Consider the following 144,179-nt stretch of genomic DNA (forward strand, 5'->3'; position numbering starts at 1 on the left):
TATGATCTGGGGCGGAGATGAAGAGAGTCTGAAAAAATTCAGTGAATGGCTTAATACTAGCCAACCTGATTTAAAATTCACCTACAACTATGATAGACATCAGGTAGATTACCTGGATGTCACAATAAAATGTAGGGAGGATGAACTGTATACAACTTTGTTTAGAAAGCCGACTGAGCGCAACACGCTTCTCCAATACCAGAGTTCTCACCCCCGAGCCTTGAGAGATGGTCTGCCTTACGGCCAATTCTTGAGGATCAGGAGAAATTGTAAATTTAAAGGTGATTTTTTTGCAGAGGCGGAAGTACTCTGTAGCAAACTCATCTCCAGAGGCTACCCCAGAAAGTTAGTCCGTAGAGCAATGAAGAGGGCTTGGTATACCCACAGGGAACATCTCCTTGAATCTCGAGAAAAGAAAAATCTGTCTCGAATAACCTGTGTTACCACTTTCTCTACTGTCAGTAACAAACTAACCAAAATGATCAAAAAACGTTGGCATGTTCTCGATCCTCTAGAGCTGAACACAGGATCCCCACTATTTTCATTTAAAAGAGGGCGTAACCTGAAGGACCACTTGGTTAGGGCAGCCCTGACTGAGAATAAAAACAGCACCATTGAGGCTTGCTTTAATTTACCGCCTGTCCTGGGACACTATAAGTGTAACAATTGTATTGCATGTGCATTTACTGTTAATACGAAGGTTTTTACATATGATGAGTGTGAATACACGTTGAAATCCTTCAGTAACTGCAACTCAAAAAATGTAATTTACTGTATTGAGTGTCCTTGCAAACTGCGATATATTGGACAGACTACACAGCAAGTGAAAACCCGGATCTCACAACATAGAAGCCGAATACGCTGTAAAGTCACCAGTGCGCCACTCGTGGAACACTACCTGGAATTTGGCCATTCGGAGGAGGATTTGAAATGGCAAGTGATTGACAAATTGACCATGCCCAAAAGAGGTGGCAACCAGCAGGCCATCCTAAATCGCCTCGAGTGCAAATGGATTTTTTTATGTAAGACTATTGAAAGAGGCCTCAACACGCTGGATGAGTGGAATGTGTGCATTTGATTTCTGCACGATATTGCCTGCACATAATGTTGTAAATATATGACTTACAGTTACTTGCTTTTGTAAATATATGACCAACAGTTAATATTCATATTAACAAATGTTTTTTGTTTATATGTGTATATATGTTTGCTCCCGTGTGAATTATCTATTTATTATAATTTCTTTCACGGGTTCGGCTGGACTAGATATAGGTGTTGGTGCCCCAATAGGTGTGAAGAAACATAACACCTGTCAGTGTCCCTACCTCCTGCACGCCTTGACCGCTATAGGCGGTGTTGTAGTAAACAATGCACCATTGATTCCTCTGGGCTTACTAACCGGGACACTGCAATTGGACCATTACAGTTCCTTTATATTTAATTAATTTCTGACTAATTCTTGGAGCGACAGGACAGGCTCTTTAATTCATTACAAATCGCCACTTTCTTCGGTAGTTCTACTCACGGACAGTGTTGAACTACTCAATTTCTTAGCCTTTGCGCATGCACGGCTTAATATAAGCTACGCGCATGCGCACCACAGAACCAGGAAGTAATGGACCCCGGCGCCGCGGACTTCGGACGCGAGTCGCCCTGAGAGCGAGATTGAGACCCCCAGTTGCTGCCCCCTTCTAGGGATACTGAGGTAAGGGTGGTCGCATTAGTGCTCCCGGTGGGCTGTAAGTGCGCGATAGATGCTTCAAATAGATCGCCCTTCTGCAACTCTGTGTTATTTCTTGCATTCCCCTCAGCTACCGGAGGACTATGGCTCCGCGCATCGAACTCTTTTAAAATAAGGTAACGTTCTGCTTCTTGCTAATACCGCCCCTTAAGGACCCACCGTTATTTGATACTAATTACATCTATTGACATCTTGATCCCTAGCTATCACCGAAGCAACAGCCGTCTCCCTTGCCAAATGTCTCCCCTTTGAGGATTCCTTCGAATAAACTGAAAAAGAGGCAGCATCTGCTTTGCTTGCACTTAGTAGGTTAAGAAACGTCTCTCTACTTCTCCCACTTCTAAAATTACTTTGGTTGTTGTCTGCATTGATTTGTAATTGTTTTTATATTTGCAGAACTCCTGCAGTCACATTAAATTAACTGTGAGGAGGATGTAATGAAAATAGCTCCTTAGTGAGTTTTCAATTTTTTGCCTTTGTTTTGCCCTAGCATTTATTAGTTTGCAATGCTACATCATCTTGATTAAGCGGCACCGCCCTGACTAACCCCTAGCTTTCCATTTATTCTGATTAATTCCCACGACACGAGCGCATAACACACTGGTGTTCATTAACCCATGGCCTCAACCCACATTACTGTGCATGGTGGCCACGTCATTGGGAGCACAAAATAACCATTTAGTGATTAAAATGACATATAGGGACTCTTCTTAATTTTAATTTTATTCATTTACTTTACTGTAGTTTCAGGAAGCTCCGTTTTGTCCTGATGATGATCTTGATTCATATAGATCGAAACGTCGTCGACCCACACAAGAAAATTTCCATGTTTTAATTGTATATATTTATGTGGATTTACCTTGTTGTTTTGTGATGTCTGATTTCACTTTGTTCACTTATGTCACGTTCTGCACACTGTCACTTATGTGAGCACCTGAAACCTCTTCTTTTTCTTTTTTATTAAGTACTTTAAATAAATGCATACTGTACAAACTCCCTATGTCTCTTGCTCCCTAGCGTGAAATAATTGAAACGCTTTTCCCTAGTTTAATGTGATCCTATTGGACAGTTTTCGAACCATTGTTTACCTATATATAGACACTCCTAGCAAGTCATGTGCACATAAAGAGATGCAATACGTTGAATCCAGCCACGTTGTTGCCGATTTCAGTAGAGACAGATGTTTCTGAACAGCATGATTGCTTTCTCAGGACAGAGGAGGAAACAAAAGGGAGAATAGATCTTAGGGACACTCCTCTTGTGAAGTGTGACGGTACCTTATGGGTGGATGGTTCATGCTTCAAGCTTCCGAATGGTGATACGACTGCGGCATATGCCGTTACGACTTTGCATACGATTGTTGAAACTGCACGTATCCCACATAATTCAGCCCAAGCAGCAGAGTTGATTGCACTTACGAGAGCTTGTGTGTTATCGAAAGGAAAGAAAGTGACCATATATACCGACAGCCAGTATGCGTTTGGTGTGGCTCATAGTTTCGGACGTTTGTGGAAGGAACAGGGGTTCCTCACGTCTCATGGAACAAAGATTCAGAATGGTCAGTTGGTGAATGAGCTTCTGGAGTCACTTACCTTGCCGTTGCAGGTTGCGATTGTGAAATGCAGTGCACACAAGAAGGTTACCGATGACGTTGGTCGTGGTAATGCATTTGCAGACGAAGTTGCGAAAGACGTGGCAAGGGATGTGATGAGTTGAATGTATGTTTCAGGCCCTGCAAGATGGATTGGTGACATTGGAATGTGTGAGGATACGATAGTGTGATGTATTCCTATAGGTCCTGTATCGATCCCCCTATTCCTGACCCTATTCTGGTTAACATACTAACAAGTTAACTAGCAGCCATCCCATGAGGCAGAAAACCCCCATGATGCAGGAACCGTTATCTGATAAAGCCACACTACGGCACAGGAACGTGTTATCTGATTAGGTCATAACGCTTGCCATCTAATTAGACAAGCGATATTTCTCCAGCCCCTGATAAGGCATACGGAGTTCTCAAAACAAATCAAACCTATGACAACCTGGGAAAAACCCTGCGGCCATTGTTTTGATTTCACCGAGAACTTCAGCAAAAGAATGTGCTAACGACCTGGTCGTATGACATCCTTATTGACGTATCTATGTCCATCCTTACGTCAATCTCGGCACCTTAAAGGTATAAATATTACCGATATTGCCCTATGCAAACACACGCGGTGGTGACGAGATCGGAGCAGCCAGACTTGCCAAAGCCCAGAGCAGAGCAGACCCCGCTGGCGCAGCCCCGCCTTCCTGACGCGCTGAGAACGAGACGCTGCTTTTCTCCTGCCGAGAAAATCCAGCTCCGGCGCTTCCGGGTAGCCCTCGCAGGCAGCCTGGAATATCGAGACCAGAGACGAGAGATACCATCCCTCATCCATCCTAGATTCCAGGTACAGAACTGAATAACCCCTCACAGAGAATTCTTTAGTCAGTCACTTGGCAAAACAAACTTAACTTAAACTGTAACTTTCTATTCCCGCCCACACATTAGACTTAGGTCAGGTACACGGGGTAGGCGTAGTTAGAAACACCAGTTGAGTACGAGTAGTCAAATGTATATGTGTATGTAATATATCTTATTCATTTTAAACCTTCATATGGCTTAGAAACCATATCAATGTTTTTACAGTATTATTTTATACTTCTGCTTTTAATGTATGCACTTTACTTAACCATAAGTATTGCAATAATATCGATCCATTTCTCTTGTATGAGAAAAGAGACTGATCAATAAATAACATCTTTTATTGAACACGCTCGTCTCTTCCTTTTCTCTACAATCTGATGAGACTAAGAATGCACGTACTGACTGAGTAAAATAAATTGCCTTTTGTTCACACGACTCTCGAGATACACTCTTGATTAGGGGAGAGCAAAGTTGCAATGTTCTATGGTTGTCAGAAACTAAATCCCTTCTTGTCTATCCAGGGAGGTTCAACTCCTCCTTGCCTATTCGAGAAAGTTTCTAGTGAACTCTGAGCTAGCTGGCAAACCCAAAACTTTAAGTCTAATATCGACAGTAGTAGACCTAGTTAACGTCTGGTCTAGGCCTATACTATTGAAGGTATTATTCCAATGCGCAGAGCCTATTGGGATAATAGGAACTACACTACAATAGAAAGTGTGAAGTCTATTCAAGCTGAAGCTACAGAGAAAGAGTTGAGTGTGTGGAGAGAGAGTACGGGTAAATTGGATGCGAATGGTTGTTGGGTTGAATTGTCAGAGCATCAGCGATGGTTGTTACCCGATGCGTACGTGCTTGCAGTGGTTACGATGGCGCATGGAATGGCTCATATCAGTGTGAAAGGGATTTGTAAGTTTTTGGCTCCAGTATGGCAAAATGCTGGAATCCCTAAGTGTGCAGAGAATGTGGTCAAGAACTGTATGGTTTGTCTGAGGTACAACCCTGGTAAGGGAACTCCAACTCCAGCTGGTCATTTTGTTCCTCCGACGTATCCGTTCGAGGTTTTGCAGCTAGATTTTATCCACATGGAGAGATGCAACAACCTGAAATACGTACTCATGGTTGTTTGTGCCTTCTCAAGATGGGTAGAAGCATATCCCCTGAAAGATAATACTGCCCTGTCCACAGCTAAAGCCCTTGTCAAAGAGTTCTTCCCTAGGTATGGTTTGCCGAGAATGGTCTGGAGTGATAATGGGAATGAATTTGTGGGTCAAGTGATGAAGAGAGTGTGTGATGGGTTAGGAATCCGCCAGAAATTCCACGCTTCAATTCACCCCCAATCAGCTGGACTAGTAGAGGGCTATAATGGCAATCTTAAACTGAAACTTGCCAAGATACAGGCGAGCTCTGGTCTTAAATGGCCTGACGCCCTGCCATTAGAACTTTTGTCAACAAGGATGACTGTACATTCCCGAGTAGGACTTAGTCCTTATGAGATTGTGTTTGGTCGCCGGCCAACATATGGGGAGTGCCGAGGCCGACGAAATTCAGCGAGATCGAACATCCTGTATTGCTTGATTACTTGTATGATTTGACGGCTAAATTGCGTGTCTTACACCAACAGGTTCACGATACACTGCCTCAGGCTTCTGAAGATCCAGGTCATGCCATCGATCCTGGCTCATGGGTCCTAATCAAGAACTTTCAGCGGACAAAGAACGATCAGCCCCGCTGGATTGGTCCCTACTTTGTGCTGTTATCAACGCGATCTGCAGTACGAGTGCAAGGGAAGAAGAACTGGATCCACGGCGTACACTGTAAGAGGGTCCCTTTGCTTCTGCCGTACGACCGGTGGGTCCAGGAGGGTATTCCTAATTCGGAAACTGAGACTGTGCCTCGTTTTCTGCCTTTTAGCGATGAACGTTTAATGGGGACAAGTTCTGGGCGAGAAAGCGACGATCTTCTACAAGAAGCTGTGCCACCGTCAGTTCGATTGGACACTACGAACCTGAACTTTTGTTCCGAGACCAGACATTGCCCGGGAAAGGCCGTTATAATTTATGACCAAGAATCATGGGACAAATAAAATAAACTCTTTTCTTTGCTATTTTTGAAGGTTCAACTCTCCCATCTGAGAAACTGTTTTGACTGATTTTTGTTTTTCGAACCGCCATCCGGTTTCAGCTGTAGGGTCGCGGTGTCAAGTCTTTGGAGTGCAAGCCGAGGACATAAGGTCGACGGTTCTGGTTGGTCCGAGGGCGTTCCCTGGACTGACAGACGCATTCCTTAGCACGGAACACCCTACCTCCGCGAGCAGCACGGTTAGAGGATGGAGTTTTTCGAGATGGAGAAACCTGTTAAAGAAATGAATTTCAGAAGCAGAATGTGTAAAATTATGAGCAGAAAATGTTTTTTAATATTGTGTCTTTTTATGTTGCTTAGCATAATGATGTTTTTAATGGGATATATTATATTCTCCTTTCAAGTTACGTTTGCACCCACTACACAACCCATACCATCTTCTACCATTTCTTCGCATTCCTTTCACCCTCTGCCTGAACATGAGTCCATTAGGAGATTGGAATTTGTTAATAACTCCTTTGTTCAGCTTCTGCACCAACACCAGCTAGTAGTGAACATGACTAACTGTTGGGTGTGTGGTCTTATGCCTCATACTACTGATAAAGGTATTCCTTACCTGGTCCTGCCATTCAGATACAATGGTTCTGTGTGGGCATACAGAACGATGTTTATCTATGCTCGAGAAGTTCACCCCCTACGTTCCGCAAAGGACAATCCGAAGAATAGTGCTCTAGTTAAGGGAATAGTCGATATGATTAGAGGGTTTAACTCCTATGAGACGATCCCGAGAGGAGAGACACTAGCATATATTGGATGGAACGTGACTGGATATGGAGTTAGTCTGAGTGAGAACCAGCAAGCGAAAAGATCCTCTCCGATCTGGATCGTACCCCATCAGGGTCATTTTGTCTGCAAGGTAATGGCAAGAATCCGAGAGCTCAGTTAGGGAAGAGTATCTGCACGGAGACGTATGTTTTTGCGTCCCAGACTTCCCCATCGCTTCTAGCAGCTAAGGGTACCTATTTTGTCTGTTACGATAGGGCGTACACATGGTTGCCCCCTGATTTCTCGGGTACATGTTTTGTCTCATTCCTGTTGCCTCCCACCTACACAGCTGCGGCAGATTACCACAAGACAAGAATTGTTAGAGTTGTCTTCAGTAAGCAAGATACTGCAGGACAAGAATTAGGAGATTTTATGAAGGGTTTTCTGCCGTTTTGGGGACCTATGGCTAACAGCAGGAACCTACGGCAATTAACGAGAGTGGTTGAGTCCACCGTAGTCGAAACTGCCGGTGCCCTTAGTAACTTGACTGCTGAGCTCCAGTCGGATCGCCTTATGACTCTCCAGAACAGGGTTGCGTTAGATGTCATACTTGCAGACCGAGGTGGGGTATGTAAAGTGATCCAATCAAGTTGCTGCGTTTTTATTCCAGACAATGCTCCGACAGTGTACCAGGCCATCTCGAAACTGCATAAGAACTCCGAATCTATACACGTGGATAAAGGAGATTGGTCGTTGATGGGATGGTTTTGGGAACTGTTATCCGCCTGGGGATGAAAGATTCTGATGGTCATTGGGATGATCTTAGCCATCCTTTTCCTGTTCTGTCTTTGTGTACAGTGTGCTCCTGCTATATGTGGCCTTTGTGCTACATCGTGTGCAAGGAGACCTGTATCGAGAGAAGTGCTAAGTAATAGGATGATGCTACAGCAACATCTTGATGATCTGATGAGTATAGACCTAGATTCAGACTGACATGGGTTTAGGTTATTGCCTATGTAAGTGCAAAAGGAGGGTCTGAGGTTCCGTGAATTCTGAACCGTTTCATAAATATCATTGTATCATGACAATTTTGTTATCAGCGGACCGAAAATGGCGAGTGTAAGATGTACAAGTGTTTCCATCATGTTCGAGTGACGAGATCACCATGAAATCAAGGATTTCGTTCTGAACCCTTGGGTTCCATTTTGTGCACGGCAGCCATTTTGTGGTTGCCCTCACATAGGCCGATAACTAAGGCCGAACGAGTCCTTGGGACACGTACACCTTCAGCTGACTTCTGTGTGACCTGGGCAAGCTGACTCTGTTGCCCGAGGCCAAACTTGTTGAACCAGTTACTTGTTCGGCAGCTGGTCAAGATTGAGGATCAAGGCACAGGACATCATAAACCCTTTATTGCACACAACTATGTCTTATCTTACTTACACCTGTCTCTGCTCCTTTCTTTATGGCCTGTTTACGATGAGGAGGTGCCCATTTTTATTAGGGGTCCGCTCGATTTATCTGATGAAGAGTGTTGGGCCTCGTCGAGTAATTGATGGTGGGCTGGACAATGAAATGTGGGTTTGCCATGCAATCCTTTTTGTCGTGTACACATGGGATTGGTCAACTGTAAATAAGGAATGTTTGCCTGAAGCACAATATTTGGTATAAAAGGAATGACTTGCTTTGTAAAATTGAGCAGTCTCCTACGAACATACGTCACTGTGCTTCGTGGACTTCTGTTACTGGTTGCAGCCAATAAATTTGATCTTTGACGTCACCATGAAGATTCCGCGTTTCTGTAGTTCTGAGACAGGTGAATCCGGAGACTTCGGGTGTGTCCCCTGGCACCGCTGGGTTCTAAATAACCCGGTTCTTCAGTCAATGTAATTAAGGGCGTGGCTTAAACACGTAAGCTAAAAATCTGTGTTTAGCACAGTGAGCCACCCGACTTGTATTTTGCTGCTTCTGTCATTGCAGCCAGATATATGATACAACAAGTCACATCATACCTGCAACAAGGCAGGACTATTGGCTTTGTCAATGGTTGTTAGTTGCATAAGATAAATAAATAAGCAGCAACTATGGCTTGTATATAATATTGAAAAAACTTCCACTTCAAGCCCTGGTGACATTTTAAAAAGAGAAGGGAAATCCAAAGAGAAAATGACTCTCTGTAAAGGATTTCCCTTCCTCTACAACGCTTACCACGCGCACTTCGATGTGCCTGCTGTCACGTCCAGGGAAAAAAACAATCATTTGCAATGCAATAGGTCTCGCAGTTGTGAGAGTTTGAGCTATTGGTATTGTAAATGGCAATGTCTTTTATTGACGTGTTGGTTTTTAAAACATAAATAAAAGGCATTGTTGTTTACAATGCCAATAGCTTAAACTCTCGCAAATAAGAGACCTATTGCATTGCAAATGCTTGCTAAATATTGGTTTAACAATGTCAACTAGAAAAAAACACAAAGGGCATACTCAGTTAAAATATACATCCCAGATGCCTGCAGAAGACCCAGAGTAAACACCAAAAGCACAGCACCAAGTAAGAACTGGGTCCAACTTGAATGGTTTCCATGGCATATTAATCACACATATAGAATACATAGCATCATTTGTACCACAGTTTGGCTACAATCTATTCCCATTTCAGTGACAAATATAATATGATTGTGACATCACCTCCTGTGACGTTATCGCACATCGTCTATGCTTATTAGCCCACTACTGGGTGTTTTAGCCCTGATTCCCTGCTTTCAGCATTCATAAGTTGGCAGCTTGGATCTGACGGTGGTTTTATGCAAATTGCTGGGGGGTGAGTCAGTATGAGGTCGATCCCAGCTCTTTCTCATTGGTATGGGGCACAAAAGCCATGTTACTCTGTGGCTCGTGCATGGTGTCTGGCCTCGTTGGACCTGCCATTAAATGGGTCAGTCTGTCTTCCTTGCATTGCAGCTGTCGCATGGCATACACAAGTGCACAAGAGGCAAACAGAAAAGGGTAGTAATGGGAAGGCGAGGAAAATGATTCTTTGACAAGGACATAGATCGAAGGACGCTTCGAGGAAAGGTGGAAGGAGAACAACAGCATATTAAGGCAGATAAAGAGAAACGGGAAAGTAAGAAATTAAAAGCAACTGCAGGAACTGGACAGAGCTAGAGAAGGGACAAGGAATCGAAGAAAACACACAGAAAGAAAACCTATTGAGAGCGAAAAGGAGCTACATAATCCAGAACAAACGGAACCTGGCTAGAGAAGTGTAGCAGGAAATACAGGAAGAGTAAAAGAATGGCAAGGAGAAACATTAGCAAAAAAAGAAGAAAACAGAAAGGAAAGAAAGAGAAACTGAACTGAAAAGAAAAGAAAGCAAGAAGAAGCGCGAGCAAAAACGTGTGGGCGAGGAGAGAGGTGTGTGCGCGCTTGGGAGAGCACTCTACTCCTTTTGGAAGCACATACTTGTGCTTGTGACGCGCCCCTGCGCGCTCCTGCAAGGTGTATGCCGCAACAAGCACAAGTATGTTCTTCGAAAAAGAGCTAAATGCGCACCTTGCCTATGCGCGCTGCTTAGGCGAGACCTAAAAACTGACTACCTGTGCCAGGGCACAAAACAGAGCCCGATAGAGACCCATTTCGAGGCCCTCTTAAAAAAACTGTCGGTGCTCAGACCCGGTGAGACCCGGCCCACTTAAAGCCCAGCGTATTTGGACAAAGGTGCAAGCCCTTGCCAACTAGAGACCCCCATTTCTAACAGGCCGGTTCCTTTTACATTACCATTCCGCAGCTAACACAGCACCAAAACCGCCCTCATCACCGCCACTGATGACATCAGGACCATACTGGACAATGGCAAAATTGCGGTCCTCATCCTCCTAGACCTCTCTGCCGCCTTCGACACCATCTGCCACCACACCCTGCACACACGCCTCCATGACGCAGGGATCCGAGACAAAGCCCTGGACTGGATCACCTCCTCCCTCACTGGCAGTGTGGTACTGAAAATTCTGGACTCGTGTAATAAACTTTGTCGTAGCATGACGATTTTTATATCAAAAGACCGAGAATGGCTAGTACACTATGTACAAACATTTTCGTCATATTCCAGTAACAATTTCACCTCGAAATCGTCATTTTCGTTCTGAAACCCTTGGCATCCATTTTGTGTTGCCCTTTACATAGGCTATAACACACAGCTAAATTCGATTCCAAAAGGCCACGTACACCTTGATTGACTTTTCCCTGACCTCAGCCTGTTGGAACCATTGCCCCAGGCCGGACCTGTTTGGTCAGTTCCTCTCCCAGTGGCCGAGCAAGATAGCATCATGCCATAAACCTTTTCATCGCACACACACCCTGCCCTATCTTACTTTCATCTGTTCCTGTTCCTGCCTCCACGAGCTATTTATGACATGGGCTGTGATCCTACTGTTTTGGGGTTAGCCGGCCTTGTCAGCTAAAGAATGTATTCATTATGTGGACATTGTTTATGGCCTGGACTTATCTTGAAAGTGGGTTTTGCATCTGTGTGCATGTTCTGGGAATGTACTTCAAATATGTGCCCAGGGCATAATAATTTGTATAAAGGGTCTGTGCTCAGACCATTCAGCAGGCTATCTCATTCAGTCGCTTTTAGGCGTGGCTGGGCGACGTAGCCTCACAGTTGTATGTAATAAAGATGTCTTTTCATATTTCAGATTCTCTGTTGATTTCTTTGCTGCTTTTGAATGGACTACTTATGGGTAAGACCCCTGAGAAGGATATTGGGGATTCCTAGTACGTCAAATGGCGCCCATACAGTGGGCCTCGTCAAGCAGTGATTATCTGGAGAAGTAACTTTGTCAGAGGACAGAAATCTACGGGAAGGCAAGACAGAAATCTACTACAAGAGGTACTGTGCACAGAGGTTCTGGGGGATTCTCTGTCTTTGCGGCCCAGTATATTTTTGATTTTTCTGACTTAAACTCTCCAAAAGGTGTCACTCACGACTGAGGAACCCATTTTGGCTTAAGTGTGTTTTTTGCAGTTAGAACTTGGCAGTTAGAATTTGGACAACTATTTGTTTGCTATAGCTTTGAAGGTTTGTATAGGTTTGGATATGCGAATTGCAATTTGTGTAGGCGGATAATGAAGAGACTTTTCTCCATCTGCTCCAGTTAAAGTATTTGTGGGTCGCGCCCATTCCTTAGTTCTTTGGTATTGCGCTTAAGTTTATTTGAACATTGCAATTTTCAATAACCGAGGGTCTTGTAAATTTACGAGTGTATCGATAGAGATAACCCCTTGAAGTTTGGAAGCTAGATTAGTGGGATATAGGATGCCTGATCTTAGCATATTTGGAGATTTGTGTTGGCCAACTTTGGTATACGTTTGGATTTGCCGGTTTCCCCTAAAGGGAATATCTAAATAGGTTTAGATATACAAACATATTTCTTCCTTGGTGATTTTGTATCCCCAGGGAATTAAAATATGACATAATGCAAAACAAGGATCCTTTGCTCTGGGCAATTTTACATGCAAAACGATTTTTGGTGTTCTGCCACCTAAAGCTAGTGTATTGAGAGTATTTTTGGTTTCCTGCACATACAGTGGTCTGTTGAGCTGTTTTTGCAGTCTGTTGGAACACTATTGCGACGTGTTTCTTGTAAATATGACTTAGCTAGTCATCCTGAGTGTCGATTTGTGGGTTCAATATGTGTTTCAATGTGTGTTTCAATGTTTATGTGGCTTTTTCTCATTAGTGTAACTTCGGTATGTGAATAGCGTTCGCGCAATTTATGAAACAAAATGCCTAAAAGCGCTGTATTGTGTGTCCTGAATGTTTTGAACACTTTCTGTTTCTGTTTGAAATGAGCTCATGTGTGTATTAAGAGTTTTGATGCTTTTCAGTTTGTTGAGTGAAATGTTGGTTAAGTAATATTAGGTCGAAAATTACATGAACATGAAGCAGTTTACCATGCGACATGCTAAAATCGCTATATGTTGCTATTTAATTTATACATTAAGCAAAACGCATATGTGCAAAATGTTAAAGGATTGAAATTAGATAAAGTTAAAATTCGCATTTACTAGGAATATGAAAGGCCTCAAAAATAAATTGTGTGTTTTATAGAAAAACAAATTTATAACATTTTTGTACCTACATGCATTAGTATATGCACGCATACAAAACTGCCGTTACACGCTTAAAAAGGATAAAATTAGGAAAAACATTCAATGGATATAAATAAGGACTCAAAAAGAAAAAACCAAAATTGTCTATTTTTGAAAAAAAAAAAATAAACAGCATTTTTCCTTAGTTGCACTGTATTAGATGTTTACAGGCAAGCCTTTCAGCTGCAGTACATTTGATAGGAATGTTCATTCAGCCAGCACTTTTCCAGTTAAAGATGGGTGGAACTTTGCATAACCGTCCATTTAAATGAAAGTGGCGCAGAAATGTGATGCAGGAAAATGTCATGTTTAAAGTTAAGCTTTTGTGCTTCGGCGCATAAATGAATTCATCTAAAATGATAGGCAAGGGATGCAACGCACCTTTATATGTGGAATTCTCATAAAAAGATAATTGGTTTCTTTGAAAGAAAAATTATTAATTATGGAAAAATTATCTGAAAAAAAAAGTGCTTTTTAATATCGTTTTTTTATATTTATAAAGCTTAGTACTCATGCTATGACCCCCTAGCATTAAAATTTGATTTAAGTTATGTGTTACTGAATAATTAGGTAATTTGCATGTTGGTTTTCGCTTGGCGCAGGCGTAAAACCCTTTTTCTAGGATTTACATGAGAGATGCCCAATGTTCAACCTCTGTCATGTGTAAAGGACATTCTGAGGATGATTAATATGTAAAGCGGTCAGTGGCAGTGACATCGGCCGAAGGCGCTGTTCGTTAGACGTCAATCTAAAGGTTTGCAGGGACACGCTGCCGGAAAAGACTTTAAATATTTGCTCCACATTCGAGTTTTCGAGTCAAAATAGGACTCTATATTTCCAGCGTCGAGTTGGTTTAAAGCCCCTTTTGAAACAAATAAAACCACCGAATAAGCATTCAGACTGCACTGGATTCATAGCGATACCGGTAGGCGATTCTGCCACTCATGGGAGTTTTTTTCGAAAACAAGGGAAGTTATTCAGTCCCACCACAACGGAGACATTTAATAAGTCACAGATAAATGTGAACCCCCTGTTTTTAATAGTGGGACCCACCTGAAAGCAGCTTGGGTGTTTGCTGTGTCTAGGAGCAGTGGAGGAGCTTCAGCGAGTCCCGCTGACCTGGGGACAAATCCTTGTGCGCTGCTACCGCTCGCCGCACCCGCTCCGCGGGTGCCGCTTCGCGGCTTCAAGAGGGCGGAGGCTGTTTCCTGTCGTTGGCGCTCTGCAGGGACTCAAAGACCCAGGAGTCCCTGCTCTCACAGGTGCGCTAGCGGACGCGCCCACCACCAGCCACGCCCCCCGCCTGGCCAAACGGAAAAGGCGCGTGTTTCCCTTGCTCATTGGGACCCACCTGAAAGCAGCTTGGGTGTTTGCTGTGTCTAGGAGCAGTGGAGGAGCTTCAGCGAGTCCCGCTGACCTGGGGACAAATCCTTGTGCGCTGCTACTGCTCGCCGCACCCGCTCCGCGGGTGCCGCTTCGCGGCTTCAAGAGGGCGGAGGCTGTTTCCTGTCGTTGGCGCTCTGCAGGGACTCAAAGACCCAGGAGTCCCTGCTCTCACAGGTGCGCTAGCGGACGCGCCCACCACCAGCCACGCCCCCCGCCTGGCCAAACGGAAAAGGCGCGTGTTTCCCTTGCTCATTGGGACCCACCTGAAAGCAGCTTGGGTGTTTGCTGTGTCTAGGAGCAGTGGAGGAGCTTCAGCGAGTCCCGCTGACCTGGGGACAAATCCTTGTGCGCTGCTACCGCTCGCCGCACCCGCTCCGCGGGTGCCGCTTCGCGGCTTCAAGAGGGCGGAGGCTGTTTCCTGTCGTTGGCGCTCTGCAGGGACTCAAAGACCCAGGAGTCCCTGCTCTCACAGGTGCGCTAGCGGACGCGCCCACCACCAGCCACGCCCCCCACCTGCAACACTTTTCTATTTTGACGCTCTGTCTGGCGCTCCGCGGGACGCGAGCGGGACGCCGAGCGAAGCCCGAGCAAAGGGCGGGCCGTCTGTGGCCGTCCGGGGCAGGAGGGGGCAGGGCAGGGCCACCCCACTTACATCCACCGTACCGGTTTCAACTTGTGGTGCCTCATTGTGGTGTCGCAACTCAACATGTCAACTCGCTCCGGTAAGGCCTTGAGGGGTGGCGGGGAAAGTGCCCCAGGGGGTACTATGTTCGGCTCCATGGACAAATTCCTGACTAGGGTGGCGGCTGTCATCGACAATGAACTTGCCATATCTGAACGGCGCCTTTCTTTTGACTTTCCTCCTTCTAAAAGTCCATCTCCAGCAATAGTGTTGTCCCCTGAAATTTCTATTTCCCCTGCACCCTTGCTTGGGGATCTACCTGGGGATTCTTTTATTGCACCATTAGAGGGTGGTATAGAAGGGGTAGAGAACTCATCGACCGGTAACCACGGTACTAGCTCTTGTGCCGTGCTTATAGATCCATGCACTGAGTTTTCCTTAGCAGGTTCACCTGGCATTCAGTTCCAACACTGCCCTGAGGTTCCTGCTCTCGTCCCACAAGCTCCGCCTAAAAATCTACCTCATCAGGAGCCTATCAAAAGGAAGGGGAAAAGGGCAATTTACACTCGAAAGGGCTGCCCATCCAAGATTACTAACCATCCCAGGTACCCGCCCCAGAGGGGTCCTTCCCCCCTGGGTGCTACAGGACCTGTATCTTTAGGGACACCTATCTGCGCTCCAGCTGCTATTGATACAGTACTACCTTCCCTGCTGGCCCCACCAACGCCTGACCAGGCCAACGTGGGTCCCTCCTTGGAGTCGATTGAGAAGCTGGTCAAGTCTCTTGTGTTGCCACTTATAGACCAGGTCAAGAGGTTGGGGGACAGGCTTGACTGCTTTGAACAGGTTACTAGGGACAATTTTTTTGCCCTAAAAACCCTGCTCAAGCACCAGAAGAAGCTCAGTGAGGATAGGACAGATAGGTTAGATAAGACCAATAGGATAGAGGTCCCAGTGAGACCCCCCTCGGGAGATCAGCTGACGCAGCCGCCCAAGCAACCAGCCCCTGGGAACACTATCTTGGCTGCTCCTAAGGTTGGTCCTAGGCAGATAAAGCCGAATGCATCCACTCATGTTGCTCAAGTGCATGCTACCCCTCCCCCAGTAGTAACAACCCCGGTGTCCACCCAAGGCCCAAGGCAACATCAGAAGGGAGGGACGGGCCCTACTTCGCAACCTGGGGCCGTTATATCTGCTACAACTGGCCGTGTTGCATCAACTCCTAAGGTTGCATCTATCCCCGTCCCACCTATAAACCGTTCCCCTTTAGGTCCTCCTCAGAATAGTAGACGAAAGTGCCCCCCAGTTAACCTCCCCCCTGAGTGTCACCCGTATGTTGTTATCCTTACCAAAGTCCCCCCTATTGGGAGTACCCAGCGGGAAAACCATCAGGCACTCAAGAATAAGGTCATCCACTGGCTGAAAGCCAACAGGCCCTTGCCTGTGGGAGTGGATGGTATTATTCTTGGTGTACGCAGGGTGGGATGGATTGGAAACGGGAAAAAATCGCTTGAAGGGGATTGTGTGGTGGTAAACTTCCAAGATGCTAGGGTCGCCCATCTAATATGCTCTCAAGGTCAACCCACGGTTGGAACGGGTATCGACATAGTCGACTTGACATTCTTTTACCCACGGTCTAGTATGACCACTCCCACCATCCACCTTGGACAACCCACCTATATTAGCAGTCCTGGGGGCCAATTCTCTGTGGAGAACACTGCCTATGGCCTTTCGACCCCGCGAGTTTTTCCCCAGCAGCTATGCCTAGCTCCAGTAATACCAAACTGGGGACCCTGGAGCTGTTGACTCAGTTATGTTCCCGGGGAGGTCGCTGTGGCTCCAAGCTTTGTTGCTGAGTCAACACCTTACCTCAAATCCAATGGCTCCTCCTCCTCATCGCAAATTCAGGCTACGGCCGAGCTTGTAGAGGAGAAGGGGGAGACTGGGGCATCCTATAACCTTTTGGCCAGTCCCCCTGGTGTGGGGCCTGTGGTCATACCACCCCCTGTCGAGGATTGTAGCATTGCGGCTGTAACGGACCCCCAGATTAGGGTTTTCAGCTGGAATGTGGCGGGCCTCGAGAGGAAGCTGGCGCTGCCGGACTGGAGCGAGCGTGTGGAGCAATACTCCATATGCCTGTTCCAGGAAACCTGGAGTCGGGTGCCCCTACACAAGGCGGGCTACTCCACCCACTTTTTGCCGGCAGTAGAAAGTGCAACTGGCAGGGGCCGCCCTTCCGGTGGCCTGTTAATCTGGGTAGCCACTGAACTCAACTGTAGGGTGGAGGAGAGGGACACTAATTGCCCTGATCTCCTAAATATTTTGCTCAGAAATTCCCAGGGCAGAGTTATTCTAAACATTTTTAACATCTACGCCCGTGGCACTAAGGGGGGAAGAGAATCCCCAGTAATAGCTTGTCTGGAAGCCCAACTCCGCTTATCTCCCCACAGGTCCTGTACCTTGCTGGCAGGTGACCTGAACTGCACTTTCGAGCCCCTGGACCTGGACATCCTAGCAGACCAAGAGGAACTTGATAATGGGTGGGGGATTCCGCCCCTCGAGCTTAGTCCTATTAAAAAGTGGACGGAAGTGGCCCTCCAGATCAACTCACTAGTTATGGAGTTTGGTCTTAGAGCTGCCAACGGCAGGACTAGGTCCGACAAAATAGGGGCGCACACCTACAATAGGCCAGGACACATGTCACGGATTGATTATTTTCTCCTTGACATACACCTGTGGAGCCTGGTGGAGGACATGGTAATTGTACCTTCTGTGGAGAGTGACCACAATCTCCTGTCCCTCACCCTGTCCCACAGGTGTTTCAATAGCACCGTGAGTAGATCTCCTTGTAACCCCGCCCCGGTCCTGTCAGTGGTTACAAACTGTGGTCGAAGGCTAAAGTGGGCGAAGCTAGCTCTTTCGGAGGAGAAAACTTCTGCGATTAGGCAGCTTCTGGTCTCAGCCCTAGCTAATCTTGATTGCCAAGAGGAAGGGCTGATGGAGGTGGCACCCAGGTTCTGTGTCATAATTCAGGCCATTGGTGACCTCTTTGTAGTTCCAGCTCACCCGAGCGGAAGGAAATCAAGCTTACGATCGGGTCAGGGCTGGTACAACCAGAAGTGTAGGGAGGCGAAGTCACTTCTCATCGAGGCAGTCAAGTCCAAATTACCGTCTAGGACTAGGGAGGCCAGGAAATACTATGCACTCTGCCAGAAAAATGCAAGGATGGAGTGGGAGGTTAATTTCTGGCAGGACCTCCTGGCTGCCAGTCGTGGGAAAGATGCTAAAGGTTTTTGGGACATGGTGGGCAAAAGGAATCGTCCTGACGATTCCCGGAGGACTTGTGCCATCAACGCCCAGACTTGGTTCTCCCATTTCCAAAATCTTTATTCTGCTGCCGAAGGCCCACTTAATGATTCCTTTAAACTCCCACCCTTTACTCTAGTTCGTGACCTGGAACTGTTTTCTCCCTTGGATGTTACAAAGCAGATCAAAACTTTGGTCCCTTTGAAAGCAGCTGGTCCGGATGGCCTACCGGGGGATATCCTCCGTGCTTACCCGGAAGAATGGGGGGTACTAATCTCTGCACTCCTCAACGCAATTATGGGGGGAGGCCCTGTGCCTGACTCCTGGAGAGGTGCGGAGGTGGTCCCCATTTTCAAAAAGGGCAGTCGGGACTTACCCGGGAACTATAGGCCTATAAGCCTAATAGACTCCAGCCAGAAATTGGCTGGGAAAACCATCTTGGGGAGAATCACTCAATGGGTGGACGACAATCACATTCTGTCCGACATGCAGGCTGGGTTCCGTTCGGGTACAGGAACTATTGAACAGGTCTTTAGGCTTTTGTTGTTACACTGGAAGGTGGTGGTACTGGGCAAAGGCAGTCTTTACTTGGCCTTTATTGACCTTAAGACTGCCTTTGACCTGGTACCAAGGGAGGAACTCTGGAGGGTGCTTCATGGTTTAGGGATGCCCCCGTACTTACTAAACCTCATTATTAACCTGCACACCAACACCTATGCCCAGGTTAGATGGGGGCTGAATGGGGAAAAGACCGATAAGATCAGGGTCGAGAGGGGAGTAAGACAGGGCTGTGTTTTGGCCCCTACCTTATTCTCCCTCTATATTAACGGGGTGGTAGATCATTTACTGGGCGAACCATCAGATGCTCCCATCTTGGGAGGAGTAAAAATTCCAACTCTGTTGTTCGCCGACGACACCCTCCTCATCTCTAAAACCCCCCAGGGTTTACAGACACTGCTGAACCGCTTCCAGGATTTCTGTACCACCAAGGGCCTCGTCATCAACATAGACAAGACCAAGTACCTAGTCATGCATCCACCTCGCAAACTTGGCCGCCCTCCAATTCTGAACTCTATACCCCTAGAAAGAGTGGCAGAATTTGATTATCTGGGAATCCGTCTGAATGATGTGATGAGCTGGACTGCCCACATTGATAAAATGACTGTGGCCCACAAAAGGGTGGGGGGCGCCCTTCTTAAGGAGTACAATAACTCCACAAAACATTGTGTTGCTCCTATACTTGAGATCTACAAAGCACGTGCGGTCCCAGCGTCACTCTATGGATCGGAACTGTGGGGCTTGGGCAAAGTTGACTCATTGAGCAAGGCCGAAAATAAATTTATCAAGGATCTCCTTGCCATTCCATCGAGCAGCCCGACCATCCCAGTGCTCATGGACACTGGCTGTAAAGCTATAAGGGACCAGGCTCGGCTTCGTCCCCTTCTGCTCTGGGCACGCTTGTGGAGGGTCCCGGAGCTACAATCTTATGCCAATGGCTTGGCAGAAGTGATGCACGCAGATGGTTGGAGTAGCATCAAATGGCTGAAGGACATAAAACATCTCTTAGGGGAACTAGGTTTGGACTCTTGCTGGCATAGTCACTCCGCTCCTCCAAAGAAGATTTTAAAAAAACTTTTCTGGGAGTGGGTCTGTGTGAAGCGCTCTAGAAGTCAGCAGCACTGCAAAACCACCGCAGCTTTCCTGCTGTTCAAAGACGCTGTCTTGTACGAGCCATACATGGATATTATATCAGTTGCTATGGATAGGTCCTTGTATATTAAATTTCGGCTAGGAACTTTGCCCTTGGCCGACCTCTGCTCGAGGTGGAATAAAGCCCAGCCCACATCACGCTTCTGTGCTCTTTGCCAGGACAAGCCAGAGACGGTGCCACATTTCCTTTTCGAATGCCCGGACTATGGTCGCCCCAGATCACGTTGGCTTGGTCCCATCTGCAGAGAACTGGGGACTCGTCAGCACTCCGTTGCCCTTCGGATTCTTTTAACTAATACAGCCCCTCCTATTGTTTGTGCTGTTGCTAAGTTTTTAAAATGGGCTTGGTTGATTAGACTTAGAAGACTGTCCACATCAATTTAATTCTTTTTTACCTAATTTATGCTGACCTAACGTGTTTTTAATTCTCATACTACTTGTACAGTCTTACCTATTTCGACATGCTGTTTTTATCTTTTTGTACTGCTTTTATGATATGTGCATATCGAAATAAAGCAATCAATCAATCAATCAGTAAAGCAATCATAGGATATTAACTTTTAAGTTCCCTAAATTCCAAAGTCGAAAAATGGGTAAATTAGACTATTTAAAGAGGCATTCTTGCCATTAGAGTAACTTTTACAGTGTCTCAGGCTTTAGTAAAAACATACATTTAGGTATCATACAAGTTTGCCAGTTATTCTTATTTGGGCTTGCTATGCTGCCTCAGTGAGCCAATGTGACTGGTGCACGGGTTTTGTTTAATATCAGGATTGAAGGTTCTAGCTTTGGCAGGGCCTATTTGGACATTCATGTTTAGGATTGCTAAAATGAGTATCATTGCATAGGGTGGTAACAAGCAGTTGTTTTAAGCTGGTATGTTGTGTTGTTGTGCTCAGCAAATTCTTCACAGTGAATGTTTTAATAATCTAAGCATAAATGAATTTTAGCCACTAAAAGAAGTCATTTATAAACATGTGTGAGGGTTAAAAAGAGTTGGACAGTTTTTGCCTTTGTCAGCTCGAGAGACGAATAGGAGGGTGGTCAAGGAATGCACGAAGTATGTCAGGCAGAGTTTGACCTGAAGGTCAGTGAGGTGGGGGTTAGGAGTAAGTGAAACCAGATGTTCTGCTGAGGGCCTTTCGGACCTCAGGGCATTCTGGTGCAGGAGACATAGAGTGTCTGTGAATGTGTTTTACTTTTGGAAAGTTGGAATTTAGTATGTTTATGGAAGTTGGTATTTTGTATGTTATGGCAAGTCAGCAGTATGTTGAAAAGAGATGGGTTTTTATTATGACTTCTTTGCAAGGAAATGTTCGTGTGTTGTTTTTTCATGATTTTGCATTTTCCCCTTTATGAATCGTTCCTGCTGGTCGACACTGTAAGTTTTATTTGACAGTTCAATCTCCAGTGCTGGTGATGATCTCCTGTCAAAAGGGTGGGAGTAAGTGAAAGATGTAATTTTTTTAGACTAAATGAAAGTATAATTTTGGTGCAATTTTGATTTTGATTCTAAACCTGACAAATTAAGCAGGTCTGCATTTCTGGGTTTTGGGCTGCATGAATACATGCGTCACTGCTTATGCTATTGTAATTTGTCCATGCCTTTTTGTGCTTGCTATACTGCATGTATATTTGATGGCTTGGTATATGTTGGTTGTGTTTTATGTTGCTACTTAAGAAATTATTACAAGTTTGCCTGTATTGTAAGGAGGCATGTATGACGATATGTGTCACTTTTACAATAATTGGGTAAAATTTGTGTTAATACTAAATTTCACAGACATGATGTTTGCATGCTGTGGACACGAATAGACAACACCTCACCAGTGTATGTCAAAATTTGGCCATAATAGTATTGAAGTAAAAAAAAATAGATATACAGGAGTCATGATATTGCCCTCTCCCTCATGGACCAGGTAATTCTAAATTTATGTATCCTTGATTGGACCTAAGGATAAAATTATAGATGTGTGGCTCTTGTTAAAGGTGACCTAAACTTTTCATTTTTTTCCCTGCAGAAGGAACTGGACCATTAACTGACATTACCGTATATGGTGTAAGGGCCAGTGGTAGAGTCCAAATTTCTGCACTATTTGTGACTTTTGTGTCCATGCCTTTGGTATTATGTCACAAACTTGACTATCACCCAAGTAATTTTTGTTCTTCCTATAGATTTTTCTTTTTGTTGCTTCTCCCCTGACCGATGTCGCATCATGCTTAGTTATTGGGGATTTTAGTTCTGTCCTAGTTCCATTTCCCTTTTTCATATTCCTTTCACCAGTCAGCCCATTCATTATTATGGGTGTATTGTTTATGTGCACACTTCTAGATTGAAGTGATGTATTAGGGACCCCCATGTTATGTAAAATGTTTTTTTCAGACTGATTGTCGGGGTAGTGACAAGCTGGTTAACTGACCCAATGTTATAGTAAGACACGTTTTCCATCTCAATAGGAGATATCTTAAGTGTACCTTTTGAACACGACAAATTTTCAATGTCTATTTTAGTTTTTCAGTTCTCTTTTATTCCTGCTGCTTTTAATTTTCGGTGGGATCAGACGTGTTCTAATCATGCAAATACCAGGACTTTCTAGTGTTTGTCCTTTGTCTGCACATTTGATCATTAGCCTTTGTATTGCATAGTGCACTTAATGCACATTTTTAAAGGGACTTTTCTTCATGTTCTTGATGATCTGTATTATGTCATTTCTCTATTTTTAGATGTTTTAGATAAGGAATTTAGGAACACCTAGGCTTAATAATTGAGGAAAATATGTATTTGCACCATTACACAATGCCACCATATGTAAAAACATCCATTTAGATAGAATTTTCGTGTAGCTATTTACCCTTAGATGATGAAGGATATGCTCTCACACAGAAACCCAATTGAAAAGCCTAGAGACGCCGTTTTGCCTACTGCCTTTAAAATGACAGTGTATTCTAGACCAACATCGTCCCATGGCGTGTGGCCACTCCCTTGCAGATTGCAGGCCACCTGCTTGCAGTCCCCTTGTTAAAACCCATGAACTGTTTTTGTGCTTGATTTGAAGGAAACTAACAGTTGTGTCACATTTCCTATATCACTAGGTTCTGCAGGATCTTCCAGAGTCAAAGGAAGAGTGATACCCTGCAGACCTGTGATCGAGACTAAGCCCACTCTCCATCAGTGACAGATGAAAAACAGACTTCTGGCTCTACAATTCCTGCAACCAGAAAGTAGTGCTCAGCAATCATCAGCGTGACAGCGATCATCAGCGTGCCCCCAATGGTACCTCCCAAGCAAGCCATTTGTTTCATCAGAAGGCGTTGTAAACAGAAAAGAAAAGAGGAGCTGTTTTCAAAGATGCGAAGGATCCCTGTTGTTGATGGCAGGGCTGTCATCCAGTTTGTTCAGTTTGTTCAACTGTCATGTGCTTGAACCTCTGACAGCGCGCGGTCCCCTGATCCCCTTGGCCTGAGTTTTTGGCCAAACACCTCTTTTCCTTTGCTCCAGCGGAAAGGCAGTGCACCTGAGGATAAAAAGGCACTACATTCCGGTGCCCATGAGAGAGCAGCTTGAGCGTCCTCTGACACTCAATGATGAGTGTTGGAGTCTGAAAGTGCTGCTGATCTTGCTGGGTTGTTTCTCAGTAGTACTTGGATCTGCATGAAATGCTTTGTGCGCTTGATCAATGAAGGGCGCATCATTTGTAGTGTCTGCCACGAAGAAGAGACACTGGTGCACTGCCTTGAGACATTGAGACTTTGTGATTGAGCTATGAGTGTTTGCCAGGAGGGCACTCCAACGGATACTGAGTCATGAAAAGCCTGAATGAAGAGGCCCAACGCGAAGAAGACACTGGAAGCGGATTTGATGGACAATAGAAGCCTGCCAGGAGAGGCTTTGACGGACTCTGGGTATTTTCTGTGAGCTTGTATAGAATTGGAGTTTGGAAACTAATTTTTGCTGCTTTGCTGGCATTGTTTTAAAGTACTATTCTGTTTAGTAAAAGCAGAATAACGTCCATTTTCTGTGAAAGAGTATTCCCTTTTCACCTCAGAGCATTAATAAGAGTCACCACTGTTTCACTTGAGCATATAATGAATTACAGAAATGCTTTGGAAGACCTAAAATGTACTAGATAATTTTAGGATTTACGTTTGCTTAGGGTTGTGGAAAATTATGATTCATTTGTAATAGCGGTCACTACTTTGTCTATATGTTCTCAATGACGTGTTTTCTAGTGTTTTTTAAACATGGCCTTGTCTTTTATGGGTGGGATTGTTTTTGCTGCCCAATTCACATCTGCACCCACCTCCCCAACCTATGTCTTTTCCTACTTCTACTTCTTTGCATCTTTCCAGATTTTACCCGAACACGGATAGTTAGGAGATCAGAGTTTACTGATTTTCCCCTTGTCCTCTTGTACAGTTTCTGCATCAACACCAGTTAGTAGTTGAACATCACTGATTGTTGGGCATGTGGTCTTGTACCACATACTACAGATAGGCCTTTGTGCTACTGCGTGTGTAGGGAGACCTGTCCCGAGAGAGTCGCTAGGTAATAGGATTATGCTTCAGTAACATCTTGAGGATTTTTATAAAATATAGATCTGGACTCAGACTAGCGTGAGTATAGGTTATTGCCTATGTAAGGGCAAAAGGTGCGTCTGTGGTACTGAAAATTCTGGACTCGTGTAATAAACTTTGTCGTAGCATGACGATTTTTATATCAAAAGACCGAGAATGGCTAGTACACTATGTACAAGCATTTTCGTCATATTCCAGTAACAATTTCACCTCGAAATCGTCATTTTCGTTCTGAAACCCTTGGCATCCATTTTGTGTTGCCCTTTACATAGGCTATAACACACAGCTAAATTCGATTCCAAAAGGCCACGTACACCTTGATTGACTTTTCCCTGACCTGAGCCTGTTGGAACCATTGCCCCAGGCCGGACCTGTTTGGTCAGTTCCTCTCCCAGTGGCCGAGCAAGATAGCATCATGCCATAAACCTTTTCATCGCGCACACACACCCTGCCCTATCTTACTTTCATCTGTTCCTGTTCCTGCCTCCACGAGCTATTTATGACATGGGCTGTGATCCTACTGTTTTGGGGTTAGCCGGCCTTGTCAGCTAAAGAATGTATTCATTATGTGGACATTGTTTATGGCCTGGACTTATCTTGAAAGTGGGTTTTGCATCTGTGTGCACGTTCTGGGAATGTACTTCAAATATGTGCCCAGGGCATAATAATTTGTATAAAGGGTCTGTGCTCAGACCATTCAGCAGGCTATCTCATTCAGTCGCTTTTAGGCGTGGCTGGGCGACGTAGCCTCACAGTTGTATGTAATAAAGATGTCTTTTCATATTTCAGATTCTCTGTTGATTTCTTTGCTGCTTTTGAATGGACTACTTATGGGTAAGACCCCTGAAAAGGATATTGGGGATTCCTAGTACGTCAACAGAACGCAGAGAGTCCTCCTCCCCCCCTTCAGGTCCAAAGCCACCACAATCACCTGCGGCGTACCCCAAGGATCATCCCTCAGCCCAACCCTTTTTAACATCTATATGGCACCGCTCGCCAACATCGTCCGAGCACACCACCTCAACATCGTCTCATTCGCCGATGGCACCCAACTGATCATCTCCCTCTCCAAGGACCCGGCCACTGACAAATCCAATCTCCATGAGGGAATGAAGGCCATCGCAGAGTGAATGAAGACTGGCTGGCTGAAACTGAACCCGGACAAGATGGAGGTCCTCACCCTGGGCTCCACTCCCTCCGCTTTGGACGACTCCTGGTGGCCCCCCACGCTGGGTGCTGCAGCGACACCCACCAACCATGCATGCAACCTGGGAGTCATTCTGGACTCAACGCTCTCTATGACCCAACAAGTCAACACGGTTTACCCCTCTGGCTTCAACACCATCTGCATGCTCCGCAAGATCTATAGATGGATCCCCACTGAAACCAGAAGAACGGTCACCCAAGCACTCATCAGCAGCAGGCTGGACTACAGCAACGCTCTCTATGCAGGAACCGCGGCCACACTCCAGAAGAGACTCCAACACATAAAAAACGCCTTCGCACGCCTCATCCTTGGACTCCCTTGCCACAGCCACATCACCACCCACCTGAGAGGTATGCACTGGCTCCTGGTCAACAAGAGGATCACCTTCAAGCTCCTCACCCATGCTCACAAAGCGCTCCACAACGAAGGACCAGCATACCTCAACTAAGGACTGTCCTTCTACACCACAAACCGCCAGCATCGCTCCGCCGACCTCGCACTAGCCACCGTTCCACGCATCCGCCCAATGACCACCGGCGGAAGATCATTCTCCCACCTCGCTGCCAAGACATGGAACACCCTCCCCACCCACCTGCGACAGGCCCAGGATCTGCTGACCTTCAGGAGGCATCTCAAGACCTGGCTGTTCGACCTGTAGCTGCTCCGTTCCTCCACTCAGCGCCTTGAGACCCTCACGGGTGAGTAGCGCTCTCTACAAATGTTTGATTGATTGATTGATTCTTTCTCAAGAACATTATTACACTACTACGCAGAATTCCCCCAAAGTGTCTTACTACCCCGACCGTCTGGGAGTTCTAGTTCCAGCAGTGGTCGAAGTGGGGGAAAAAAAGTGGGGGAACTGTGGGCGGTACTGATACTAATGAGGCAGAATCTTTGCAGAGACTTAACATGTGTAAATATGTCTAAATAATAAAGTATAAGAAAATATATCGCATTACACTGCAGCCTTTTTTTTGTTGGATAATTTAATCAACACTGCGGCATCATTTTGTCCCCCATTGCTGCATAATTCCAGTGTCTCCAGAGTGAGTTACTGGGTTTTTAAGAACCGGCTCAGAACCGGTAACCCAGCGGTGTCAGGGAATCAACACCCAGAGACCTCGGGTTCTTCCTGAGTCAGACCTACAGAAACTCAGAGTCTTCTAGGTGAAGTCAAAGATTAGTTTATTGGCTGCAACCAAGGTAACAGGGTCCTAGAAGTACAATACGGGTATATTCTCAGGAGACTGCACACTTTCACGAAGTCAGGCTTCTCTCTTTATACATGATTTTCAGCCTTGGGCAAAACATTCTTTGAATTCGTGGTATTTCATTTATAGTTACTGGTTACAAAAGAAAAGCAGAGTCATGATGACATGTACATATTTCACGTCGTGCTGCCCATAACAAATCATCCGGCAAGGCCCAACATTTCATCAGATATCGCTGGACCCCTAATAAAAACGGTCACCTCCCCATCATAAAGCAAGTGAAGAAAAGGAGTGGAGAAAAGATGTGAGCGAGATATGGCAGGTGTGCGCGCTGAAATGGTTTTATGGCTGGTTGAGCCTAGATGCTATCTTGCTCGGCCACTGGGAGGGAACTGACCTAACGAGTTCGACCTGGGGCAATGGTTCTAACTTGTACTGAGGTCAGAGAGAAGTCGATTAAGGAGTATGTGTCCTTGTGGAATCAAATTCAACTGGATTAAGGCCTATGTGAAGGGCAACATATAAATGGGAGTGGGGTTCAGAATGTAAATGACGATTTCGAGGTGAAATAGTCACTCGAATACGCCGAAAATACATGTACATGATGTACTCGTCATTCTCGGTCTTTTGATACCAAATTCGTCCTATTTCGATGAAGTTTTTATTCTCGAGTCTAGTACTATTATATGAATCCAGATTTTCAGAACCACAAACCCTCCTTTTGCCCTTACATAGGAAATTAATCTATCCTCATGTTAGTCTGAGTCCAGATCTATATTCCTAAAGTCATTGAGATGTTGCAGTAACATCATTCTAGTACTGAGTTCATCTCTTGACACAGGCTTCCTCACACATGATGTAGCACAGAGGCCACATATTGCAGGAGCACACTGTATGCATAGACAGAACAGGAAAAGAATGGCTAAGACCATCCCGATGACCATCAGAATTTTCCATCCCCAGGCAGATATCAGTTCCCAGAACCATCCCATTAATGACCAATCTCCTTTATCCACATGAATAGATTCGGAAATCTTATGCAGTTTGGAGATGGCCTGTTGGAGCATTATCTGGGATGAAAATGCAACAACTAGACTGGATCAATTTGCATACTCCACCTCGGTCCGCAAGTATTACATCCAAAGCGACCCGGTTCTGAAGGGTCATAAGTCGATCCGACTGGAGCTCAGCAGTCAGGTTACTAAGGGCACCAGCAGTTTCAGTCACGGTGGATTCAACTACCCTTGTCAATTGCCTTATGTTCCTGCTGTTAGCCATGGCTCCCCAGAACTGCAGAAAACCCATTGCAAAGTCACCAAATTCTTGACCTGCGGTGTCTTCTTTACTCAAAACACCTCTAACTACCCTTGTCCGATGGTAATCCGCCGCTGCTGTGTAGGTGGGAGGTAACAGGAATGAAACAAAACATGAGCCCGAGAAGTCAGGGGGCAACCATGTATAGGCTCTATCATGGCAGATGAAATAAGTACCCTTAGCGGCTAAAAACGCAGGGGAAGTCTGAGATCCAAAAGCATACGTTTCTGTACAGACACTCTTCCCTAGCTGAGCTCTGGGATTCTTGCCAATACCTTGCAGACACAGGTGACCTTGATGAGGTACGATCCAGATAGGGGACGATCTTTTGGCTTGCTGTTTCTCACTTAATGTAGTGCCATATCTGGTCACGTTCCAACCTACATATGCAAGTATCTCATCATCCGGGGTATCTTCGTAAGAGGTTACTTCCTTGATCATGTCAACTATACCTTTGACTAGGGCGCTAGTCTTGAGGTTGTCTTTTACAGAACGTAGGGGTTGGATTTCTCATGCATATATGAACATTGTCCTATATGCCCAGACTGAACCATTGTGACTAAATGGCAGGACCAAATAGGGGATACCTTTATCTGTGGAGTGGGGCATGAGACCACACACCCAACAGTTAGTTGTGTTCATTACAAGTTGGTGTTGGTGTAATAACTGAACGAAGGAGTTATTAATGAACTCTAATCTCCTATTTGATTTGTGGTCAGGCAGAGGGTGGAAAGAATGAGAGGAAACAGTAGGAGGAGGTATGGGTGATGTAGTGGGCGCAAATGTCACATGAAAAGAGAATAAAACAAAGCTTATCAAAAAGACCATTACGCTGGATAGCATAAAAATACACACTATTATAAAACTTTTCTTCGTCATCGTGTTAAAAAGTCTCTGCTTAAAGTTCATTTGTTTGGCAGGCCTCTCCACATCAGGAAACTCCATCCTCTCTAAGGTGCTGCCCGCGGTGGTAGGTTGCCTCTGCTAAAGGATGCGTCCGTCAGTCTAGGGCAACTCCCTTGGACCGACCAGAACTACCGACCTAACGTCGTCAGCTGCACCCAAAAGTCTTTAATCAACCGCGACCCTAGCAGCGGAACCCGGATGGCGGTTCGAAAAACAAAAATAAGCAAGTTACCTAGATGGGAGATCTGCACTTTCAAAAATAGGATTTGGGGAAAAGACACATTTTATTAGTCCATAGGGTTTTCTCTCGGATCACAAAAAGGAATCACTTTTAATTAGTCTGTTTTTTCTTGGTCGTAAATTGTAGCGTCTCTTCCCCGGTACTGTCTGGTCCAGAAATAGTAGTTCAGGTTCCACAGGGTTCAATTGTTCTGGTGGTGGCACAGTTTCTCGAAAAATGTTCTCGCTTTCACAGTCAGGGTTAGTTTCTTTTACACGTTCATCAGTTGTGCGCTCTGAGTCAGTGCCTACTTTCTGGACCCATTGGTCATGTGGCAGAGGGAAGGGTATCTTCTTACAATGGATCCCGTGGACCCAATTGGCCTTCCCCTCCACCCTAACAGCTGACCTTGTAGACAGGAGGACGAGGTGAGGCCCGGTCCATCTGGGCTGGTCGTTTCTTGTTCTTTGAAAGTTGCGGACGAGAACCCATGAACCGGGGTCAATGGAGTGACCCGGAGTCTCAGAGACCGGAGGCAAGGTGTTGTGGACCATCGCTTTCAGCAAGAGGAGTGTCAGATAAATCCACTCTCCCTTTTGTCTCTTCCTCTGTTGTGAGGAAACAATCGTGCTGTTCTAAAGCATCTGATTCCTCTGCAATTGGTAACAACGTGGCTAGATTCAAGGTACCGCACCTTTTTATATGCACATGGCTCGCTAGCAGCGTCAATTCATAGCTGGACAGTCGAGCACTAGTTAAGTGCTGTGTCTTGGTCCTATTTAACAATGTGTCTACTGCATGCGGGACCATCACGATTAGTGTATTATTCATTACTAGACCAGCAGACTGTCGAATGGAAACAGCTGCTGCTGCTGTGGCCCTTAAACAACTTGGCAATGCTCGTGCTACCGGATCCAAAGTTGACGAAAAATAGGCGCATGGCCGCTGTCTATCTCCGAATAACTGAGTCAGCACAGACAATGCACAGCCTTCCTTCTCGTGGACATACAATGTGAAAGGCTTACTGTAGTTGGGGGTACCTAACACAGGGGCCGAACATAATGCTGTGCGTAATTCGAGAAAACTTTTCTGACATTCTTCCGACCAAGGAATGGGATTGGGTGTAATTTTACACGTTAATGCCACCAAGGGTTTGGCTAATAACGAAAAATTTGGAATCCACTGTCTACAGTACGATGTAATGCCTAAGAAAGCACGTACTCCTCTCTGTGTTCTTGGCACACTCAATTTCGCTATTGCCTGAATTCTTTCTGGGGTCAGTTTCCTAATATCCCTGCTTTCCTCAGCAATCGGGATACTGAAGAAAGCATTCTTCAGGTCAATCACCGAAAACCAGGAGGCAGAGGCTGGACTCATAGTCAATAATGTGGTAATGTCGGGGACAACTGGGAATTGTGGCACAACAATTTTATTCACCTCTCTAAGGTCAATCATGAATCTGTACACAGGTGGCTGAGAAGGGTCAGTTCGTTTTAAAACAGGCAGAACAGGACTATTGCAGACATTGCCTCGTGTTTCCTCAATTACATCATTTTCAATCAATTCGTAAACGATCGCTAGCAAAGCTTTTTCACCCTCATTAGATATTCTGTATTGGGGAATTCGTGGCATTCTGACATTCGATTTCAGTGTTACAACATAGGGTGGAATCTCTAAAAGACCTACATCATTTGGGCCAGTGGCCCAAAGGGTATCTGGGAGAACCGACAATTCTGCGGGAAGTGCATTTCTCGACAAATACATGGGAGAAACCACTTTCTTACCTAAAGTAAGTTGTACTCCTGAAGGAGAACAGTACAAAGTTGCATACAATCTTTTAAGCAAATCTAATCCTAGCACATTTTCACCACAACCTGTTGTCAGAATGAGGGGTACTTCGAATTCACAAGAACCAACAGAAAGAGATAAAGGGTCAGAAATCGGATTTCTAACTGGGGCGCCAGAAAAACCTACAGAAACGTTCATGTCGCCAGACAAAGGTGCGCCAGGGAGTTTGGAGTGCATAATAGAACTCTTTGTAGCACCAGTATCCAACAGAAAAGGTTCTGACACACCGGATGTAATCACCTCAACGTAAGGTCCACTCTGATCTACTGGAACTGAAACAACTCCCTCTCTTTGTCTATGGCTGTCCTAGCAATCCTCATTTTCCCACTGCTCATTTTCTGTGTAATACTCATCAACGTAGTATTGAGCTGTCCTGTCAGATACGTTATTTTGCTGATCAAACCTGTTCATAGAGTTTTGTGGTGGAAGGGGACGTGTGTCCTGTGGGGCGTTTCCACGCCCTCTACCTCTAGGCGCTTGCTGACTGCCACGACCTCTTACACCCGAAATTCCATTTGCACGTTGTGGTAGGGCAGGACAGTTATACTTGTAATGACCCTCCTGTTTGCAATATAAACACTGGTTAGGACCTACACGGGGTTGAGTGTAATCGAATCTTTGCAAGTTTCTCTGATATTGTTTGAGGCTGCTGAAAAGTATTCTGGTAGTGATTCGTGCCATTATTATGTTGATTACCACCACCACGTGGCGGATAGGCTTGCTGTAGCAAAACCTTCGTTTTGAGTTCTCTAGTTTTCTTTTCTACTTTATCTTTCTCATCTTTGTCTCTATTCTCGTAGTACTGTGCAGTAGCTAATATCTGGGCTGAAGATGAGACTGCCCAAGAACTTTCTGAATCCTTTAATTTTCTACACAATTCTGGAAGCAGATTGTGCACGAATTTATCGACAAACAATCTCTGACCACCTTCTGTGGTCATATCTTGACCGCTGTGGTCAATGAATGTTTCTTCAAATCTGGTGAAGAAATCTGAAACAGTTTCTTCTTTCTTTTGCTTGCATGCAGATAACTTATCCCAATTTACGAGTATTGCAGGCATTATCGTTTTCATGTAATCTACTATTTTACCAGGGAGTTCTGCTATCAAAGGCTCAGGCTTGGCACCACCAACTTGTCGTGCATCTGCAGCAGTAATATTAGCCCACGTGTCACCTAATTCCTGGTCATGATCTACATGACGAATTTTACCCCATAAAGGCTGTGGAACAACATTCCCAAATAACATGTCGATATCGGCTAAATTCATTATACATGACCCAGCAGTTTGTGACAATTCTTTATAGTACCCTGCAGGATTTTTACGTGGATCTGGTAACGTTTGTTTGAGTGCTAAAACTTCAGCTCGCTTCCATGGGACATGTACCCATACACGTTGGAAATGTCGCAGAATATGTGGGTTAGCGTTTGTGTCACCTTCCCTCCATTGTGGGGGAACTTCTCTCATAGGGTTTTGTCGTGCCTTTTTCCTACTAGATGCACTAGATTCCGATGGTGACCCAGAACTGTTTCCCTTACTTCGATATGATAATAACATTTCAACTGCCTTTTCCACATCTGGACCTACAATCATACCCTCTCCAAACTTAAATCGTACACGACACATTTCTTGTGGGATGCATTCTTGATCATTGTCTTCCAAATCCTCGCCAAGAAAGACACACATCTGTTCGAATACATATCTCTGTGTCGCTGCTTCCCATTGATGGAAGACTTCCATGACAGACTGTACATCATATTTTGCAGTGTCCATGACCCATTTCCGAGCTAAACTATTCAGTGAATCTCTTTCTTGATAATCGGGCAATTGACTTCGCAATTGTCTTCTTCCTATGTTAGGGGTCGTAGCAGGCGACCCGAAAAGAGGTAAAAGAAGATTAGTAACAGTGCTGGCCATTTTCTGCCGAATGGAAGGTGAAACTGAAGGACAAACAGATGGAAAAACGGGGTGAGATAAGGCGGGGGTAGAGATGGCAGAAGAGGTATCAGGGAAAATAGATGTGGTACTAGGCAGAATCGTAGAGGGAGCATTAGGAGATGTAAAAAGTACAGTAGGCAAAATCGTAGAAAACACAGGTGAAACAGAAGTGGTCGGTGGGCCTGGAGGAGGCTGCACCGAAGAAGTAGGAGCCAGCTGAAGAACAGCTGGTGGGTGCTGTGGAAGAGCAGGAGGCGCAGCTTGTGCAACTAAAGGTTGCGGGGGTGCTGTGGCATTCTGCGCATAGGGGGGTGGTGAAGTTAATAATTGCGACATTAATGGGTCTTTTTCACGCTCTTTTGCTGCCTCTTGCTGAAGAGACGGCAAAACTGGATAACACTTATCTATTGCCAATTTACGTTGCCTGTGCAACTGCTCATTTATCTGCTCCTCCTCATTATCTTTAAACTGCACGGCAGCTTGCATTACCGAAAGTCCCCCTTCTCTCTTATTTTTCTTAGCTAATTTAATTTCTTTTTGTTTGGCTTCTTTGCGCCATAAGCGGAAAGAGTCAAACATCGCCGGCCGGGCTTTCTTTTTGAAGAGTTTAACTTCAAGGTTGTTTAAGATTTCAGAATCAAAGCTACCATATTGGGGCCATTTTAGAACACCATCTCTCCTGGTGTATTTAATCCATACTTCGTTGTAGGTGATGGGGCCTACCCCATGTTTTACATACAGTTCGTAAGTCGGAGTTCCAACTGGAGGAACCGGACATGAGTCCTCCAATCGGGAGTCCCTATTATTACCAAGACAAAACAAATTCCCAAGTCTAAGACTAGGCATCCTCGCTCTCTAGTCTAGTTCCAAACTTCAAAGGATTATCGATTACGATATTTCTCGTGAATACACGAGTCCTTCGGTTATGGTGCTTGCAAGTACCAATACAAAACCTTTTGTATCCCAAAGATACCACAAAGTAAGTCCAACTAAGGACTGGGAGACGCTCCACTTATACTTAACTGAAAATATCGATGGCGTCACCAGAAGACTCGTCTCAGTGTTTCGCTCTACCGAAAACTTCAAGGGTCCAACATCAGGGCGATAGCCAGGGCAGCAGTCCTTGTAGCCGTCGGGAAGCGGGGAACCTCGCAGCAAAAATCTTCGGACCACGTCGACATGCAGGGGTCGATGAGGTGGTGGGCCCTCCTCCGGAATTTCCACACGAAGCTCCTCACGATCTTCAGGCTGACTGGTACCACTGGAATCGCCCCAAACGCTGGGCGTCAACTGAGGTACTGGGTTTTTAAGTACCGGCACAAAACCGGTAACCCAGCGGTGTCAGGGAATCAACACCCAGAGACCTCGGGTTCTTCCTGAGTCAGACCTACAGAAACTCAGAGTCTTCTAGGTGAAGTCAAAGATTAGTTTATTGGCTGCAACCAAGGTAACAGGGTCCTAGAAGTACAATACGGGTATATTCTCAGGAGACTGCACACTTTCACGAAGTCAGGCTTCTCTCTTTATACATGATTTTCAGCCTTGGGCAAAACATTCTTTGAATTCGTGGTATTTCATTTATAGTTACTGGTTACAAAAGAAAAGCAGAGTCATGATGACATGTACATATTTCACGTCGTGCTGCCCATAACAAATCATCCGGCAAGGCCCAACATTTCATCAGATATCGCTGGACCCCTAATAAAAACGGTCACCTCCCCATCATAAAGCAAGTGAAGAAAAGGAGTGGAGAAAAGATGTGAGCGAGATATGGCAGGTGTGCGCGCTGAAATGGTTTTATGGCTGGTTGAGCCTAGATGCTATCTTGCTCGGCCACTGGGAGGGAACTGACCTAACGAGTTTGGCCTGGGGCAATGGTTCTAACATGTACTGAGGTCAGGGAGAAGTCGATTAAGGAGTATGTGTCCTTGTGGAATCAAATTCAACTGGATTAAGGCCTATGTAAAGGGCAACATATAAATGGGAGTGGGGTTCAGAATGTAAATGACGATTTCGAGGTGAAATAGTCACTCGAATACGCCGAAAATACATGTACATGATGTACTCGTCATTCTCGGTCTTTTGATACCAAATTCGTCCTATTTCGACGATGTTTTTATTCTCGAGTCTAGTACTATTATATGAATCCAGATTTTCAGAACCACAAGAGCCGGTAGCACATGTTAAAAGTGCTTGTGCATGAAGCAGTGTGCGTGCAAATCCTGCATTGCCGATCCTTGCTGAGTTGCAGCTACTACTGCTGAAACAAGGCCAATGGAGGTACCAATGGGTGAGGTGGACTGGCCTCGATGGCAAGGCCGACTTTAGTGCCTGTGGCACCCTGTGTAACAATGTTTGTTGGTGCCCTCAAGGATCACCTATGCCTCGGACTCCCTCACTACCACCCTTTAACAGTCCCCCTCAAGTCTCCATAACCACAATCTTTCTCAGATGCATTTAATTTGATTTACAGCGCCACTCATGCCAGTGTCCGGTGTCAGAGCACTTTAAATCACACACACTACACAGAGATAATAATTTATGTGTGTGTAAATCACTGTATAGGAAATGTTACATAAGATAAAGGACTACAAGGTGTAGAAGCCACATGACAACCATACAAGTAGGCAGTATAGTTTAATAGCTCACAGCTCTATGTTAGGATTTTAACTTATAAACTGCAAGTAACAAAAGGATCTCTCTTACAAAAGCAGTAACCTACTAACCTAGTTAACATTATGTGCACTTTGTGATCTGCATGGTACATGTTCTTTGCAGCAGGCACATTAAGCCTCTGTGCTACCTTTCCAGGAGACAAAACTTCGATCTCTCTTTAGGAAGAACATTAATCACCAAAATTATCATGACATTTTTATTGTTGCTTAAAATTGCTGGAAGGCCAGGAAGGCGGCAGCAAGTTTTTTTTAAAACCGTAATATAATTGCAAACACTACGCACCCACCCGAAATAGGTACCCAGAGCGGTATCACTGTTCGCACCGCCCTAGCCTCAAGGTTCATGTGACCTCAGTGACAGTCACAGTGACTGGATCACTGTTGCTCAAGGGTGTGCTGCTTCGTAGGCCTTCACACAATACTGGAGGTGAACTTCAATATGGATTGCGGTGGACAGGCCTTCAAGGTTAACCGACAATTGACACAACTAGGGTACACCTGCTTGTGCCAACACATCAGGCCTTCTAAGGTCTAGTTGGGCCTTCTGAGGTCTAGCATGGGAATATGCTCCCTCAGTAGAGTGTTCTGGTCATGAAGGCTGAACCCGGTTCCCCAGTTTCAAATTTGACAGTTGCTGCCATAGTGCCACATCCTCTCCCCCACTGAACACCATACTGACCCACTGAGAGAAACGCGCACTGCCTTCAGCTACAACCTCATTGTGCCCGCTATAAACCCTTGGATGTGGCTCAATTCAAATTATACACTTGATAAGAGTAATATGCTGCCTAAAAAAAAAAATAAGTTAAAGCAAACACTCACAGGGAATGCAAGATTAAGTAAAGCATGTGAAATGTAAGCAGAAACAACATTGTTACCATAACGATCTCTCACTCACTATTCAGAAATCAGCGAGTGGTTTTACCAGAAAAGTTAAGGACATGACTACAGGGCCCTGAAAGGAACCGTGTCAATGCCCATTGCTTATATCATTACAAAATGTAAGTAGTGTGGTCTAAAAATACCACATCCATAAACACAGAGCCATGGTACACATTTTGTTTTCCAATCCATCCATCAACCAGGTTATGCAATACATCCAGGAATGGTGTACATCTCCCCACCTGGGGACAACAATGCAGTTCAAAGAAAGACGAGAAAACAAAAGTAGCGCTTCACTGCAACGTCTGTAAAGTGAGGCTGATGTGTTTGGATGTGAATAAAACCAATCTGGTCACTTTGCAACTACTCTGTCTTGCTTTATTTAGTTATGTATTTATTTTTCATATTTAATACCTTTTATTTCTCTCCGTCCCGAGGCTGCACTTTGGAATAGAAAATGTCAGAAAAGGGCATTTCCCACAAGAGTGGGTTTTTTTTTGATCCATTTTACAGGGAAGCAACTAAATGAAAGAAGGAAAGAGAGGTTGTGAACCGTTTCTTCAAGTCATGGTTTTCAGTAAGTGAGGAGAAAGACAGAAAGAGAGGGAATAATAGTAGGGGGGGGCAGCTGCCAGCACAGAAAAAAGGGGACATTGTCCGTGTCTTCGCTGGGCAGTAAGAGACGGAATCCTTTTCTTTCTCTGCCCCTCACGAGCGTCCAAGAAAGCAAGCCGAGCCTTATCTGAATGCCTTTGCTATTTCTGCCGTTCTGGGACACAGTTTTGAGAAAAAAAAGCAGGGGAACACAATCGTTTTAATAAAAGAAGTAGGGGCACTTCGTACTCGTTTCCATCCTGCCCACTTCGACCACTGAGTTCAAGCATCAGAAAAGTGCGGCTGTAACCATAATGCCGTCAGTTCGGATCCCATTCTATGTATGCCAACGGAGTTCGTAACTCAGGCACGACCTTCACTTTTTGCCAAAATAAAAGTTTGCTTAAGGGACTATCCATACAACTTTTATCCCGTCCAACACATTTTGAAAGGAATTTCAAGTTGTCCAAGATTAATATCCGTGAAGTGATAGGTTACTTTCGTATTAAACACGATTTAGAAAACTGCAGAACCTCTTTCACGGACAGGACTTTGAGGCTAGGACTGTTCATGATTTATTTTAGCCGTTGGTTGGCCGCAGCGGCAGATTTGTGCGTGCGTGCGGCTCTGCACCTTTTAATCCACGCAGGGCAGTCGGTGGACAGCGTGCGAGGGCGGGGAGAGGAGTGACAGCGGACGCCCCGCCCAGCTGAAGAAGATTTTATAGTGCAGACGGAGGCCGGCTCTGCCGCTGCTGTGACCGTGCCTCCTGAGTGCGTGTAGCGGCTCTCCCAAGCTTACTTACCCAGAGAGGCAATGGCAGGAGGAGGGCCCCACGCGCAGCCACCGAGCCCTCCCGCCGGGGGCAGGGGCGCTCTGGGTGAGGCGGTGGGCGGCATGTGGTCGGCGCTGGTACTGGGGCTTCTCGCCGCTATCTTTGCCTGGTTTTGGTTCGGAGGCTCCGGGGAGAGTGAGGATAATGGGGCGGCGGCGAGCCAGCCCGGAGCAAGACCCGTCGCAACCGCGAGGAAAGAGGTAGACGGCGAGGAACAGGGCCCGGACGGCTGCAGCGCCCCATCTGAAGTGATAGAAGGGGGTGTGAAGGTTGAGAAGTCTGCAAGCAAAGCAGCCACGTGCCAGTCCCAAATCAACGCAGAAAGAACAACAGGTAACGTCAAGTCGACCGCTGCACCTTGAAAGAAGTACAGCGCTCGCCCCACTCCAAACCTCTCAAGGCACCTCCAGCAGTTCACGCTTTTAGTAGCCTGCATTGATAGTCCTTGTACTTGAATGCCAGCTCACCCGCACAGCATCATTTGTCAGTGATACTTGGCCTTTGAGTCCTGTCTGTGCATTGGATAAACGTCTGAAGTGTTCACACAGGCAAGTAAAATCGTAAAACGTGGCGAGTTGGGGGTTATCCATTTCCTTCTCCTTTTTTTTTCTTTTTGAGTGAACCGAGGTATCGACAATTATACTAAAGTACCGTGCTCCTCGTCTCTGCCGCCGGTTGTCAGCTTTTTTGGTTTAATGACTAACTTATTTTTCTGGAAGCATTCTTCAGCAGAAGAGCCCTGTCGGAGGAAGGCAGCGGCATGCTCGTCAGAAACGCATAACCTAGTTTTATTTTTAGCGTTATGGGCTTGCTGAGAATCTGTGAGGCTATGTCGTGCAGTGTGTGAACGTGGGGAGGGTTGCCGTGGGAGAGAATGGTTTAGTAGAAGCATGATATCCTTGTTCTGACAAGTAACTGACCAGTCCACCTATGTGACCCGCTAACCTATGACGTAAGATAGGAATGTTTATTTTGGCCGCCGCTTCGGAATGGTAGTCTCTGCAGGTTCATGCATGCTGTACTACTACCCACTGAGAGACGGCCACATCTTGCTAAACGCATTGATTTCTGCGAATGGAGAATCAGAACGGGCATTTGGTGGTTAATGTTAAACTTGCTGTTAGTTATCCTTTGGCTAGTATTTGTTCACTCTGCCTTCAGTGTTTTTAACTTGTAGTCAAACAGTTAGGATGAAACCACTACAGCCAGAGTGGCCAATGCTCATAACGTTGTTTGTACAAGTCAAGGAAGACAATTTGACATTACCTGCTGTGGAGATGGACAACTAACCAAAAAGTCGTTCTCTAGAGAGTGGCAAATAAGTGGCTGTTTAATGGAACTGCTGGTTGATACCACTCCCAGTGCTTGCATAGGATGACAACAAGCTGTATTTTGGTTACAGGAGCGGTCTTAGTGATGGTGCAGAGTTCCTGCCATGGCAGATTAATTGCTTGACTTTTCCCAGTTCATGGTGCTGGCTTTATCGAGACCTATCAGCAAGTGCCACTTCAGCACCTGCACGCTTTGTGTGTTATGTGGGGCGGCACTGTCCAGGGAACCTAGGCGAATTGACAGCTCCACTCCAAATCCTACTGTTATAGCCTCCTAGTGCTCACTTTAAAGGCCCTGTTTAGTTCCATTATTCTGAGTTGTCGTACCTGGCGGCAGGGGTTGAAAAGCAAAGGCAGAACTGCTGGACACCTTGTGGCCCACTCAGTACCCAGTGTCATTTCTCAAGTTGGCCTAGTCATGAACTGATATTAAGGGGTTTCCATTTCTCAGACTCTGCACAGATAACATTTTACAAGGCTGAATGTTAATGACCTTGATGATACTTACCTAAGAATTGAGAAAAGTGGAACCTCTGGTGATAGATAATATGCTACTCTTAGCTAGAGGTGGGTGAGCCAACAAATTAACAGGCAGTCAAAGGTCTGGCTTGCGTCATAGTCTCTCCACGAGCCGAGCTTGAACTCCATCATACAACAAACTTAACATTAAATATGATCTCGTGAAATTTAAAAAAAATTGTATTGGTGTGAACATGTGGAACCTTTGACATTAATACCCCACAATACACCACTGCACTGAAGCACTTAAGTGATAGTTTTTAAACATGAACTTGGAACCATTCCAGGCCTGCTCCCACCCTGACAGCAGTGCCATTAGTGAACCAAGAGGCACAACAGTAGTCATGTGAACCCTGCATGTGGTCTACAGCCGGTATTCTGAACTTGAGTATTTGGAGGCGCTTTCATATGCGAAGGTGCAGAAAAAGGAGGATTGGTAATATAAAATATTTGCCTACAATCTCACAAGTTGGTAAAGTGGGAAAGCCTCAATTGATCAAGGTTTTCCGGTTTCCCTTTGTGGAAATCAGCCGCAAAACAAGACTTCATTTGTCAATCCTGTTTAACATTTTAATGCTTTGTTTTTTCCTCTTTGTGAATAAAGAGTAGAGTGAGTGCGGGAGGCAGTTGCCTCATCAAAATTCGGCTTATGGGCTCAAGTTTCCAATGAGACCTCGAGATAGCCAGGCTTGAGCATTCAGTGGCTTACTCACCTCTGCTCTTAGCCACAGAAGATGAGGTGGAGAGAATCCTAATGGAGTTAAAATCTGATTTGTCAGAAGATTTTCCACATTCATATTTTTAAAAGACCTTACCTATGTTAGGATTTCGTCACTTGCCTTAATTTGTAAATTACTCTTCTTTCAGGCATGGTTCTTAATAGTTGGAAGTTGTCAATGGTAAAACCTGTCTTGAGAGTTTAATTTAGATACCTCAGTAGCAGGTAACTACTAGCGACCCATTTCACTCTACTATGTTGAGTGCCTCTGCATGGTCCCATTTTTTTGACATTTACACATCCTCTGGCTGAAAATGTCAGAGACTTTGGTTTAGAAATGATTTCCTTTGCTGGCTATACCTGGATTATTCTGTGGGACAACAAACCTCTGCATAAAATAAAGGCAGATGTGTATTATTGCTTGCTGTCCATCTGGGATTGGATTAATCTTCTCAGACTGAATGGTTCCGAACATAGGCAAATAATACCTACATTTACTCTTCACGGCCAGAGTCTCTTCATTCGCCATCTGTGATGTTGGAGAATCTAAATCTTGGATTCAAGATGAAGGCTCTCATCTATTCCTCACATTAATAGTACTATCTCTGCCTGGTTTTTGCAGTGAAGGTGGTTATTTTTCCCCCATTTTATTACAGGAAAAATAAGAGTTATCGGCTGATGTAGTAATATGCTCACGGCTGGATTATGCGAATGTCTGTACTGGTATTGCTTGAAATTGCAATTTTGTAGGGTCCAAAGAACAGGACGGGGCAGTTAGTGGTCTTAAGTCTGTGTGAATATGAAGAGATTAGAGTGAAAAAGATCTCTTCACTGGCTTTTGGATGCCCAAAGGATTAGATTCAAAGCTCTTTTTTAATGAACTAACTACTCCATTCAGAAACTTTTTCCTAGGCATAAGATAAATGGATCTTTCAGATCGGAATAGCTTTTCCTATTGACGCTTCACTGATTTGCACAGTTGAGAACGGGTGGCATAATTTTCCCCGTTTTAAGAGAGCGCAACGCCGTTTTGGTGATCCTGCGACGAAAGGAGAATCTGCCTTTGACTAGAAAACTGCTTTAAACTTTCATATAATGTTAATTTAGATGTTTCTTCGGTGGTTCGTCTTGTTGGTTCTTAAAAGGCTAAGAATTCTTTGGGCTTATGTATTGCTCTTTATAAATGTCTTTCATTTGTACTTGCATGTATGTAAGAAGGGTATGCTTGTTCTCTGTATTTAAGCAATGTAAGTCTGCGTGCAAATACACTACCTATGACTAATTATATAGCACACAGTTTAAATTGATTATTTTATGGCACTTAATAAAAGGTGTTATGTATCGCAAAGTTTGGTGGCAATTCTTTTATTATTACCCTCATTAGGAAGAAAGATTGAGTTAAGACTTGCAGCATTAAAAAAAAACGATAGTTACAGGCTATATACAACTGTTTGCAGTGGGGAACTAACCCACTGAGCTTTTGTTTCCTTAATTGAAACTTGTATCCAACAAATTGCACAAAAATATCTCCCAGCAAATACATTAACGCCTGAGTTATCAAACTAAGGTGTGAACCTTTGGCTTGCTGGTCACACACCTTGCTCTGTCAAGGACTGAAAACCGTGGTCTGCAGGATGCACATGCAGGTCTGGCACTAAATCGAATTGCTGGGGATGGTGCCCTGGACGGAAATAACATTTGGTGTTAGTTGTGAAATTAAGCCAGAATAGCACTGTTTTTGCTTTTCCCGTCAATTTAAAAAAAATTGAGTGCTTGTTAAAATGCACATGTAGTGGGTCAGCTAATAGGCAGACTCTACTCATGTCTCTCTCCTTACTTACTCCCCTCTCCCAGCTTAACTTGTGGGATCTTGGGGTAAATGTCCCATTTCCACCACTAGCTGTCCACGACCTCTTCTTCATGTTCTTGTTTTCTTCATGGCCCCTATCATGAGTGTATCCAATGTTCAGAATATCTTTTCACTGGACGCTACTACACCCCCACTGTAACTGCAACTCCAAGCCCTCCCCTGGCGGTGGGGACTACATTTGAAATGAAATAGAGAGGCATTGTCCTTTTGAAGGTTATTGGCGACTCTTCTCAAGTAACCTACCTTCAACTGAGTTGACAAGTAGATACTGCACTGCATCTTGATGTTTCTTTACCCGTTGTCCCAATTATTAAATCCATAGGAAAGCATGAGTTTTAGTTGTAAATTCGAAATATTTCACCTTCTATTAGGGAGTGACTTGGTTTAGTGTGTAAATTGCAGATAGTGGTACGGGAGACAGTGTTCCCACTAGACAGACAAGTGGAATCTGTCATCGTGATAGCTGCACATTTCAGATGTGAAATAGCCCATCATGCATTTCAGTGAAAAGAATTACTAAACAAAAGTGGAATTAAGAACCTAACCTCATTTGTAGAGAGAGATGCATATATCCCTGTGGGCAGAGCCAAAGCCAACTCGAGACATATATTAAAGAATTTGTAACACTGGTCATTTCAGACAGTTGTCCTTTTAAGCTAAACCCAACGATTGTGCTGGTATGTTGATTACGCAGGAATCTTCAGAACCCCCAGTTCCGGGGCAGGAAATCGTTTTGCAATAAACGTATTTAAAACCCTCATTGAAAGATTGCCAGCAGGAAGGATAGGCAGGTTGTGCAAGAAAAGTAAAGTAAACCAAGCAGACCAGTTTGTTCTAGTTTTGAATGTGATTTAGCTGTAGGTGAGCTGTAAATTCTCACTGCATGCTTCAAAAATCCGAATCCGTTTGAAATGCAGCGCATTGCTGCCGGTGAGGGCGATTGAGTGTCTTATAAGCAGTTTTGCTGGACCGCAGCTGTTGCCTTGTAACTGTAGCTCAAAGGTCAGTGTACGACAGCTCCAAAACGTATGCATTACACTGCAAGCCAACACAACTGTATCCTTAAAGGACAAAGTCAGAAATCGCCTCTGGGTGCTCCACTATGTTGGCAGATGAAAAGCAAAACTACTGACATCTTGCATTTGATGCACGCGTTTAAGATAGATTTTTCTTGTTTCTAGTTATTTAAAACCATTACAATACGTCATCAAACGCCTAAACAATTAAAACAATCCAAAGTCATAGTTGGTCAAATTATACTGGTCAGTCAGGTTAAAATATCCAAAAAAGACTCCTAATAAAACCGAACAAGGATGCAGCACTAGGGCCACCCAAGCCTAGTCGTAGCAGCTAAACAGTAGGCCTGCGATAGTCTCTGTAGGGGCAGAACGACAGCTGTATTTTAACTTAAGAACCACCCGGCACCTGCCTATTTATTTATTTTAGCTGTTCGTAGTGGATGAATTCAATAGCTTAAGGGCTTCCCTGAGGAATTTCATGCACTTGGCTGTAAGCTGACCATCTGAGACACTCAAGCATGTGATAACTGTTTTATTACATTGAGTGATACCCAAACGCCAAAATATCTGCTTTAACCAGTAGCACCTTAACATTTTTAGACCCAAAGACAGAAAATGAATGTGCATTGGTGATTCCTGCGCAAAAAACACCATCCTCATTGCTGATCAGAAAAACCTTTCAAGCATCCAAATTTATATACTTTTAGAGGAATTTGTCCACATCGCATCCGTACGAGATTTTTTTGAGGGCCTGTTTGATAAGGCTAGATTGGTGTCACATTTTTACCTGATCTTGGTAGAGCGTTCCACAGGGATCCACGTGGGCTTTCAGGCTAACTCTTGCAGTTCCTCCTCCCTTGATTTTATTTTTGGCTAACAATTTGGCCATCCGCTTCGGGGGCATATTTTGTTTGAATATGCTTTGTGCTCCCAAAAGTTCAGGTGCTCTCCTTGCGTAAGTTTCCCATCAAAGTTTATTTTCCTAAATGCCAAGCCATATTTGTTTTTTTAGAGAAACTTTGAGAGCTGCCTTAAGCTTGGCGGAGTATCCCAAAAATCGAGCTTTTAGCTTGATTGTTTGCTTAGTCCTAATTCCAGTCATATTTGAGACGATGGGGTGGCAACGGGGAGAGAAAAAAGATTTATTGCATACATTTAGCATCATATCCAGCCATGAGCCGATTTGTCCTTCAAATATCAGGGAACCATAGGTTAGGGTTGGGACGAACTTTGCCTCAGTCCTTTTACAAATGCTGTGCGATCTGGACAGTGCATCTTTTTTTGCCAGTTTTTTTTAAGCTCATTGTCATGGACCAGGGGATATCTTTTGAGTGGAAAGCTGTGTTGAGTGCATGTCACGCATGTTGAAAAGGATGCCCAGGTATTTTAGACTCTATACTTGCTCCAGTTCATGTTAAATATTTAGTTGATGGTTCGAAAAGTTTAACATGTTTCACAAACTGTGCAGTTCTCTTCTTTTAATTCATATTAAATTCCCAAATCTCACTGTACAAAGAGGAGAGGTAACTCAGCTGTATAAGTTTACAATGGTCTGACGAGACAAAGTTCAAAACAGGGGGATTGGAGTAGTAGACCCTCGATGGGAACAGAGGAAGGGTAGATTGACAATTAGGAAGCCATGCGTTTCACTTTCCTTCGTCTGAAGGCCGAAGCTAACCTAGAATATTGCCCAGCACACAAATAAAAAATGTTACTTGGAGGTACACAGAAACATAAGATGACAGACTTTGGTGACAAGTCATCAGCTAATGTCACGGCCTATTTGCAAATCAGAACAAAAATTAATAATTCATGTGTCGGAGAATTGCAATTAAGCTTGGCAACCATTTTGTGCTATGTAACCTTGACTTGTGGAGAATGGTTTAAAAGTGGCTGAGTTGGCGCCAGATGGATTCTTACTACTGGTTTGCAAGAGCTAATGGATCCAATTCTGTAATCACTTATTCCTATTGGATCTTACAGCTGGAGCATTCCAAATCAAGTGGGGGGGTACTGGGCCTCAGTCGTGTTGGTTGGGGCTTTTCATCACTGGCATCCTGTGGTCTGTTATACTATATCAATGCAGGTGTGTTCAAGTGCACACCCTATTGCACCTGACTCTTGGGTTAGTAAGGGTGAGCAGTTGAGGGCATCTCAAGGAGGTAGTGTAGGGGTAAAACAGTAGTAAAAACAACCTAATCGGTAGGCACAATAAGTGAGTATCCAGCCCACTGATTTTCTTTTTGAAAAGAGAAGTACTTTAGCAATCTCAAAATGCAATATGGTACTTGGAAAAAAAGTTAACAATACTGGGATGCACACTAGAGGGGCTCACTGCATAGAGAAAAAGTGTTATAATTACTCTGCTGCAAGCTAGAAACGGTGAACTGGCGCAGCTTTCCTGTATTCTGTGACCCGAAGGTCAGTCCGTAACCTTTTACTATATCAATTTTTGTTGGTTGCAGTTACCTGTAGAAGTCTCAGTCTGTTTAGTAAGTTTAAAGGCCAGTGTTGCTCCAGCATTGTTTCTGTGTGGAGCTCACAGGTGTGCAGCTTTTATACATTGGTTGAGCAGTCGACTCTTGTGGACACTGGAGTGCTTTTGAGTGTTTGTATGAAGTATTTCTAGAGTATTGTACAGGGTCAAAAAAGAGTGAGGCGAGCATTCAACCCGTACCTGAAAAGCTTTGGGAGTTCCATGATGGATACTTGGGTGTTCAAGATAGCGCGGGTTGGCAAGGGTAGCCAATAGAATTCCACCAGGATGGTGGTTATTTTTCGACTGCTGCCTTGCACTGAAAGTGCCCATGTCCTTGTGAGAAGCTGCAGGGAACTATCAGGAAGCTGTTGGAGTCTGTTGCCCTGGGAGTCGGTTGCTTTTGGTAGTGTTTGTCCAGCCATTTTTTGTCTGCTGTTCATGGTCCTGTGAAGTTGGTTGAGGGATTGGCTGTGATGACCTGGATGGTCGCTGTTAGACCTGGCATGTCTTGGTGTGATTACCCCTGACTTTTTGCCTCTACCACCTCTGGTGCTGTGATAGATTGTTTTGCCAACTTAGATGCTTTAGACACTTTGCCACTGCTAAACAGTGTCAACGTGCAAGTGTTCCCTGTACACAGTTTTATGGTGATTGGCATGTTTTCGTTGCTAGTTAAGTCCCTACTAAAGTGCACTGTGTGCCAAGGCTGGTAATGCAGATGCTACTAGTGGGCCTGCAACACTCATTGTGCCACCCACACAAGTTGCCTTAAATAGGGAACTCGGGCCTGCCATTGCAGTGCCTACGCGCGGTTTGTTAAATGGCCATGTTCTGACAAGTGCACTCACTTGCAAGACCGTACCCTTCCTTTTCTATGCACATAAGACGCCCCTATGGTAGGTCCAGGGTACCTCTTGGGCATGGGGCAGTGCATGTGATAAGTAGGATATGTACTAAGGTGTGTCGCATGTCCTGACAGTGAAATAATCTCCATTTCGTTTTTCACTGTGGAAAGGGCATCCTGCCCATAGGATAGAATGGAAAGGCTGTGTAATATGTTTTCCAGCCTATCTTCCTAAAATTATAAGATAGAAAGGTGAAGTTTAGTATGCCTGAACTCAGAATGTAGTTACACATCTTTCTATGAAGGTGGTTTTTGCATTGTGTTTATAAGCCACTCTTTTAGAAGTGGCTGGGGTTTTATACTCTAACATTTCTCTGTTTCTCTGCCTGGTTGTGGATTGACTGTCTGGATTTGAAACCAATAGGATCTGGGGAATGTCTTGACCCAGGGAGGAGGTGAGACAGCAACAGGCTGACCTGTATCTGGAGTGTAGGGGGAGGAGTAGCCCCTAGCGGTGAAGAGGCCTGGGTCGCTGCTATAAAACAATTGTCCTATCTCCTGCTGTGTGATTGAGAATACATACCCCCACTAATCAAAGGAAGGTGTCACTGGCAGGGAGGCACCCAGAACTGATTTGAACAGGGGTCAGCGCCCCCTGAGAACAAAGACTTCAAAGCCATTGAGAGGTATAACTATGAGAGCTAAAGCCCCTGAACTTTGGAGAATGGCTTGATCAAGATTGAACCAGACTGAAGCTACTTCGTGGTCAAGAGGAACCTTTGCCAAGGAAGAAACAACTGAATAGACTAAAGGAAAGGACTGACCCTTGCTCAGTGTTTTGGGGCTGGCCTACAGTTAGTTGTTTTAACCAAGAAAAGGCTAAAGGGACTTTGCTGTATGCTGTCCCCCTGCTTGAAAGGACTTTGCTGTGCTGTGTCCTGAAGTACCTTATCCCCAAGGGCCCGAGGTTTGCTGGCTCCCTGTTGCAGAAACTCAGGAACACAAACGTTTCCATGAGTCAGCGGTGCTGTGCGTTCATGCTTGTTGCAGCCTGAGACCTCTGTAAGCAGTGCCCTGTGATCGTGGGCACCTGGAGTCCAAGCGAGGATCAGCAACGCTGTGTGTGCTTTTTGCAGCCTGAACCTTTTGTGGGGATTGCCTTGTATCATGCACCCGGGGTTAAAGCGAGTCTCAATGAGGTTGAGTGCGTGTTCATCATGCAGCTTAGGACCTTTGCGTGGAGTACCTGGTGATCGTGCACCTGAAGCTAAAGGAAGACTCGCAACGCTGAGTGCTTGTGCCCTGTGGCAGCCTGAGATCTTCGTAGCAGTATCGGCCCGGCAGCCCCGTAGGAGCTGAGCCGCCAGCCCGAGTCCACCATTGCCAAGTCCGAAAGATTGCATCGAAGGCCCAAGTCGCTGGATGAGGAGAGTGAGTTTGTGCCCCCCACCGCCCCTCAGGTAACGTGTGTCGACTCCTGGGGCGAGGGGTTCAGAGGGAAACTCTCTTGGTCTCTCATTTCAGCAGCTCAAGCCTCTGCTTCGGCTCTTATCGCGGCCCGTATTGTCAAGGGAGTGACAGTACCGGGGCTGGATAGTGGAGCTGCACTTTTTGTGTTATACCATACCCGGATTGTCAGAGGCTACCTGCGAATCAGCATGAGTGGCAGAGGGACTGCCTAAGGCACTGTAATCGGTACCAGATTGTATTACAGATTACTCTATTTCTGCGTAACGGAGTACCTGATTGCCGTATTACGCATTGCATTATTCCTGCATAACGAACTACCTGATTAGTGTATTACGCATTACCTTATTTCTGCATAACGACTTACCTAGTGGTTGTATTACGCATCAAATGATTTCTATATTACATAGTACCTGATTGATGTGTTACGCATTGCATTATTTTTACATTGCCAAGTGCCTGAGTGTTGCGTACGCATTGCATTATTTTTTCATTGCAAAACTGCCAGATTCTAGCATTACTATCTGCATAATATGGTGTTAGGATTACAGTAGACTGTTTAGAAGTGCTCATTAATATCGCCAGAACTTACAAGTGGTTGCTGGCCTAACAACCGCCAGAAGAAATATTACAAATACGCATATGTTTGATTTATATTGTGTGGTCTTATCGTATAACTTTCTATATAAAGTGTATACTCGTTTTAATAAAACTCGTGTGGAGTCTATTTGTGGTGTCGTCATTGGGTTGCTGTGAGCGTGGTTGCAAATACAAACACATTTGCCTTGAAGATAAGCCTGGCTGCTTGTGCCAAGCTACAAAGGGGGTGAGCGGGGCTACCTCAGAAGGTGACCTTCCTTCCCCTGACGTGGAACCGCGGGTCCCTATTTGGCCTAAGGTACCTAACTCCGCCAACCAGGGATCCCAGGTCTAACAGTCGCTGACCCAGTCAAACAGGTGCATTCCATAGCTCGGCAGTGGGCAGTCCTGAAGCAGGACAGTCTCAAATGGACTGTAGGTGGGTTCAGTCCTAGGTAGGGCTTCTGCAATATCCTGTTGTAGCCATGTCCAGGTAGACCGTTCTGATGCAGCACTAACTGGGCCTTCAGTAATTCGGCAGTTTCAACCCTGCTTGGGCCTTAAGCAGTATGGATGTGGCAGCCCCATCCTGGCATTTATTTGCAGCCACAACTGAGCCTATGGCAATCACGCTGCCTGATTCCTGCCAGGAACCAAAATGTTTGGTGTAGGGCACAGGCACCTGGGAGCTCCTAGATCGCTCTCCGCTTCTTCCTTGGCATCCAAAAGGCAACTGAAATGAACTAGACCTTGCTGTTTTCTGGACAGTCTCTTCTCCTGCAAGACCGGCTTGGCTTCTTGCCTGCCCCTCCCCCCCTTCCTCAGCAGTCAAGCAGACTTCTAGGCACTTTGTGGCAAGAACATAGCTCTAGAAGCAGGAAATCCAGACTGCAGGATATGTCTCATCTTATGGAGATTGGCTGTCAGGCACCGGTCCTGCTCCCTATATCGAACAGGAGGAAGAATCCTTGCACGCCAGTCGCACGCCATTCGGACCTAACTCATGCATAATACGAAAGAGGGAAATGATTAAGGAAAGTTAGCAGTCCGAAGAATATATTGTTTCCCAACATCACGACTGGAGCAATATAAGTAAAGCTCGATCAGGTTTTCTGAAAAGAGGAAATACACAACTGTCAGAAACCCTCTAACTACGTTATTAAATGGCAATGTGAAACCGTAACAAACTATTTTTTTTAAAGATTATCAAACAAAGCGATTAAATAGATGTAATTCCAAACCATCAAAAGTCTCGAGAACAAATAAACAAAGACTCGAGACCTCTGTTTGAGATTTGCTACATTTAACGAGCAGGCCAACAGAGTGCAGAGCATCGAAGCTACAGTAATTTGAAATAAGGACTGAGGAGAACATGGCGGCAGACGGCTGAGCTGCCGCGGTGCTCCGTAATCGGGTTGCCGTTTACTCCACCTGAGCCTGGAAAACTGACAGATTTTGATGGATTCCCTTGCACATAACCTCTGCGGTACGTAAAATACAATTTAGGTTAATATCTCACTCGGCGGTAAGGAAATTGAGAGGCTTTGTGTGATGATTTGTTTGGCGTACCGTTCACTGAAAAGAAAAGTCTGCTTTCAATCTCCATGACTGGGCTGTTTGTCGGCGTATCCAAGGCTGAAGGAGCGAGCGGAGTCAACGGGTCTCGCACTCCGCCTATTCTCACAGCTTCTAGTCCCCTGATAACCCCGCCAACCTTGCGGAGGTGGTCTGCGGCAGCCCTGGAGCTGCGGCGCGGGAGAAAGGCTCGCAGTTTGTTGCGCGCTTCATGCGCTAAGGCTGGCGTTTCGGCGGCTTGACTCACGAGACCATATACACGGCTTGAAGTGGACGTCTTAGAGACCGAGGAGTCGGACGACGCTCTCAATGAGTCTGAGGAGCAAAATATCTCCGGGGGTTTAAAAATTCCGACGAAGGTTCGTCTTTTTGTTCACAGCATCACCAGCAGCGCTATCAACATCAGCAGTTACAGCCTAAAGGTAAGGGGAGAAAAAATTACAGAAGGGGCAAGCTGTCGGTCAAAACACAATCAGGGGAGCCTCTTTCCAGCGCCAGCACTAGTATAGGCATTAACCCTGCTGCATCGCCCTCCGTAGGTAAGAAACCCTCTTCATACCTTTCTACTGAAATTAAAGCAAAGGGCAATAGAGGGAAAGTCAGAGGGAAAGCACAAACTAAACGTAATCCAGCTGCCTCATGTGACTTAAGTACTAAAATCACTCCGTCGCTGCGCTCATACTTCAAAGCAATACCACAAGTATTGAACCTCACTGAGTCTCAGGGTACACCAGTACTTTCAGCATCAGATATGTCATCTACTGAGAATCTTGCATTAGCCCCAAACCCTCCCGACCAGACCCCTCTGGCGGATGGTCAAGCCTCTATTACTCCAATTACTGCAGTGGGTGTAGATGAGCCCCCTGACTCCCCTGTCGATACAGCCATGCCTCAGCCAGATTACATCTTACCCACCGACCCTCTGATCAATGCAGCTCAGGCTACTATAGACATCACTATTAACGCCTTGGGGGGCCGATGGGTTAAAAGTCACTGCCGGAGCGCATATGAGGGTAGAATATAGACCAAATGACCCTCTTCCCTCTATTTTGGAGGAAACTGCAGCCGCAGCAAATGCGGGCATGGAGGCAGCAGGGGGGCCAGACCCGCTAATCAGACGTTCTGATTTAGACTTAGATCAGCGACAGCTTTCAGACCTGGGCTCTGATATTGTTTTATCCCTGGAGGATGGAGGCATCACAGCAGCCTCTCTATTACTATTACTATTACTAATGTTTTCCACCTTATCTCGTGACATTAAAAGGGGGTTTGAAGAGTTTGCATCTATACAGAGAGATTCTGAACTATTGCGAGTCCTTGGACAACAAAATAGATGGATTAACCTCCAGAACTGGTGTCTTGGAAGAGACTGTTGGGGCGATGTCGTTACATCTGGATAAGGCAATGGAAGATATTGGCAAATTTAAAGAAAGAGGATCAGACCTTAATAGACAGAATGGAGGTGTTGGAGAACAATGCTAGAAGGGGTAACATCCGCATTCTTAACATTCCAGAAGGAACAGAAGGACCAGATATTAAGAAGTTCGTTGCTCTTCTACTAAAAGAATCTCTCTCCTTGGATCAATCTCTAGAGGTCTTGGCTACTGATATCCAGAGGGTCCACAGGGACCCCTTTAGACTAAATCCACAAAGGTCGAAACCTCGTAAGATTTTGGTCAATTTTCACACCTACGCTCTTAAGGAGCAGATTCTAAATTTGGCTTTAAAACAAAGGTCATTACCTGGTAAGGGCTTTACTTTTCTTATAAGGTCAGATTTATGTAGGGTCACGCTGGAAAAGCAATGGGAGTTTGGTAAGCTCTTAGATGCCTTTAAGAAACTAGGTGCAACAGCTCAGCTTATATTCACAGCCTCATTAAGGGTTATGTACAACAATAAGATGACGAATATCAGGTCTGTTCAAGCTGCCGATGAGCTCCTTTTGGACCTAGGAAACAAGGGTTCAGATAAATAAGACCCAGATCTCCTAGTGATATAGACTAATCGTCTGGTAGGAGTATCTGCTGTTTATATCTATTTGCAATAAGTAAAAGCTTGGTCTTAAAGTAAGGTGGAAAGGAAAAGAAAATATCCAAACTAAATACTAAACACTAAATACTAAATACTAAAACACTAAAAATGTACTACAAAAAAAAAATCTATATCATTAAGTATATAGATATAAAAATACATAAAGACAAGGAAGGGGAAAAAGGAAATAAAAAAAAAAGGGAAAAAAGGGGAAGACGAAAGGGGAAAAAACTAGGAGTGGGAAAGGGGGGAAATGAGTGGGATAGAAGGTGGAAACAAGACAAATTGCTGTTAAGTCTTGTACCCTATTCCTCTTTAGTATCTGTTTCTCACGCATTACTCACTTCAACATAGGGATTTCTTTTTTTTTTTTTTTTTTTTTTTAAACTTCACTGTTTTTTCTTTCCAGGGGGGATAGGGGTAGCGGCAACCTGAGGTAGGGGTGCCATCTACTGGACTTGATCTGGTTAGATACAGCACGGGTTCTCCATGGGAGGGGTGGAGGGGGCACAGGGTTGAGGGGGGGTTAAAAATCTTTAGAAAATTCCTCATTTGCCAATATTATGATGTACTATACTTAGGCAGTTATATACCTTTCTGTGATGTGCTGATAACTTTTGAAGGGGGGGTTCAGTATAGTGCTGATTCTTATTTTGAATTGAGACGGGGAGGTCTTCGGAACAGTTATGATGACTAAACTAAAGATAATCTCATGGAACGTTAATGGCTTGCGTACTAAACCTAGAGCTAGAACACTTCTGCAGTATCTTCGCGACTCAGACGCTCAGGTTATCATCCTCCAAGAGACGCATCTGGTTCAAGTTGAAATCGACGAATTGGTCAAGGTTAATAAATGGATTGATTTTGCGATCTCTACTTCTCAGTCCTTGACCTCTAGAGGTGTATCAATTATTTTTAAGAAACATCTTAAAATCAAGCTCTTAGACTCAAAAGTGGACCCAGGTGGTAGATGGGTTATTGCTTCTCTATCTATTTTGGGTTTCCAACTAACAATAGTGGGGTATTATGGGCCTAATCAAGATGACCCATCTGTCTTGAGAACTATCTTTTTCCATCTTTTGTCTTACCCAGAGCCAGCAATAGTGGCAGGGGACTTTAACATTGTTTTGGACCCTATATTGGATAAAACTCCTAAAAACAGGTCTAAAGTCCCGTCAAAGTCAAGATCCTTTTTGATAAATGCAATGAAGCAATATGGATATGTGGATATCTGGAGATTAAGGGCAGGCCAACAGCAAGGTATTTCATTTAAGAATTACAAGTATCACCACCAATCAAGAATAGATTACATTTTAATTAACCAGACTTTGGTAGACACTGTTAAGATCATTAAATACCTTCCCCTACATCTATCAGACCATTCAGCCGTGCAACTGGAACTTACAACTCCTTTGACAGCGCCGGCAAGGATCTGGTCTTTTGACTGTTCACTACTCTCTCATTTTGAGGATATACTATCTATAAAAACTGAGGTAGTGCATTTCTTGAGTCCAAACGTTGGCTCTGCTAATATTGGAGTTGTCTGGGACTCTCTTAAGGCGTTTCTGAGAGGTCTAATTACAGCTAAAGTGGCCTATAGAAGAAAGGAATATAGAGGCCGTCGCCTCGGTGGAGGCGAATATAGCTATGGTCCAGCTGGAGATTGATTACAAGGCTAGTTCCTCGGATGATGTATTAATACCTTTGCGCGAAAGATTACTCTCCTTAAAGGGTCAATTGGCCTCAACTCTCAACCTGAGATTACAAGAAAGATGGGAGGCCAGCAAGCTTGCACATTTCCAGTATGGGGAGGGTGCTGGAAAATTACTGGCATGGAAGGCCAAAACGGATCAGGCACGCAACAACATTGACCTGATTAAAGTTAATGACCTCCCCTTATCTGTGGATGCTGATATTAGAGCAGCTTTCAAAGAATACTTCCAAGCCATATACCGGGAGGACAAAACATTAGATCCTGCTGCCATTAGTGATTGGCTTGGTAAAATTTCCCTCCCATGTCTATCTGTAGGCCAGATTGAGAAGCTAGAGACCGAAATCTGAGGATGAAGTGAGGAGAGCTATCCAGAATGCTAAGAAAGGGAAGGCATCTGGCCCAGATGGCCTGCCAGCAGAAATGTATACATCATTGGAGCAGGAGCTTGCCCCCTTTTTGACAATCCTGTTTAACCAGATTCTTATGTACGGGGCGCCTCCTCCGGAGTCATGGAATAATGCTTCTATCACTGTAATATTAAAATATGGGAAGCCATCAACGGCATGTGGTTCTTATAGACCAATCTCTATTTTAAACGGAGATTACAAGATATTCTCATCAGTACTTGCAAATAGATTAGCCGTAGTTGCACCCTTCATTTTACATCCGGATCAGAAGGGGTTCGTCAAGGGACGTCAACTCTTCCAACTGACACACGACTTAATCGGAGCTATAGATCTGGCGCTTCTCAAATCTCTTCCACTCGCGGCTCTAACGTTGGATGCCACCAAGGCCTTCGACAGGGTCAACTGGTTGTACCTGTCGGAGGCCTTGGCAAAGTTCAACGTGGGAGGTAGATTCCGTCGTGCTATCGAACTTCTATACCGGAATCCTAAGGCCAGTGTTCTGGTAAATGGGGTATTATCTGACCCTATTGATATCTCTAGGGGAACTCGGCAGGGTTGCCCACTCTCTCCACTTCTTTTTGATTTATATGCTGAACCATTTGCCCAGAGTTTGAGGGATAGTGTTGACATCAAAGAGTTCACATGCGGGGGTTGGGAGAGAAAGGTGGCCCTATATGCGGACGATATTCTTATCTTTACGACAGCACCCCACTTGGCCCTTCCTGCAATATTCAAATTGGCATCTGAGTTTGGGGAGATGTCCGGTTACGAGATCAATACATTAAAAACGGAGATGATGACCTGGAACATTGATCAGAGCTCTTTTACTGCAGGCATTCGGCCGGGTAAGGAGATGAGGTATCTAGGCCTTGATGTTGTTGGTGACATAGATCAGATTGCTACTAAAAATTTCTCGAAAGTAGCTAAAGAATGTCGCAAGTTGCTCCAGAACTGGGCCCATCTCCCGTTGTCTTTGTTGGGTAGAATTAATCTTGTTAAGATGTCTATTCTACCGAAGATTACTTTCTTATTTAACATTATTCCTTTATACTTTGAACCTCTTCTTATTAAAAAATTACAGGCTGACATTAATACTTTCATTTGGAATAATCATCTCGTGAGAATGTCTTGGAAGAAAATCAGGAGACGCAGAGATAAGGGTGGGCTGGTAGCCCCAGACCTGCAGATCTATGCTTGGGCTTTCCAGCTATCTCACGCTAGGATTTTAATAAACAATCCATCAGATCATGGAGTTGGTTCTATTTTTTCTACTTTATTGGTGGCAGAGGGTGTGAGTCAATCAGGCTTTCTTTTTCAATTCGGAGATCCTAAGTTTTTAAAAAAAGTCAAACTGAAAGTTTTACAGGGTATGGCAAGAATTTGGGCTCAGTTAACTAAAGGTATCAAAATAGGGTACTATGGTAGTAGAACGCCTCTGTGGGGTCTTCCGGAATGTCCGGCGTGGCTGGGAGATACACTTGCGCAATCTATTAGAGATGCGGGACTTCTGGTATGGGGAGATCTATTTGATGATGGCACTCTGCTACCCTGGGACTGTTTAAGAAATAAAATTGGCCCAAACTTTTCCAGATTTAAATACATGCAAATATCAAGTTGGTCCAGTGCATATAAAGCTTCACCATCTCGAGGAACTAGGTTTCCACTGGGTAGACACAGTAACCTTATCACTCTTCTAGTTGACAGATCTCCCACTAAGAAGGAGATCTCACTTTGGTATAAATTAATCCTGGAAGAACTGGATGGTGAATTTTCGCTTCCGGAACAGCTTTGGACACCGCATTTAATTTCCCCCAATCTACAAGACCTTTGGATTACATCATGCGGTATGATGTGGGACATTGTCAAACCAGCATGGCTACGTAGAAACCATATCTTTACCATCCATCGAGATTATTATTCGCCCGAACGACTTTCCAAATTTAATCAGGGAAATAGGGTGGCTTGTGCGAGATGTGGCATGTTAGCCGCAGCTGACATACACATGTTTTTCGAGTGTCCTCATCTTTCTCTGTTCTGGGAAGCCATAAGTAAGACCCTCTCAATATCACTTGGTACTAATATTGTTCTAGACCTCACCTCTGTGATCTTTGGCATTGTGAACAGTGTTCCAGCAGCAGCAAGGAGGTTGATTTTCTACACTATCCTGCTTGCTAGGAGAGAGATTTGTAAGAAGTGGAAAGACTCTCTTCCTCCCTCGATTAATGATTTGTACACTTCTGTATTACAGGTCTCCAGGTTAGTCTTTGCTAGAGCTGGGAACAGCGACAAAAGATAATTCTGGTATCTTCTGAGGTGGGACCATTGACAACCTGGTTTCTTTTTTTTTTTTTTTTTTTTCTCCCAGGTCCAATGATTAAGCCATCAACCCCATCACTGGGCATAGCTGGACACTGATGCTATTCTAGCATTTTTGCATTTTTTTTGGGCTGCACTTCTGGGATCTCCATGTGGTTTTCTGTCTTTGCAAAGCCGGTCTATACACTATTGCTGTGGGATGAAGGCCCCTTTCAATTTCTATACTCCCCACCAGTCGAAAGAACTGAGACAGCATGGTATTTGTATATCGGCAGGTTGCACAATCAGAACCTAGGTGGCATATGAGGACAAAAAAAAAAATGACTGATACCCAATAACAAGGCAACCAACCAGTGCCTATTAAGAGAGACTTATATTGGTCTTGAAAAAAATGGAATAATATAATCAAGCCAGCGAAACGTGTCCACGCTACATTCAACACAATCAATGGGAAATAACTAATCCTATAGATAAGCTAAATATTCTGCTACTAGTATTAGTTTTTAAACATTGTTAAACACTTTTGTGTTATCTGATGATAAATTGTATTGTCTGTTCCATGTGTCTGTTTGATGGTTTCTGTGACATATAAGGTTTTGGCATAGGTGGTGTCTTTTTTTGAGATAGGACTGAGAGCCAGTATATTGTTTTAACATTTAGCTGTTTAGGCAAAATTATTTTTTCTCGTGCATATGTATGTTTTTATGATATACCAATAGGATGCTAGCAACTGTAAATTTTATGTGCATTTAACTGCAAACATCATTGTTTTTTTAAAATAAAAATAACTTTCTAAATATACACTTTATATGTTGTATGGTTACATTTCGAACCAGGCAGGACTCCACGTATGGGCTAATTTTGCGATATTCCTCAATGTTGGTAACTTTTTAACCCAAAATTTGTATACATCTTCCACCAAGGGAAAACCTTATTTCTACCGGACCTGCTTGCATAATTATTCTGCAACTCACTCACTATCTTAGCCATTGAAAACTTGGAATCAGAATCACAGGGATGGTTTGGGTCAAACATCCATGCACAACTTCTAGACTGTGGTTGAGATGCACTGTCTCAAACTGTACAATCAGTTTGAGGTGGTTCTTCTTTTAGGTGTCTTCCTAGGCGGTTCGCCAGATGCTGCCTTGTATTGAGTGAGATTCCATACAGCAGATAGCATTGGGTTTGCTCCATACTGGAGCACCCACAACAGAGGTTCAAAGAGGTGGAAAGTTTCTGCACCTGGCTGTCATTACCTGAACTGAAGGAGTCCTCTGTAAAAGACAAAACGGTAGGCTTGAGAAGTTATAACTTTTCACAACAGTCCAATGTCCCTACCAGCCACCAAAAAGCATTGTCAAGGAAAACTAATTAGGATCTTTTTGCTAGCCAAAGGGGATATTTAAATGAGCTCTGTCTTCACTCCCCTCACTTCAGTATCTGGGCCTCCTCTCTCCAACTGCTGGAAAGTAAGCTGTACACTTCCACTGCCTGGGAACACAGCCCTAAGCCTCCATTTTGTGCCAGGTCAGCGGCGTCGAAAAAGGATTCCATTTGCCCCCATTCACACACCATGCGATGTCCTACACTTGTTACTCGCACCATCATAATCTGCACACACTCAGGATGTCAGTGTTTAAGGGTCTGAGCAAAAGCATGGAAGTGGAACTTTAAACATATGGCCCAGTCGGCCTTAATTACAGTGACACAGAGAACACGGTCTAGTCACAATATTGATTCTTTTAACCCCAATAGACTGCTGGCGGCACTCTATGGTCTAATTTTACCATAAGGACAGTAGTTCATGGTCCACAATGAAAGCACACATGTTACAAAGGGATGATTTTCTTTGTATACGGTTACTTAATACCATTACACTTATTTAAAAGACCTACAAACCTATAAAATCTCAAATCAAGAGTTGGTGCTTTCTCCAAGATGCATGTCACAATTGTAAAGACAGTCGTATTGTAACAAATTGCGGGTGCTACTCTTAAGTTGATAGTAAAGTGCCTGTGCAGAGTTGGTAGCTTTTTTATTCAGAATTTGTGTAGTGTTTTTTCTCTTAACGTTTAACCAACTTCTGTACAAATTGCAATGATTTTAATTATGCAAATAAATTCTTACTTACTGGTAGCAGCAGCATAGGATTGTGATGTTTCATTTGAAAATTTAGAAATTGCAGGAAGCCCATGCGATTCAAGAGACACTAAAGTAGATTTCACCGAGGGGAACAGAGATGATGATGAGATATAACGAAGTGCTGGTGCAAAAGCCTGATTTATCTGAACTAAAGACTAGTATGGTATGTTATAGCTACTCAAGGTGCACTTATGGGAGCTATCCACCTACATCTGTCTGACACTGAGGTCACTGACACATATTAAACAATGATCATAAATTCTAAAAACTCACTTTGTGTCAAAACTCTAGTTGAATACGCATTTGCAGGTGTGACTGGACTAAAATTATAATACGATAGTGCTTGTGCAAACATTGTGCTTGAAAATAAACTTGAGTGGTTTTTCGTAATGGCTTTACAAGGGCCCCATGTATCTTGTATACAAAAAGTGGTTGTACAATTGTTAAGAGCTACAAGAGATGCGCTGGAAGGACCTGTCCGCCCCAGTTACCTGCTGCTGGGGTAGCCTGCACATATTGTAAGAAACACTAAAATCCTCTGGTCTCACTATTTTTCAAATACCTGAGCGATTGCAAAAAAGCATTTGCCAATAATGACTTTGCAATAGGCTAAGCTAACATTTTAATGTGACAAAACCTTTTTATTTAAAAAAAGTGCTACTCTGATTGGTGGTAGTAGCAAAGTAATCTTGTCATCATTGCTGTCTTTTGACAGTCTTGAGGAAGGATTGACAATCTTATGATCATTGTCCTGGGGCTTGATGATGAGAACCTTAAGTGACAGTCTGTTATGAGCTAAGGAGACAAATTTTATCGGGGTTGAGCGATGCGATAATGGCTTGTCTGCATATGGGGACTCCCAGAGTGTTCATTCATGTTTCAGCCTGATGTTCCGTTTGGCCAGAAGTGTGGGACAAAGGCACACAACACGTTGTGGGATTCCTCACATTGGCTGCGGCCCCTACAGATTGTACCTTCCTGTGGTCGACGTCAGCTGGCAAGATGTTTCAAGAACAGCCACTCTCCCAGCCTCCGAGTCATGAATCTTGGCTTCAATTGAATGGGATAGGTACAGGCAAGATAAGGGGTGGGAGATGCTGGTCGAAAGGTGCTAATGACCGCCCAAGAGTGCTTGCGTTTAGCAAAGGCAGCCCTATCAGAATGGTATGACCAAGTACGGACACATTTTTTGATGCCCAGCTTGAAAGCTTGTTGACTCTGATTGCTGATTCAGATGTCTTTCATGTCTAGAAGCGGCTGGCAGTCCTCAAGGAACTGATAATGTGCTAGACTTAGGCCTCTAGTATTTCAGCCCATGGCAATACTTCTAGGTCGTCGTCCCCGTCTGCATGCAGCTTGTGGCACAAATTAAGGTAGACACCAGCAGTTACTGTCTGCTGATTGAGTAGGCCCAGTTCCAACCTGATCTGGGCAGCGGACGAGAACCTTAGCAGGTGAAGAACTCTTCTGTTGTGATTAGAGTTCTCATGACTGCCAGTAATTGGGATAGGATTGGGCGTAAAAGGGCTGTTGAGAGCTTTGATAGGGCTACCTGTAGTGTCAGCCTTTGCTTCGACTTCTGGTGCAGTGCGAATGAGCCTCTTGCGTCTAGGAGAATCCTCTAGGTACTTATATGATTGATCCACTGTGAACCTGTTATAAAACCGTCCTCCTCCATTGCATTTTTTCCTTCCTAGTGTTACTACCTCTGTTTTCTTCAAGTTTCCCTCCAGGATGTTGGCAATTGCTTAAGTTTGTAGTAGATTCCGTAGACGTTTTAACTCCATGTATGTGATGCTGAACAAGGCAAGATCATTGTGAGAAGCTGGCCTTGTATATGATGTACACTTATGTAAGTGGACATCTTACACCAGTCCAGACAACCCTTCAACCTTAGAAAGCTCTCAGAGTGGTAGCTGTGGAGGACAGCCTTCATGCTTAGTCTAGAAGGAGTGTAATGCAGCTTGTTTTACCAGAATACAATCTTATAGAGTACGTGAAAAAGAACTACACAAGGTATTTATAAAAATATGTATTTTATATAATGCTCTCTAGCACTTACAAATATCTCCTACCTGGAGATATGCACAGTGCACACAATACTTTGCAAAGCAACACAGTAAATAGCACATAATACACAGTGGACCCCAGTAGTGGACCAAACCATATACTAAAAGTGGTATAAGAACCACAACTCTGCTCGGACTATGTCGAGAGGACGTAGAATTGCTAGTGACCCAAGGAACCACCCAAGGCGAGTGACTAGGTACCCCACAGAGTGTGTGCAGTGTAGGAACAAGGTTGCGCGCTCTGTACAAGTTTACGTGTAAGTCGCAGTTGTATCTTAAGGACCCCTCCCAGTGGACCCTGAAGAAACCCTCTGGTAGACAGAAGGTTGGAGAGCCACCCCACCGGTGAATACCCTAGTACCCACGTTACCTACACTATGGAAGTTGGGTGCATAGGTGTGAAGTGGTGACTGAAACCGCATCAAACCCAGTGGAGGACTTCAGGAAAGTGCTGCTGCTGAAGGAGGAGAAAGTGTCAGTTGGAATCCGAAGGTGGATTCTGGTTGAGTTACTTGCAAGCAGAGGGTGACAGTGTCACTCAAGTGGACTAAAAGATCTGGAAGACGAATGCCCACGTATGTCGGGAGTTGCAGGAGAATTGACGAGGACCTTGACTCTGCAGCTGTGAGGACCAGCGACGCTGAGTAAGACCAGGAGTAGTGCACGAGCTGTCCCACGAAGCATGTTGAGTGCGGAGTGGTCAGTACCTGGCGGGAGCACCAACAAGCCTTGGCAAATGCAACCAACGTAGGAGTGGAAGTAGGAGCAGTGTCAGGAACAGCAGGTCCACGGGACTCACCACAAGGAGGGAGCCGGGACAGGCCTGAACAATGAGGGGAGCCCAAGAGAAGCAAAGGTAACCCTCAAATGGACCCACAGGTCAGAGGCATTTGAGTCACGAGAGGACCATATGCAGCTCATGAAAAGATGCAGGCCACGATGCACACAATGTGGTGTGGCCGATTCTGGTCACCGGAGATGCTCGATGTTGGGGCTACTTGGAACCCGAATATCTTCTTGGAAGGAAGCCATTACACGCCTCTGGTGCTGTGGAAAACCACCACCTGTGTTGCAGAACATTTGTGAGTTCGGAGGAGCTCAGGATCAGCAGACCGGTCGAATTAGTTGCGGTGCATGCGCATGCAGGGGAGTGACTCCTTCACTCCAAGGGAGATTCCTTCAAGTGTCTTTAATGCCCACAGGCCTTGGATGGTTCCTGCATGGTGCAGAGGCACAGACCATGCAGAAGACTGGAAGGGAGAGTAAGTTGAGCCCAAACAAAGTCCAGTAAAGTCCTGAGTGCCCAGACAGTAGAAGTGGTGTCTGATCTGAATCTTATCCCAAGGCTAATCTAGGGACCCACCCACAGGTAAGCCCTTAAGTACCCTTAGGAAAGGGTTGGGACGATTCAGGGGATCCTCCCGGGGGAGGATCTGGACAGGGGGGAGCTTGCTCCTATATCCTTTGTCCAGTTTTGTGCCGAAGCCGGAGCCAACTGCTCCCAGGACTGGTTTGAACTGGACTATGCATGGGGACACCAAATGTGCCCCACTTGCAGACTGAGTGGCACAGGCAAGCGCACCCACCCTGCCCCAATACACTAAATCCTGTCTGGGAGGTGGTCGCACCTCCCCTGTGGCAGGATGCCTATTCTGCATTCCCCTGTTCAAGCTTGGCTCAGCAGCAGGAGGACAGAATTGTGTCTCTGGTCAGCAGCAACCATTCTGGGCTGTCTGGGTCTGGAAGACTGGTACTGGGGACATGAAGAGCCTAATGGAGGGCTCTGCCACTGCTTGGAATCATACCTCCCACACCGTTTACGGTGTGGGGGCATGATTACAACATGTTTGATGCCAAACAGGATAGGATTAATCGTATAATATGCAGTGCCCCTCCATATAGTTTATAGCTGCTTCACTGACAACCCGGGAGAATGGACACCCTGGGCTGTAGGGGTGTCCTGCTCATGCAGAGGCACCCTCCCACTTAGAACCAAACACCCTGCCTTCAGGGTTGCAAAGGCCTGCTAAAGGGTGACATAGGTTTTATGTGCAGTGACCCTAGATGTAGGAAACCTTTATCTTGAGTAAGTGGTGCTAGCACCAGCTTACACAGGCTGCAATGGCAGGCCTGTAGTTCCATTTTGAATGGTCTCCCATGGGTAGCATAATGCATGCTTCAGCCCATGGAGGACCTCTGGGGTAGCTTTGCCCTTGATACCTTAGTCCCATATACTAGGGACTTGTAAGGATACACCAGTATCCAATCTGGGATGTACTGAAAATAACAAATTTAGGGATAAAGCAGATAGACTGGGGTCTTGATGAGCAGGATCCCAGTCAGACTAGTCAATAACAGCTTAGTACCAGGCAAAAAGTGGGGGTAACCATAGAAGCAGATCCTACTTTTCTGCAATCAGCGTAGGTTACTTAATCCTTTCACCACTTAATTTGGGGGGGTGGCTGTTGACAGTCAAGGGATTGTGACAGGTAACCAGTGTATACGCTGAAAAGCAGGGAGGCCATCGCATCCCTGCTTTACTCCTCATGTTGTGGGTATTTGCGCTGCTATGCAAACTCTGTCGCCTAATTTAATGCAAATCCAGGTGTTGCAGTGTAGCTGGATTATTAATTCCAAGAGCATTGTTGGATTCCCCAGGTTTTTAATGTGCACCTTAATGGCAAAATGTCCCGTGGGTGATTTTAAGTTCTGCTGCATGCATCACTCTTAATTTGGTTTGCAACTGCTGCTTCAGTTATGTTAACAGGTCATTTTGGCCATGAATTACTGGTTGAAAATGCTAGACTTGATAAATGGATATCTTTGCCTATCCAGTGCATTATGTTGTAAACACTGTAAACATTACCTTACGCCTAGAATAAGGGGTTTGGTCAATTCAGGAAGCAGTTCAACACTACTGTGGAAGAGGTGTGGCGCCGCGGCCAGGGCGACTGACGCTGGAATCTGGGGACCACGGTTCGATCCCCGGCTCCGGCGGCAGGTCAGCCCAGCACCATGTGACTCTGGGCAATAGCTCGCTTAATCTTCCCGACGGCCCCCCAGTGCCTAGAGACCCTTACGGGTGATTGTGCGCTTTACAAATGTGGACTTTACTTTTTACTTTACTGGGCCTTGAATATGGGTGTTTGCTTGATGCCTCTCCTCCAGAGTAAGCTTCAGATCTTTGAAGTATGGTCTCTTGGGATGGATGAAGAGTAGGGGACTGAGGTGAGTAGCCATAATACGCGTAGACTGATGGTAGAGCTTGTTGCCATGCATGCCACATTCTTTCCTTTAGTAATTTTTATTTTATATCTTCAATGATCACCATTGTATTTTTTGCAGCCAAGATCTCTTACTAGGATTCTGCAGTTCGTAGGACTAGGGACTAACACTAAGTTGCGTAGTACAAGTGGATAATTTTTCGCTCCAGGACAAGGGTTAATCTTGCTCTTGCTCTTGCTTTTCTTACTACATCACGTGTCTTCCTTTAGTCTACTTGACTTGTGTCAAGTTTGCTTTTGTGGCAAACTTAATAAAGCGAACCCAGTCAGAACGGCTGTGACACTGGTTTTCTAGTCAGTTAGCAAAGCTCGGTGGTAATGTAGAAATGTGAGTGGCAGTTATCAGGCTTCCGTTGGACTGCACTTAATACACACGTTTTCAGACATTTGGGAACAAAAACAAGAATGTGTCAACCTTAAAATGAGTTTGGTTTCCCAGAATTGTTAATGGCCAAAGAAAGTTGGAGTTTTGGGATGTAGACTTACTACATTAAAACGTCATTGATGGGAATGCTTGATATTTACTTGGAGATCATGAGAGAAGATAGAGTATGAAGAAATATTTCGAACATTAAATTAAACTCACATTTCTGAACTTGAATATACCGAGGCAGGACCATAACATTTTTAAGGCGATAGAGGACAAGAATTATGACCCCTCACCCATGCAATGATTAATAATGGACTTTTGGAAAGCATGTGGAAATGAGGGCGAAAGATTGATAAATAGCTTGGACACTCTTGGTATGCAATTGTGTGAAAGACATAAGAAATACTAAATCGTATTTTTGTTGCCCTGAACATGCAGTTTTTAAATTAGTTGCACATGTTCCTTTTTTTATTTCCAACTTTCCTACCCACTATCTCACATTGTGAGCCAGCATCGTAATTGAGGCCAATATTCAAGTTGATCACGTGGCATCTGTTCTACTTAAATAGTTTCAAGTTAGAAAGATTGATAATGCAGCGCGTGCTCCGCCAGCGTCTTATTATTCTGCCTTTAGTGGCTGGCACAGTGTAAATGGCACCCTCCCTGCAAATGTGTTTGCACAGCGTGTGCGTGCTGTGCGTGTTCCCGGACTGTTTTATTCTCCAAGCAGTGAGAGCAAAGGTCAATAACTAAGTCATAGGGAATGAGACGATTTCGTTTAAAGTACATGTACTAAAACAAAGGCAGCAGGGAGAAATTAGATGGTGGCAAGCCTTAAGAGTGAAAATGAGAACGTGAATATGGAAAATCATTTTTATAGTTTGTTTTTGAGGTGCCTTCACCCAACAATGACTACATAGCAAATACGTTTATAAATGGCAACGGATGCGGACAGATGATTTTTGACCTTGCCTGAAATGGCCTGTAGAGAAGTGAGTCCCTGCAGCTGGAACGAATACCTAAATAAAATAAGATTAATCAGCAGTAAAGTATACACACAGTTAAAAGGTTTGTTCAGAAATATGCTTTTTATCATATAAAACCATAGTCAAATGTATTCAAATTAAATTATTGTGAACATGGATGCGGACGCATTTTTTCAGCTTTACATTGCATTTGTTAGGGAACATTTCTTGGCTATAATTATCAGACCTTTAGGGTGTTGGCTCCTAAACATATTTGCACAAATTGAAAGGTATGCCTGGTGCCTTTAAAATGGAGAAAATCCAGCCCCTCTCCAATAGTGCAGTAGATAGCTTTGCGAACAAGCATTGGCAAAGTCAATCTGGCTGGCTTCAGAGCTATTAGCTTTGCCACTGCTTGTTTTCTTTGGAAGAATTCAATATAACTTAACCATTCTAAAATGCCCAACACGTTTGGAAACCGTGCATCCGCTTTCTTGAAAGGGCAAACAATGAAAACATGTTATAAATAAATAACGTATGGCAAACGTATTCCAAGATGGCTGCATCGGTGAGGACGCAATTTTTGATATCTTGAACATGTTTAATTACATTTTAAATAAAAATATTCAAAACTCGCCACCCATGCATGCAGACTAATGGGCAGCAATCCTAAAATGCACAAAGTCAATCTCACCTGGCTTACTTAGAATTTAATCTTTCTGAAGTCAATACAACATGTTGAATATTAATAAATCATTCAGCACCATGGTCCCCCTTGTGTTAATATGCTGACAAAAGGTGTGTAGTGTAGCTTATTTTTATGGTTTGAGAAATACCTCCAGAAAATCCAAAAGGCCTGGCTGTAATGTTATAACTCACATAAATATCGTTGTGCATCACTGTGTTTGTATGTTTTAGCACCTGAAAAGCCTGACCTGCTGGTTTTGCTAGGGGTACTTCACAAACCATAAACCTGCAATGGGGAAACTACACTACCCTGAATAGCAAAACCATATAGTTAAACTCAATCGGACTCCTATTATTGACTCGGCCAGATGACCTACGGCAGTTTTACTCGTAGGAATTCAAATCTAGGTCAACCCGAGGTCAAACATCCTGAAGCCAGAATTAGTCCACAGCCACCAGTTTTGAGCATGTTTCATCCTGCTGTCGTAGTTCATGGTGTGATGAAATTGCATACACCAATAAGCTTAGCAAAAAATAAAGAAAAAGCATATTTCAGTTGATTTCAAAATGCTGCTTCATGAGATTGCGTCAAACGCTGAAGTAGGACTGGGCGCATTAAAGGAGGAAAACATACATGCAGACAAGTAAATAGAAGTTCATTCCAAAGACCTGTTTCAGCAGATACTGAAATAGAAATGGTTTTTACTAGCTTTACTTGCATGTTGTCATTAATTGGTTAGAGAAACACATGCATTAAAATGATTTCGCTGCCACTAACCTCATTAGTCACATTGAACTTGAGATAAATATTTTCAAAAGGCCTCATTTTATTGGCCAGGGATAACATTCGATATTATTTAATGACAAATTGCACAGTGAAGCCTCCCTCAGAAGTCCGAGTGCGCTCTGTAAATAACATCTGTTCTGTGGGAGAAGACAAAGGCTGTGTTTAATTAAGTCCCTGCCATTGTAATGCTTGTACGCATTAGGCTTATCAGTGTAGCTTTCCAAAAATCGCATTAATTAGTATTGGTTTTGAAGTTCTACCCTCTAATTTAAACAATGGCGGGTCAGCAACGGGAAAGTAATTCTAGACCGTGTGCTTGCGCGTGTGCTGTTACTGTAATTGTAGGTAACAGAAGTGATGCAGTTTCACAAAGTTTGATTGAATGTGTCTGCATGCTCCCTGAAGTATTTCTAGCGTTTACTTTTGCATAAACTTTATTTACGTTAGGTTTCACTATGGCTTCATAAATAAAGCAATCAAAATAAACTTAAGCTTGTAAAATATTTATTATAAATACTAAACTGTGAGAAACTTATCCTATTTGCAATTCGATTTTTTTTTTTTTTTAGTTCGTTCAGTGCGAGCTTAAATGTCTCCACTAAAGGCGACCTTTGCTGTTAATCTATAAGTGACTGCTATTAAAAGACATTGGCTTAGCCACGAAACCGTGAGGCCAAAGTGGATTATTGTTAAGCACATGTCCACAATCAAAAGGCCGTCTCGAATAGAAGACGGCCCATTGATGTGGGTTGATCCCATGGTCTGTGTTGCGGTGAGCAGAAGCAAAATGTGACTGAATCTACAACAGACCATTGCATGATATATAATAGTAGTTAAGATCTTAACGTTGCTAGTTCAGAGGTTAACGTGCTTCATTTATCCATGACCCTGATCAGTCTGCTTTTTCTTGCGTTTTTTCTTTAAGTAGAACATATTTCTAGTTCAAGCAATATATTCGAGCCTGGAGTTGTTGGCAGGGTTTACTTCAACAGCGTAGTTTCACAAAATCTGTAATACCAGAAATAAAAACCTAACCATGGGGAAGAAGACGGTTTTTGCTGAAAATGTATGAAAATCCTCTATCCAGAAAAAGAAATGCTTTTCTAGAGTCCCCTCACCCACCAGGGTTTCCCCTAGGTGGCATGCTTAATCATTGGGGTCCTCTCAATCCTCTGCGGATTGAGGCGTGCTACGACTTGCAGAGCTACGCAGGAGCACTAAGTTGTGAAAAATGTGAAGTGCAGTGAAAGGATGCGGTCTTCGGCTGTGCCATTAGGTGATTTGCCAGAGGTGCGCTTTGACGAAGGTGTGACTACAAGTCCCTCTACGTCTGCAGATCATGAGGCAAAATTCTGCCTAAACTAAAATACTAGTTGTCCGTGATTAACCGTGTGTATTACGTGTTTGGTGTATACACAGTGGGTGTGCACCTACATTAATTCCTAATTATAGGTTTGCTTAGGAGTGGCACGCGCTGGGCTGGTCCTAATGTGGTCTGAAGAAGAGCTTTGAGGAGACAGCTTGAAACATTTCGACCCAATACTAGGGACTCTATACTCCTTATAGTTAGACTTTCCCTATTATTAACCCCTGGGTTTAGTCATACCAACTAGGGGCAGGAATAAAATATTAGCCCACTAATTAGGTATTTTAAACTTTTTGTTTTTCCACTCCACTTTCCCTGCACTACACATTTTCCACAACTTAGTGCTTCTACGTAATTCCGCAAGCCTTAGCATGCCTGAATCCGCAGCGGATTGAGAGGACCCCAGTGATGAAGCATGCCATGTATTATCTAAAAACGAGAACATGACCTCCGAATTGAGAGAATGTGTTAACCTATATTTATGCTCGGTATTATTTCACTTGATGTAATGTAGTCTGTTGGCCAAACCTAAAAAGGAGCACCACTTTAGTAACTGACGTGGGAATATTGGAAAGTTGGGAACACCATTGAAGACAATGGGGTGGCAGAAGGCAAAGTGTTGTATAGATCTTTTGGTCCAACATTCCAGTGTTTCTGTTTCTCCCGCTTTAATTTTCTACTCTGTGAATGGAATATTCTTACAGCGTTCAAGCACTTATGCATCTTGCTATACCAGTTGTTAAGGGCCTTCTCTTTTTAATAGCCCCTTGCCCGCAGCTTGCCCTTGTAACTCGTGAAGAAAGCCTTTAACCACTACTATTACCCTACGTATCCGGCCAGAATACTAAACTAACATTTTATCACGATATTGAAAATTTAAGTTGCCGCTGCCTAAAGGTAAGCTTATTGTTTGTATTGTAAAGCAAGAAGAGGGATTACCTTGTAAATTAATTGCTTCAGAAAGACTTGCAGCTCAAATGGGTGTTTCTTGCTTATCAATGTATATTCTTCCAATTTTGCCTTTAAATCACACTGAAATATACTGAATTGACTAATCAAAGCATTGAACTGATCCAACATTGACTAGCAACTAAAGGTGTCATATAACTGAGAGTTGTATTCCCCAGTTGGTGACTGCATCTAGGAGACCTGGATTTTAATCCTGGTATAAGGAAAGACCGATCCACATCATGTTGTTTATTTTTCTTTACTTCTAAAATTGGGAGAACCTATCCAATGATTTTAAGTGCTTTATAAATACTTTACTGTGTTGAAAAAATGTTGAACCTTTTTTTTCGGCATAAACTTCCCTATTTCATTAGTGCAAAACTTTGCTCTTCTCTCTTACTCTAAGTTGGCTGTACATTCGCTTTGGTACTAATTTCTTGACTCCGTCATGATTGAAAATAAAGATGTGCATGGACTTTGAGGGGCACAGTGTTTGGTGTTTTCAAAATATGATTGAAGTGGGAACTGCATGCCAAGGGTAGTAACTATAATTGAATGCTAGTGGTCCCTGGCACAAGTAGATGTCTTGTTAACTAAATTATCTCAGAGTGGCACACATCATGCTGTCTGTTTAGATCTACCATCAGCTTTTTCTGCTATCCTTCTCTTTACCAAAACTAATAATAACTTTGTGCTGTTTTGTATAGCACACAAATCACCCAAGAGGGTATCCAAGAGTTTAAGGGAGGTACATTGCTTGTAGCCGGGTATGAGCAGTGTTTGGAACGGTAGTTTTTGGTCTGTGTTTCTGCGTAAAGGAGAAGTCCTTCAAAGGATCACTAACTTGTTCACCTCAAAAATGCTGCACCACGGTTGGAATTTGGATGTTGGCTAGTTATCTAATCAGAACTGCAGGTTTTTGTAGATTATATTTTTGGGCATGCCACCCATATAGGATATGTTAGAGATGCCATAGTTGCCACATGCTGTCTGGGCGAATCTGCTTTAATGCAAGATCCCACCTAATCTGCATTCATCCTTTGTCTAATTTCAACCTGAGTGGAACTTCAATGTCTAATCTCGTGATCAAGAACCATAGAAGTCATACGCACTGGATGCTTTATCCAGTTATTACATGAAAGTATCTCCCTGTCTGTACTTCCTGCTTATGTGAGAAGTTCCTTGCCTCGCATGAGTGCATCCAGATCGGTTTGTTTCCTATATTTAGACAGCCTCCTTTAACTAATCAAGTTGGAATAGGGCACTTTAACACAACTGTATTTTTTTATTTTTTTATTTTATATTTTTTTTTTATTAGAAATTTTTATTGGTATACAAAAGGTCGTACAAAAATATATATATACAGATATAGGTACACAGTTGGCGGTCATATATATCTATTGTTCTCCCTCCACTGGAGAAGAAAAGAGAAAAGAGGGGGGGGGGGGTGCGCACGTAGTTGTCCTTGATTGTCCTTTATTGGGTCGTTCTCAGGAGCTCATCAAGCGGGTCCCACATGTGCAGCTTGTATTAAGAACTGAAGTCCTGTTAATCAACCTCTCAAAGTCATAAACTATTTTCTATATTTGAAAATTGACCATGCCCATTAGCAATTTATAATCTGTTTTTTTTGTCCCATTATTTAAATGTTTCTAAGTTTGCTTGATCAGCAAGTATTCATGCTTGCCTATTCAGCGTGGCAGCCAAGCTTAAGAATGTGGTGTTTGGCTCAAATTGATTGCTCTCACCTAACCCAAGTTTTAATGCAACTGCACCCCTGATTCCAACATTTCTCAGTTGTCAAATATGAAATTTCTTTGTGCGCCCCAGTTGCCTGCATCGTATCACTTTTGTGATCGCATTGAGATTAAAGTTTACATGTTGCTTTCGGGGTGTATGTCATTTTCACTAACGTTTGCATTGTGGTGAAAGTGGCAGGGATTCTATGGTGCAGTAGGAAAAGGGCTAGAATCATAGCTATCAATGGTAGGAGAGGTGTTTTTCTTGATTGCACAGAGCATTGTGACACCCTTGGCGGGGACCTGTGCTGCTGGTTGCTTGTCTGGGGTTCGAGTCCCAGAGTGATTCGTGCCTGCAGTGCCACTGTGCGAGAGCAGGAGGAGGCTGACCCCCTTTAGCACTATTGAGCGTGTTGTGGTTCCTTACTGCGCAGGAGGGCCTGTCTTTTCCTGGAAGAGGCAGGACAGGGCCACCCCTCTTGGCCTTGCATCTGGACATTGTCCAGGGACTGAGACGAGACTGTTCCAAGGCACTATAGTTACTTCCTTGGGAGGATATATAGCCAACTATCAATATCTCCACTAAGACACTGTGTCCCCCACATGGACCCCTTGTGTGTTTGCACACCAGTTGCCACTAAGCCTGCTTCCTTCCCGAACAGGCTGTTATTCTGCATGGTTGCACTTTATCTGGGGTATGGCCTCGTCTCCCAGGATAGACTCCCAGTGTATTTACACACCATCTGTCATTGAGCCTGTTGCCTTTGAGCCTGCTGTTCTCCAGTAATGATCTTTCTTGCGTGTTTAAACACTAGCTGGAGTGGGACTCCCGTCCCGACCCTCCCCCCCCCCCCCCCCCCCCCACAACACCAACCTGTTGTGTGTTTGCACATTAGCTGCTATAAAGCCTATTTATTGGTTATGCTTCTGTCCCAGCTGGGGTTTGACCATGGTTCTCAGCACTGATTTTTATGTGTGATTGCACTCAAGCTGGGAGTAGAAATAGAGCTTATTATGTATGGGTCTGGCTAGTAGTTGCTACATCTCGGAAGCTCGCAAGGAACTGTTAAGCTTTGTAGCCAATTATTCCATTTGGCCTGTGATGGGGAAACCTAAAACTTCTGTGCCTGCGAAGTCAAGCTGCTCTTCCTCCTCCATGGGTGGCTATATGAAATGTGATATGGGGACAATAAACAAGGAAAAAAAGCATGTTGAGTGCCACCTCTCTGGTACCTGGTGGAAGGAGTTTGGTCTGGGGTCATCCGCTTGGCCGAATCTCGACCAGAGGCCTTGTGATGCATTGTGCAGGACCCAGACAAAGAGTTGGTTCCAGTGACAATTCTTACCAATGGTGTTCCCTCTGCTGGGCCTGGATTTATTCTGGGTATAGATACCACCTCACCACATAAACATGTGTCCCCTGCCAAGTGAATTAGAAAGTTGTTGGGGTTAAGGAACCCTAATCAACTCGTAGCCCCCAATCTAACTATGTAACTGACTCAGCCCTGTTTATCTCTGTGGCATTAGGCTCTTCCAGAAGACTCTTTGACAATGAGAGGGATGCGGTTGAAAGCTTGCTTGCAGCTATATATACTAGGTTAGGGACTATTGAAGAACTTTCAACAGGTGTTAAGTGTGAAACAGTAATCCTTAATGCCCTGGTCACCCTCATATTTGTCTGACTGATTCTGGTGTTAACTGACTGTAACTGCGCCCTGAGCTTTGCTAATCAGAGCCAGTGCTTTGTTTAAAAGAGTATTTGGTAATTTGGTATAATTACATTTGGCAATGACAAACCCTGTACGTCCCTAGTATATAATAAGGCAAGGGGGATTCAAACTAACTATAATTCCCTAGTATATAATAGGGCAGGGGAGTTTAGAGGCCCAGTAGATCTCCTGCCCTGGAGTGCACTACTGTTACCTGCTGTCACTTTTAAAGGCTGCCTTGCTTTGCAGACTGTTTTAAAATAAATAGTATGCACATTTGACCTTGGAAAGAAAGCTACCTCCAAAGTGGTAATCTACCTTATGTTTACGTTTAAGTCACCCCTATGGTTTCCCCTAGGTGCCCCAGAAGTGGGGTCATGTAGCTATAAGCAAGGACATTATAAAAGATGTTTATATGCCCCGGTGAAGGGAATACTGCAAGTTCAATTTTCCCCATTGTAGATTAGCTCCATAGGCTAACATTGGACTGTGTTATTTAAATGAAACTATTGCTAGGAAGGAGCTCAAAATGTCACTCAAAGACTTGAAAGATTGGTAATGAAAAATCCCAACAACTAACTACTGTTTAATTGATCATAATTAGCACAGAAAAGAAGGTATAGAATTTTCTTTTCCGTGATTTCATGCAGTCTCTCCTGCAATCAGCACGAACAAGCTGAGCCAGGCTGCTTTGAGGTGATAAGTGGCCACATAGAGCAAAGGTTATCTGATGCGGAGAGGTCTGCAGCTGCAGGGCATAGATCAGTACTGGGCATTAGTAAATCCAACTAGGCTTCATGGAGAGCAGGACAGTAAGGAATGCCAGGCCTACCCCCTTTCTGTATCCCCGGCCAGATGGCACCCCCAGGAATTTGCAGGAGGTCTGAGAAGGGAGTGTTAAAGGGAATGATCCAGGTTGGTTTAGTTAGCTTTTACTCTAAAGGAGAAAAAATCTCAATCTCAAATTTTAAAGTGCAGTGCTTTGTGGGACAAAATCATGACACCCTTTAGAGGAAGCTATCATGCGTTTGGGTGGCACCCTGCACCCCATTAGACAGGGGTGCCCCATATTCGTTGCCCTAGATCATTGAATAAGTATCTGAAAGCTGCATAGCAACTTAGTTTTGAATTTGATTTTGCTGCTTGAAACAAGGACTACCTTGCTGAAACCCTTGTCTGCACCTCACAGGATAGCTCCCTGAATGACTGCTACTGTTGTACACTTGGAACTACAGCCCTGAAGACTTGGCCTTGCTACAAACACGATTAAGGAGTAGACTCCCTGAAAGCAATGGGTTAACAGTGCTTCCCTGCCCCCAGTTCCCTCAACGCCCCATCTAAGAGTGTGTCCAGTAGACTTTTAAGGATTTTGCCAGGTGCATTTGGGCGATTGTAGTCCAAACATCTGAGGACCACCTCAGAGCTTCTAGATTCTTGGATTTGTGTTTGGAATACTTTGAACCCTCAAGCTGAACTTCAGAAAGAAGTTCCAGAAGTTTAGAACAACTTTTGGAAAAAGCTCCGGAAGTGGCCTGACAGTATGACTGGAGTCAAGCCGACCAACGTCAACCACGACCCTGCCAGGATTTCAGGTACATACTGCTGAAAGCTCTGATGTTCCCGACTTCAGGAGTCTGGAGCTGCTGCGGAACCAATCCCGCGTACCCTGTGAATCCTGCGTGACAACGTGCCCTGTACAACGTTGAGAAAATTCTCTAGGAAAGTTTCTAAGTGTGACATTTTGACGAGGTTGGCTTGAAACTTTGACTGTGTCCCGGTCAAGCGCGAGCAGATGTCCCAAGTTGGCTCTATTTGTTTAAGCATTAGAAACAGATTTATCTTTCGTAATTCATGTCTCTGTTTCCCTATATTGGATGCTTGTTGTTTTAGTGTCATTTTATAGATTTTCCCCCCTAATTTTATAGATTGGTGTGGGTTTTTTGTTTTCTTATTTATTTAATGTATTGATGTTTTCAATACTTAACATACTTGTCTCCTGAGTTAAGCCTGCCAGCTACCAAGGGTTGAGCCAGGAGCTAATGTTGTGAGACCTTGACTCTACCATGTATTTGGTTGGTGGTCCTATTGCTAGTGGTAGGTGCAGACTTACTCCTCCTAATAATCCATCTTCGAACATTAAGGCAAGGTGTGTTATCTCCTTGTACTGAGCCCATTATGCGTTTGCCGGTTGCTCAACTCCTAGTCTTCAATGAGACAGACAGAAGGCTGACACACTTTTTTGTGTGCATTTTAATTCAATGCACCCTTGCCCACTAGGTGGGGGTAATTTAACCTAGGAGGAAGGGCTATCTTAAATTTTGGAGGAAGGTCCAAGTGAAGGCAGGTCTTCCTATACTGTGAGGGCTGTGCAACATCCATGACCAGCCCTGGTTGCTGACATCGCTGGCCCCCATAATAGCCAGTCCCCTGTGATTAACTTAGCTCCTACTTGCTGACCTTATGGTATTAATGACCATGTGCCACCTTTGACCTGGGGTTCAGTCAGTCGCTGGTCCAACTAAGGAACAATGTTTTGCACTGGTTGCAGTCCAATACTATTTTCCCAATCTCCGGTGCAGATCAGATCAACATGGAGGGTGGGATGGATTGGCTTGTCGAGGAAATCTTTTGATGGATATTTTGTCATCAACTAAGGCAAACCCAGGCTTGTAAAGGAGATCCTGTATAATGAGCAGTTTGATCTCCCCTAGGGGAATAATGTTTTTCTTCTCCACTTAGCCTTTTTCTATCGACATCTATCCCAAGTGCCTGTTGGGTCTGATTTTCAACCTTTTGTTTTCCCCCTCACTGTGGGTAATCCTTTTTGTTTCACTTTCAAACCAGTATAATGCATTGAATGATCTACATGTGGTAGAATAACTTGCAGACGTAGTAGATATTCTAGGGGTACGACTTAGATGCATTGGTTACTCCCTACGTTCTTGGTCTGAATGGTCCTCCAGTTCCCATTAGTTTACTTCTCTGTAATGCTAACATATCCCCAGAGGTGTTTATAGATTTTGCTTTACATACCTCCGCTCTGCCTGGTAAGAGGACATTGGGAAGAAGTCTGGTCCAGCTGCCCCTTTAATACCATTTAATTTAATGGACTATGTAGCCTTGCCTCATGGAGCACAACAGGTCTTCGGAATAAGCTAACTGCCCCGACTGGTTTGACATCATTCTACTTCCACATCATTTGTATCCAGGCAGGGCCGGCCCTAGGCATGTGCAAAGTGTGCACCTGCACAGGGCCGCCAAACCCCAGGGGCCGCCACGACGAGGATCGGAGAAGGATCGTGGCACTGGCGGCCCCCTGGCAGGATTTGGCGGCCTCCGACCCCGGCTAGCATGACTCCTGGAAACCCCCCAAAGCCCTGCGTGAATGTGTTGTGAAAGGTCATGCCAACCTCTTGGGGCCGGTGCCAGGCAGTAACGAGTGACTGAAGTAAACCCAGAGCCCCAATGAGAACCAGGCATAGGACTTATATTACCACGCAAGATTTCTGACCAATCACAGCGTCCGCTCCTCTGCTGGGGCCCTCTCTCCTGGTGAGCCGACACCCGGCTCTGTAAGGACAGAGTGTCCCGGCCCCATGAACACACACCGAGGGGCGCACCGGAAGCACTCGGCAGCCTCCCGTCCAAATAATAATAATGCGAACGTGTTTTTATACAGCGCTTCCTACCGCACTAAGCACTGTAATTAACTGACTATTTTAACACTCAATTCAAGCATGCCAGATTTACCGATGTAGGAAGGATGGAATGCTGAGCCCGCCCCGCCAGAATATCAGCTTTTGGCCTGCAGAGCCTAGCTGCTCTCATCTGACATAAGTTTAAGGAGTTGAAGAGGATACAGAGAAGGATTGAAAGTGTTTACTTTGAAAGTGCTTCGCTTTGGCTCCTGATTGGTTCATGGGGTAATGGTGACGTGTTTCCATATATCTCCAGTGTACCGGATCAAGGTATGAGATCTTAGAGGGGATCTACCATCACTCTGGTTGATTGAGGAGTACGTCACGATCCATTGCGTCATAGTTCATGGCAGCGTTGATGTTTAATTTCAGTTTCACTTGCCCAGCCAGCCAGCAGTTTGGGTCCCAGGGCCGTCAATCTTAGCCCTACTACCAATTACGTGACGGCCCTGGGACAGCCCCTGCGCGCTGTGCGCAGTGCGCAACTGCACCTGCTGCTCTTAGCCGCTCTGACGCGTCACGGTGGTCACGCTCCCGCCAGGGAGAGTGCGTGAGTGGTGGTGCCACTGTGCGTTGTCATCGTGTGAGCAGGATAGGATAAAGAACAATTAATACCAACGCCACCAACGATCGACTCCGGCACAATCTCGACTCTTCCCCGACCAGCCTTCAAATTAACGGTGAGAGTCTGACTCTGAGACGAGACTGCTAGAGAGTCTGAGAATTAATTAAATAGTATATAATTTTAATTTCAATGTGCAGGCCTCGAGTGGGAACAGTCTTACAATGAGTCATGACCCCTGCACAGCCTGCTGCAGTGCTGCCTGATCGCGCCGACACCGGCAGTGACTCACGCAATACATAATTAAAACACCTTCCTGAGCTCCGCCCTGTCCGGACCCCCACTTCCGGGGCCCCCACCTACGCTCCCTGCACAGGGCCACCATGAGCCTAGAGCCGGCCCTGATCCAGGGAACTTGGCTGGTGGACCCTTTGCATGTTTAAGGTTTTCCTCTCTATTTACAACAGTCACCTGCAGGTCGCGCTAAAGGTGGTTTACAGATGTTGATCTCTAACTTTCTGCCTGTTACTATCAGAAGTTCAGTAATATCTTCCCCTTTTTATCAACTTGTGTTATAATTTAAGGGGGGGTCGATTTTGATCTTACTTAATTTTTACAACCACGTGTTTGATTCAACCTGTTGTGATGTTATTAACGCCCTGTAAGTGGACTTAGATGTGTTAATACTATTTAACAATACATGTCCAATTGTATAGCAGGCGACTTTAACATCTAAAGATATAGCCAGCCGGCAAGACTGGTGAGTAGTCTTACTAACTGGGCGGGAGATAGTACCCCTCATTTCCTATGTAGCTCTGATGGTTAGGTTTTCAATACCTTGATCCACAAATATAATCTTCTATTGCTGATAGGAAACTTACAGATACATACATTTGTGGGGAGAGGTGCACATTCCACAGTTGATCCCTTTTTAATCAGTTCTACTGTTAATCATTTAGTCCCCGATATTGCGGTCAAACTGACTGCAGTGTGTCCCTAATCTGATAGTGCAATCGGCATAAAGATTCATGAGTAGCACTATAGACTCTATCTCCGTATCAAATTTTTCCTGCCAGGCGGAATTGTATGCAAATCAGATGGTCGGGAGTTGACCCTATGTGCACTTTGCAGAGGCTGCTAATCTTGATGGCAAGCATGTTTGATCTCTGTTTAGCCCTTGTGGATAATGATGGCTTGGTTTCTGCTTTTAGTTCATCACTGAGGCTGCTAAGTACCTCTTGTTGTACCCTGCTAGGACAGGGACATATGATGGACATGGTTGGTTGAATCACACGTCTACGAAGGCTTCCAAAAGGTTGAGGGCAACCCTTCATTGTGTCCAAAGAGACTACACAGTTTATTAAATCTCTAAGGAAGCATTACAATGAGGCGTTTGCCTCCAGGAAAAAAGAGTTTGGGTAAAGGCCTGGTCTAACATTTGGTTCAGGCTGGTGAGACGAACAACTTCTTCTGGCATACTGTAAATGCCCTGTTTTTTAAATTTGATTCTATTCTCTAACTACCATCACGTTTCTCTAAAAGCTTGAGTAGATCACTTTGAAAAGATCTTTGTTCTTTTGGCTAATAACCAGTCAAAGCTTATCCTCATAGCTCTAGGAGAAGAAACCGAAAGAAGTCCCAACTTTAAGAGCTGTATGCCCCTTGGCTTTACTTTGGATGAGGTCCTTGATACTTTGAAAGGCTGTCCCAAAGGTAAAGCCCCAGGACCAGAAGGGGTTCCGATTGATGCTTTTTATGTGTGGGCAAGCTTTGGGGTTTTTGACTAGTGTTTAACGCAGGGGCAATGGGTTTAGTACCCTTTACATGGGTTAAATCTGTTATTGTCCCCATTGTTGGATCTCAGCTAGACAGTGAATACTCCATCTCCTAGACTTGTAATGTTCTATCTGTAGGCTTCCGCCCACTCACAGGCTTTACATTTGCTTGCTCCGTAGTCTTTCTCAAATCTTTAGTCCCCATTTGTCTATGGCAGGAATGCATCATGCCTCCCCTGTGTTTGCACCCCCCCATCCCCGAGCATGAACCAAGTACTTGTAAACATCCACTGACCTTTTTGAGAACTACTTTACTTCTTTGTTTTGGAGCACTCCATACAGTATTTGTTTTCAGTTCACTCTTTACGTCATTTAAAAAAAAATAATGCAATTTATATAGTGTGAACACCTCTCAAATGTTTTGCTCTACGTGAGTGCCAGTTACTTTGCACAAGGACACATTTGTTTTTGTAAGAACAGGGCGATTAAATGATTTGCCCAAGATCACAGGATGGTGTGCCGATGTCAAAACTCACACACTTTGAGACCTTTGATAATAAGGCACATTATTCCCAGCTTCATAGTGGGCTGCTCTGGCCATTATGTCATGTCCTCTCCTCCTGTCATGAACCGCCGACTGCAAGGCTCTTCGCACTTTTTAAAAACATCACTTTGAACAAGTACCTTATTATCAAAGGTCCTCATGTTAAAGAAATACTCTTAGTGTTGTATAAACCCGATTACATTTTGTGTGTTGCATGATCTACATTGCAAACACTTTTAGAGCTTTGCGCGGGCTGTTTGCTCGCCCATCTCTAACCATGGTAGCTACAGCTCCCGCAGTTTAGCGCCCTATCTTCACAGAAAATTGTCTTAGCCTGGCCAATAGGAGGCGCGAGCAACGGCATACCAAACATACATTTCCCCACTGGGTGTTGCAATGCAAGCAGGATCCGCTGTGATTAGCTACTGGATCTACTATATCTGAACTCAAGAGTTGGATTTCGTTAACTGCGACACAGAGCATTATTGTGCGAGAATTTTGTTTCCATCTGAAAATATTTACCATCAGGAGGCAGCGAAGGCGCTGACTGGCCTGCCTGTTACATGGGCTGATGGCATTTGATAAGAGCCTTATTTATTTTGTTTGACTTCTGAAATCAACTGGATTACGTGATATATCCTGTGTTGACACTGAGCTCCTTACTCCAAGACAACACATTACCTAGGTGGGCTTCTCTGATGGTTGCCAAGCAATACCTGTGCCTGTCTTTGTGAAACTTGACATGTGAAGTGTTGGGCTATGGTTCGGCTCTTGTAAAGCGCTTTGGTAGTTTCAGAGCACTAAAATAAATGAGCCATTCCGGTCTTGTTTAAACCTGCAGTTACCCGGATGTTTTTTTTTTTGTCTGATTGTCTGGCAACTGCGGTGACAGTTCTTGTGGTGTTTTAATAATCTATCGCCTGAACTGTCAATCATGAAATCCATTCCAACCTTCTCTGTGTCCAAACACGTGCCTCTTCCCTCTTGGGCCATTTTTAGGTCTCGGACCTTTGCACTGCGTAGCAGTGGGCGGAGCCCGAGATTTAATGTTTCATAGAGGGGGCTTGGAACCCGCCCCTCTTCTCCATTGGCTGGCCTAGTAAATGCTGGCCAGCCATTGGAGGAGAGGGGCGTCACTCGGTTCAAGCCCCGTCTTTTTCGGATTCGGGGGCCTGTTTTTTGCGTTCTTTCTATCTGTGATGTCATCCGTCACTCCGCAAAAAACACGCCCCCAATTCCGAAAAATTCGGACCTTTGCAGCAGCCATTTTTTTGTTGTTGTTGTTGTCAGGAACAGCCCCGCTGCCATTCCAGGTAAGTTTTAATTTTTTTCTGGTTTCTTACTGTCGCTGTGTGTTAATCCTTGGTTCCTGTTTGCTTTTATTGTCCTCCTCTATTATTTTGTGCATTACCAACAAATATCATGCTGCCTCGTATTTAAATGTTCTCTATATAGAGTGGCATCATTAACACATTGCACGCAAAGAGAGTGAGTACAGTAAACCTACGGATGATTGATTGCTGGTATGGCTAAGGCTGTAGTTAACAAAGCCGATTTGCTCCTAGGCGGCCACTAGCATGAAGTGAGCGCACCGGCCATCTTAGAATAACCAGTTTTCGTGGGTCGCCTATTGAAGGTCAGCGAACGATCTCTCGTTTTGGTTGTTTTTGTGATGGTTTATTGTTATTACGTTCAAAACATTCTAGACTGCGTTGTAGAATTTTGAATACTGATTTGCTGGCAGACAATATTGTTTGTTTTAATCAAGAAACTCATAAAAGAGATACGTAATATTCGTGTTTTGTTTCTATAAATAAAAAGGCGTGTTTAACGTTATATTGGTGGTAAACGTGTGTCCGCAAAGGCAAAATCTTAGTTCGGCATTAATGGGGCCGAGTTGTTCGCATAGCGAAATGTAGTCTCTTTTCTCTCTGAGGCAGGGGTGTGTGTGCTGGTAGGTGGCACCGACGCTTCTTTCATGTTCCCGGTTCTGTGAGTCTCTGGAATTGAGCGGTATGGAGTCGCTTTACCGAATCCCATTTGCGGTGCTAGAATGCCCCAACATCAAGCTCAAAAAGCCGTCCTGGTTACATATGCCCTCTGCCATGAAAGTATACGCTCTGGTGGTCGTGTTCTATTTCCTCATCACTCGGGGTGAGTGCTGCGCGAAACACTGTTCTTTTTACCCAAGACATAAAACACCTAGTCGCCTTGTCAGGCGAATGCTAAACGGGGAAATAATAGACTCTCTTTGCATGAATCTCACTGGGCATATATGAACGAGCTGTAAGCCACAGCACAGATGGCTACATCTCTGTACATTGGGTAACTTTTTGCATGTTTTAAGTAGGGCGAACTGGAATATGTAGTTTACATGATTTGTCCGGAAGCCCAGGTGTTTGAGCCGAAGCTTGGATTCTAACTTAGTTATAAAGTTTGCAGCTCTGGCTGTGCTTGCTCCCCTGCCCCCTGGCTGTGCTTGCTCCCCTGGCTGTGCTTGCTCCCCTGCCTGTGCTTGCTCCCCTGCCCCCTGGCTGTGCTTGCTCCCCTGCCCCCTGGCTGTGCTTGCTCCCCTGCACCCTGGCTGTGCTTGCTCCCCTGCCCCCTGGCTGTGCTTGCTCCCCTGCCCCCTGGCTGTGCTTGCTCCCCTGGGTGTGTGTGTGTGGGGCTCTGGGTGTGTGTGTGGGGGGCTCTGTGTGTGTGTGTGTGGGGGGGGGCTCTGTGTGTGTGGGGGGGGCTCTGTGTGTGTGGGGGGGCTCTGTGTGTGTGTGGGGGGCTCTGTGTGTGTGTGGGGGGCTCTGTGTGTGTGTGGGGGGGGCTCTGTGTGTGTGTGGGGGGGGCTCTGTGTGTGTGTGGGGGGGGCTCTGTGTGTGTGTGGGGGGGGGCTCTGTGTGTGTGTGGGGGGGGGCTCTGTGTGTGTGTGTGGGGGGGCTCTGTGTGTGTGTGTGGGGGGGGCTCTGTGTGTGTGTGTGTGTGGGGGGCTCTGTGTGTGGGGGGGGCTCTGTGTGTGTGTGGGGGGGGCTCTGTGTGTGTGGGGGGGCTCTGTGTGTGTGGGGGGCTCTGTGTGTGTGTGGGGGGCTCTGGGTGTGTGTGTGGGGGGGGGCTCTGGGTGTGTGTGTGTGTGTGGGGGGGGGCTCTGGGTGTGTGTGTGTGTGGGGGAGGGGCTCTGGGTGTGTGTGTGTGTGTGGGAGGGGCTCTGGGTGTGTGGGGCTCTGGGTGTGTGGGGCTCTGTGTGTGTGGGGCTCTGTGTGTGTGGGGCTCTGTGTGTGTGTGGGGCTCTGTGTGTGTGTGGGGCTCTGTGTGTGTGTGTGGGGCTCTGTGTGTGTGTGTGGGGCTCTGTGTGTGTGTGTGGGGCTCTGTGTGTGTGTGGGGCTCTGTGTGTGTGTGGGGCTCTGTGTGTGTGTGGGGCTCTGTGTGTGTGTGGGGGCTCTGTGTGTGTGTGGGGGGCTCTGTGTGTGTGTGGGGGGCTCTGTGTGTGTGTGGGGGGCTCTGTGTGTGTGTGGGGGGCTCTGTGTGTGTGTGGGGGGCTCTGTGTGTGTGTGGGGGGCTCTGTGTGTGTGTGGGGGGCTCTGTGTGTGTGGGGGGCTCTGTGTGTGTGGGGGGCTCTGTGTGTGTGGGGGGCTCTGTGTGTGTGGGGGGCTCTGTGTGTGTGGGGGGGCTCTGTGTGTGTGTGGGGGGCTGTGTGTGTGTGTGGGGGGCTGTGTGTGTGTGTGGGGGGCTGTGTGTGTGTGTGGGGGGCTGTGTGTGTGTGTGGGGGGCTGTGTGTGTGTGTGGGGGGCTGTGTGTGTGTGTGGGGGGCTCTGTGTGTGTGTGGGGGGCTCTGTGTGTGTGTGGGGGGCTCTGTGTGTGTGTGGGGGGCTCTGTGTGTGTGTGGGGGGCTCTGTGTGTGTGTGGGGGGCTCTGTGTGTGTGTGGGGGGCTCTGTGTGTGTGTGGGGGGCTCTGTGTGTGTGTGTGGGGCTCTGTGTGTGGGGCTCTGTGTGTGTGTGTGGGGGGCTCTGTGTGTGTGTGGGGGGCTCTGTGTGTGTGTGGGGGGCTCTGTGTGTGTGTGTGGGGCTCTGTGTGTGTGTGTGTGTGGGGCTCTGTGTGTGTGGGGCTCTGTGTGTGTGTGTGGGGCTCTGTGTGTGTGTGTGGGGCTCTGTGTGTGTGTGTGTGGGGCTCTGTGTGTGTGTGTGTGGGGCTCTGTGTGTGTGTGTGGGGGCTCTGTGTGTGTGTGGGGCTCTGTGTGTGTGTGGGGCTCTGTGTGTGTGGGGCTCTGTGTGTGTGGGGGGCTCTGTGTGTGTGTGGGGGGCTCTGTGTGTGTGTGGGGGGCTCTGTGTGTGTGTGGGGGGCTCTGTGTGTGTGTGGGGGGCTCTGTGTGTGTGTGGGGGGCCTCTGTGTGTGTGTGGGGGGGCTCTGTGTGTGTGTGGGGGGGCTCTGTGTGTGTGTGTGTGGGGCTCTGTGTGTGTGTGTGGGGCTCTGTGTGTGTGTGTGGGGCTCTGTGTGTGTGTGTGGGGCTCTGTGTGTGTGTGTGGGGCTCTGTGTGTGTGTGTGGGGCTCTGTGTGTGTGTGTGGGGCTCTGTGTGTGTGTGTGGGGCTCTGTGTGTGTGGGGGGGGCTCTGTGTGTGTGTGTGGGGCTCTGTGTGTGTGTGTGGGGCTCTGTGTGTGTGTGTGGGGCTCTGTGTGTGTGTGGGGCTCTGTGTGTGTGTGTGGGGCTCTGTGTGTGTGTGTGGGGCTCTGTGTGTGTGTGTGGGGCTCTGTGTGTGTGTGTGTGTGGGGCTCTGTGTGTGTGTGTGGGGCTCTGTGTGTGTGTGTGGGGCTCTGTGTGTGTGTGGGGCTCTGTGTGTGGGGGTGTGTGTGGGGCTCTGTGTGTGTGTGTGGGGCTCTGTGTGTGTGTGTGGGGCTCTGTGTGTGTGTGTGGGGCTCTGTGTGTGTGTGTGGGGCTCTGTGTGTGTGTGTGGGGCTCTGTGTGTGTGTGTGGGGCTCTGTGTGTGTGTGTGGGGCTCTGTGTGTGTGTGGGGCTCTGTGTGTGTGTGTGGGGCTCTGTGTGTGTGTGTGGGGCTCTGTGTGTGTGTGTGGGGCTCTGTGTGTGTGTGTGGGGCTCTGTGTGTGTGTGTGGGGCTCTGTGTGTGTGTGTGGGGCTCTGTGTGTGTGTGTGGGGCTCTGTGTGTGTGTGTGTGGGGCTCTGTGTGTGTGTGTGTGTGTGTGTGGGGCTCTGTGTGTGTGTGTGTGTGTGTGTGTGGGGCTCTGTGTGTGTGTGTGTGTGGGGCTCTGTGTGTGTGTGTGTGGGGCTCTGTGTGTGTGTGTGTGGGGCTCTGTGTGTGTGTGTGTGGGGCTCTGTGTGTGTGTGTGTGGGGCTCTGTGTGTGTGTGTGGGGCTCTGTGTGTGTGTGTGGGGCTCTGTGTGTGTGTGTGGGGCTCTGTGTGTGTGTGTGGGGCTCTGTGTGTGTGTGTGGGGCTCTGTGTGTGTGTGTGGGGCTCTGTGTGTGTGTGTGGGGCTCTGTGTGTGTGTGTGGGGCTCTGTGTGTGTGTGTGGGGCTCTGTGTGTGTGTGTGGGGCTCTGTGTGTGTGTGTGGGGCTCTGTGTGTGTGTGTGGGGCTCTGTGTGTGTGTGTGGGGCTCTGTGTGTGTGTGTGTGGGGCTCTGTGTGTGTGTGGGGCTCTGTGTGTGTGTGTGTGGCTCTGTGTGTGTGTGTGTGTGTGGCTCTGTGTGTGTGTGTGGGGCTCTGTGTGTGTGTGGGGCTCTGTGTGTGTGTGTGGGTGTGGGGCTCTGTGTGTGTGTGTGGGTGTGGGGCTCTGTGTGTGTGTGTGGGTGTGGGGCTCTGTGTGTGTGTGTGGGGCTCTGTGTGTGTGTGTGGGGCTCTGTGTGTGTGTGTGGGGCTCTGTGTGTGTGTGTGGGGCTCTGTGTGTGTGTGTGGGGCTCTGTGTGTGTGTGTGGGGCTCTGTGTGTGTGTGTGGGGCTCTGTGTGTGTGTGTGGGGCTCTGTGTGTGTGTGTGTGGGGCTCTGTGTGTGTGTGTGTGTGTGTGTGGGGCTCTGTGTGTGTGTGTGTGTGTGTGTGTGGGGCTCTGTGTGTGTGTGTGTGTGGGGCTCTGTGTGTGTGTGTGTGGGGCTCTGTGTGTGTGTGTGTGGGGCTCTGTGTGTGTGTGTGTGGGGCTCTGTGTGTGTGTGTGTGGGGCTCTGTGTGTGTGTGTGGGGCTCTGTGTGTGTGTGTGGGGCTCTGTGTGTGTGTGTGGGGCTCTGTGTGTGTGTGTGGGGCTCTGTGTGTGTGTGTGGGGCTCTGTGTGTGTGTGTGGGGCTCTGTGTGTGTGTGTGGGGCTCTGTGTGTGTGTGTGGGGCTCTGTGTGTGTGTGTGGGGCTCTGTGTGTGTGTGTGGGGCTCTGTGTGTGTGTGTGGGGCTCTGTGTGTGTGTGTGGGGCTCTGTGTGTGTGTGTGGGGCTCTGTGTGTGTGTGTGTGGGGCTCTGTGTGTGTGTGGGGCTCTGTGTGTGTGTGTGTGGCTCTGTGTGTGTGTGTGTGTGTGGCTCTGTGTGTGTGTGGGGCTCTGTGTGTGTGTGGGGCTCTGTGTGTGTGTGTGGGTGTGGGGCTCTGTGTGTGTGTGTGGGTGTGGGGCTCTGTGTGTGTGTGTGGGTGTGGGGCTCTGTGTGTGTGTGTGGGGCTCTGTGTGTGTGTGTGGGGCTCTGTGTGTGTGTGTGGGGCTCTGTGTGTGTGTGGGGCTCTGTGTGTGGGGCTCTGTGTGTGGGGCTCTGTGTGTGGGGCTCTGTGTGTGTGTGGGTGTGGGGCTCTGTGTGTGTGTGTGTGGGGCTCTGTGTGTGGGGCTCTGTGTGTGGGGCTCTGTGTGTGGGGCTCTGTGTGTGGGGCTCTGTGTGTGGGGCTCTGTGTGTGGGGCTCTGTGTGTGGGGCTCTGTGTGTGGGGCTCTGTGTGTGGGGCTCTGTGTGTGGGGCTCTGTGTGTGGGGCTCTGTGTGTGGGGCTCTGTGTGTGGGGCTCTGTGTGTGGGGCTCTGTGTGTGGGGCTCTGTGTGTGGGGCTCTGTGTGTGGGGCTCTGTGTGTGGGGCTCTGTGTGTGTGGGGCTCTGTGTGTGTGGGGCTCTGTGTGTGTGTGTGTGTGGGGCTCTGTGTGTGTGTGTGTGGGGCTCTGTGTGTGTGTGTGTGTGGGGCTCTGTGTGTGTGTGTGTGTGGGGCGCTGTGTGTGTGTGTGTGTGGGGCGCTGTGTGTGTGTGTGTGTGTGGGGCTCTGTGTGTGTGTGTGTGTGTGGGGCGCTGTGTGTGTGTGTGTGGGGCGCTGTGTGTGTGTGTGTGTGTGTGGCTCTGTGTGTGTGTGGGGCTCTGTGTGTGTGTGTGGGGCGCTGTGTGTGTGTGTGTGGGGGGCTGTGTGTGTGTGTGTGGGGCGCTGTGTGTGTGTGGGGCTCTGTGTGTGTGTGTGTGTGTGTGGGGCTCTGTGTGTGTGTGTGTGTGTGGGGCGCTGTGTGTGTGTGTGTGTGTGGGGCGCTGTGTGTGTGTGTGTGTGTGGGGCGCTGTGTGTGTGTGTGTGTGTGGGGCGCTGTGTGTGTGTGTGTGTGTGGGGCTCTGTGTGTGTGTGGGGCTCTGTGTGTGTGTGGGGCTCTGTGTGTGTGTGGGGCTCTGTGTGTGTGTGGGGCTCTGTGTGTGTGTGGGGCTCTGTGTGTGTGGGGCTCTGTGTGTGTGTGGTCTCTGTGTGTGTGGGGCTCTGTGTGTGTGGGGCTCTGTGTGTGTGTGTGTGTGTGGGGCTCTGTGTGTGTGTGTGTGTGTGGGGCTCTGTGTGTGTGTGTGTGTGTGGGGCTCTGTGTGTGTGTGTGTGTGGGGCTCTGTGTGTGTGTGTGTGTGTGTGTGTGGGGCTCTGTGTGTGTGTGTGTGTGTGTGTGGGGCTCTGTGTGTGTGTGTGGGGGGCTCTGTGTGTGTGTGTGTGTGTGTGTGGGGCTCTGTGTGTGTGTGTGGGGGGCTCTGTGTGTGTGTGTGGGGGGCTCTGTGTGTGTGGGGGGGGGCTCTGTGTGTGTGGGGGGGGGCTCTGTGTGTGTGTGGGGGGGGCTCTGTGTGTGTGTGGGGGGGGGCTCTGTGTGTGTGTGGGGCTCTGTGTGTGTGGGGGGGGCTCTGTGTGTGTGGGGGGGGCTCTGTGTGTGTGTGGGGGGGGCTCTGTGTGTGTGTGGGGGGGGCTCTGTGTGTGTGTGGGGGGGCTCTGTGTGTGTGTGGGGGGGCTCTGTGTGTGTGTGTGGGGGGCTCTGTGTGTGTGTGTGGGCTCTGTGGGGCTCTGTGTGTGTGTGTGTTGGGGGCTCTGTGTGTGTGGCTCTGTGTGTGTGTGTGTGGGGCTCTGTGTGTGGGGCTCTGTGTGTGGGGCTCTGTGTGTGTGTGTGGGGCTCTGTGTGTGTGTGGGGCTCTGTGTGTGTGTGGGGCTCTGTGTGTGTGTGGGGCTCTGTGTGTGTGTGGGGCTCTGTGTGTGTGTGGGGCTCTGTGTGTGTGTGGGGCTCTGTGTGTGTGTGGGGCTCTGTGTGTGTGTGTGTGGGGCTCTGTGTGTGTGTGTGGGGCTCTGTGTGTGTGTGTGGGGCTCTGTGTGTGTGTGTGTGTGGGGGGCTCTGTGTGTGTGTGTGGGGGGCTCTGTGTGTGTGTGGGGCTCTGTGTGTGTGTGTGGCTCTGTGTGTGTGTGTGTGTGGGTGTCTGTGTGTGTGTTTGTGTGTGGGGCTCTGTGTGTGTGTGTGTGTGTGTGGGGCTCTGTGTGTGTGTGTGTGTGGGGGGGGGGGCTCTGTGTGTGTGTGTGTGGGGCTCTGTGTGTGTGTGTGTGTGGGGCTCTGTGTGTGTGGGGCTCTGTGTGTGTGTGTGGGGCTCTGTGTGTGTGGGGCTCTGTGTGTGTGGGGCTGTGTGTGTGTGTGTGTGTGGGGCTCTGTGTGTGTGGGGCTGTGTGTGTGTGTGTGTGTGGGGCTCTGTGTGTGTGTGTGTGGGGCTCTGTGTGTGTGTGTGTGGGGCTCTGTGTGTGGGGCTCTGTGTGTGGGGCTCTGTGTGTGGGGCTCTGTGTGTGGGGCTCTGTGTGTGGGGCTCTGTGTGTGTGTGTGTGGGGCTCTGTGTGTGGGGCTCTGTGTGTGTGTGTGTGGGGCTCTGTGTGTGTGTGGGGGGGGCTCTGTGTGTGTGTGTGTGGGGCTCTGTGTGTGTGTGTGTGGGGCTCTGTGTGTGTGGGGCTCTGTGTGTGTGGGGCTCTGTGTGTGTGGGGCTCTGTGTGTGTGGGGCTCTGTGTGTGTGGGGCTCTGTGTGTGTGGGGCTCTGTGTGTGTGTGGGGCTCTGTGTGTGTGTGTGTGTGGGGCTCTGTGTGTGTGTGTGTGTGGGGCTCTCTGTGTGTGTGTGTGTGTGTGGGGCTCTCTGTGTGTGTGTGTGTGTGTGGGGCTCTGTGTGTGTGTGGGGGGGGCTCTGTGTGTGTGTGGGGGGGGGCTCTGTGTGTGTGTGGGGGGGGGCTCTGTGTGTGTGTGGGGGGGGGGCTCTGTGTGTGTGTGTGGGGGGCTCTGTGTGTGTGGGGGGCTCTGTGTGTGTGTGGGGGGCTCTGTGTGTGTGTGGGGGGCTCTGTGTGTGTGTGGGGGGCTCTGTGTGTGTGGGGGGGGCTCTGTGTGTGTGTGGGGGGCTCTGTGTGTGTGGGGGGGGCTCTGTGTGTGTGGGGGGCTCTGTGTGTGTGTGTGTGTGTGGGGGGCTCTGTGTGTGTGTGTGTGGGGCTCTGTGTGTGTGTGTGGGGGGCTCTGTGTGGGGGGCTCTGTGTGGGGGGCTCTGTGTGTGGGGCTCTGTGTGTGTGTGTGGGGCTCTGTGTGTGGGGCTCTGTGTGTGGGGCTCTGTGTGTGTGTGTGGGGCTCTGTGTGTGGGGCTCTGTGTGTGGGGCTCTGTGTGTGGGGCTCTGTGTGTGTGGGGCTCTGTGTGTGTGTGGGGCTCTGTGTGTGTGTGGGGCTCTGTGTGTGTGTGGGGCTCTGTGTGTGTGTGGGGCTCTGTGTGTGTGTGTGGGGCTCTGTGTGTGTGTGTGTGGGGCTCTGTGTGTGTGTGTGGGGCTCTGTGTGTGTGTGTGGGGCTCTGTGTGTGTGTGTGTGGGGCTCTGTGTGTGTGTGTGGGGCTCTGTGTGTGTGTGTGTGTGGGGCTCTGTGTGTGTGTGTGTGGGGCTCTGTGTGTGTGTGTGTGTGGGGCTCTGTGTGTGTGTGTGTGGGGCTCTGTGTGTGTGTGTGGGGCTCTGTGTGTGTGTGTGTGGGGCTCTGGGTGTGTGTGTGTGTGTGTGTGTGTGTGGGGCTCTGGGTGTGTGTGTGTGGGGCTCTGGGTGTGTGTGTGTGTGTGGGGCTCTGGGTGTGTGTGTGTGTGGGGGGGGCTCTGGGTGTGTGTGGGGCTCTGGGTGTGTGTGTGTGTGTGTGTGGGGCTCGGTGTGTGTGTGTGTGTGTGTGGGGCTCGGTGTGTGTGTGTGTGTGTGTGGGGCTCGGTGTGTGTGTGTGTGTGTGTGGGGCTCGGTGTGTGTGTGTGTGTGTGTGGGGCTCGGTGTGTGTGTGTGTGTGTGGGGCTCGGTGTGTGTGTGTGTGTGTGGGGCTCGGTGTGTGTGTGTGTGTGTGGGGCTCGGTGTGTGTGTGTGTGTGGGGCTCGGTGTGTGTGTGTGTGTGGGGCTCGGTGTGTGTGTGTGTGTGGGGCTCTGGGTGTGTGTGGGGCTCGGTGTGGGTGTGTGTGGGGGGGTTCTGGGGGTGGGGGTGTTTGTGTGTGTGTGTGGGGGGGGCTCTGGGTGTGTGTGGGGGGGGCTCTGGGTGTGGGTGTGGGGGGGGGCTCGGTGTGGGTGTGGGGGGGGGCTCGGTGTGGGTGTGGGGGGCTCTGTGTGGGTGTGGGGGGCTCTGTGTGGGGGGGGGGCTCTGTGTGTGTGGGGGGCTCTGTGGCTCTGTGTGTGGGGGGGGCTTTGTGTGGGTGGCTTTTGCTTGCTCTCCTGCCCCCTAGCTGTGCTTGCTTGCTTCCCTGCCCCCTGGCTGTACTTGCTCCACTGCCCCCTGGCTGTACTTGCTCCACTGCCCCCTGGCTGTACTTGCTCCACTGCCCCCTGGCTGTACTTGCTCCACTGCCCCCTGGCTGTGCTAGCTTCCCTGCCCCCTGGCTGTGCTAGCTTCCCTGCCCCCTGGCTGTGCTAGCTTCCCTGCCCCCTGGCTGTGCTAGCTTCCCTGCCCCCTGGCTGTGCTAGCTTCCCTGCCCCCTGGCTGTGCTAGCTTCCCTGCCCCCTGGCTGTGCTAGCTTCCCTGCCCCCTGGCTGTGCTAGCTTCCCTGGCTGTGCTAGCTTCCCTGCCCCCTGGCTATGCTAGCTTCCCTGGCTGTGCTAGCTTCCCTGGCTGTGCTAGCTTCCCTGGCTGTGCTAGCTTCCCTGGCTGTGCTAGCTTCCCTGCCCCCTGGCTGTGCTAGCTTCCCTGCCCCCTGGCTGTGCTAGCTTCCCTGCCCCCTGGCTGTGCTAGCTTCCCTGCCCCCTGGCTGTGCTAGCTTCCCTGCCCCCTGGCTGTGCTAGCTTCCCTGGCTGTGCTAGCTTCCCTGCCCCCTGGCTGTGCTAGCTTCCCTGCCCCCTGGCTGTGCTAGCTTCCCTGCCCCCTGGCTGTGCTAGCTTCCCTGCCCCCTGGCTGTGCTAGCTTCCCTGCCCCCTGGCTGTGCTAGCTTCCCTGCCCCCTGGCTGTGCTAGCTTCCCTGCCCCCTGGCTGTGCTAGCTTCCCTGCCCCCTGGCTGTGCTAGCTTCCCTGTGTGGGGCTCTGGGTGTGTGTGTGGCTCTGGGTGTGTGTGTGTGTGTGTGTGTGTGTGGCTCTGGGTGTGTGTGTGTGGCTCTGGGTGTGTGTGTGTGGCTCTGGGTGTGTGTGTGTGGGGGGCTCTGGGTGTGTGTGTGTGTGGGGGGCTCTGGGTGTGTGTGTGTGTGGGGGGCTCTGGGTGTGTGTGTGTGTGTGGGGGGCTCTGGGTGTGTGTGTGTGGGGGGCTCTGGGTGTGTGTGTGTGTGAGGGGCTCTGGGTGTGTGTGTGTGTGAGGGGCTCTGGGTGTGTGTGTGTGTGGGGGGCTCTGGGTGTGTGTGGGGGGCTCTGGGTGTGTGTGTGGGGGGCTCTGGGTGTGTGTGTGTGTGTGGCTGTGTGTGTGTGTGGCTCTGGGTGTGTGTGGCTCTGGGTGTGTGGGGCTCTGGGTGTGTGGGGCTCTGGGTGTGTGGGGCTCTGGGTGTGTGGGGCTCTGGGTGTGTGGGGCTCTGGGTGTGTGGGGGTGTGGGGCTCTGGGTGTGTGTGTGGGGGGGCTCTGGGTGTGTGTGTGGGGGGGCTCTGGGTGTGTGTGTGTGGGGGGGCTCTGGGTGTGTGTGTGGGGGGGGGGCTCTGGGTGTGTGTGTGGGGGGGGCTCTGGGTGTGTGTGGGGGGGGCTCTGTGTGTGTGGTTCTGTGTGGGTGTAAATGCAATAGGTAATGCATTTGTGAGCTATTAAGCTATTGGCAATGTAAATGACTGCCATTTATTTATGATTTTTTAAAAAAAGAGAAAAAAGTTTCATGAGCAATGCCAAGAGCTTTACCTTGAACGCCGAGACCATTGCATTGTAAATGCTTGTTGCTACTGGCCGTAGGCGAGGGCATGCAATCAACGAAAGCGGGCCCTAATTGTTGCTCCGAATTCCATGTAAAGTGAAGCTCACTATAAACACTGGCTGTGAGAGTTCTACAGCAGCAAGTGGCACTGAGCTCTTCAGAGGCGTAATAGCACATAAGCAAGAACAATGTGTGACTTCTAATTAAGAACACATTTGAATGCCCCCCTCCCTGTTGTAAACATCTGTAGGGAAGCCCCCTCCTTCCTTGGAGTATTGCTATTGGCTTACGATTGGGCTACCTTTCGGATGGTGTGGGCTATAGCAGTGTTAAAATAAATCTGGCCCACTTCTCTCCTTGTCGCATTCAGATCCTAGCGGTATCCTCCATTTATTGTTTTCGGGGCTTTCAGAGTTTGTCTACAACTGAACCATGATGTGGCGGGTATTATGGCAGAATAGGATCGTCGATCTGGGCTAGGCGAATGATTGAAGGAAGAAACTTGGCTAATTAAAAATAATAGGCCTGAACAACAGAAGTTGCAACTGCGAGCCAGAATAGAGTATACCTGATTCTGGAAAAGTCTTGTAATTCTCTCATAACTCCAAAACAAAGAGGGTTATTGAGGAGGCTGTGGTTTAGAGTGGGAATTTGTTTCTGACTGAAGGTGGAGGTCAGTTTGGCAAGTGGGGATGGGCCCCCTTGTTGTCCTTTTTAAGCTTATTTTGAAATCTTTCTTCACCTATGTTTTTTGAGGAAGTAACGCCACAATTTCCTAAATTTAACTTAGCATATACCTAAGACAGCATTCTTTTTTCAGATGGAGAGTAGGACATGGCTGTGAATTCTTTGGTGGTAGGGGTGGCCTTTCTACAGGGTGAGTAGTTGTCCAGCTTGGTAATACTTTTCCCGGGCCTCCTTTAATTACTGTCCATGATGATTTACTTGTGAAATTATCGTAACATCCCGTCCAGTGCTTTCATTTTCCACTGTAAAGAGTGCATTATATATATATATACTTGTAGGTCTCGTCTAGTGCAGCTCGCATGCGTTGCTCTAAGCAGAGGGCCTCTTGTAATCACTACAGTCTTCTCCAGACTTTCACTAAACTCATGCGTGTGGCTTTATTTCCCACACTTTTTATTGGCCTTTGCCGGTGGCTTTCAGTATCCAATTGGGCAAAGGCAGGTGCATGTCCCACCTTCTCTGTAAATGTTCACTCCCACAGCCTCCAGCTGTCTGGAGCGGAGCATTGGCACCATCTGTTGTGGATCAGGTTACTACTTTGTCTGGGGCAGCCTGACAGTACCCGCCATTCATGCACTAAAACCAGCACGCGCTGCCTGCGTGCCCCGGCCTGCTTCTGCACCCTCGCAGCAGGCATCCGCAGACCCTGTGCCCTCACCCCCTCTTTCACCAGTGATAGTGCGTGGGCTCACCTGCTCGTTTTAACATACTCACCTGGGCCCAATAAAAACAACATACACACTTTGAAAGGTGAACCTGCGCTTATAACCAGATATTATATTTAACCTTTTAGGACTTATACCACCGACTTACCAATCCAAGTCACCGGTACCTAGAATCCTAAGGGATCAAGGGTGTTTGAATAATAGGCAGTAAATACCATTTTTATTTCAATAAAATAACCACAATCTCGGGAAAGGTTTAAGTTAGTTTATCTAATGTAAATTCTTAAATGTCTGAAACCATAATAAACCAATAATTAATCGTTCAGTTAGAAAGACGAAGATTAAAGCAAAATATGCAATGATTTGGAAAGAAATGTCTTTAAGCATTTAAACATAAGGTGGGTAGAAAAAAGGAAACAATACAGTAACAAACCCACATTTATAGTTACCTAGAATGGTGTGAAGACCAACCCTGGCCACCGGCTGGGTTAAAGGACAGAACCTCAAGATTGCAGTTGCCAGCAGGAAAGAACAGGTGCAGACCAGAATCCGGACCGGCACGGGCCAAATTTGATCAGGACAGGACCACCACAGGCTAAGACTGGCACCCACTGCTAAGTCGCACCCCGATTGGGTTAGCGTAATCTTCTCCCTTAGAACCCCGATTGGGTTATCGAACTCCTTTCCCAGAACCCAGATTGGGCTCTCGATTCTTCTGACGGAGTGCTTCGCCCGCACCTCTGCTCTCGATTGCCTATTGAGTGCGTTGGGTTAGTGACAGGTCAGCTATTCTGACAAACTAGCTAGCTAAGCCTACCCTAGTTATACCATTTTCCAGTGCAGTGTACCAGCCCCAATGTTGCTAATGTGTAAATCCCCAATTTTGATTGGACAAAAAGACGAGGAGAGGTCATCACACCATATTTAATGAGGTAACTTCTATTCCGTATTTAAATTAACGTTCCCTCCCATCAATTTATTTTCCCATGCACTTTTATTCCACCCAGCGATGAATATTTCAATAATAAATACATTGTAATATAAATTGTACAGTTCAGCTTCCTCTTGAAGGGTTCATAAGGTCTGGTTCTCATGAGCATCTTCTAGCAAGTCAGCACTTGGCTCGTTTTCAATGCCATGAGTCGAGAGTTCTTGTCTTTTGTGCGCATGTGCGATGTGGGTTTCAAAATGGAGTTACAGGCGCATCTCAGGCCCAGAAATGCGATACATGTAAAAATAGAAAAGAAACCGTTTTAGGACAATGAATAACTGAATGTTCTGTATACCACTTATCTCTACACTATTCCCATTATTTTATTTTTAACTATAGCATTAAGTATTAGGTAGAACGAACAGTTTAGCAAAAGCAGCGATGCAAGCTTCTTGCACGTTAGGACACAGAGCAGCCATCTTCGTTCTAGTGCGCAGAAGTAAGTTTCCCTCCAAGCAGAGCAATACGTCATGTCGCATGTGTGACAGACGCGTGCACAATGGAAAATCCTGCGTAGCAGCGGCCATTTTAGTACAATCGAATTACGGTTAGTAAAAGCACATAGCCAAGCTCCCCTAGATGCTAGATATGTCGTGTAGTGCAATATTAATAAGACGAAACATGTTAGTTCATTACGAGCTATTCTGAGAGGGTGAGTACAAGCAAGTTGCTTTACGTGCGCAACCTTGCTCCATCCCCAGCCCCCCTCTCTCCCCCACCTCCCTGGCACCTTACTCTGCGCACACCACTCCCAGGCATGTTTCATCTTGCACTGTAGACCTCTGGTGCCTGCCTGCTTGTGATGTGAGTTGTTTGGGGTCTTGTGTATAGTTTTGTAGGCTCACAGCGTGTTGTAGTGCATTGAAGTAGGCTGCTTCTCTTCCCAGCCGATAACAGAGCCAGGAGATTGCGCCTGTGCCACATTTATGCCATGTAAATATGCGGGTCTAGTGGTTGACACTTGTCATTATCACCTGCCGAGACTGCGAGGTGTGCTGGATCTGGCGTCTTACCTCTACTTGTGCCTTATATCCCACATATACAAATACAAGCATAAAGGAATAACAAGCGTTGGCATAGCCAAAAGGTCTTGGTTTTGGGGCCTTACAAGTATTTAGTTATGCAGCACAATGTCCTTGGTGCAACAACATCAACCGTTGCATGGCTAAACACTTGTAAGGTCACAAAGGCGAGACCTATTGGCTATGCCATTGCTTGTTTTAACCTGTGAGATAATTTCCCACAGTTTTCTTTTATTAGTTCGCCTACTACTTCACTGGTGCAGCATTTACCGGACTGTTCTGTCTTGTGGTCTATATTGTCTCACTGCTCCCTAACTCCATACGCCCCTCAGAGGCTCTGCATCCAATACAGTGTATTCAGTCAAACGTTTTAGGCCTTTTAAATGGCTGCCACCTTACTGAGAAACAAGAGAAGCATGAACATGTGTAAAGCGTTCTGCATATGCCTTGTTGAGGGGGGAGCATTTTGCAAAACGTGTAAACCTTTTTACATTTCTAGATAAAACACTGCGCCTATGCACAAGGGTAAAAAGACCAGAAGACGATTACAGTCCTTTTCTGTCCCTACTGGGTGACCCTTCCTGTTGTCTGCGGTACTTCTGATGTAAATGTAAATGTATGAAACTTATATAGCGCAGGACTTACCCTGGGGCATCTCCGCGCTTGCTTAGGGAACCCGTCCTGGTATTCCCCTGTGAGAAACCCCGGCAGGGTATCCACAAGGTGAAAGCCAGGCATCCCGCCGCGAGGGGCCGATGTGGAGATTAAGCAAGCTATTGCCCAGAGTCGCAGAGTGTGACCCCGTGAGTCGAGTAGGCACCGGAGCGAGAATTGTCGAGACCGTGGAATTTTATGAGCCCGAGACCCGCCGAGGCGGGGAATCGAACCCTGGTCCACGGTCGATCTCAGATTCTGGGTCTGCCGCCTCTAACCACTGAGCCACACTTCTCCCTCTTCTGATGAACCCTCACCTCTGTCCACTCTGCATTCACCCCTCGTGTGCCCTTGCCAACCTATCACGTATATAACCTTAACTTTTGTATTCTGACCTTTGCCCTTATCAGCTGTCGCCACTTCTTCCACTCCCCTCTTTCAGTTCTTACCTGTGCATTCCTCCTTGACTCGTGCGTTTTTACAACGTGCATGCCCTCGCCTGCCTGCCCTCACCAGTCTTGTTTGCCACATCATGCACTTGTTGCTCTGCTATATCTACTGTCGCCTGTTACCACTCGCCTGTTACTGTCCTCATCTCTGGCTGATTCTCTCCTGTCGTTTGTGTATGGTCACCCGTTGTCTCTGTAACGTGACCCATGTTGCCTGTATTTCCTTACCCATGTCACCTTTACCACTGCCAACTATCCTTTAGAGTCCTTACGGTCACCCACTTCTCCTGAAGTGGAATACTGCGCAGCACTCAATACTTCACACCTCTCCATTTTGAGTTGACCTAACTCGTCACATGTTTATCAACCTCAAACCCTGCCAAGCTACTCTGGACCTAGTACTTACCTATACCTCCTGTTCTTTCTCCATGTTAACTAATGGCAAGTGCCATCTTTTTAGTTTAATAGCCATACTCTGCGTAATACATAACACTGTCCTCATAATCACATGCCCCTTTACCTGCCTTGTTATCCACACTGTCTCCTCACCGCAGTGAACACAGCTGAGGCTCTTTCACTTCTTTGTGCATTTTGCCTTTTCATCGACGCCTGTGAGACTAAACCTGGCCTTTCTGAATCCTTCCGGAACTAGTTTTTGCTCGGTCACCTTTAGCACCTCATTTCTCTTACCCAGGGTACCCCTGCCACAGAGTTTCCTTACACCAGTGATCTTGCTATTGTCCCTTCAGTGCTTCATTTGACACCTCCACATCTCCCCCATTCTAAACTGTTTCGTGTGCCACCTTCGCAGCTACACCACAGGAAGGGGCACTGTAGATCATTGTCCTCCCCTACTGTCAACCTACTTCCTATTCCCAAAATTCATTTCCTTGATTCCTTCATCTGTCATCACATTGTGCTGTCTACATTTGTAGTAATTGGATAGTGCTTCAATCCCTGGCAGCACAGAACCCAGGATAAAGTGCTGCATGGCTGAACACTTATAAGGTTCCAAAGGCAAGACCTATTGGCTATGCCATTGCTTGATATTTTCACTTTTTATAAATGGTATAGATGATGCTCTTTGGTCCTTGCAGGCCGATGTGCCAATGGTTGCTGGCCACCTGGTACCTGTCCTTGTGTATGCAGATGACATGGTCCTATTGTCTAGGAACGCTGTCGGGTTGCTGCGATTAATGGATAACTTTGCTGATTTCATGGAATCCAAGAAATTAAAGAGCAGTGATTCCATGACATTTACAATGTCCTGTGTGTACACCATTGCAAAGATTAATTATTTTTGTTATCTGCACGTACTCTTCCCTAGTAACTGTACCCAAGACATTTCAGCGTGCCCAGTTTAAGATGAACAATGTGTGCGCGGGTGTATATAGTTTCTCTTGTAAATTTGGTGTTCACCCTGTTCTGGACATGATCGTATCCTTAAAGCAATAGCATTAGCAGCCGCATCTCATGGAGGGCATGTGTGGTGTCCCATATCCGCTAGCACTCAAAGTTGAGGATTCCCCCCTTAACATAGTCTTTCTTCTTTCATAAGGAAGTGGGGTTGACTCGCCTCGAAGACACGTTGCTGTGCAAACCTATTCTACTTTGGCATTCTATACGAGTCAAACTGAAGACCGAATTCACAATGGCAATCGTACAGGATTGTTTAACGTTAGATCATGGCTTTAATATCCCGTGGTTGTCCATCATCAATGACACCCTTAAGTCGGGGTTTGGTTTTCCTGTGCTGGAAGAGCAGTCTAGAATTCTCACGCTCCATAAATCCGAGGTGAAGGCAGCCCTATGATGTGCACTTAGAGAAAAGAGCCCTTTCCTTATGCTAGGAAACCTACAGTCGCTACGTGTCATACGATCTGCACAAGAAATTCCAATCCTATTCGCCGCAGGTGACACTCAACACATTTGGCTTGACTAGATTGATATTTGGGAATGCACATCACCTGGCTTCTTTCCCCATATTAATCAATGGCTTAGAGAGTGTTCCGTGCTTATGTGTAGGAATCTCAAAACAGACCAATCAGAACACTATATGCTTTTTTTGTCCGTTTTATATGGATTTCAGGAAATATTTTCTAAAACCTATTTTTATTGCGCCCGCTTACAGGGATCACGATGATGGCATGTTTCCTGTGCACGATGGTGTCCCCTGTTTGTTTTTGTGTTGTCTCTTACATCGGGAAAGTGATACACGCTAGGAAAAGCATTTTTTGTTTAATCATACACTTTTTTCGGTTGTATGATATTGAGTCTTGGATGTATATTTTAATGTTTTATTCGGTTTTATGATGTATTCTATTTTAACAATTGTTCTTTTATAGCTTATGTTGATATTGCCGAAATGAAAATGTTGTATCGAATCCACACCGTTGCTATGTAGCTTAAATGGGTGGCATTTTGAAGGTGTGATATTAACAGATTATCTTTACTGATAAATGGGCAGAATGCCCTGGGTGTTAATAACGTTTAGTTGTTTAACTGAATCGAGCAGATGTTCTCTAGTTTTCCTATATGCACACCGTAGATATTTCATACTCTTATCATTAGCAATCCCCATCACTTTACTTCATGGCTAGTAACATTACTCTGATCACTGAGAAAAGGAATGTGAGAAATGTTATGAATTCTGATTTACTCTAAGGTACACCAATACATTATTTACTTGAAAATTTGAGATAAAATACATTGTTATGATTACATAGTTTTGTTCATCAGCTAAATGGCTTAGATAAAACAATGTTTTTTTTCTTTTGCCCCATAGAAATAATTTCGGAACTTGAAGAAACTGATATTTGTAACACCAAAGCAAATTTTTCGTCAAGTCAAGATTTCCCTCCAAAAGTGGATACAACTCGAGGCGACCAGTGTGATGAAAATGAGAGAGACCATGTCGATCAGCGAGCACCACAAAATGGTCCAGCACCCCAATCTGTGTATCAGCAGGACTTTAGTGAACTTTTACAACTGAAAGTAGCTGCATCTGCTGTTGAAGTGGTGCAGCACAGTGTTCACCAGAGTGCTGAAGAGGCTCGATCCAGTGTGCAAAACCCAAACGCTTCTGAAAAAGCACAGTTCACTGTGTGGGAGGAGCCGATCGCTGCAGGTCATTCCACTGTGCAGGAGGCTATGTCATGTGCAGCCAGAAGTGTTGGAGCTGCACAGTCCAGCATGCTGGAGAATGGGATGAATGTTGTAAAAGTTGGTGAGTCTGCACAAATCAGAATGCAAGAGGGTGTTATGAATGCTACACAGGCTGTTTGTGTGCCAGAAGCTCTGCTGGATGTTAGTCCCATTGCTGAAGCTGAGCAGCGCAGTGTGCCTGAGGGGATACTCAACAATGTTCCTACTAAACAGGCAGACCAGTCCAGTGTCCAGGACACTGCGCTGCACGCGACCCCCTATGCTGAAGCAGTGCAGTCCAGTGAGCAGGAGAAGGCTTCTTTGTTGAATGATGGGACCACTGCGGAATCAGCCGTTGAGCCTACTGTGCAAGTGGAGACTGAGGCTGTAGCTTTGCAAATTGCTGAGGCAATGTCCCTGGAAGCTGTGCCTGGAGGTGTACCTGCTGTTGAAGCCCCACACTTCAGTAAGCAGGACAGTGCATTGGCCGTTCTACCCAGTGATGAAGAGCAGCCCATCATGCACGAGGGTGTGCCAAATGCTATACTCTTTCCAGAGGAGAAACAGTTGGGTGAGAAGGAGGCAGTCTTAGATGCGCCCCGTACTGATGACGAACCAGGGCACAGCCTTCAGGAGGGTGGCGAAGCAACAAAGTTCAGTGGGCAGGAGGTTCCGATGGACTCATCGGGTCCAGAGGAAGCTGTATTAAGTGCGCAGCTCGATTCGTTGGGTTTTTCTCCCACTGCTCCAGCCGTACACTTGAATCAAGTTGAGTGTGATCTTATCCACGCTGAAGCAGAAGAATGTAGTGTGCAGGGGGCAGTACCAGATATTTCTATCACATCAGAAGTTGCACAGTTAAGTGTGCAAGAGGAAATGCTGGAAACCTCCCAGGGCTTTGAAGCTACAAAGTATGTACCTGGTACTGGTGAATGTATTTCACACACCTCTCACTTGAGTAGCGACGACTGCAAACTATTTCATACTGCTGAGCCACTGCTACAAAACCCAGAGGGCGATTCTAAAATGAGAAAGATTGCGGCTGTAACTCCCATGCCGCAAAATGTTAGTGTCAAGTTCCGAGTGCATTACATTACTCATTCGGACTCTCAACTGATCGCAGTCACAGGAAATCATGAATCACTTGGGGAGTGGGATGTCTTTGTGCCGCTCAAGCCGGACAAGGATGGCTTCTGGTCTGATTCTGTTCTTTTGCCAGGGGACTCAAGCGTGGAGTGGAAATTTGTGATGGTGGAGAGTGGGAAGATTAGGCGATGGGAAGAATGCAACAATAGATCTTTGAAGACAGGTCATGATGATGCAGAGGCCCATCAGTGGTGGGGATATCATTGAATGAGCTACAGTGTAGTTAAGAAAGCATAGGGTGATGGGTAGGGGAGCAGACAGCTTAGGCATTGACAAATCACTTACTAGAAACTGTACTACTTCTCATTCTGTATATCCACCTGTGACATTGCCAGTCTCCTTATTGTCATGTTTAAAGGGTAGTAACTAATTATGAGAAGTCGGTAGTAGAGAAGAAGTGATAAGCTATAATTTGCTGTAGAACACTAATCATAAAGGAGCGGTTAGTAGACCGGAAGTGGTACATCCAGAAGGTAATAGAGTTGAAATAATCCACTTGCTGTGTAAAAAGGAAAAGGAGGAGCACATTGGAACATTTGTTACTGCTTTTAGACTTCATGAGGAAAGGTGGTAGAGCTAGATAGTACTGCCAAAGACGTGCAAATGGCTATTTTTGCTGTTTGAGTGCTCAGTAAAATGATCATGTAATGAATGGATTTTATCAATTGGTTTGAAAAAGCTGTCCGAGGACAATGCGTGCCCTTTTTGTTTGTGCCCCTGGTTTCTTTTGTGCTCTTTCCCGAGACACTGATTATGTGCCCCCACACCACTTACTTCTCAGTGAGCCACCAATGGGGAATCCCCGGGGGTTTTGTGGCTGTACAGGAGCACTACTGTAAACTATGTTGTCAAAGAACACTGGGGTGTGCTTCTGTTTAAAGAAATACAATGAACTCCTTGTTAAAGAACATACGAAGAGTTTAAAATTTAGATAGATCATTCTCATACATTGGGTTGATAGTAATCGGTTTTCAGTTTGTTTACATTTTGTTTTGACGTCTGTGACGACGCAATAAGAATATACTGTGACAAGAGTGTGTGGTAGCGTTTACTACCCCTTGCTGTGGTATTTTGTTGTGACTGACTTGGTAGAAAAATTGGTCCTTCACAACTTTATCCGTTTTAATTGAGCTAGGCCCTTGCTCCCAGCTGCATCTCTTATTTGCTTCGATGTTTTTGGCGCCCAGCATGTGTAAATGTGCCAAGATTCACTTTGCATGTGGAGCTACTCCTAACCCTATGGATATTCAGGGTTGATATTGATGGAGTAAGGTGGTAAACCAAGTACTGTAGGCTGGAAGCAGGCCAATGCAATTGGGATTATAGCAGCATTGTTTCATAATTGGCCCCTGCTCCCATTCCCTCTCCTCATGAAATTAATTGGCAAACCGGATATTTTGTATCTTTAAACAGAATCTCACTAAAGAGTGCCAAGGGCAATGCAAAATGTAGCAACCCGCCTACCCCTTTTTATGGTGGTAACTGTGTTTGTGGGAAACTGATCCTTTCTGATTGGCTGGCCCTTCCCTGTTTCATGGGGTTATGGATGAATAGTTTTACAGAACCTTGGGAATTGTGTGCTGGGTTCAGTCCACTCCTGGCATGCTTATTTATTTATTTTAGATTGTTGGGTGTGTTTGGCTATAGAGGCTCTGTAATTCCACTCTAAATCAGTACTTCTGCCTTCGAAAGAATTTTACATGTGTAATCATTTTCTTTCCCCTTCAGTCTACCAAGTATAGTTTCTACACTTATTCTGTAAAGAGGTGTCACCCTCCACACCTCTGAAATGTGTCGATCTCCTAGTTTACAAACAGATTAATCATGTTTGGTACACGGTATTGAGAATATTAGAAACTGTTTTTATCCTTGCTTCATTTCCGGTGTATCGTGGAATCTAAATTCCTATCCCTTGCTATTAATCAGTATTGCTGCTCTTTGGAAAGTACGAGTCCAGAAGTAAATAATTAACCTAGATTTTATAAAAGTAGAATGTGGCAACTTCCATTCTGGAAAATACTGCACTGTTTACATGCACTTAAACTTGAGTATATTGGAACTTACCTGCTGTTGCGTATTGTATGAAAGCTTGTATAAAAACTTGAAGCAACTTAAGTATTGGACTAGTCTGCAATTTATAACTTATTTAGAGAAATCCAGACGAGCCCTTTGTTAAAGATGCCCTTTAAGTCTCGAAACTGAAAATTTTCGATTTGATATGTGACCAGAAGTAAACTTTGCAAAATACACAAAGGGTGAAGCAATCACTTACCGATGAGGAGAAGATTCAGCGTCCTCTAAATTCACTTTGGCTGCAAAGGCTTGGGTGTTGGCACTGAGCGAGCTGTTGATATGAAGACAGCCCAAAAGTCCTAAGATGTAAAAGTGTGTTTTTTTTTCACCGAAATGTACTTTTCATGGTTTAACTCATTTCTTCATCCTCTTTTTCTGCACTCGTAAATATTAGAAAACCACTATCCTATCTAAAATGTTGGAATATTTTAATTGTGATTAAAGCAACAGCAGCATTTTACTTCGGGCAGTGACACTAATTTGACAATAAGCACAAGAGCACCTTATAAAGACAACTTGTACTGTGGTTCCTTGAGCACAATACTAGATTAATCTTGAAAAATAATTAAGACCAATCCTTGAGGAGTCAACATGAATTCCAGGTCTTAATCGAAATCTGCATGCCTCATTTGCAGGTCGGAAAAGAGACTAAGCAGCTTAATGACATCTGTTGTAAGAAACCTTCAATTTAATTCTGAAGTGTTGAAGCAGTAGGTCTCCTACAGGGCACCACTGAATTCATAACCATGCTAGGATCGCTCACTCAAAGAACAATCGTCCTTTAGAAACGTGGCACTATATCTCCACATACAACTGTTGCTGCACCAGTAAATGGGAATCGTTTGAGAGTGCTGAATGTTTGGTGACTTCAATTTTAGCATAAATCATGCCTACTTCAATGCTATTTATGTTTAGTCAAGACTTGTGTTAATAGAAAATCACTTGCATGTAACCATCAGCGGTGTCGGACAAAATGCACCATGTCTGGTTATAACTTTTATTAAATCTATTGCATTGAAAGAATTGACACCTTTTTAATCGCAACATCCAGATGAACCTAGCTTTTCTCTTTTGTTCAGTTGGTTTTAAATTATTTACTGTGCTATCCTGTGATTTAAGGAGTATCTACTGTTTTACATTGTGGATGTAACATGCTGAACGTTGTGAACTGTATAACCAACTAACGGGTATGGTTGGTATAGTTCTATAAATAAAGCTGCTTTAAATTCTAACTTTGAAGTTATTTTCTTTTGTATTTACGCTAAACGGGTCGTGACTCAGAGGATTGATGGCACTATTAGGGGACGCATGTGCAGCCCTGACATGAAATCCAGTTAGTTCTTACTAGGTAGGCTATGTCGCAAGTTATTGATGGGCAGCTTTGCTTAAATGACAAATCCTCACGGCTTTCCTCTGTTTAAAGCAGTATAAATGGTACACTTACGGAAACAAAGACGCTTCATCGCAGGTTTCAGATTTAGCTGTAGTTGGTAAGCCAGTTATTCCCATTACACTGTACATGCTTGTACAATCAGGAGCCTAAGACTGCGGGGCCGTCCTCCAGCTATCCACGGAGCAGCGCAGAACAAGCAGTTGAGGTTATAATTTCTCCGTTTCCTGTGGAAAGAGTTTGGATTCGGCCCCTGTTTTGTCCTATTTTTAGGATTGCTAATACATATATATTGTGACATCACACTGGTGTCTGAGTTTCAAGACCTTTGTTGATAGTACAGGAATGAGTGCTCGCTTTTAATGACATATAGGCGGGACTATATGATCTACTATATAGGAGCTATACTTAAACTGTTATTAATTTAGAAGCCGAGAAGGCATTCGCACACTCCCAACAATCATCTCTACTTGCTTTTGAGGGATTCCCTGAACGTTTACTCTGGTCAACTCTGATGGAAGTTCATTTGCACGAGCCAACAAACGCTACAACTTACTGTAGTTTCGCACGAGGCCCCCTCAGTGGCGGCTGGTGCCATTTGGAAGTGGTGAGGCGTAAAGTTGTCGTACTGCACCGCAGCGAGCGAGCTCCAACAACCTAATTTTTGAAAAAAGAGTGGACAAATGGTGCATTTTCAAGCAAATTCGAGAAAGCAGGAAGGTTAATAAAGCAATTGTGAAAGTGTGGTTATTACATTAATAAAGAGATGTCCTATAACCTAGGTAGCTGCTTATTCAAGCTTTCTTTCACCCCATAGTCCAGTAGGGTCTTGATACAAGACAGATAAGAGAAAAAGCAGTGTGGTCCTCGACCAAGAAGACACTCGTATTTCGTTGGTAAGAAGTCAAAAGATTGATCAAATTGAAATCCTGAAATGCAATAAGCAATCCAACAATTTACAAGTACATCTCATCTATGTTCAACAAGCCATGTTTTACCCATGATTGGAATTGTGAATCACCAAATAAACTGAGCCACTGCAATCAAAATCAACCAAAGCTGTGGCTCAAGGTTACATATTGGCAGAAACCGTATAAAACAAACACACACTAAATAACTATGAAGGTGACACATAACTATTGACCATGTAACTCAAACTCAGAAATTCCAGATCCAATTCACTGCCAAAGCAGGACTCCCACGTGGCATTTCATGTGGGCTAAGTGCGGTCTACAATGCATGACTTGCCAAAACAAATTAACATTCTCCCATGTTTAAAAATTCCTGTAGCAAACCACATTTTCAGTTACCCCAAAGCGGGACAAGATTTTACATTCCAACATGCAGTGGTCTGTTCCAGTGTCTGATTATAGTAGAGATAACTGTGTACGTATACTCATACCTATATCTGTTTTACTTCCTATGTCTTCTTTTTCTCTCTCTAGATCAACATACTAGTTATACCCCTCTTTCTGCCACACTCTCTAATTCTGGCTCTGCTTAGCTCCGTCTTTCACCCCCTCTCTCTCGTTCTCTCTAACAATCCATCGCTTCTCTTGCTCGCACACACACACTCTCTCCTCTCATTCTGGCTCTTCATCATTCTTTCAATTTCGCTTCATCTCTTTTGCTTTATTTATTAATCTATTCTCTTATGTTATCAATTACATCCAGGTTAGTTCCATTACACACCAGACATGTTTGGTTTACAGGTACGTTCTGTGTCTTTTCTCTTTGCTTTCCATTGACTTTATCTCCAAGTATCTGTTTTCTCTCTTTCTGTCATTTTATCTCTATCTAAATCAATTTTACTTTAGATCTGTCTTTCTCTCTTTGCACACACTTTCACTCTGTGTCTAACTCTTGATTTCTCTCTACTGTCTCTAGCACTCTATTTGTTCTCTCTGTCCTCCGTAATCACTCTCTTTTGTCACTCGCTTCATACCCTTTATTCTGTCCTTCAGTCAGTCCTCCCTTCTTGAGGCTATCTGTCCGTTCGTCTATCTGCATTTACTAGCTAGTTATTTTTCTAACTATAGAAGCCACCCTTCTTCTCTACCCCTTTGTCCTCTATCTGTAAATCTACCAGTGCGCTTTATAAATGTGATAAATGAATAAATAAACAACCCCCTTCCCTTTTTGGGTGCTTTATTTGCAAGTCTGCTTTCAAGGCTTCTAGCCTGGTGTGCCCCTATTTGCATGAGCAGTTTTACTAAAAGGATGTGTAGCAAGGATGCAGGCTTCCTCGCGCCACCAAATCTTTCTGTGCCTGCTCATAAATCCTGTTCTGTGCAGGTTGCATGTTTGGGATGAATTATGCAGAGCCCAGCCCAGTGCAGACATCAATAAACGGCACTGTCTCCCATTTCTGTTATCAAAATGCAGCGCATGTGTCTGCTTGTCCCATTGGATTTCGGCTGCAAGGGCTGACTGTAGAAGAGCATCAACAGTTTGGACTCCAGACCGCTCTGTCCCACGTGGGACCTTACCAGGCCCAGCCGACTCGAGTCTCCCAAAGAGATGTAAAAGGCCCAAGATACGGGTTCTCAGCTGCCTATATCATAAATTCAACACTGAATGACTCACATACTCGAGCCATTGCAAACAGCACTGGGCACTTAACCCTCACTACACGCACTTGCTTTGCAGTGGCTGCCAACAATACATTTGTATTGTTTCCTGCTCTGTGTTCTTGTTAGTTTCTCCATGCTCTCTCCCCACTGCTCTTCCCTATTTAATGTTCCCATCTCTCTGATTGTCACCTATTACTTGCCTCTCCTCCTGCTCTCTGCCAGCCTCTCCTCGCTCATCGGCGCAGATCCTCTACATCTGAAGCAGGCTCTCGAGAGAGCTGGCCCAGGGCTGAGATATGGTCAGACCAGCACCTGACCCTGTCAGCGATGATGAATTACTGCTTGGGCTGTGCATGAATATTTCATGCCGTCTAAGATTGTTACAGCAAATCATAGAAAAAGGAAACATCAGACAGCACGTACCCACAAACACACTTCAAGTGCACTTCAATCCTGGCCGTAGCAGCCAGTGACTGCTGTAGTCAAGAGTATCAACCGATGTGCTTTACTGCAAAAGCCGTGCATATGCACAATGCCACAGTACACACTGTAAACTAAGTTCAACTTTTTGCGGGTGCATAACATGCAGCCACACTGCACCTTTTCTTTGTGTACAACTCCGGTGCATTCTTGGAATTGAAAACTGAAGTATTCCCAATTAATTCTTATGATATTCATGCATAACCCCCTGCCAGAATGTATGTGTATGTCTGTGTGTATAGGTGTGTGTATGTGTGTATATATATATATATATATTCACAGAAAAAACCATAGGTTATAGACCATATATAGTTAGGAATTAGCATTTACAAAACCTTGAAAATTCACTGAAAAAACCATAGGTTATAGACCATATATAGTTAGGAATTAGCATTTAAGAAACCTTTTTTTTACTCACACAAAACCATTGAAATTCCATATATAGTTAGTTGTACTAACTATATATCGCGCACCCGCAATCCACTGCTGATCATGTCACATATTACATCATTCATGACATGGTCAGTGACATCACTGATGACATCACTGATGACATCACTGATGACATCTCAGATGACATCACTGATGACATCACTGATATCTCAAATGACATCATTGATGATATCACTATTGACATCACTGATGACATTGATGAAATCTCAAATGACATCACCGATGACATCACTGATCACATCTCAAAATACATCACTGATGAGATCACTGATGACATTATTCATGTGATAATACGATGAATCTCTTCAGACTCTAATAAAAACTTAGATACACTCAGTGTAAACAGACACTCACAGACTGTCACTCATCCATGGAGTTACTCACACACCTAGTCAGTCATGCAAAGAATCAATCACACCTCCATTTCCTCAACTATACAGTTATACACACCTTACTTATTGAAACATATACTAACACATATTTACTCTCTTATACAATCCCTGATACAAGTTCACAATGATCCATACAGCCACTCACACATTCACTGGCTCTTATGCATAGTTATTTATATATGTCAACTCTCACATGTACTGTGTTTTACATATGTACTTACTTTGACATGTAGCACTGAGATATCCATTCACTCACCAATACACTCATGCACACAGTCAACCGCCCATACAGCTGTTTCCACATGCACTTTTGAACCCATACATCTAGTGAATCAACTGCTCACACATCTATGCACAGAGTTATACACCTCCCAGCCACCCACACACACACTCAGTCTCCCATACAAATACTTAGGCAACCAATCAATAACCCATATAGTTACTCATATAGCTATTGATCAACACATGCAGCAGTTTACAGAACAACAGACATAATGATGCACAAATTAAGACAGTTTAGTCACTAACCCATGCACTCAGTGAGACACATTTAATCAGTCACTCATACAGTCAGTCATGCACCTAATAAATCCTTCATCCAGACATTTATAAATCCACTTATTCTTCAATATGTAAGACATATTTTAACTTTACAGAAACATACAGTCACTGGATGTTGTCATCAGTGATGTCATCAGTGATGTCATTTGAGATGTCATCAGTGATGTCACTGACCATGTCATGAATGATGTAATATGTGACATGATCAGCAGTGGATTGCGGGTGCGCGATATATAGTTAGTACAACTAACTATATATGGAATTTCAATGGTTTTGTGTGAGTAAAAAAAAGGTTTCTTAAATGCTAATTCCTAACTATATATGGTCTATAACCTATGGTTTTTTCAGTGAATTTTCAAGGTTTTGTAAATGCTAATTCCTAACTATATATGGTCTATAACCTATGGTTTTTTCTGTGAATTTCAATGGTTTTTTAATAGCAAATATCAAAAGCTTTAAAATGTATTCTTCTTTAAATCAAAAAATATATTTTATGTTTATTAATAAAATAAATTATGTATTTTTTTATTTGTTTTTGTTTCGCTCCCGGTCCGCGAACCGGGTCGCTTCCCGTTAGCTCAAAATGGTGCCGCGAACCGGTAAACGTTCCGTTTGCGCAACTGCCGCGTTAGAAAACATCGTGACACGTCACGCTGACGCGACGCGTCACGATGTTTTCTATCGCGTTGTCGCGTGAAACGTCATATGACGCGCCGCGTTAGTGTACCCGGAAGTGAACCGGTACGCGAACGAGGCGCAAAGCGCAGCTTCCCGGAAGCGATACGGGACGCGGCCCAAAGCGCGTAACGTAAACACAACAGGTCATGTGACTTGTTAATAACACTTTTCATTGGTTCATTTCACTTTTAGTTTCATAATGATGTAAGACTAGGTCATGTGACCTAAAAGTAACACTTTTCATTGGTTTAGAACTATTGTTTTTCCCAAATGATGAAAATCCCTCCTTCTTTCCTCACTCTGACTTTCATCTTTGTGAGAGGAAGACCTTTTGTGATCACTGAGCAATGGCTTCATTAGTAGCTTCAGCTGGTGCTTCCCCACCACCTCCAAGGAAGAGAGGACCACCTGCTGAAGTTATCATTCAGCAAGAGGAGGAAGAAGAGGAAGAGCAGGAAGAGAGGCAGTTTTTGCGTGAGGCGCCCAGGAGGTCTCATGTGAAAGAAAATTATATTTGGCAATTTTTTACATTTCCCCGGGGCCAAAAAAAAGTCAATGCCCGGTACGTAACTTGCCTTATATGTAAAGAACGTCTGTCCAGAGGGACAGATAAAAAATATAGTTACGGTATTTACACAATGCATCGCCATATGCAGAGGTGGCACCCTATCAACTACAGTGCTGCGCAGTTACGTGACCAGCAAGATAATCCCCCTTCTATGGCCAGAAGATCAGTTGTACAGGAAGTGACGGGACCAGAGGCGAGGGAGATGGTCCCAAATATACAAATGAAGTTCGGGGAAGTGAAACAAGTGTGCGTGCGTTGGAACCAATTCATTTGCTACAGAGAAAGTAGCATCACTCTGATCAACAGAGCTATCGACAATCATGATTGTCCGAACCGCCCCAGGGAATAAAATGTTTTTTTTTTTGTTGCTCCTGTTGAGCCCTTTATAATGAATCGTTTTCGTTACCCCCACCCAAAAAAACCAAAAAAATATATAAAACCGTTCAAAAAATACAAAAAAAGTAAAAAAATGTTCAGAAAAAAAATAAAAAAAATATAAAACAACAAAAACAATTAAAAAAAAAAGTTCTTATCAGAACTACCTCCCCTTTATAAAAAAATTGGTAGAATATTTAGCACTCTGCCAACCTCTCTTTCTTTTGGTTCGCTTCCCGGTTCGGTCGCCGGTACGCGAACCGGGAGCGAACCCAAAATTTTTTTTTAAAAAAAGAAGAGTAAGTATAAGGGAAGGAAACAGAGTAATGTTAAAAGAAAGACAGCTATAGGGACTAAACCAAAGATACTGTTTAATAGATCTATTTACCGAAGAAGATTGGAAGAGGGTATAATTGAGAAAAACAAAATAGATAAGGAAGTGAAAGAAAAAAAAAGAGAGTAGAGAATGTGACTGAATGATTAAATTAAGATTAAAACATTGGAATAACAGAGAAAAAACACAATGCAGAAAAGAAGTAACAGAAAAGGAATGATTGAAACAGCAAAGAAATGTAAATAACATAGGGGCATATTATCAACATAGGCGATAAAAGTTTTGCTGCTTTTATCGGCAGAAATCTGACGCTAAAGACGCTTTTGCAGCAGTTTTCTGCCGATAATGACTGCTTTTATCGGCAGAAAACTGGTGCTAAAGCCGCTTTTGCGGAAGAAAACTGCCGCTAAAGCTACTTTTGCGGCAGTTTTCTGCTGATAAAAGCAGCAATAATTTTATTGCCTGTGTTGATAATATGCCCCTTAGTGTGCTTGAACAACAGAGAGAAAGCATAATGAACAAGTAGTGAAAGAGTGATCAGTCAGAGACAGTGAGAGTAATAGAGACGGAGTGAATGAACAAGAGTGAGGAAGTATGAGAAGAGAGGGACTGACAAAAATAGTGGAAGGAGTAGAGTAAGTAAGTAATAGAGAAAGGAATGAGGAAAGTAGCAAAGACAGGAAAGTGAGGGTTAAAGAAATGAAGTAGTGAAACTAATAGAAGTTAAATGTGATAGAAATGTAACGAAAAGAGTACAAAACATTTACCTTATAATTGTCGTTAACTTAGTCACTTGTTGTTTTTATACTTTCAATCTGTGAAAGAGAGAACAAACATTTGAAAAATATTAAAACATGTATTTAAAATTTAGAAAAGACAAGGGAAAAGATTGAAGGACAAACAGTTTTTCAACAACTTTGACACTTACAGAAGCCTCTGCTTCTCCATGCCCCTACACAGTCCTAAAAATATACATTTTAAACTAACAGTATCTTGATGCAGATGAAGTGAGGCCTATCTTGCAACATGGTGCATCTTTTGCACTGCTGCTGTCTCACAAAAGTGATGCAACGGCAGTGCAAAAGAGGCGCACAGCCATCATAAAACTGTCCCTAACATTTTAAATGATTGTTTCAGGATGACAATAAGGTGTGTCCTATCCAGAGGTTTGTTTGAGGTGAGGCCTACTCAGGGTTGCAGATGAAATTTAGGCTTGTTGAAGAGTACAGAGGAGATAATACATGTCCATGTCTACCAATGAAGTGAGTCATGTCCACTTCACTCTTGAACAAAGGCCAGACCTCCTCTGTTTCCTTGGACAGGCCTAAACTTGATTTGCACAATGTGATGTGTAATGTTAGGAAACACAGGTGATGTAATTGAAAAACGTGCAATTTCTTTTGCTCATTTCACAATCACATCAATTGTGTTTCCTTTGCTTAGGTATCTCATTGTGCAGATGTAGTCCAGCATATGAAAGAGTACCCAGAAGTGCAGCACTGCATGCAACAACTTTGACACTTACTGAAGCCTCAGCTTCTGCATGCCCCCTACACAGTCCTAATTATATACATTTTAAACTGACGGTATCTTGCTGGAGATGAACTGAGGCCTATCTTGCAACATGGTGCATCTTTTACACTGCTGCTGCGTCACAAAAGTGACGGAACAGCGACGCAAAAGAGGCGTATAGCCATCATAAATCTGCACTTAACATTTTAAATGATTGTTTCTAGATGCTGATAAGGTGTGGCCTATCCAGAGATTTGTTTCAGGTAAGTCCTACTCAGGGTTGCAGATGAAATTTAGGCTTGTTGAAGAGTATAGAGGAGATAATACATGTGCAGGCCTACCAACGGAGTGAGTCATGTCCACTGCACTCTTGAACAAATGTGAGACCTCCTCTGTCTCCTGGAACAGGCCTAAACCTCATCTACACAATGTGATGTGTAATGTTAGGAAACACAGGTAATTTAATTGAAAAACGTGCATTTTTTTTTCTCATTCCACAGTCACATCACCTGTGTTTCCTTTGTTTAGATGTAGTCTATCATATGAAAGACTACGTAGAATGTGAGCACTGTATGCAACAACTTTGACACTTATAGAAGCCTCAGCTTTTCAATGCCTACTACACAGTTCTAAATGTATATCATAAATACAAAAAGTACAGAATTAATTATACATGTTAAATGGTTTATTTTTGCTGTTCTCAGAATGTATCAAATTTCACTAAAAATAGTGACTTGAAGGTATTCATCATATAACAGCGGGGAAAAAAATCCACAATCAAAATGATTGTGTTTAAAAAACCCATATAACATAACCAATCAGAAATCAGAACTCCTGAAAAGTAACTTACTTTCCATGACGTCGAAGGATATCCTATGAACAGCTTACACTCTGTTGTACTGCTATTATTTTCAGCCCGCCACTTTCTGAAAGAAAAGCTCCATCGTTTTGAAAAATATGTTACATACAATAAATGACTTCTCGCTCTCTACCGCACGTTTCCACAAGGCCAAATCGTGTAAGAGCCATTTATAACTCTTGGAATTCTTCTAAGCAAATCCCGTCATTTTGTATTTCCGCAACTTTCAGAAAGAAAACGTTCAAGATCACTTTCACAATCCTGGACTAGTAATATCTTACCCTTCTTGCTCACTCATGTTCTACATTTCCTATGACACTGATACTGCTTACTATGAAGCAGACTTACACTACCTCTATGACTACTACAATTATTTAATTCTCTACATCACTTTTAATCACAAAGCAATATAAAACAGTAGATAAAATTATATCAACCCCTAGAATCATTATACGCCAGTTACCTACCCTAAATTCTCTTTTCTGAAAACAGAAAGTAAGAATATTTTTAAATAAAAAGGCAACATTGTATCGTAGTCAAATGGGAATAATTTCCGAAACAGCAATTTTTTTTACATTTTCAATAAGCTGTGTAATAAGCGGATCTGTCAAATGACCATCATGCCATATAATAGCTGCAGTTACAAATGTTCTTCCTAAAATCAACGACTGTGTAGCCACAACATTTGTAATTAAAGTTGAAGACTTACTTTCATCAGGTTTATATAGTTGGATTTTCAAAATGACATTATAATCAAAAGTTTGGACCAATAATCTAGACAGCATTGCAGACTTACATTCCCTCTACTCCATGTTTTGATTGGCTGCTTGAATTAGCTTATAAAAAGAAACTGTTTTTCTGAACTCATACAAAGTGCAGTTATTTTTCCATGACGTCAAGTGTTATGGTAAGAACACCGTTTGCTTTGGGAAATACTCTGTTGTCCTTCAACTAATCTCTGCCCACCACTTTCTGTAAGAAAATCTTCTTTTTTTCCAGGAACTATTTAAAACTCAAAAATAACTTTTGACTCTGTACTACACTTATCCTCAAGCCAAATCGTGTAGGAGCCATTAGAACCTCTTGAAATTCCTCAGAGCAAATCCTGAGATTCCTTCCCTAAAATTTTGGTTTTAAAAACACCAGGTAAGAATTTTTAAGGTCAAAAGGCAATTTTTTTTTTGAAAGTTAAAACAGAATCATTGCAGAATGACCAGCCATTTTTAGACTTTAAATAAGCTGTGTAATGTCCTGATGTTATTGAAGGACCGTCATGATATATAATTGCTGCAGTTACAAAAGTCCTTCCTGATATTGACAACTGTGAAGCCACAAAATTTTTAATTAAAGTTGTCAATTTTGTTCCATCAGGCCTACATCGTTGGAACATTAAAATGACATACTGGCCATATGTTCGTATAAATAATGTTGACAACATTTCAGACTTACATTGGCTACACTCCATGTTGTGATCAGCTGCTTTTACTAGCTTATTAAAGGACACTGATTTACTGTCTGGCAAAGTTAAATATGTAAATCTTTCTGAGTCTACACTAGTAGTACTTGATACTCTACAGTTCTCGCAGTCATGCTGCCATTGATAGGAAAGCCCAAACAGGTGATCTACATCTACACCTTCAGCATGCAATACATCAAGCATATACATTAAAAACTCCTGACAATCTTGCTGAATATTTTGAGAGAATTGTGTTTGACCTGAAAATCTGTCTAACAGATTTCGAATTTCAGACACACTTTCTATTTTTGTTCTATCAGTGCTACATTTCTCTAACACAGAATTTAACAAACTGCAAAATCTTTGATCAGAATTGACCACAATCTCTTCTTTTACATTTTCTAGAGAAAACAAAACATTAACCACTACATTAGCATAGCAGTTGACACCAGAACTGTTTTCAAATTGAAAACCAACAACATCTTCAACAGAATCCTTTTTCTTTCTGCTTATAATTTCAGGTTCATCGACTTTTCGTCTTTTTGCTACAACCTCCCTACTATTGGTCACATTTCTTCGTTTCCGGCCTACCACACGTTTCTCAAACAAAGGATATTGAGGCAAATGTGGCGCATACTCTCTTAACCTATTGTATTCCTTAACACAATCTAGATCCGCACAAATGTTTGTGACATCACACTCAATCAAGTACAATCCCGATAAAGTTCTAACTCGTGACAATGCCACATATGCCATACCCTCCTTGAACACAGAACTGCCAATATTCACCAATGCACTGTCTACACTTAAACCTTGCGATTTATGGATTGTCACCGCATATGCCAAGCAAACAGGAAACTGCTTACGGCGAACATATAAGTCTTTTACAAGCAAAAACCTAGCAGAGCAACGACCAATTAGCTGTACTTCCTCAATGCCATCAAATTAAATTTTTAAAAATTCAATTCCATCTCTTTCTGTATTTCACAAAATCAACAACATTACCCATTGATCCATTTACCAGACCTCTTTCAACATGTAAATTCCTTCTTAAAATTATACGGCAGTTTAAGCACACATTCAGAGTCTTTCAAAACCTGCAGTTTTAGATATAGTCTTCTCTAATGAATCCAATTTTGTTTTCAAATTCTCAGACAACATAATTGTTGATCCCATATGCTCTACTCTGTCAATAGCTTCCAGTTTCACAATCTCTTGGTTTTCTAAATGCAACATTTTGTTATTGAAGATGGCACATTCTGCAAGAGTTGGCATCAAACATATTCCAGATTTCTTCTCAGTAATTTTCTGAAAAATATTCTCAGGCACAACGTCTTGTTCTGGATATAAATTTGACAGTAATCGTGCATGTAAAGCTTCTTTCCCATGCTCGGTCACTTTTCCAATTCTAACATCTTGTAGAATATTCTTTTAATCTTCATCCTTCGCCTGACGCATATTTTCATGCAGTTCAGCATAATTGAAGTTTAACCATATATTGACGTTGCCAATGCTCCCTAGGCACTTCCTGGTATCTTCATGCGTGAGCATTTTGAGCACAGGTTGTCCTTTCACTGGTGTCAGCTGCAGAAGATCTCCGAAAACAATGATGTGTTTGCCACCAAATAACACATCATACTCTGTTTTGAGAACTTCTTGCATTCTCAAATGCACAAAGGCAAGCATGACATTAGAAACCATGCTTACTTCGTCAATGATAAGAAGTTTCATTTTCTTCAAGACTCTTGAAACTTCACAACAAGCATCTCCAGATAACTTGTGGTATTGTAATTTGTTATCATGCTCCACTGGCAGCATCAGTAGACGATGCAAAGTAATACCTTTAATGTTATGTGCTGCCAGTCCAGTTGGAGCGGTGACAACACAAGACAGCGATGACTCAGTCCTTTCCTGCAAATAACATGAAATTGCTTTAATGAGGAAACTTTTTCCAGTTCCCGCTTCTCCACTCACGTACAGTCGGACAGGCTTCAACGACGTACATGAGCACTCTTTCTTCTCATGACTTAATCCATGATCAATTTGCTTGGTAACTTCGTCATATATTTTCCTCTGCTCAACGTTGAGTTGTCTTTCCAAGTCTTCTAAGTTAACCACATCCTCCTGAGCATGTGCCATGGCTCTTTCCACTTCATTCATGGCAGTGGCAGCTTCATTTTCGATAACTGGTCCTCCTAGTGGATCCTGACTCAATGAAACAGAACTCTGACTGTCCTGAGAACTGTCTCTGGCAATCTCGGCTGCAATCGTTGCTTCCTGCTCGATTTCCGCATTCAACATTTCTAGATATTTGGGAAAAGCAGGACATTCTATGGTCTCCTTGGCGGCAGTGAAAGAGTCTTCGTAACAGAGGAAATCTCCAAGCAGTTCCTCTTCTGCACGCCAAGGCTTGAAAAGTTGCAAAAGTGCTAAATAGAAAAACTCCTTTTTTTCCAGGAGATTCGCCACTCAATTTTCGATGGTTTACCAAGTGGCATTTTCTTTGCTTGACCAGACATCCCTCACTTCCAATTACATCATACACTCCTTTATCAATATCTTCTTTGATGTTCCTCTTGAATATGTAATTTTGTAGAACCTCATACAGACAAAAATTCTCGAGGTGACTGCTTCGATTTGGATAATATGTATCCAACATGTTGGTCTTCAAAATATCGGTACTGTTTGGCTCCTTTTCCGCCAAATACTCAATTTCCCGCACAGGTTTCAGAACTCGATTACGCGTTGCAGCAAGACCAAGACTCGCCCAAACAATACTCCTGGATTTGGCATAGAGACTTGCTGAAGACAACCGGTCAGAACATTCGTAAGCTCCGATTTCTCGATGTGACAACATCTTCAGACTGAAACTGTACAACTTCTTACTGAGGCTCTTTTCATGGGAAATGTCCTCCCACATATCCTTCAATTCTGTCTTTTCTTTTTTGGTGATGTAAGATGTCACATACCGAGCCACAGCCATACAGTTATCAGCCACGAACTGTATATCCATGTTAGCATTCCACATGGACAAAATCACTGGATTGTAGTCGTTGATATACTTGGACTCTTCGTTCCTTTTCAAATTGTATGTGTTTTTAGGTGATTTCTTCATCACTTTATGTCGCAGCGAAGACATCAAACTGTTCACTCTTCCTTTAGAAACCACCGGTCGTGGAAAGGCGAAACGACATTTGGTGTAGAACTTGTCCTTGTTTCTGAATTTACGACGACAGTACTTTCCGCAACGATGGATTTGGAAGCGTAGAACTTGTTCTCTTAGGCTTTTGTCCTCCTTTGCATTTGGAACAGCACATGTAGAATACTGTTCTATGAAACTCATCACTAAGTCTTCTGGATCTGTTCCAAATTTAGGTGCATCCTTGATCCACAGCAGCATATGTATATGAGGAGCACCTCTTGCTTGGTACTCCTTTCTCCAGAAGAAATCCAACACCTCTCCAAGAGGTGGATTCTTCTTATTCATGATGAAAGACATCGTAGCTTCAAATCTATGATTGAAGTACCTTCATACATTCACTGGATCCAAAGAGCACAGTTCTCCGGGTGTCTTGAATTCAATGTTTTCAATGTTTCCATTTGCCTCTCGTAGAAATTCAAGTAAGTCTTCCCAGCCATACTCGGCACAGCTCAGAGTGAGGAACCATGTGGGAGTTCCTAAGTTCCTCAGCATACATTTTAAATCACCATGACGACGGTACCAGTACTCATTAGTACCACGCTGACACGCCATGAGATTAATCAGGTGAGAATCCAAAATACTGTCTTGGACATTGACTTTATCCATAAAGTCACTTGCCGAGATGTTTTGCATCTGTATACCACTTTTCAAGATGTGGTTCACTGCATATGACAGTCCAGACAGATCGCTTTCAAACAGGAGATGAAACAAATAGGGAATGCATTGTCGAAACCTAGGATCTTCTGCATACAATCGTAAAGTCCGGTATTCAGAAGCAGGAATTTGATGAGGTTGCTCATCATATCTTCCTCCTTGACCTGTTGGAAATAGCTGTGGGAAACACAGAGCTTCCAAACTTTCCTCCCAAACACTAATGGGACTCCCTTTGGCTTGTTTCATTTGAAACAACTCAATAAAGTAAAGTAAAGTAAAGTCCACATTTGTAAAGCGCACAATCACCCGTAAGGGTCTCTAGGCGCTGGGGGGCCGTCGGGAAGATTAAGCGAGCTATTGCCCAGAGTCACATGGTGCTGGGCTGACCTGCCGCCGGAGCCGGGGATCGAACCGTGGTCGCCAGATTCCAGCGTCAGTCGCCCTGGCCGCGGCGCCACAATAGCATTCCCCATGACTTCCTTGGAATGCAAAGGATGAACACTATAATGTTCATATATTTCTTCACTTTTAGAGGCTTCTACTTTCTCAATTTGACCAGCACACAAATCGCTGTCCTCTTCCTCACTTACTTCCTCTTCTGCAACATATACATTCTTGTAGTACTTATTATTTTTTTTCAAATACAATGTTGCCTTTTTGACTTTCCTAACATCCACTAAATCTTGCCATATTTTCTTATTCTTCGTCAGAACCCCATTAACTAAGATAACCAGAGGTTCCTCTTCCACTTTTTCTACTCCAATTGTGTTCATGTTTTTCTTCAAATCTAGAGGCAAATAAACACCTCTTCCCTTTAATCCTCTCTGTAAATCTGATGGAGACAATTTCCCTGTCTTTGGCTCCATTCTTACAATAGCCTGAAAGGGATGGATACTTTGAATCAAAATAGATTCATAAGTATTTAAATCCTTAAATTCAGAAGGAATCTCAACCAATTCCAGATTATTATGAACCGCTCTAGCAGGCATCTGGTTTTGATTTAATTTATTACAACAATAAGTACACACACGTTGATCCAATCCCAAATCAAAACAATTTTCTACCATCAAGTATGTTGCGAAATCCTTCCATTCACTATTATTTTCCCTTTCACTTTTTGCATATAAATCCACTAACTTAGTCTGATTCTTATAATAAGTGCGTCGACAACACACACAAGTGAAATTAGGCCTCTCACTTGATTTCACCTGAAACGTGGCAATTTCCTTCTGAAAATTATCTGTACTGGAAACCTGTACACTATCTTCCACATTACCCTCTTCTTCTGGGTCAATTTCAACATTCTCCTCTTTACTTCCAAAGTAACAAAACTCAATTTCTTCACACATATTCTTCACATCTTTTTCAGAACCATGCAAAAGAGCAGCGCACAATTGTTTAAGCATAACTGCTGGACTCTTAGCATAATACAACATTCTAACTAATTTCCTCACTTTATTATGATGCACTGCTAGCATCCTGAAATGATAAAAAACACTCTGGCATACTCTCCTGGAAAGACAAGCCAGTGAATGACCATGCAAACCTGTGACTTCTCTCACTCTGCAAGGATCTAATTCTTGCAACAACTTCATTTTCTGCTTCAAACTTTTCTTATTAAATGTCCGTACAAAATCACAAAGCAAATTGATGGAATCCTGTCGCACACTGCAAATACTACTACACTTCCAGGTGTACACAGGTCCCTTAGGACGTCTTCCTAAAACCTCATTACCTAACATCTCTTCTGCCTCTGTCACAAGTTTTTCTTTTTCAACTGGACAACCATCTTTCACCTCATAAGCTCGACCACTGGTGTCAACTGCATGCACCAAATCATTATCCTGGAAATAACTCTCCTCATTGAAAAATGCCTCACAACTTGAACTATGCATCCATTCTCCTGAAAATACTTCACAAAAATTACTACGATTAACTGTTCTCTTCCATCTACTATTTGTTTTGAAATCATAAATTGCCTTGTTTAGCTTCCTAATTCTATTGATTATCAAAATAAATAACTTTCGCTTAATTTCGAATGCCTGATCAATAATTTTCTCAACTTTTTTTTTTCTCTTATAAAAAACCTCTTTCTGTTGACCTTTCTTAATATTTTTTTAACAAATTGCCAATTATCCTGTTGCGGAACATTTGTTTACGAATGTCCCTAAACTGTTGTTTCCTTTTACTATCATGCACAGAGTTATCTCTTGCTCTAGCAGTAACATTTTTGATTGGCTTTTCCTTTCCGTTTAAATTGCTTCTCTTTTTCTGGACTAAAACATTTTCTGTAGTACTACTTTTTTTTTTTTTTTTTTTTTACAAAAGTTTCTTATGAATGCTTTCGTTCTCTTACCCGGTGCTTTCTTGGTGACTTGACGATTTTTTATTGTAGAGGACTGCTGCAGTAATTGTTGAACCTGCTGTCTTTGACGTTTTGTAGCCTTTCTGATTCTATCCTTAGACGGCATTCTCAAATTTTGAAATGATCTGCAGTTCAATCTGTGGTAAAATATAATAAAAATTTTTATTAACCACTATTACCAAACAGTAAATCAATAACAGTCATCAAAAACTTAACACACTACTTGTCATTTTTACTTCGAATAATTTTTAGTGCATTGGCAAATTTAGTATTCACAAATAATAGCAAAGAAATTGAATGCTTCTACATTTTACCTGTGCTGTTTTATATGTGAATCTGATCTAATTTTATGAGCATATTTTAATATTTTATTGAAGACACTACACATAACCTGTTTTTGAAGGTGTGTTTAATTTTAAATGAAATGGTTTACATTTTTACTTTTCATTTCTTCTAAATTTTAAAAATAAATGTTTATAGTTCCATAGGCTCAAGCAGGTCAGCTTCCCACCCTATGTCATACAATTCTGACAAATCGGCATCCTCATCATAGTCTTCATCATCCTCAGGATTTAAATCATCTAAGGGATCCACTTCCACTGACGTTTCAATCACAAGTTCAACGATAAGATCAAGATCAACTGATTGCTCATTATCACTCATGCTTGATGTTGTCGTTATCTTTAAAAAAAGAGAACAACAATGAGATGTTGCAGAGTAAGGCACAAATCTCAGAGACTATAATAGTAAAATTGTTTAACAAGAGTAACATTTTGCAGCTATTATTTAGCCATGTCCAGCGATGCTGAAGAGGTGAGACCTATGTCCAAGTTTTCAGTAAACAGGACTCATCTCTTCTTAACCTTGGATAAGCCTCACCGACTCTGTGTCCCCTGCACATACTTAAATGTAAAGGGGCAAATTTATGTTAACTGGCACATCCCCAGGGATGCAGCAGTTAACGTGCACCGCTGCTCTGCCACCCATGGTGTGCCGCATTTACAATGTGGAGGACCATTGAGTAAAAACAGCACAGATGCGTCATGCATCTGTGCCGCAAAAGCACCACATTGCACGAATCACGTCGTAAACACGACATGTCTACTGCAATGCACAGGAGGAAGCCACACATTGCATGGTGCTTCACTCCTTATGCCTGTTTCAAACAGGCGTAAGGATTTGATTCAGCAATGCTATAAAGCTGACTCAGTGAAATCTTCTAAATTTCACTGTTAGTTTTACAGGGCTTTCATGCAAATGAATGCCCACCCTGCAACAAAACACCTATATGAAACCTGACGCAGGTTTCATGGGCACAGGACTTTACAGCATAACACATCTGCCTAGATGCATCAAGTTGTAAATATGTTGCCACATAGCAAATCTTGTGCACCGCCGCTGCGTCACAAAAGTGACGCACAGTGGCGCAAAAAAGGCATACACCTATCATAAATCTGTCCCTAACATTTTAAATGATTGATTCAAGATGACGATAAAGTGTGGCCTATCCAGAGGTTTGTTTGAGGTGAGGCCTACTCAGGGTTGCAGATGAAATTTACGCTTGTTGAAGAGTACAGAGGAGATAATACATGTGAAGGCCTACCAATGAAGTAAGTCATGTCCACTTCACTCTTGAACAAAGGCCAGACCTTTTCTGTATCCGTGGACAGACCTAAACCTCATCTGCACAATGTCATTCGTAAACTTAGGAAACACAGGTGATGTAATTGAAAAATGTGGAGTTTCTTTTCCTCATTTCACAATCACATCACCTGTGTTTCCTTTGCTTAGGTATCTCATAGTGCAGATGGACTCTAGCATATCAAAGAGTACACATAAGTTGAGCAGTGTATACAACAATTTTGACATTTACAGAAGATTCAGCTTCTTATCTTGTTCGAGATGAAATGAGGCCTGTCTTGCAACATGGTGCATCTTTTGCATCACTGCTGCATCGGTTTCATGTGGCATGGGACTTTACAGCATGACACATCTGCCTAGATGCATCAAGTTGTAAATATGTCGCCACATAGCAAATCTTTTGCACCGCCGCTGCGTCACAAAAGTCATGCACAGTGACGCAAAATAAGCTTACACCTATCATAAATCTGTCCCTAACATTTTAAATGATTGATTCAGGATGACGATAAAGTGTGGCCTATCCAGAGGTTTGTTTGAGGTGAGGCCTACTCCGGGTTGAAGATGAAATTTACGCTTTTTGAAGAGTACAGAGGAGATAATACATGTGAAGGCCTACCAATGAAGTAAGTCATGTCCACTTCACTCTTGAACAAAGGCCAGACCTTTTCTGTGTCCGTGGACAGACCTAAACCTCATCTGCACAATGTCATTCGTAAACTTAGGAAACACATGTGATGTAATTGAAAAATATGGAGTTTCTTTTCCTCATTTCACAATCACATCACCTGTGTTTCCTTTGCTTAGGTATCTCATAGTGCAGATGGAGTCTAGCATATCAAAGACTACGCAGAAGGTTAGAACTGTATGGAACATGGCTATGTAAGTCAAATAATCAAGATCTAAATTTGCCAAGCACAGATGGGGGCGTATTTACAAGGACCTTGCACCACAGGGAAAGGTCTTAAATTAAAATGGGAAAAATAACATCAGAGAGACTCAAAGGCCTTATAAATATGCCCCAAGAAACCTATGAAGCTCTAGCATTACATATCAAGAAACCTAATTGATTTCAAAAATCGTTTTTAAACACATCATCTAAATAAATTATATACCTACATTCAAGGGGAAGTGACTTAAAATGCCCTAAGACACATGAAAGCGTTTTTTTTAAGCCCTTGCTCCATTTTTAGATCACTTTTAACATGGCTATGCAAGTCAAATAATCAAGATCTAAATTTGCCAAGCACAGATGGGGGCGTATTTACAAGGACCTTGCACCACAGGGAAAGGTCTTAAATTAAAATGGGAAAAATAACATCAGAGAGACACAACGGACTTATAAATATGCCCCAAGCAACCTATGAAGCTCTAGCAGTACATATCAAGAAACCTAATTGTTTTCATAAATTGTTTTTAAACACATCAACTAAATCAATTATATACCTACATTCAAGGGGAAATGACTTAAAATGGCCTAAGACACATGAAAGCGTTTTATTTAAGGCCCTTGCAACATTTTTGGGTCACTTTTAACATGGCTATGTTACTCAAAGAATTAAAATCTAAATTTGCCAAGCACAGATGGGGGCATATTTACAAGGACCTTGCACCACAGGGAAAGGTCTTAAATTAAAATGGGAAAAATTACATCAAAGGAAGTCAAAAGCCTTTAAAATATGCTCCAAGCAACCTACGAAACTCTAGCAGTACATATCAAGAAACCTAATTGATTTCAAAAAACGTTTTTAAACACATCTTCTAAAACAATTATATACCTACATTCATGGAGAAGTGACTTAAAATACCCTAAGACACATGAAAGCATTTTTGTAAGACCCTTGCACTATTTTTGCGTCATTTTTAACATGGCGATGTATCACAAAGAAACAAAATCTATTTGTAAAACACTTGACACAAAGCAACATTTTAAATACACAACTTTATTCATAATTTTCTCCCTAAACCATACTATTCTCTATCTAAATTAAATGAATCTTTTCTCACCTTAGCAAATACTTTGAGTTTCAAAACAGTCTCAGAAACACACCAAATTGTCTTTAGCAGAGCAAAAGGTATGCACTCCAGAGTCTGCAGCTATAAAAAGCACAGAAAAGCTGTAATTCATCACACATCTCTCATGTCACCCAATCAAAACTCTTCCCTCACTTTTTTCAAATTAACACCCTTCCCCCCCTCTGCCCTTTCTGCCTTAGCAACAACCTCCTGAAAGACCTCTGATGTTCACACAACAATGTTTCAATTGAACTCTGAACTCTCAGTACACCTGCGTATCCAGTGCAATCTTTCATAAAATGATTTTTTCTTGACCATTCAAATTACATCTTTCAAAGAACTCATCCATGCACCCTAACTTTATGTTTTCAGCAATCAAAATCCACCAATCACTGCTACTGCTTCATTAACACAGAAACTCCACAGTTTTTTATTTTAAACTCTTATTTTTTCAACTGCCATTTCATTGCCACACTTCATCTGACTGCAGCAGAACCTTCTCTCACCATGTTTTCTGTCTGGATTGTTGGACATAGTTACATCTACTGGGCTCAGAGGTATGCTGATAACAGAAATTTACCTAACCTCAATTTACAAGATGTGGAAATTAAGTGGTTTGGCCACAGAGAATTAAAATGTCACCAATTGATACCATTGGTGAAAACCTTTATGCATTTGCCTAAACCTGACCTGTTAATTGTGCACTGTGGAGGAAATGACTTGGGCACTTTGACTGGGGTAGGTCTGGAAATGCTTTTAAAGGACACCTTTGAGCAATTGATGGCACTTTTTCCTCAAACTGCCTTGGTATATTCAAATATATGCCAAAGACAGAAATGGAGGTGGTCGAACCAATTTTGTCCACAAATTGAGAAATCGAGGAAGCATGTAAAGAAATCTGTTTCAGCTTACACGAGAGACCATGGAATGGGCTCCATCTACAACAATAACTTATGTTACTACATGCAAGATATCTACAGAGGAGATGGAGTTCACTTCTCAGATGAAGGGAACAGAGTTTTCATTCTGAATTTAAAACTGTGCATTGGTACCTACTTATAAGTACCTAAATGTACCATAAACCCAAAAGCTCTTCTCAGAGCTACCCTACATCTGATCACTCACACTCACTCACAATTATTATTTTACTCTAACTTTTTTCACTAATTTTCAACAAAGTACGCTCCCTGGAGCGCTACCCGGTACGCGAACCGGAAGCTAACCGCGCGAACTTTTTTTAAAAAATGTTTTTTTTTCCGCACATATGGGCCTCCTCAGCCACCCTCAGAAAACCTAGGAGGTCAAAATACGTCTACCGTGCCCCCTTCTACCCATTCTGAACATTATTTGCCCTCCATCTTGTATCTTAATTTGACCGAAACACAAAATGGTGGACTCCCGTAACGCTGCCGGTTCGCGTACCGGGGCGCTCACCGGGAAGCGCACCATTAAAAAAGGTGGGAAAGTTATTTACAGAAGAAACCCTGGAGACACTTTCACCAAATATAGATTAGCTCATACTACATACCAATCCCTACCATTTTCACAAATTTGATTGGAATTCCATTTAGCCTGTAGACCTCCCTAAATAACCTGAGGTAAATTACTTCACAAAACACATCTGAAGTGTTGGAATTGACAACCAATTAAAATGTTACTTTCATTTTCTACTTTTTTTACCTGACATTTGATTGGTTATGTACCTGAATATATATAAAAAAAGAGAGAGAAACACAGCCATTTTGACTACTACTTCCTGAACTACATTGCAAGATCATTTTCACTCACAACTTAAATTTGTTTTTAAAAGGTAACATATTATTTTATAAATTTGAAAACATTTTCAGATAGTTATATACTATCCCTCTGTAAGAGTTAGACATTGAGAAAGGCTTGTTTATTATAATTATGGATTGATTTAGGTTTCTGTGGTATTATTATGATTTTACATAGGCTTTTTTCACAGGCACTTTTTAATAGTACTACTTCATGCCTCAAAAGTACTTAAACCCAACAGTGCCCTATCTCTACTGATATATTTATTTTTTATTCAAATTTCAGCACAAAAATGCAAGGAGAACAGAACGTTTCCTTTGAAATTGTCCTAGACATGAACAATGAGGAAATAATTGAACCCATTGACTTGGAATTCATGGATGAATCACGAGACCATGAACTTCTACAATGTGTAGAATCTGTGGATCATTTACTTCATTATGATGACGGTCAAATGTGGGAAGTTATGTTCACTCAACAAGAGGACATATCGGACAGTCAAATGTTAGATGTTCTATTAAATTTTGAAAAAGAATCAGAAAAATAAAATTATATTTAATATTAAAAAATTGTTTGAGTCTTTAATCATTTTTATATGTAATTCATAAACTAGTACCAAATTGATTATAATGTAAAGTCAGACTTATAGTATACTGTGCACAATTCCAAAAATACATTTATATTTAATAATCATTAATACTGCTACTTAAATAAAAAAAATAAAAAAAGAACAATCAATAAACATACAATATTTCAAAATATAATAGTCTATCATTCTTTTTTCCTTATAGTACGCTCCCCGGACCGCTTCCCGGTGCGCGTACCGGGCGCTACCCACGCAAAAAAAACAAAAAAATGTGTATTCATTTTTTGCCCCGCGGGGCCCTCTTAAAGCCTCCACATCAAACCTAGGGGGTCAGGGAGGATCTACTATGCCCCCTTATGGTCATTTCCCTCTTTGTTTTGGCCTCCTCTTGTCTCTCGATCCTACCGAGAGACAAGATGGCGGCCGCTCCAGACTGTTTAGAATGTTGACAGACACCGGAGAGCCAATCAGCTCCGCTTCGCGAAGTTCCGTTACGCGTCAAGTACGCGAACCGGGGCGCTGCCCGGAGCGCGCTTACAGATATATATATTTTTTTGAACGTTAATTTCTCAAAATTTACTGGAGCACATATATTGAGACCTAGCAAAGGCCCATCGGGCTAACAGTCCCTACAATTTTGCCAAGTTTCGTGCAAATCCATTCAGCCTTTCGGGCTAAAAGTGAGGCCAACCGCCCTATGGAAATTAACATTGGAAAAACGCGTTTTGGGACCCCCCTTTTTTCTCAGCCCCCCCTTGACGAAACCCCCCCAAATTTTCAGGGGCTGCTCAGAAACAAAATGTTCAATTTTCCTGAAAATTTCAGCCAATTCCGTCCACAAACGCCAAAGTTATGAGACATAGAATTTTCAAAAATCTCATAGAGAAAAAATCCTAACTATATATACCTACTGGCGACCGCCAGTAGGTAATATATATATATATATATATATATATATATATATATATATATGCACAACAGTTCCAAATGCTAAGTGCAGCAGACTTAATCCCGCTGCAGCACCGCCAAGAAACAGGAGAGCCAAAGAATTCCGTGAGTAATTGTTTATTCTGCAACGGACAGCATAACGTTTCGGCCTTGAATATATATTCAACATACTGCCATTACCAAGGTAAAGGATGACAACGCCCTATCTTGCTGCAATTTGTAAATTTAATTGTCAGCTGCTGTCTGCATTTCGCCTGTCCTGCAGGCTTGCTCACCAACAGTTTGCAGTAAAGTTTTCCACCATGATAAATTAAACGTTTTTCCATGCAAATATTTAGAAATTGAATTGTTTAAAAATACATTACTCAAACTGTGTATTCAAAAGAGACTTTAAATTTACGGCTCAAAGAAGAAAATGTCAGTTGTGGAGTGCAGCAAAGGCACAATGACAAATAAATGATGGTTGATCAAGTTGCGATTATGGGCCAGTGCTCTCAATAATACAGCCTAATGTTCCTAATTATGCAACAAAATTAATTTGTATATAGATAACTACATTAGATAACATCTTTCTGTAAAAATGCATAAGACATTGTATACAATTCTGCACTTAATTTCATTATGACCTGACAATTCAACTTAGACAATGCCCAAGTGGGCTTAAAAGAGAGCGGAGGTGTTAACATCATGATCTGTGTCAAATTCTCTGCAGTAGTAACAACTACAGTGTACACAAGTCCCAAATAAGCAAAAATAAAAATACATGTAATTGTTTAAAAACAATTAGGAAGGGAAGAAGGCAACATTCATTGTACTACTCACAAGTGAGTATGTAGATCTTCCTCCATATTTAAACCAGCAGGAATTTTACAATTTAATTTAATTATGTATGCAGATTATAGTCTTCTCAAATATTTTTCTCAATTGCCCCCTCTCTCATTAAGCTTGACAGTATCTATTACAAAATAGGTCAAACCTGTTGCATTCTTTTGATGGTATCGCTCAAAGTGGCACGCCACCGGATATGATTTGTCTCCATTTTTGATGGCTCTTAAGTGTTGTAACACACGTTTATGTAAAGGTAAGATCTTGCTACCCACGTACCTCAGGCCACAAGGGCACTGAAGCACGTAGACCGCATAATCTGTTTTGCATATATAATGGACTTTAATTCTAAATTGCCTGTTGGAAAAACCTGAAGTGTACATAGTGGTAACTCCATGTGCACATGCTTTACACTTAGTGCATTTCACAAATCCTTCTTTCTTTACTAACCACATAGTGGCTGCTACCTTTGTGGGTAGAGTTTTCAATACGTTACTAACCAACATTTGTTTAAAACTCTTAGCTCGTCTGAACGTTAATTGAGGTCTTTTTTTGGACAATCCTATCCAAAGTTGGATTGCTCCATATCAGGTGCCAGTGTTTGGCCAGGATGCTCCTTACTTTCGTATGCTGCCTGTTATAAGTGGTTATCCTCCTGCAATAGTTTTTGGTTGAACTTTCCTTTTTCTTTTTGGTGTTGCTCTTATTAAAGAGAATATCTTCCCTTGTTCTTTTTTTGGCTTTCAAAATTGCTGAATTTATACACTGATCAGGGTAGCCTCTTGATCTAAAAGGAGCCTACAGTATCTGTAATTCCTCACTGATAGCTACAGTTACGTATTGTTCCCCGGCTCTCCCCATATGGGATGCTTTTGATCAGATTATGGGAATGAAAACTCTTGAAGTGCAACAATGTGTTGCCAGCCGCAGGCTTGCGTTATAATGCAGTTTCAAGTTTGCTGACAATTAAAATTGCACATTGCAGCAAGACATGGTGTTGTCATCCTTTACCTTGGTAATGGCAGTATGTTGAATTCACTACGGATTAAGCTTGGTTGATCCCGGCCGACGACGCGCTCTTTGTTCGGTAACCGGCTGTTTGAACCAAGCGAAAGTTTTGTGTATATCTGTTTGTGCTCTCAAATTTTCTCTGCAGAACTCATTTCAATCTATAGAGGTCCACCTAACAGACTGGTCCACAGTTTTCATGTGTAGTTCTCCGACAACTTAACCAGATGTGAGGGGAAACAGGGACCCAATACCTGAACTTAACAGATGCCGCCTGGTCAGATGCTGTCTTGTCAGGAGTATCGGAGTCCGGGCACCAGAGGGTTAATCCTTCAACCACTCCCGCACATGCTGCTGAAGGACACGCCCAGCGGGAGGACTAATCAACCGTGCGGACTGGCCATGAAAAGGCGGGCCTGCAGGAAGCAGGTCAGGGGTGGGGGAATCCTATCGCCCGACGCCCGAGCCATGTTTTTTTTTGTGATGGGCAAGAAGATTTATTGTCTCCTTCTTCCGATGGACAAGTAGACATTAAATCACGTAAGTAATACAGTACCCACAGCCAATCAGAAAGGCTGGTAGAGAGCCAGAGACCCGTCAGAGGCCTCTGATTGGCTAGCAGCCCATGACTGGGCTCGAGCCTAGCCAGTGATTGGCTGGGGGAGTCACTCAGAGTGGTAGCTTGTAGCCGGCCGCCGCCGTGAAACCTTACATTTCGCTATATTGAAAATAAGCGCTGCCATAGTGACCTCAAAGAAGGTGTATTTTCTGGTAACCAACTTGCTCTAAAATTATTAGAAACTTACTGCCTAATTCGATGGAAAGCGTCGAGTGTAGCGTCCTTGTGGCTGCAGGAAGGGCGGGCGCATTTTTACCTAATCACTGCTATTGGAGCAGTGCTGTAGCCGTGCTGACTGCACCTTTTAATTGGTTGGCACAATGCAGATTCAAACGCCCCTTTCTCGCCAGGCGTGCTGCAACAAACTTGACGAAAGGAAGGCTGATGAGACGGTGACTTTGAGCAAGTCTGTGTGCAGTGCTTCTCTCGGTGTTATGGCGAGTGACTGCAGCACTTAAGAAGAGCAGCTGAGGAGACCGGCAGTGTGTGTGCGCTCTGCATCACTGTGAGTTCTGGTGTGCAGACTACAAGCATCGCCAGCCCGTGTCCAGCACCTTAGTGTGACATTTCCTCAGCAGCGGGAAGTCCTGCCTGTGCGTCACGTCATCAGTGCTTTTCAGAGCCGTTCTTGAATTAAGTATAGTAACACAATTGAGACTTTTATGTTGCCTGCGTCGTTTTGATTCTTTGGCTTTTTACTTTTGTTTGTTCCATTCTTGTAACAGTTCTCTCATGTAACGTAACTGGTTCTGTTTCTATTGTACAGTGCTCTGACACCTTCGGGTAAAGTCAGCGCTTCATAAATATGCAATAAATAAATAACTACGTGGGTGCGAGGGTTATCTTCCTCGCCGTATCTGCACTTGCCCTTCCCCTGCCCCCACTGTTTAACTAAGAGGATTCCAGTCCTGCCTCGTCACCCCCTTTCTCCACCCCTCTCCTCCGTAATGGAAGATAAGAGAAGCTGTCAGTAGTGACCTGTCACCCCGTGACCTAAAGAACTGAAACGCAGTAAAACGGACATCACGCACAGCAGTGGTGATTAGCAACACAGCGGCATCCCCGGGGGGGGGGGGGGGGCTAATTACTGCAAGCCAGTCAGTGGAGGCAAAATGCAAAGCTCACAAATGGGCACCAAAGCCTGCACACACCTCAGTGGTTAAACCCAGCATAGAACGGACTAAAATGCATCACAGGGCATAGGTAAGGTGACCAGATGACTCCACACCATGACACAATTTTTCAGTTCTAGGTTTTGACTTAAAATATCGGTGCATTCTAGGAGCTGTAGTGCAATTTTAATTGAATTTACACACCTGTTAACTAGGATAAATAAAAGTAAAACCCACAAATAGAAACGTCGTGTTGAAGTGACATCTGGTCACACTTGACACGAGCTACTTGGCAGCTTGGAGTAAGGGCAGTCACGTATTAATAGGCTGACTCTGCCCACCATATTATTAGGAAAGGGTATTCAATACTATTTGCCCCTCTGTCCTCTGGTGCCCCATCTCTCGTGAGCTCTAGTCCTGGTACTTCTATTTCATTCCTGCCAAGGAACAGATGTCTTTTTTCACGAATAAAAGTTCCTTCCCATTATTCCAAGGAAGCAAGCATCCGTGCTTAATTTGAGGCGGGGTTACAGGCTGGCTCAGATTGGCAAGGCGGGAAATAGGAAATGGGCCGATGGGCCTGTTACAGAGGCCAGTTGGTGGGTCGTTTTAGGGTGGACTAAGCAGTCCAATCAGCCAGGGCAATCATGGTCTCTACTGCAAGTGCACACCTTAAACGGCTGTTATTACAGGGTTTACAAACATACTGAGGCTGACCCACCCCCAGGCGGCTAATTGTCAGAGGCAGAAGAACAATAGATTCTCCTTCTGTCACAGCACAAGGTGTCCCTGCCTCTTAGCTCCCGCCAGTTGCAACAGATGCCTCAAGGCGCTGCTGATGGGAAGCCATTAGAACTCACTTTGCAGAGGACACTGGTTTGGAGGAGTTATGGGAAGTTAGGGTGGTTGGCAGCTGTTTAGAGCTGGCGTGGGAACTGAGCTCCTTGGGTTATTTGTGTCCTTCTCCCCTCATGGAAAGGACAGGGGTGGTTGAGGGGTGCAGATGCGAGTTCACACTATATAAAACTACAAAAGTATATTAACGATTTTGGAATGTGGGACATTTTTCAGGACTGCCCGGGCCTAACTGTGATCCCAATTCAACACTGGTGGCAAGTGGCCCCACCGCACCCATTTTTGGGGATTGTTCTTATTTTTCCTCCTCAGACTTTCACACACAGCAAGTGAGGATAAAACAGAATAAGACAAAGATGAAGAAATGGGGACCCAGAGTGACAGTGGTGATTGAAAGGGGGCGGGGCGTGAGGTGGATTCAAGACCTGGCACCCTTGGTATTAGCCTTGGGCACCCCTACTTGCGATAACGCCCGGCACCGGCTTCTGAACAGCACCTTGGGCCCCTGCACTTATCACAAATTAAGCACTGGGAAGGGCCTACCGTAGTGATGCTCATTACAAGCAAGAAGTGGTTGGCTGAGTGGGTTGAAGTAAACAGGCCCTTTCCCGTAGCTAACCCCATGTGTTACAAGCTTCCACCTGCTAGCCCACTCCACTTCCGGTGGCACAGTGGCGCTATTGTTGGGCCTTGGCACACTAGTGCAAACACCCCTACCTCCCTAGACTCGTCCCAAGCCAGGCTGTAGGGAGGACACCCCGACATAAGAACTGCCACCGTCTTTCAAAAGACGGGCTCCAGCTCAAACAGTGACACCTCAGTGGCATTTCTCACACACCCTTCCCATCTCACTCTATGGGTGTGAGGTTTAACACTCGCCCAGTCTAGAGGCGGCTCCCCACCTTGGCAAACCCTGGCAGCTGATTGCCGCTGGAATAAGGTTACCATATGGCTATCAGTACCACCAGCGAGTCTAAGCTCCAGTCCTGGCCTCTCATTTAACAGCCCGTTGCATTCTGGAGGCTGGGGGCCAATTTGCATCAATAGTGACCCAATATGCCTAAAGATTACAAGGGTTCTAAAAGGGATATCATCACTTGTCAAGTTTTACTTTAGCATTATTGCAAAGCGTATAATTGTTTATTGATTAATAAATCAAAAATATATTAAATGTTCTCTGTCAGTCCTTACAATTGATGCAGGGACGGGAGTAGGTGGGACAAGTAGATTTGCAGGACATGTAGATCTCAGTGACATTTTTTCCCCTGGCCAAGTAGATTATTTTAAAAATTTCACACCCCTGATGTGTTCACAAATGCTTTACACACGGTCTCTGAGAAGTGTCTGCTAAGCTACCAAGGGGGTGAGCAGGGGTTATTTTAGGAGTGTCCTGACTAGATGCAAGGGTCCTATATGGCCAAAGGTACCTACCTCTGCCAACTAGAGACGCCCAAATCTAACAGTAGCCCAAGAACCCCTATGCTTATATTTATTTTAGACGTTTTCTATAGCGCTGTTAAGACCCAAAAGGTATCAGAGCGCTTTACAGTAGGGGCATAGTATATAATCAACAGAAACATGACAAGTGAGTGATGTACAATAAACGAATGACCTAGTAAAGAGCGGCATAATTGTCATGTAGAGCTTCTTTGGTTTTCAAGGTTCTTAGGGATCGCATAGTCTATGCTTGCTGTCTGTCCCGTGTTGTCCACATCCAAGGGAACGGGTAAGGAATAAGGATTTGAGTTGACTTTTGAATTCCATAAAGGAGGGTATGGTTCTGATGTGCGGAGGGATAGAATTCCAGATTTTGGGAGTGTTTCCAGTGAAAGAGCAGTCCGCTGTTCTTATTCTTCTAGTTTAGGCGGGACGAGTAGGAGGGAGTTGGAGCTTCTCATTTTTCTGGCTTGACCTTCCTTTTTGAATTTTTTTGCCAGGTATTCGGGTTTGCCTGTATGGAGGGCTTTGTGGGTTAGGCAGGCCGTTCTGAAGTTACTTCGCATTTCTACTGGAAGCCATTTGAGTTCTTAAAGTTCAGGGGAGATAGGATCAGATTTTTTGATGCCGGTGATCATTCTAACTGCCGCATGTAATGTTGTTTTGATCGGTGCCAGATGCGCTTTAGGAATTTGTGAGAAGGTGGCTCTATATATACTGGACAATAAGGCAGTACAGTGTGTATAGAGTCCACAAACCCCATAGGTTTAACAGAGGTTAAAGTCAGAACTGACCTTACTCTCCAAAGTGGTAGCTTGGTCGAGCAGTAAGGCAGTACCAGAGGACAGTGTAAAGCAGTTGTTGTACACACTCAGTCAGCAAAAGGTTACACACACACAAGAACTGAACTCCCGGCCAATTATTATATCCTTCGATATAGTTTTATTTTTAGAACCATCAGTTATAAAAATATACTTTTCGAGATACGAGTACTCTCAGGTAAATACTTTGCAGAGGAGCAATAAGTTTGTACACACAATCACAGGTTAGCTAATAGCAATACAGTTCTGAAACACACTCTAGTATTGAGCTCAATGGGTTTTCATAGGAAAGTACAGTTGATTACTTTATGGATTACTTTGGTAGTTCCAGGACTAGATCTTGGATTCAGTCCTGGGGTCTAAGCTGAAACCAGATTAGCAAAAACGTTTTAGTTAGTGATGATTTTTCCTGAATATAAAGCTGTTTTAAAAGCTCACACTTAAAAACTTTTCGAGGTGATTCTCATAAAGTTATTCAATGGGAGGAAATTCAGGTTACAGGTAAATGTAAATGTAAATGTTTTTGTACTTTTATATCGCACAGCTACCCACAGTGGGTTTCCCGGCGCTTGTACGGATACCGCAAAGGAACCCTTCCTGGCTTTCCCTGTGAAGTGTCCACTCCTGGGCACCCCCTATTTGCAGACTAGGCATCCCTCACGTTGTGGGGGCTGTTGTGGAGACTAAGCAAGCTATTGCCCAGAGTTGCAGCGCAGGACCCATGATCAGAATAGGCACTGAGGCGAGAATATCCGGTCAGGGGAATTAATGAGCCCGAGACCCGCCGAGGCGGGAATCGAACCCTGGTCCCTGGCCAGAGCTCTGCATCGAGGTCTGCCTGCTCTAACCATTGAGCCACACTTCTCCACGTAAAGTACGATCGCGTTACTTTTGTAACACAGCACTAGTCTCCTAGGGCCAGCACTGGGGCTTAACTCAAAACAGATAGGTAATTGCGTTTCAGTATGTCGTACGATGTTTAAAGAATATTTGCAGTTTTCAAAAGTAGACACTTAAAAGAAATTTCATAGAAAAGCAGACAATGGGTTCCTATGGAGAAAATACAGGTTACTAGTAACCCCGCTAGGGATTACTTTTGCGGTTCAGTACTGGGCTGAAAGGTACAGTACGGGCTTCTCTCCTGATCACAGGTGAGTATTTTTGAATTCGGACTTTGGCTGATTTTATACGAATATTTTCAGTTTTCAAAACTTCACACTTATGTTATCCAATGTACGTGGTTGGTGTAGTTAGGGTTCTGGGCATAGACTCAGGGGTCCCCCAGTTCAGGTGAGTACAGTTAATTCAGTCCCAGCGGCGCAGGGGCGGGTGCAGAGGTAGGTGGGCCCAATGTTATCCAAGGAGGGAGAGGGGGGCCTTCGGTTGGTGGCTGCTGGCTAGCAGGCCACGCGGCTCTGGGAGCTGGGCTCCTGGTCACTTGCTCTGGGCCAGGGGGGGGAAGTAGGATAGGGCAAAGGTCACTGCCGGGGTCACTCGGGCGGCTGGGTGCAGGGTGCTTTAGAGCCGTCGGGCGATCAATGTTATCCAATGAGGATCTTGAAAAAGGAACGAAGGCTGCAGGCTAGGGGACGGTGACTCTCCAGGGGCAACTAGCACTTCGAGAGGTAAGTTGGGATGTTGGAGCACAGGTAGGTACCCCAAAGGGAGGCACAGGGGGCTGTAGGGCGCCGGGTCCAGGGGTGTCTTTGTGTGTCGGAAAAGCTTACCCTCGGCTGGTCGCGGTTGGGATGGCCCCTGGTTCTGAGTCTGCAGTCGTCGGCTGGTTCGTCGTGGAGGGTTTTTGGGCACTGGACTAAGGGTCCCAGTCACCGGGGGTTTTCCTCGTGGTCATGGTTCGGGTTGGCCCAGGCTTGGCTGGTGCAGAGTGGGCTGGTCCGGAGCTTCCTGGTGGGCAGCAGGTGGGTTGTTGCAGCAGAGCCTCTGCTGATGGGATTCCCAATCGTCGAGAGGGTCAAGGCAGGCAGGTCCTCTGGGTGTCCCAAGGTTGCTGTCCGCAGAGGTCGCCGGGTTTAGGCAGGAGCAGGTTACAGGATCAACAGGCCGGTTGGGCTAGGGCCAAGTCAGTTGTTGTTGTCCTGTTAGCAGCTGCATGGCGGGTCTTCTTGATCTTCTTTCTTCTTTTTGTTATCGGGATCTAAGGAAGAAAGGTTCAGGGAGCCTCTAAATACTGAATTTAGGGGGGTTACAGGTAGGGCAAGGGCAGGGACCAATGGGTCCCTGTCCTGGGGTGAGTACACCCCCTAGCCTGCTCTTCTGTGGAAGGGGGGCAGAAGCCTACCTGGGATTGGGCAGGACTCCCCATCTACAAGATGTCCGGGGTCGTGCTTCACCTCGCCTCCTCCACCTGAGGAGTGGTGTTGGCACAGGTTGGCAAACCCCCCTTCCTGATGTAGTTTTTCCCGCCAGGCTAGGTGTAGGCCTGGTGGGGAGCTGGGTACAGCAAATGGTCTGGAGAAGCTCTTGGAGGTGGTATGCCTTTGAAGCTTCCCCCTGTCCATCCTGGGGAAGGAGATATATCACCTCGCCCAGGATGTGCATTGTAGCATACACAGGAGAGCGGGGGGCTCTCCTCCCAAGGGTCCAGCAACATGTCAGCTGAGTGGCAGCTTCTGCAGCCACTCAGCCCAGACGTGGATTGTAGGTTCTGGTTTTGGAGGGCATCTCTAAGATGCCCTCTCGTGCATTTTACATTAAATCCCACACTGGCATCAGTGCGGGTTTAATGTGCTGAGAAGTTTGGTACCAAACTTGTCAGTCTTCAGTGTAGCCATTATGGTTGGTCGTAATGACTACCTCCCAGCACCATATACTCTTAAATGACATCACTGCACTTACAGTGCCCAGGAATGGCCCTGGGTACTGTAGGAGCACAGGGCTCATGCCCCGTTGCCCTGACCTCTGGCATAGGGCAACCAGCTAGAGGGGTGACAGAAGTATGCCAGGGCAGTGAGTTCTGTGGGCATGGCACACAGGGATGTGTGCCATGTCGACTCTTGCTTTTAGTTCTGTACTTAGGCACTCAGCCTGCAAAGGCAGTGTGTGGGTGCCAGGGTACAGGGTCACTGAGGGTGGCACAATAAGTGCTGCAGCCCTCAGAGGTCTTCTCTGGTCACCATGCCCTGGGTACCTTGGGTACCATTTACAAGGGGCTGACAGGTGGGCAGAGATGCCAATTTGGTGTTTTTTTTCAGCATAGCTTTTCTTTGTAGGGAAGGAACTCAGGCCCTGGGTACCTGGTTGGCAGGGACCCAGGGCACACTCAGTTAAAGTACATCAGCAGTTCGGAAAAAAAAGTGGGGGCATACCAAGGCAAGAAAGATGTCACTTTCTCACAGAATTCCTGTCAGGACAGCGTTCCCATAGTCCAGTCTTGACAGTATCAGAGATTGTGTGGCCAGTTTGAGATCCTTTGTTGGAAGATAGGGTTTGATTTTGTTCAGAAGTCTAAGGTTAAGGAATGAACTTTCGGCCGAGTTCTTAATGTGTTTCATCATGTTCAGTTTTGGGTCTAAGGTGATGCCTAGAGATTTGACAGTCTGCTAGAGTAAGATTCCCTTTGAGCGCATCGATAGCCTTTAACCATTCAGCGATTTGTGGGTTATCCTCCTTGTTCGAGATGAGTGTCTCGGTCTTGTCTGGATTTAGTTTCAGGTGATTGTCAGCCATTCTTGCACATCTTTCAAGACATCGTTTAATCTTTAGATGTCTTTGAGAGAGGTAGTTTCCAGATAGATCCGCGTATCGTCTGCGTAAAGGTGGTAGCAGATGTTGGCTTTTCTGAGTAGTTTGGATAGCGGTTCCATGTAGATGTTAAAGAGTTGTAGAGAGAGAGCATCGATCTTTGGCGGACGCCCTTGTTGACTTGCTGCGTTTCGTAAGTGAAGTTGCTGATTGTGATTTTTTTTTGTGTGCGATTGTGTATAAAGGAGGAAAACAACTTGAACTACCTCGCCGATAACAGTTCTTTCTTGAAGAGCCCCGATGAGGAGGAGATTTGCAAGCCACCATTTTAGGTTTTGTTGACCTGGTGGCTTGCAGCAGGATAGCTAGTGATAGTTTTCTTGGCCAAACCCTCCCATCCCTCTTTTTGAGAATTTAAGGTGGGTGGAGTGTTTGGGGTTTATTCTTTGGTTTAGGCCTGGTCTGTGGAGACAGGTGCATAAGGGATCTTATGGACGGTTGTCGCTTGGAACAGGTGCTTGCGGGGTTTTGAAAATTTGGCCAGGGTTGGCACAGGTTTTTCGTTAAGTATTCGAAGTTTGTGAGCAGGGGCAGGAAAAAGGTAGGCAGGTAGTCCAAGTCTCAGGATAGACGTTTGTTAGTTACAGTTGCAGGAATGCAGGTAGGGAACGGGGTGTCATTGGGGGAAAACGTTTTAACTGCAATACTGTGTAATGTTATGTTAATGCCAGGGTGGGGGGAACTTTTGAGGGGGATTGTAGGGCCGGGGAGAGGGGATCAGGGGTCAGCTATTTGAAGTATAGTGAGGCTTTGGTTTTGTAAGGCAGTTGCCAGTTGGTTATTTTGTAATATGCACCTGTTTCAATAAAGCAGCCTTTTTCACACACAAAATGGGTCTCGGTTCGGCTTGCCATCCTCTCTCCCAAGGAGTTGCGTTCCAGCCATCCAGATGAAGAAGGGATTTCACATCCTGAAACGCGCATGGCTGATGATCATGATGTTTTTATCCACCTTCCCTGTGTGCAGCCCTTCACCAAATAAAGTGGTTACATTACTTGCAGTGCAGCTCTTATGGGTAACTGGGCTTGTTGGAAGATATATATGTGTGATATATATATATATATATATATATATATATATATATATATATATATATTCACTGAAAAAACCATAGGTTTCACACCAGTTATAGTTAGCTGAACATTTTACTCCTACAAAACCATTGAAATTCCCACGTTATAGTTAGTTGGGACTCACTATAACTCACGCACCCGCAATCCACTGCTGATGATGTCACATATTACATCATTCACGACATGGTCAGTGACATCACTGATGACATCTCAAATGACATCACTGATGACATCATCCAGTGACTGTGTTTCTGTAAAGTTGAAATATGTTTTACATATTGAAGAATGAGTGGATGTAGAAGTGTCTGGATGAAGGATTTAGTAGGTGCGTGACTGGCTGTATGAGTGAGTGATTAAATATGTCTTACTGAATGCATAGGTTAGTGAGTAAATTGTCTGAATGTGTGCATCATTATGTCTGTTGTGTAAGCTGCTGCATGTGTTGATCACTAGCTATATGAGTGGCTATATGGGTCATTTATTGGTTTCCCAAGTATTTGTATGTGAGGCTGAGTGTGTGTGTTGGTGGCTGGGAGTTGTGTGACTCTGTGTATAGATGTGTGAGCAGTTGATTCACTTGGTGTATGGGTTCAAGAGTGCATGAGGAAGCAACTGTATGGGCGGTTGACTGTGTGCATGGGTATGTTGGTGTGTGAATGGATATCTCAGTGCTAAATGTCCAAGTAAGTACATATGTGAAACGCAGTGCATGTGAGTTGGTATATATAAATGACTATACATGAGAGCCTGTGATTGCGTAAGTGGCTGTATGGATCAATGTGTACTTGTATCAGTGATTGTAAAAGAGAGTAAGTATGTGCTAGTATATGTTTGTATATTTGAGGTGTTGTCTGTATAACTGTATAGATGAGGAAATGGGAGTGTGATTGATTCTTTGCATGACTGACTAGGTGTGTGAGAAACTCCATGGATGAGTGGCAGTGTGTGTATCTGTATAGCTGTAAGAGTGCATATGATAGTGTTGTATTGATGAGTGTCTGTATGTATGAGTGATTGTATGGGTGAATAAGTGGATGTGTGTGTAGACCTAGGAATCAGTGTGTGCGTATGTAGTTACTGGTATTGGTGTGTCAATAATTTCAGGAATGCTAGTTTGTATTTAACACTGGGTGTATCAAAGGTTAGATTAGAGTGTGAGGAGGTGCATCGTATTATCACATGGAAGATGTCATCAGTGATGTCATCAGTGATGTCACTGACCATGTCGTGAATGATGTAATATGTGACATCATCAGCAGTGGATTGCGGGCCCGCGAGTTATAGGGAGTCCAACTAACTATAACGTGGGAATTTCAATGGTTTTGTATGAGTAAAATGTTCAGCTAACTATAACCGGTGTGAAACCTATGGTTTTTTTCAGTGAATTTCAAAGGTTTTTTAAATGCTAATTCCTAACTATAACGAGTGTCAAACCTATGTGTTTTTTTAGTGAATTTCAAAGCTTTTTTAAATGCTAATTCCTAACTATAACGAGTGTCAAACCTATGGTTTTTTCAGTGAATTTCAAAGTTTTTTTTAAATGCTAATTCCTAACTATAACGAGTGTCAAACCTGTTTTTTAAGTGAATTATTACATTTTTTTAATAGGTAATTTTTATAGCTATAAGTTATATTTTTTCTAATTATTCCAATATTCTATATTTTTATAATATTACTTTTTGAATGTATTTTCCCTGTTTTTATAATATTTAAACCCTGGAGCGCTCAGGGAGCGCGTACCGGTAAGCGCAGCCGTACACATAGCGTGAGCGCTATTCCCGCGATCGATAAAAATATATGTATGTAATTAAAGTAAATAATAATGCAAGACATTCAGTGGCATACTCACAAAAGTTGTATTTTTGATTTTTAATAACCGTATTTTGACTTTTAAACACATTTCCTTAAATCGAGCAACACGTCATTCATTTGCGCCGCTTAAGCGCCCCCGGAAGCGCCTCCGTAAGCCCCCCGGAGCGCGTAGCATAAGCGCACGTGAAGCCATGTGACCTTATATCAACACTTTTGATTGGTTAATACGTTTTTTACAGAACTATGTAAAGTCTCCACCCATTTCCCTCACTACCTCTTTGCAATTGCTCAGAGAACACCTCTTCTCAATTCTTCTTGGAAAAACTTGTTTTTTGGGAAAGATGTCTGGTTCCAGGGAGCCCTCTTCAGACTCTGATCCGGAATTCCTACCTGAGGACACCCCCCAGAGAAAAGTGAAAGAGCACTTCATTTGGAAGTTCTTTAGTTTCCCAGAGGGGCAAAAAAAAGTTAATGGCATGTACAGAGGAGGCACCCAAATAATTTCGCAAGGGAGAGCACCAGGGACCTGGCCCACAATCCCCCAAGAGATGGCCCCTCCACTTCCACCGGAGCATCGACATCATCATTGAGAGGAAGAACAGTAGATATATCTCATATTTAGCCTGTTTTTTCGGACATAATTCGTTGTAAGCAAGCAGTGTGATGAACTGCTTTGTTATGGGGAGCAGAGTATTCTACTAATTGTTCGAAAAAGGGAAGAACACCGCTGCGCCCCTCAGCCCTAATTTTTCCCCTTTTTTTTTTTGCTCCTGTTGAGCAGTTTGGCATTCCCTAGTTTTGTTTTTGTTCTGAAAAAAATACCAAAAAAATTTAAAAAGTTCGGAAAAAGTAACAAAAAAAATAAAAACTAAAAAAGAAGAAAAAAAAAAGTTATTTTTAGAACTACCTCCAATTCTCCAAAAAGAACTATATTCTTTACATATTCTAAAGGAGTGAGTGAAGTGGAGTACAGCGAGAGAGAAAAGGAAAATAAGTGAGGGAGCAAAGGAAGGGACGAGAGGGGAAGGGAAGTGAAATGGGGGACTGAAAGAAGGTGAGTGTGGGAGGTGAGTGAGGGGAAGGGGAGTGAACATGGGGAATGAGGATAAGTGAGGAAAGCGGAGTAAGGGAACAGGGGTGAGGAAGGGTAAGAGAAGAACAGTGAGGTTGAGGAAAGAGTGGTGATAGAGGGTGGATAAAGGCAAGTGAGTGTGAGACAAGGGGAGTGAGGGAGTGAGGAAACAGACGGAGAGAAGGAAAGAGTGACAGAAGGGGACTGAGTGAGGGAGCATAGAAAGGTAGGTGAGGGAGTATGGGAGAGTTAAAGGGAGTAAGCATGAGAGAAGGGGACAGAGTGAGGGGACGGAGGTAGTGAGGCTAAGAGAAGAAGTGAAGGAAGGAGAATGAGGATGTGACAGGATAGAGGGAGTGAGAGAAGGACTGAGTGAAGTGGAGTAAGGTAAGTGAGCGAAGGAAGGGAAATAGAGGGGAAGAGGACTGAAGCATAGGTACTGTTAGGTGAGTGGGGGATGAAAGTAAAGGGAAGGGGAGAGAAGGATGGTAAATGAGGGGTAGTGAGGGAACCGGAGTAAGGGAACAGGGGTGAGGGAAGGTGAGAGAAGGGCAGTGCGGTTGAGGAAAGACGGGTGATCGAGCGTTGATAAAAGTGAGGAGGGTAAGACAAGGGGACTGAGGGAGTGAGGACATAGAGGTAGTGAAGGAAAGAGTTACAGAAAGGGACTGAGTGAGGGAGCATAGAAAGATAAGTGAGGGAGTGTAGGTGAGTTATAGGGAGTAAGCGTGACAGAAGAGGAGTGAGAGAGTGAGGGGACGGAAGTAGTGAAGCTAAGAGAGGGAGTGAGGGAAGGAGAATGAGGACAGGACAGAGGTAGTGAGAGAGTGAGTGAAGTGGAGTAAGGTGAGTGAGGAAAGGGGAATGAGTGAGCGAAGGAAGGGAATAGAAGGGAAGAGGACTGAAGCATAGGTACTGAGAGAAGGTGAGTGGGGGATGAATGTAAAGGGAAAGGGAGAGAAAGATAGGGAATGAGGGGTAGTGAGGGAACCAGACTAAGAACGGGAGTGAAAGAACAGCAGAGAGCATGAGTAAAGAGGGATGAAAGAGGGGGATAAAAGTGAGTAAGGGTAAGACAGGGAGTGAGGAAGTGAGGGGATAGAGGTACTGAAGGAAAAAGTGACAGAAAGGGACTGAGTGAGGGAGCAAAGAAAGATAAGTGAGGGAGTGTGGCTGAGTTATCAGGGAGGGAGCGTGACAGAAAAGGAGTGAGAGATTAAGAGGACGGAGAGAAAGGGGGTAAGAGAGTGAGGGAATGGGAGTGAGGAAGTAAGAGGACAGAAGGAGTAAGAGAAGGAGTTAGTGGAGTAAGGAGAGTAAGGGAAGGGAAAAGAGTGAAGGAGCGAAGGAAGGGAAGAGAGGAAGGAAAGTAAAGCAGAAGGTCTGAAAGAAGGTGAGTGTGGGAGGGGAGTGAGGAAAAGAGGAGTAAACATGGGGATTGAGAATAAATGAGGGAAACGCAGTAAGGGAACGGGGGTGTGGGTGAGAAAAGAGTAGTGAGGTTAAGGAAAAGTGTTGAGAAAGTAAATTTTGTATGTCAAACTTACCTTATAAGTAATGTAAACTTAATTACATGTTTTCAGTAAATTTAATATCTGTGAAAGTGAAAAAAAAGTAAGTTATAATATTTACAATATATATTTCACAAC

The 144,179-nt window shown here is 44.8% G+C and overlaps 1 protein-coding gene across 1 annotated transcript; it reads left to right on the forward strand.

The window, feature by feature from the left end:
- Nucleotides 1-38,277: 38,277 nt before the first annotated feature.
- On the forward strand, nucleotides 38,278-104,550 carry STBD1 (starch binding domain 1). Its single transcript, XM_078676387.1, has 2 exons — nucleotides 38,278-38,744; nucleotides 99,741-104,550. The coding sequence occupies exons 1-2, from the start codon at nucleotides 38,393-38,395 to the stop codon at nucleotides 101,450-101,452; spliced, it is 2,064 nt and encodes a 687-aa protein (XP_078532513.1). The 5' UTR covers nucleotides 38,278-38,392; the 3' UTR covers nucleotides 101,453-104,550.
- The last annotated feature ends 39,629 nt before the right edge of the window (nucleotides 104,551-144,179 follow it).

This window comes from Lissotriton helveticus, chromosome 2_1, assembly GCF_964261635.1.
Source record: "Lissotriton helveticus chromosome 2_1, aLisHel1.1, whole genome shotgun sequence".
Taxonomy (NCBI): domain Eukaryota; kingdom Metazoa; phylum Chordata; class Amphibia; order Caudata; family Salamandridae; genus Lissotriton; species Lissotriton helveticus.

Bases quoted from the DNA above. Each gene is read 5' to 3' on its own strand.
- STBD1 (XM_078676387.1), top strand. From the start codon at position 38,393: ATGGCAGGAGGAGGGCCCCACGCGCAGCCACCGAGCCCTCCCGCCGGG. The intron at 38,745-99,740 runs GTAACGTCAAGT...TTTGCCCCATAG, and splicing joins CAACGCAGAAAGAACAACAG to AAATAATTTCGGAACTTGAA.